Genomic DNA, 144,179 nt, shown 5'->3' on the forward strand with positions numbered 1-144,179 from the left:
GACAACGTTGAATGAAAGCGTGTCCATCACAAATTTATTACCTGGCAACCTGTACACCTTCAAAGTCTCTGCTGTGGGTGGAAATGGTGTACTTGGAAAAGACAGTGTATTATGGGAATTCACAGGTGAGGGTCTTCTATATAAAATAGGTATAATTTTGATAGATGGGCCATTATTTATGTAATAACAGTATTGTCATTATTATTATGTATTAACACTTTATTCAAGTTTATAAAATGCATGTGCTAGCTGCCTGCATACCTGTAATTGCTGGTGATAATCCTACCTCAACAAGCAGAGACAATGCCATCTCTCCTTATCAAAACTGGAGAACAGAAATGTGCTATGTGTTGAGGTTGTTTGAGGTTCTCAAGTTTGAAAATCGATCGACTGGGACATTTCCAGTTCAGATTCCATACAAGGGTGATTTCCAGGCCACAACAAACTGGACTCTTTTATCAAGGTTCTGTTTAGGCTTTGAATTTAAGCTAAGAGGTATGATTTAACAAGAAAATATCTTGTGTGTTTGAGAAAGTTACTGAGTTCTCAGGTATTCTTAAATTACCATTGTTGTGGGCCTTATTAATCTACATTAGAAATACATTTTAAGGAGTAACTAAAAGAATAATGTTTAAGCATGAGCTATGTTCAATATATTGAGAGTTTTACATGAAGAAATTTGAATAAATGCAAAATAAAAATATATCTTTTATATATCATTCAATTTTACACAGACATATCCTATCTATGCTTCTTTTGTGGAAACTAAAGGGATCCAGATCACATCAGGAGTTCATTTTCATGCCTTCCCGAGGTATGAGCCTACGGAATGACCACAAATGCTCTGGAGCATTCTGCATCAAACCATCTTATCTCTGGGTGATCCCTGACCTTAATTGATTTAGTCAAATATTTAGCTACATCAGAGCAAATCAGTTGAAATTCCTGAATGATCTCAGCTGGGGCAAGTCATGGCGGAAACACCTCATAATCGAGTTGTATGCTGTGACAGTTTTTGCCTCAAAGTCAGAGAAGGTTACTTTACTCCTGTTGAGTCTTACCCCTTTTTTTGGGATTAAAATGAACTAAATAGCCGTCTACTTTCCCTGCTTGAGCTATTATCCTCAGGGATGTTATGAGGGGATTATGGTCACTGGCATTATTTAGCTCAACCTCAAAATCTTTAATAAGTGGCAAGAACCTCCGTGAAATGAACATAAAATCAACAAAACGTTCTCTACCTCCTCCCCCATAAGTAGGGCACTGTGTTTGGGAATTATTGACTAAGTCATTAATTAGGCCCAAATCATTCTCCATAATAATAGCATTTAGGGCCTCACCCTGAGGGGTGTGGATAAAGAGTGGCAGGTCTGCCCCTCTATATTTAATATCCCATAGACTTGACTAGACCTATGGGGACAAGAAGAGCAATTAAAATCACCCACCCACAGAGTACATAATGGTTGCCATTTCTCATAGATGCTATTGATTTTCGCCTGTAAAGCCTCAATAACCTGGCAGTTATTTTGATAAAACATATTATGGTACCAGTTCACCACTAGTAGCTCGACCTGTAACATGTTAGAGATCATAATTAATTGGAACCAGGCAGATGTAGCAACAGCAGTGATTTTTATAGCCTCATATTTAACTGAAATTAACAGTACCAACCCACCTTTTGCCCTCCCTGCTATCAAGGGTTTTGCGTGGACCGTGTAAGAACAATAACCATTCAGCACGATGTCTTTCTTAGACCTTGTCTCCTGAAGACAGATAATGTCAAAGCCTCTAATATATTTTAACCTTACCTCGTCAGTCAGTATGGGGCGGATACCAGCTATGTTCCATGATATAAGTTTAAGTGAGGACTTATTATGACCCTGGTTTTCCTGTCCAAAAAATTCATTATTTATAGCTTGATCATCTACAGTGATAAGCAGTTGTAATATCATTTCAAATTAAATTAGGGCAAGGAGAACAATTTTTTGATTTCTCTCTGCTCCTCCTACTAATGTTATTGTGGGGGAAAAGATTTCAAAAGGATCTACAGAATCCCTATTACTGGGTTCAGCTATATGAACTCCTCTCCCTTGAGCACCATGGTGCAAACCCATTCTCATCATGTCAGCTGGTTGTCTAAAACACCCAGTTAGTAGGTCAATTTCAGACAACCCAGAAAGGACATTGAAACGGTTAGGATGACTAAATGAGAAAGGCTGTGCAAGGAGATGTGTACAGAACCCAACCTCGAGAACAGTTTTCTTGCCATATATTCATCTTGTGGCGGGAAGAAAAAAGTCAACTGATAAACCTCTGTCGACTCACCATATGAGTCTTTAAAGTGCGTTAGGGCTCCCCACGTTTCGTCATATGACCCAGCCAGCTCACTTGCCTGGCCATGATAATTTCTTTCCGACCAGTTTACCTTTGGTGAAATTTTCTTGAAGCGCCAATAAGCCGATTTGTTGACAAGGGTTTCACAGGATTCTTGCTGGCTGAGAGCCGAATGGGAAACTTCCTTCGAGATCAAGGTATATGTGTACATTTCGACGGTAGGTTTAACACATCTTTTGCACACATGCCCTCTCTTTAGATCATAAGCTGTTCCATTTGTGTTTACATTTCCTTGTAATTATCTACCCTTACCTATGGTGAGTGATCCCAAATGATTTGTGACCCCCTGACCAGGACTTTGTTGTTCTAGCGGAGTCCCCGACCAAGACGGGGTCCTGTGATGTTAGAACCATGGGGTTCTCATTATTGAAAGGGGTCTCTATACGGGTCACCTGACCATTTACAGTAGATATCATACCCAAAGGGGTCAATCTTTTATTTCATTTTCCGTGCCAAGTGCCTCCCTAAATGGTCCATATTCGACCGACATTCCCCCAAGCCTAAAATTGGCAAAGGTTTTTCCATACCTGTAGCCTGCGGTGGCACATTCTGCTTCATGGAGCGATCCACATCCGATGATGTACTCTCCTTGGCGTTTGTTGAACTGCCACCCCCACTAACTGCCCCTGCTGGGCCTGCCACCACCTGCTGCAGCCCACCCTGAATTGACCCTTCAACTTCTGCCACCAACTTGCTTCCCCTCTCCAAGTCGTCTCCTTCCTCTGCTAACCCACCAGTGCCTGCTGGGGGGTCCACACCCCTGATTTGGTTAAATACGGTAAAACAACCGAGAAAATGGCTGCTAGGTCTGGCTGTGTTGGCGTGCTACACACCGGAGATTCCCCAAGCTGACATGAGGCCCCACCAACATCGGGTCCCACCGCCAGAATTGGCCCTGTCCGACTCGCATCTTTTGGTACGGCACCACCCGGCACCACCTTGGACTTCGAACCTCCTGAGTGCCAGAGCAGCAGCTGACAGGGCGGCACTTCCCCCCTTTGTCTCCTATTCTATGGTCCATTCTGACCCTCCACCCTATTCCTCAATTCAGTCAGCGACTGACCCATGTCCTCAATCTTCTTCATCATAGCCACCATCAAATCCTCCAACCTCTCAGGCTTCTGTCCCATTTTCAGTTTGGGTGCCATGGTCCCGAAACCTGCACTGCCAATGGCAAAAACGGTTAACAATAGCTGCTAAACACACCTAATAACCAAGCCCACTACTGTTGCTATACTAACAGCTAAAACTTTAAGCAAGAGCCAGGAATCACCTCGTAGACTGCACTCTCACGGACAGAGCCACCTCTGGAAACCAATCCTGCAGGGAAGGTGAGTATACACTCTAAAACGCGTGGCTTGCCGACTGAAGGAGAAAAAGAAAAAAAGAGAATGATATGTACTCCACCGCATGGACGGAATTGCCTGCAGAGTGCGGAGTGGCAAAGAAAGAGACCGTCCTGCCGCCCCTTTTAAAGGGGTGCTGGTCCCCCTGACTTGTTCTAACCAGAACCAGCAAGATCAAGTTCAATCCGGTTTCCCCAAACCCCGGGAGCCCCTGCGCGCCTCCCTGGGCTTTCAACTATTGGCCGACCCATCCTGACACTCCCTCCCGAAGTGGCGCTCCCCCACTCTATCATCGGCTGTAGCCAGGCCCGCCCTTCCAAGACGATGCGCCAGGAAATCCGGCATAACTGCCATAGTTACAGTGTGCCCGAGTTCCCAGTTGGACACTAAGCATTTGCACAATGCACTTAAATCCACTGGCACTTTAGATCTCTGGAGCAAAAATGTGTCCTATATAACATTGAAGTCAACACTTAATAAAGCCACAAAACTTCACTCTAAGTATTTTTAGCCAGAGATCCCGGGCCTGAACAGTACTCAACAATTACAAGGTTCTTAAAATGGCAGCTTACTTAGATTTAACATTTCCGGCCCACCAAAAAAAACAGCTAATGGCCTAACGTTTTGGGAAATATCCTTCACTGGCAGATGCCCCAAAGTGGAAAAATACTGAATTAAAAATGTGTCACCTATGTGGAAGTCCAAAAGAAGATCTTATCCACCTGATATGTATCTGCAAGAAACTTTACCCAGCGCCAGTCACTTTACTAAGAAAAGCTTTTTTGGACAGAGGAATACAAGTGTGCCACGCGGCTTTTATCAAAGGGCTTGATCCATCTGACCCTCAGATGACCTGTAAATTGGTTAAGTTCCTGTGCGTACATGATCAGGCAACAAAGACAATGCTGCAACAAGAGGGTTCACCTACAGAAGGTCTAACGCCTGCAATAACTTATCTTTTTGAACAACCATCTTGAGGACGATACCCCAAGAAGGTAGCAAATGGACATGATTAGTCCAGAAGTAGGGACTTCTATCCTTAACTATAACGCCTTGTTGCCGATAATGGAGCGATTAACTTTTGTCACCTGTTAATTGCCGGTTTACTCCTGCAAACCATGTAGTATACAGTAGACTATATGTTTATACACTATTTCATTGGATTTTAGAGTGTATTTATGGTAAATAGTTGATTTTAAACCCGGGATATATTTATTGGCGTCATATTGGATAGATGAATGATTTAAAAAAAAAATTGATTCTTTTTATCATAATTCTTATAAACAATAACAAACTTGCTATGGTTTTAATTAACTAAACAATAAAAAATGTACTTACTTACTTACTATATAGGTTTTAGGTAGTATACACATTTTAAAAAATGAATAGGAGCAACTGGAGTAATCTGCTTGCCCTGATTTGTAAAATTACAGCATATCAGAATATTACATCATACATGAAAGTAAAATATATGTGTAGTCATTGTAAATAGGAAAATAAGCTAATCTCCGAGTTGCCACATATTTTACAAGACTGGTTACTTCTCTCCTAAACGGATATTCTAATAGTACTTAAACTCTGTATCAGCGATACATTTTGGGAAAAGATTTTCTAGAAATAATGGGAATAAGTTACAGTTGATCGCAGTCGGGGTTGATAATGAGTTATCAAAATGTAATGCATTTAATTGGAAAACTATTTTATTGGTCTTTTGCGAACTCCTATTTTTCAGTAAAAATCTCAATTTTCAATTTTGAAATCAAAGAGGCGGTGCAGTTCGGAAGTATTTCACTGTATTAGAAATCTATCATGCTGTATATTGGTGCTAATGATTAACCTTGTTTTGGAGTTAGGAAAAATACTTCTCACAATTATGTAAGAGGTTCTCTGAGTGATTTTTCACATTCTGTTTTCCTTTTTCAGTACCTAATGTAACCAACAATCTAAATGTGACAAACATCACCATTGATTCAATTTCTTTGAGCTGGCTACCACCGACTGGCAACAAAAGCTCCTATTTAGTGCAAGTTTTAGGAAATCCAGCCTCAAATGTGACAACGTTGTATGAAAATGTGTCCATCACAAATTTATTACCTGGCAACCTGTACACCTTCAAAGTCTCTGCTGTGGGTGGAAATGGTGTACTTGGAAAAGACAGTGTATTATGGGAATTCACAGGTGAGGGTCTTCTATATAAAATAGGTATAATTTTGATAGATGTGCCATTATTTATGTAATAACAGTATTGTCATTATTATTATGTATTAACACTTTATTCAAGTTTATAAAATGCATGTGCTAGCTGCCTGCATACCTGTAATTGCTGGTGATAATCCTACCTCAACAAGCAGAGACAATGCCATCTCTCCTTATAAAAACTGGAGAACAGAAATGTGCTATGTGTTGAGGTTGTTTGAGGTTCTCAAGTTTGAAAGTCGATCGACTGGGACATTTCCAGTTCAGATTCCATACAAGGGAGATTTCCAGGCCACAACAAACTGGATTTTTTTATCAAGGTTCTGTTTAGGCTTTGAATTTAAGCTATGAGGTATGATTTAACAAGAAAATATCTTGTGTGTTTGAGAAAGTTAGTGAGTTCTCAGGTATTCTTAAATTACCATTGTTGTGGGCCTTATTAATCTACATTAGAAATACATTTTAAGGAGTAACTAAAAGAATAATGTTTAAGCATGAGCTATGTTCGATAAATTGAGAGTTTTACATGAAGAAATTTGAATAAATGCAAAATAAAAATATATCTTTTATATATCACTCAATTTTACACAGACATATCCTATCTATGCTTCTTTTGTGGAAACTAAAGGGATCCAGATCACATCAGGAGTTCATTTTCATGCCTTCCCGAGGTATGAGCCTACGGAATGACCACAAATGTCTGAGAAACAGGAATATATTGCTGGATACATGCACACTTTCCATGGGAGCAAATTTGCACACAGTCAGATATACCACATTTGCAAGCCACATTTACCTAAAAGGAATCCTCACCAATTTTGAAGTTTTTACTTTTAAATGATTTTTTTTGCCCAGCTGTGTTGAGTTAGAGAGATTTGTTTTAGTAATAAGTTTCCTTTTCAGAAAATGAGTTTGCTATTATCATCCTCTTCCGAATACCTCTGAAGCTTTAAAATTGCCGAACACAAAGTTGTGGATTCAATTTAAATCTCTGTACATGCGGTTAATTGGATCTAAACACACATAGTATTAGTAGGCTGCATATTCACAATTAAATGGAAAAATACTGTTTACTGGTTTCATCATTACATATAAAGATTAACCCAGGATACTGCTGGAAATGTGAGCTTGTATTCTTGCATTTAAGACATATGACAAAACATTTCTGTGAAACGTATTTTAAATGCAGCAATGAATTTTCAATGTTTTTATTTGCACAGTTAAAGTATTTTCTCGCTTCTTCTGAAATGAAAATACTTGTTGCAAACTGTCTTCAGAGAAATGAATGAAAATGAACATTCATATGATTTCAAATTAAGAAGGAACATCAGTCACTGTTAATCTGCTATAAAGTAAAATATTTAAAAAATTTCAAAAACTGGCAAAAGGTGCTTTCAGAACAAGTGATCAGAAATATTAAAAATCAAATCAATCCAGTTTTTGCATACCATGCCACCTCTGTTTGGACCCAGCTATATGCAAATCAGTCTTGATCCAGCTCCAATACAAACACTTCAGCCCAAACTGCCAAGCCAGGTCCACCCTGAGCCTGAATGCAAGCAACTCAAGACCAGTTTCACTCTAGTTATGGGCTCTTGAGATGGGCCCAACTTGGTTCCAGGGACACAATGTGCAATGGACCCAGATCTGGGATTACCCGTCCCACTTAGGGCGAAACAATAAGTATACTATACAGTGATGCTTGGAATGCTTGAATTATTCTCAGGCAATGGTAATCACTCGGGTACATCCTAATCCATCACTGTTTTGCACACCATGCCACCTCAGTTTGGACATAGCTACATGCAAATCAGTCTTGACCCTGCTCCAACAGAAACTGTCCAGCCCAAACTGCCCAGCCAGGTTCTTCCTGAACCACAACGCAAGCAACCCAGGATCATCTTTGCCCTAGTTATGGGCTCATCAGCCAGGTACAGCTTGGTTCCAGTGACATTGATTTTCCCCATTGCCTTACATTGAAAAAGAGGAGATTTTAGTCGGAAGCGGCTAAAATAAAGCTCCTCTGGACTTAAAAACATTGTGAATCTCCTGCGTAAATCGGGTCTGATGGCATGTATAGTACTGCCACTGCCTCTCCCTTCTGCCCGCATTAGTCTGTTGTATTGCCACAGTCTCTCCTGCCTGTTATACATGGTTGGTTTGTTGCCCCTGCCCCCTCCTTTCTATATTGGGTATGTGTGGCATGCCTGAAGTCATCTTGATGTAATCAATACTGTAATACTTAAAGCAAATGAGGGTTTTTTTCCCATTGATATTATGGTTAGTGCTCTAAAAAACTAAAATGAGACATATTTACTGAGTTCTCAAATAGCAACAAAGTGCTTTAAAATTATTTGCTATCCTTATCTTTTTTTATCCACTTGATTATTTTATGCACTTAGTTGAGAGAATGTGCGTTATGACCAGAGCTGACTAGAGCTGCTGACTTTGCAATCAGGGAACCATGTTTGAGTTTCAGCATTGGCTCTACTTCCTTTGATTTTGATCAAATCACTTAATTTCCCCATACCTAAAATCAAAAAGAATTTCTCCTTGAGTAATGTAACTGGTGCTCTTGTCAAGCACTCCAATACATTTTGGTCAAGTCTGAACTATATCAAATTGGAAAAAAAAGAAATTAAGCATTTTGCACAATTCTGGCTATACTTGGGCTACATGTGGGTGATATTTATTCTACATTTGGTCTCTTCTTTCTCTGGTGGTCATCTTGAGAGACAGAAGCTCTTTAATTTCCTCATTTACTGCAGCGTCCTCAGTGGAAAATGCTTACAGTTTTCCACTTTGATTCCATTTAGATGGAGTTCGGATGTGCCACACTTTTGACATAAATTCAGGTTGTTAGTACTCTAGTTGCTAATTAGAATACTGTGGTAAAGCTGCTGATCACCTGGGAGTTAACTGGCAGTCTGCTGCTGGCGGTAAAAGTACATGTTTCAGTCTGCATGTTAGAATGTTTTAATGAAATATAAGAATAAGATATTTGAAAACTCATTTCTACAGCACCACTAAAATTTCGATGACAAAAATGAACACTCTCATGTTGTTCCTATCTGAAAGAAAGGTTTTAGGTTTTACCAATTTCATTCAATCAAGATGGCTTCAGTTGTAAGACTGTTAGCGCTCTGGTCATTCTTTAGAACTCTCTGGAAGGCTGCAGTAGAAAACAAGAATCAAGTCAAGTCAAAATAACTTTATTCGGGTTCAGGAGCAAGCCATAAAGTTAATAAAATGAACATTACAAATTATGATTCCAATGACCTATTTACAAAGCAACGTGAGCTGTAATTCATGGAATTCAATCCTTGAAATTCAATCTTTTGATGGACATGCCATTTACTTTCTGAGGCACTTAATACCCCAACAATATATAGCCCTCCCCCATAGAAATACATTGGAGCTTAAATTGTATTTTAAAAATTGGACTGTTCGAGTACAACTACAATCACTAATACTGTTTCCTAATAACCATTGCACCTTTAATGTAATTAGAAACCCTAATACATACAGCGTGTGTAGCCAGAGAGTGTAAGTAATTAAAACCTTCGATATAAGAACATGGCCTAAATTCTTCTAAAATCGGGACTATAAAATTTCCTCTTGGCTCTTTATAGAGGGTGCAAAATAGCATAAAGTGCAATGTGCTCTGGACTGCCCGATTATCACAGAGCAGGGCACCAATTTGTCTGCCCACCCTGTTTGTTTTGGGAACGCCACAAAAAAATTTATTGTAAGTAAACAAAATCCTGTTAGATAAAATTGTGTCTGTGCACTTATAGTAAATGTCAAATAAAATTTCTGCTGGGCTGGGAATAAACAAAGGGGGCCTGCTACCTCGGATTGAGAGTGGGATATATTTTCCCCTGTAGAATGCGCCTCTTTTATTATATTTTTCGCATTCTCATGAATGCCGTCTGGGCAACACAAGTAAAGTCCCAAACATTGCTTGTAAAGTTTATCCGTGACAAATCGGAGCCAAGAGATAGTTAGGGCTCCGTCAAGGTTGATACAGTCTTGTATATGCTCTCTGGAAAACACAGACTCTGCTGATAGTCAAATTCTAACCCATGAAAGCAGAGGGACAATATCTATACATTCCACTACAAAGTCAAGCCCCAAATCATGGTGACAAAGAACTTGTGGGGGCACTATTTAGAATCATCAATAGCCTTTTTATAAATTTGTTTTTCCATAATCAGTAACTGGCGGCTTTTATGATAACCCCATACTCCTGCTCCGTATGTTGCCACAGGCACGCATACGGCTTTGCAAAGTGTAACCAGCTCAGTTACTGGTTTATGGCCCAGCTTACAGGCAAAGCAAAAAAGCCCTTCAACAACCCTGCCCGCGTGTTGCACCCTTGCAGTAACAAGCGATTCCCAGTTCATTTTGTTGTTAAAAATATTCACTAAATAGTTAAAATTATTCAATTTGTCAATTCTCTTAAGCCCCACAGCATATCTTCTGGTTTTGGTCATTTTGGGGACACACACCATAACATACAACTTAATAAAATTGACCTTGAAATCAAGTGCCAGCATAAAATCATTGAATGCATTAAGTAATCTTTGAGGGAATTTGCTGTCAGGGCCATTAACGCGGTAACATCCGCATAAGAAAGCAGCGGGACCCATGTACCCCCAATGCGCGGACAGTCAATTTCTTTGTCAGATAAAAAAAATCTCTAGGCCATTAATGTAAATTTTAAAAAAGGAAAAGGGGCTAAAATACATCCCTGCCAAACACCTTTTGTAGAGGCAATAGGCTTGTTTTTTTAGCCATGTGGGCCGTATCTTATAGTAACAGAGGTGGAAGCATGGAGCCTGCGAAGGAGAGAAATCCAAGCTTCCTCAACTCCCATTTTCCCCATAAGTGCCCACAGCTTATCCTAATTTAGGTGTCAAAAGCACTTGACAAGTCAATGAAGCCAGATGGATAGAACACTTCCTGGCCTTCATGTACTTGCCCATAATCAGGGACAAGTTGAGGTACTGTTCAGTGGTGCCCATCCCCCTCCTAAAGCCATACTCGGTTCTTGCTATCACCCCTGTGTCCATCGCCCAGGTTTCAAGTCGGGCAAGGACAACCCTTCCCAACAGCTTCACTGTAGCATCAATAAGAGAGATTGGCCTGTAACAAGCAGGGTCAATTCTATGAACCACAATGGCCTCCTTCTAAGTTGCTGGAATAGGGCCGGTTACCACTGCTTTAAACACTTTAGTCAATAATGGGGCCCACAACTTAGGTTTACTTTAAAAACGATCTATGGCACTCCATCCGGACCAGGAGCTTTCATGCTAATTCCTTTAGCTATGGCTTCCTCAACCTCGGCTACTGTGATTGATGCACTTAAATGAAAGGCCGATGTTAGGTCTAGGGGCAATTCCTCATTGGGTACCTCAAACTGGCGGCTGTTGGGGTAAAAATATCCATAAAGAGGAGGTTTCAGCCTCTGCACTGCAACTATTTCTGGTGTAGTTACATGAGAGTCAATTGGGACAGATGTAATTGAGCAAGGGGCTAAGGAGAGTCTGCGTTCAGCAATTTCTATCTCCTTGGTTAATGCCCCTACCACTTTTTGGAGGTAACCATTGAATGTTGTGTCCGTTGTCTTTGGTGTAGGGGTGGGCTTCCGTTTCCCCATGATACAAATTGCCTTAATAAATAACGACTGGGGAGAAGTAAGAACAAAAAAGATAGAATATTTTACCTTTGCGTGGCTTTAAGACCAAAAACACCCAAGTCCTGGTGGCGAAAAACCAAGAGAGATGGCCTAGCCCAGTCTTCTCCGGGATCTGATGGGCGCAGACGCGCCGGCCCTTGGGCAGGGCTTCAGGAGCCCTGCGCTGCTATATGGGTCTTCGGGCACGAAGTTTGCATGTTGGCGCCTCCTGGAGTGTTGGTTGCTGGGGGCTGGAGTCCCCCAGTGTCAGCAGGCAGCGGGCAGTGGCTGTAAGTGAGTGCTCCTGCTGTCAGGGTTCAGAAAGCTGGAGTTCGCAAACTCCTCTGTGCCACTGTGGCCTCAGATAAACTGATTTTGAAACAATTACCCGCCTGCAAGAAATGGCGGGTGATCACTGCTCGAAACAAAGCAGCCGGTCGAGCATGCCCAAAATGGAAGAATGCTCAAGCAATTGCCGGTCTAGTTTCTCACGTCTGGGTCTGTGCGCAAGGACTAAACCATCTGTGAAGTTCATTGGTAGAATTCCGATCCGCGCACTTAACTAACGATTCTTTTGTGAGAGGATGCATGGCGCAGCTTTTAGTTTAGTCAGGGTTTTGGAGTAGTTTCTTGTATGCTAGGCATTAGGTGTAGGGTAGAGTGCTTCTGCTATTGTCAGATAGTTAGGTGATAGTTTTTCTACATTCCGCTACGTAAATCTTCGAGTTCAGGAATTCAGTAGATAAGGTTAATTGAGAGTCTTCTAGGAAGTTTTCCACATTCCTGGGTTACAGCAGAATCCTTGGGTCTTCTGGAGAATGGGCAGCAACTAACAGCAAGTATTCAACCTGTTGGAAAAGAAAGAAAAAGTTCATAACAAGTAAGAGAGTGTGCAACAGTAGTGGATAAGATTTCTTAAGTCAGACTATATTCAATTCTACTTTATAACTTGAATTCACGCTACCATGAAGAAAACCCACTCAGGAGCACCAACCGACCCCTGTCCACCGTACATATTCCACAGGGCAGCTGCCGCCATCACACCCGAACTACAACGAACCATCAATGTCTCCTTCAGATCCGGCATCTTCCCAGAATTCTGGAAGCAGTCGTAGGTTAAACCCCTCCTCAAGAAGCCCACGGCTGACCCTACAGACCTGAAAAACTACCGGCCCATCTCTCTCCTCCCCTTCGCGGCCAAATTCACTGAGAGACTCGCAATTGCCCAACTGACCGCTTTCATAGAAGAGAACGTCATCCTGGACGCCTCCTAGTCTGGATGCAGCAGCAACCACAGCACCGAGACCGCCCTCCTCGCCGCCACCGACGATATCCGCATGCCACTCGACCTGGGACACACCACGGCCCTCATCCTTCTTGATCTCTCCGCAGCCTTCAACACCGTTTCACATTGTACGCTCGCAGCCAGACTCCACAATGCAGGAATACAAGGAGCTGCCCTGGACTGGATCTAATCCTTTCTCTCCGGCCGAACCCAGAGGATCAGGCTCCCTCCCTTCCTCTCTGAACCCACCAACATCAACTGCAGAGTACCACAAGGACCATCGCTCAGCCACAAACTCTTCGACTTTTACATGGCCCCCTTGCCGCCATCGTCAGACAGCATGAGCTCAGCATCATATCCAACACCCAGCTCATCCTCTCACTCACGAAAAATCCGAAAGACACCAGACTCAGTTTCCCGAAAGGAATGAAGAACGTGGCAGCCTGTATGAAAGACAGCTGCTTGAAGTTCAACTCAGAGACGACCGAGGTCCTCATTCTCGGACCCTGCACCACCGCCTGGGACAACACCTGGTGGCCCACCGACCTCGGAAATTCATCCACTCCTACAGACCACGCACAAAACCTCTGAATCATCCTCGACTCCTCCCTCTCCATGAACCACCAGATCAACGCCGTCATCTCCACCAGCTTCAACTGCCTGCGCATCCCCCGCATGACGTTCAAATGGATCCCCCCAACTGTGGAAAGACCGTCACCCACGCACTCATAACCAGCAGACTGGATTACGGCAATGCCCTATACGCCGGAATCAACAGAACCCTTCTACAGAAAACTCCAAACCATCCAGAGTGCCGCAGCCAGGCTCATCCTTGAGACACCTCGCTACGAATACATGACCCAACACCTACAAGACCTCCACTAGATCCCAGTCGAGAAGAGGATCACCTTCAAATTCCTCATCCACGCCTACAAATCCCTCAACAACTCTGGACCCAAATACCTCAATGAGAGATTATCATTCCACATACCCAAGAGGAACCTCCGCTCCACCGACCTTGCCTTGGCAGAGGTACGCCGCATCCGCAGAAACAGAGCAGGTGGGAGAGCCTTTTCCTACATCACGGCCAAGACCTGGAACGAGCTCCCTGTGAACATCTGATGCTCCCCAACCCTGCACACATTCAGGAAGAACCTCAAGACCTGGCTTTTCAACTGATCGGGAGCTGATCCCGCATAGCGTCTAGAGACCCTCACGGGTGAGTAACGTGCTCTATAAACCCCTGATTGAATTGATGAAGAGAAAAATATGAAGAGGAGCTAAAGCCTTAATCTCGTTGGGTAAGGAGGGAAGGGTTTGGGTGATGATTAAAAGGAAGTTTTAGGGAGGGATTACAAGAGAAGTTTTAATGGTGTGATTTCAATTACAGTTTCTCCCACAATTGACTGAGTAGGAAGAGAGCGAGAAAGCAGATACAAACAGAAGGAAGATAGAGTGAGTGAGGAGAACCAAGGAAAACCAAGGCAGCCTCTTCTCTGTCCCATTCCCCTTTCCCCCAGCAGGGTTCATGCGACCACCTTTGACATTGGTGCCCGTGGAAAGGTCTGTTGTGGGAATTAGGAACATTACAGCATTTTGCTCCTGAGAGTATCGGAACAAGACGTAAGTACTCATAGTGTCATGACACCAACGCTGCAGGAGCCCCGTGCTGCTATATGCACCTCTGGGCGCAAAGTGTGTTTGGTGGCGCCTCCTGGCACATTGGTTTCTAGGGGCTGGAGTCCCCCAGGTGTCAGCTGGCAACAGGCAGTGGCGGTAAGTAAGGGCTCCCCAGTTCAATGAGCTGACGACCATCAAAAATTGCTCCACTCAGGCGGGAAAACAACCATCCTCCATAGCCCAGCTTCCAAGATGGCAGACATATCATGAGAATCAACTGACAGGCAACTCTAGAAGGGTGTACATGTTCTATTGAGAAAGTCAGACTTTATTCTCGCAGGCCTAGGAAAGATAATGTATATTTACAGAAAATATGCTCTCATTATAGCTTCTGGAACACCTTCCATAACCTCTAAGAAACAAATATGATTCATGAAATCCCAGCGTAAGGTCAGAATTTTTCACAGGGTAAAATCACTTTAGAACACACCACAATTCCCAGACTTTTTATGGTACCACCAATAAATGAATATATTGTAAATAAATCTGTTATTACCATTTATACATGCTCCTTTTTTTAGGACCCTCAAAACCTCCCATTCACTACAATGCTTTTCAATAGGGTCCATGTCCCAGAGTCCTGTCATGGCTGCTTCAGCATGTTGTCCATGTTGTGGCCAGCCAATAAAGGGGGTCTCCTTGGGACCCCCTCACATGCCCTTTGGGTTCTGGGTGCGCTCACTCTGCCCTCTTACATATTTATTTAATTCATTTACTGGACACAGGGACCAAGTCCCTGAGTCTTGTAATGACTGCCAAAACATATTGTTCAGATTGAAACCAACCAATCAGAATTGACTATTCCCCCTTTGGCCAATCAGAGCATATCTGGACACCAACTATTTAGATAAACAATTATTTTTTAGCCTTAATTTCTCAGATACTACTGAATGGATTTACAGCAAATCACACAAAGCTCAATCTGAGGACCAAGATCTAGCTACCTGCTGAATTTGGTGAAAATCCATTGTTAGACCAGTCATCCTTAGGGTGGTCTTACCCCAATGTTTCACCTGCTTACCTTCCCTTTTTGCTGTATCCTTTTGTTGGACTTAGTACTCTGAACACTTTATCACTGCTGACCAGTGCTAAAGTTAATGTGAACTCCCCTAAGCATGGTGCCATTAGTGTATACTTGATTGGCATATTTAGTTTACCTGTAAGTCCCGTGTAAAGTGGTATACCACATGCCCAGGGCCTGTAATCTAAATGCTACTAGTGGGCCAGGAGCACTGGATGTGCCACCCACACAAGTAGCTTTTCAAACCTGTCTCAGGCCTATCGATGCAAGGCCTGGATATGCAGTTTACTGCCACTTTCACTCAGCACTTAAAATCACTTGCCAAGCCTTAACCCCCTTTTATTGCAGATAGGTCACCCCTAAGGTAGGCCCTAGAAGCCCTATGGGCGGGGTGCCTTGTAACTAAATGGTAGGACATGTACCTTTAAGTTTTACATGTTCTGGTAGTGATGAACAGCTATCTTCATCTTTCATTACAGTTAGGCCAACTCATCTAATAGGCTAGCATTGGGAATTCCTTAAAATACAAAATACTTTTAAGCTGTACTGTTATATTCCATATAGGTACCCTAATATATAGGCGCAGGTAACATCGTAACCATTCACCTATATCCTTCCCTACATTACATACATAACGGTTTACAGGTACTGCCCTTTTACCCAGATACAACATTGCATCCAGAGCGTGGGTTTTCCCAACGTCCGAATCTTACACATTATGCATGAGGTTTCTTGGAAGAGCAGCAGGATTACCATTTCCTGCATAATATCTCTGTCCAAAGTTCAGGTCCTACGTCACCCTTCAGGCCGACACAGTAACATAGCAAGGTAGGACCCCTGGGGTCACCTATGGGTATATATACATAGCGCCTTGCTTAGAAAGACAGAGGAGACCTAGACTTCCCGGCTGACAAACTGGCCAGAGACGCTGACACTCCTGCATGCAGACACTCCAGCTTGCAGTGGTCTAACACATCCCTCGTGGGGTGTCCAATTCAAGACCAGGATGGGGTCCCACAGTCTCTCACTTCAGGTAATGGGGTTAAACTAAATCCTAGAAGGATTCTTGGCTTACCACTTACACACATGCTAGGTACACTTAGGTACATCTAGTTAGGAGGCTTTGTAGGAGTCTGAATCTTTTTACTGTCATGTATTTTATATTCTTGTATGTATTCAGGACTACTGCAAGATGGTAGAACTGTACCATCCCCTTACTTTCACTGTACTGCTAATCATATATCCATGGTACTGTCTAACGGTTATTGCAACATATCTATCTTACACTAGAAGACCAATTGTACAATAAAGTCTTATTGTAACATGCCCAACTGTTTTCTTCTGTGTAACTCTCTGAGACAAACTAAGTGAGCACAAGTGACTGAGCGAAAGGTAGTACATTGATTCCACGATCCTGAGGGATCAGGGTTGTCATGTTCTGAGGTTGCCAGGAACTATTCTCGCCCCGATAAGAGGAGATTCTAGTGGCACTGTGAGCTAGCTAATACAGAAAGGCTAACGTACCTGGTGGGGGTGTACGGAACCAGTCTGCCATCAATCCCACAGTGTATGTTATCCGAACGATCAAATCCTGTATGGGTAATATAGGAACTACATGACATTGCGTTGCCAACGTTGGTTGGGTACTTATTTAACAGTAGAATCTGAGTAGTTCAGTCGTGCTATTTCTCAAAACCCCCTACTCACAAAACGCCAGAGACGTCTGGAGTGGGTGGGCACAAAAATCTGCCACAGCTGAGTTGGCAAAATATCCTATTTATTAGCTGCTGGTTAATCACGCTTGAAGGACGCTCAGTTCCTAAAATTGTGCTAAACACCTTCTCTTAATTCCCTTGGAAAGTTTTTCCGTGTTCTAAACAAAAGGACTACAGAGGAAGGAGAATTAGACACGTTAACACAACCATTGCCCCACTCAGATGAGGAGGAAGATGCAAATGCAATTCATTTCCCATCAAATGTTAGACATGGAATCACCCTTAAACTACTTAAACATGGCTTAACAGCCAGGGGTGGCATAGTAGTATTCGTGATTGAGGCACACAAAGCACTTCAACCAGAGGTATTTTATTTGTGGGTTACATTCCAGGCAGCAAATGCAAGAACAAAAACATTTCATTATTACACAGAAGATGAACCACCAGCGGAATACATTCCTTATGAGGACATTGAAAATCCACTGATTTACCAGGAACATGAATACTGGTTTAAAGGCACCCACCCCCATACAAGAAGCAGAGTACGGCTCGGTCCGCTTGGAAGACCAGGAGCAACATGGCCGATATTAGCGGCCTACACACCACATCCTGGCATTGAAACAATGACAAGATGAATTACTTGTGCAACACAAAGAGCTGAAAAAACTTTACAGAAACATGACAGAATTCGTCATGAGGTCACTTACAGTTCAACCAGTAGTGGTTACAGCAAATACAGCTCCTATCCAGAGCACAGCAACTAAAATTACACCGCAAACGTTACACGCAGTAATGGGTAAAATGCCCACAAAACGTGAACAAATGCCATTCTGGGCAGCCCAGAAAATAATACAGCTAGAAAGCAGTATTTCCAAATACCAGCCCTTATGAAAAACACAGAATGCTGAAAATCTGTTTGCCGTCTTGGATTACAGCTCAAATAGAGGATTGTACCTCTTGGGGTACAGTCTTCACTGCCAAATACACCAGAACTCATGGTATCAAATCCTTAGCTGTAATACCAGATTTATTAAGACAAATACAAAACGAGTACGGGGCAGAACCTAATCTGAATTTAGGAATGACATTACTAGGTAATTACGCCCAGGTAACAGCAATAATATTAGCAAATATTAAAGGGGAGGCAGCATCAGTGGCAATCCGCAAATGCCAACGGGAGTTCGGTCCTCTACAACAGGAGTGTGAACTACCCTAAATTATTGAAAATGCATGCGCAGAACTAAGCAGAGACAGTTTGGGTGGGAAAGCTTTAAAACCCCAACTGATAGCAGTCCTGAAAAGGACAATTCCAAGCAGACACCTGCTTCTCCTAAAAAGAAGAGGGATAATAATAATAAAAAACAAAAGAATAAAGGAAACAGATCTCAATCCAGAGGTAGATCTCCTGCACAGGAGCCCTCCGAAAGGAGGTACAACCTTAGGAATAGGGATAATATTAGGAAACCTGACAGGTATCAGGATACTGATAGATGTTCCTCTCATTCCTTTCAGGGCTCGACAAGGAAATCCGAGAGTGAAGGACGGTCAGAACACAAAGAAGAGCGCACAAAGACCAGAGACAAGCAGCACGCTCAAGACTATATATCCAAAAAAGAAGAAAAGCCAAAATCAAAATCACAGTTTATAAAGAAGAAAGATGCAGGTCTAAAGATCAGACATGCCCAGAATTCTGAGGACACAACTTCTGAATGGGGAATGGGCTCTGACGATGCTGGACAGTGCAGCAGAAGTAACAATAGCTTGCCAGAACCTGATGGAATTTCTGGTGACAGCGGACTTGAATGATTACATCATGGTGGAAACACCTGATGCAAGGGTAAGTGTCCCACACAAGTTATATGAAATAACACTCCAAATGGAGGGGGACAAGCCCAGGAAAGTTAAAGGTCTCTTTTGGGAGAACCTGACGTTTGGTTATGATATCCTTTTAGCTGAACAAGTGGGCAGTAGAATTGTACGAAAATCATGCCGGATGGGATGAAGATTCAACCCACCACGTGATTCCATTCAAAGTTTCTCCAAATGTACAGAGGCAATATCCAATAAAGCAAGAAACTAAAAAACAGGTCAGGGAGATCTTAGATCAACTTGAATACGAAGGGGTCATTGAAACATGTACCTCTCCAATGAACAATCCTTTCTTTCCCGTAATGAAACCTGACAGCTCATAACATCTAGTTTTAGATTACAGACATTTAAACACATGCACAAAGACATTTGCTGTCCAAAATGCACTTAGTGCCGCATTAATGAATAACATTGTGCGGAAGAAATTCAAAAGAACACTAGATATCTCAAATGGATTTTTCTGCCAAAATATAGCACCTGAAAGCAGGTATCTGACCGCATTCTCTGTGTTAGGGTCCCAGCGGCAATTTTGTTGTCTCCCCCAGGGCTATAAGAACAGCCCAGGGTTATTTTCAGCAAGAGTAACTGAGTTACTCGAAAATTCTGATGAGGAAGCATTGTCCTATGTGAATGATATTTATCTGATGGATGATGACTTGAAAAGGTACTTGACCAGGGTGAGCACCATAATTATGGGTTTTGCCTCTGAGGACTACAAATTAAATTTTAAAATATCAAAAATTGCCCAACTCAATGTCCTGTTTTTAGGTTATGAGCTTTCAAGTGAAAAAAAAAGCCTGGCAGCTAACTTTTTAGAAAAGTGTGCGCTGCTCCAACCTCCAAAATCATTAAAAAAAATCTAAAATCAATACTGGGATCCCAAATTTTAGGCAGGACTTACATTTTGGATTACGCAGAAAGAGTAAAACCTTTCTATAACTTAATAATACCTGCCTTTTCAGTTAGACAATGGACACAGGAGCACACAAATATCCTACATTCACTCCAAGAAGACATGATAACTTCAAAACACTTACAGACACGTGTAAACATATGCAATTTAATGATCCATGTTATAGCGGGTCAGTGCGGGTATGCTTACTTAACCTTCAATGAAGGTGAAACTGTACCAATAGCTTACAAATCACATCTGTACAAAAACGCAGAAATGCGTTTCACATCAACAGAAAAAATTCTGGCAGCAGTTCAGACCACTGTAGTAATAGAAAGAGCACTGGCTCAAGGGAAACGCATATTTGTCATGACCCCAGTACCTGCCATAGAGGCTGTTACAAAGGCTAGCATTCCTAATGCAAAAGCCTTACATCTGAGATGGATACAATGGGCTAATTCTCTTACTGAAACGGATGTTGAATACAGATTTCGTTACCTGTGCGTTTGTCTCCTCCGAGCCAGGTGATCAACTTATCCTTGTCTAGTGCGGGCGTTCCCAGCACTTGGAAGCAAGCTAGGGTGGACCCCTGCTCAAGAAACCTTCCCTGGATGCAGCCAAACTGGAAAACTACAGCCCGATCTCTCTTCTTCCGTGGATTGCTAAGATCACTGAGGCCCATATTAATTCCATCCTTATCAGATTTCTGGACGTGAACAACTGCTTGGACATTTCTCAGGATGGTTTTCGCTCAGGCCACAGCACTGAGTCCGTTCACCTGGCTGTCATTGAGCACCTTAGGCTGGCTCTGGATGAGGGACATACATCGGCTCTGATTCTTTTAGACCTCAGTGCCACATTTGATACGGTCTCTCACCATATCCTGCTGCGCAGGTTGAAGGAAGCAGGTGTTGTAGGCCTAGCCCTGGATTGGTTTTCTTCCTTTCTCTCCAACAGGACCTTCCATGTCGTGGTCCCACCGTTCACCTCCACGCTCCATGCCAACAAACAAGGGGTTCCTCATGGCTCTGCGTTAAGCCACACGCTTTTCAACCTTTATGTTTAACCTCTGGCAGCCTTGGCAAGGAGCAGAGGGCTTACCATTGTATCATATGTTGATGATACACAGCAGGCAGTCACTCTCTCGGACGACACCATCGGGGCAGCATCCAAGTTCCAGGACGATCTTACAGCTCTCGCCGAGTGGATGACTGCCAACTGTCTCCAACTGAACTCCAGCAAGTCAGAGGTTCTGTTGGTAGGAAAAGATCAAGAGCTCTGGGGGGAACAGTGGTGGCCAACCATATTGGGCAGTGCACCTACCCCTAAGCAGGTGGTGAAGGATCTGGGTGTCGATTCGGCTCTCAGCTTTCAGTGTCAAACCAAGAAAGTTGTGGGGACTTGCTTTGGCATACTGCGGGGGCTCAAACCGTTGCTTAGGTTCTGTGACCCGTCCATCAGGCAAATGATTATCCAGGCCTCCATTCTATCAAGACTGGACTATGCCATTGCGCTGTATTTAGGGGTAAACAAGTCCAAAACACTGAGACTGCAGCGAGTGCAAAATGCTGCGGCGAGAACCCTTTTGGGTCTCCCTAGATCATGTCCCACCTCTAGGGCAATCCGTCAACTACACTGCCTGCCGGTTGCCAGCCGAGTGGAATTTAAGGTCCTTTGCACTTCGTTTAAAATCCTGAAATCTTTCTCCCCCGGCATCCTGTCAAATCTGCTTTCACTTTATTCCCCTCTGCTTCAACTTCGCTCAGTGAGACAACATCTGGCAACCGTGCCTCAAATTCAGAGGGCCTGATCGGGTGGACGCCCCTTTTGTTTATTGGCCGCCAAGCTCTGTAACGCTTTGCCACTGGCATTTGTGCCATGGACAACTACATGAACTTTCGTAGGGCCATTAAAACACATCTGTTCCCCTCACTTTAGTGCTTTCTCTGGTCATCAGCCTCCATGTTCTGCTCAGTGCTGTGCGCAATACAAAACGTGCTAACATAACATAACATTTGATCCAATTCTAAAAACCCAATCATTTCTGCATAATGAACAAGAATATCCTATCCTGAATTTAATTTTGCCTCTAGATTAGTAAGAATATATAATTTACACTGATGGATCTGCTCATCCGGCCATAGGGAGTAAGAAGCAATACAGCGCCGCATGCGCAATTGTTAAAGGTTGCATGCGGGATGGAAAGTTCCATCTGAGTTGCACAACAACTCAGTCTCTAGGAGACTGCACAGCACAGCTGGCCAAATTAAAAGTATTGATGCTGGCAATGGTGAATACACATCACGAATTCGCCACACTAATAGTGTGTGATTCCTTTTACTGTGTGCAATCATACAATGGATATTTACATAACTGGGAACAAAATGGGTTCAAAGACGCAAAAGGTGGCACACTTAAGCACAAAATGCTCTTGAAACAGGTAGTTGAGTTGAGAAGCGAACTACCGCTGGTTCACGTGATACACACACTGAGTCATCAACGTGATGGCGTTCACGTTGAAGGGAATTCATTGTCTGCCGAAGCCGCGAAGGGGGCTGTATGCACGGCTTCCGTAGCCGCAATCACTCATTCTAAAACAAATATAGACGGTGAGATTATGGTTGCTATCATTGCTTCACGCAATGGCAGCTTAGCGGTACCGAAAACATTTCCACTCAAGTACTCCTACAAGTTAGATACAAATAACATTCCATATGCTCAGATTCCTGGAGTGGGGGATAGAGTAATAACAAATATGAATCGTAGACAAGGTTTGATTGTTGCAGCACACGAAGATCTGGGCTCTGCACATACATGGGTTACAGCGACTATTAATTTAATGAAGCAGCGCTATTGGTGGCCAGGTTTAACAAAGCAGCCTAAAGACTATGTCTTGAAATGCGACATCTGCCAACAGATGAAAGGCTCCACCATAACACGCCCGGCGCAGACACTGTTATTAAAATCAGATAAACCTCTTGGCTGTGTATTCCTGGACCACTGAGGCCCCTTACCATCTGATGGGGCCTACAAGTAGATCATGGTTGCAGTGGATTCATGATAAAGATTCCTATACCAAACATTTATCAAACTGCATCTGGCTACTTCATAGACTTTGATACGTTTTCTTTGGATTAAAGTGAACCTGAAATGACGCCAGCCCAACAATCACGCAAGCAGCAAGTCAAAGACTTACTGAACTTTCCCAACAAAACTTACCTGGTAGCACCTTGGGTAGAACTCTGGGTATTTACGGGGATACTTTTCTTCCTTTTCTGGCTAAGTTTAGTTATAACTTTTAGTATGCTTGTTAATGGAAGATACCTTCAACAAAGCTCTGAAGCCCAAAAGGTGAATTTAATTCTGAAACCACATCTATCATCTCTTCGAGAGCAAACAGACTTGTCGTCAGTGAACATTACAGCAGTTCCTATACCTGATGATATAGTGTGGGACAAGGTTAAAGATTCCTCAATTATTTAAAATATCATTGAGTGATATTGCTGCAGATCGGAGCATACAAATTCTCCCTACTTCCACGGACAGAGTAATTCCACAGTCTTTCGCACACACACTCATCATACGCTAGGGCCCATCTCACTAATATTCATTCTATTACTCTATCTACACTGGATGTACGAGAGAAATCCTAACAATCTGCATCTAACTGAGGTCAATGCGACCTAAATGATCAGTCTTGAGTCATGATTAAAACAATAAGAACATATTTGGAAACTTAATAAATCGACAAGAAATAACCACCCGACACTGTGATTCAAACAAAAGGTTATTTATCTAAATTAGTTCAAATGAAGATCAATCAATAGCAAAAACATTATTCTCATAATTACCTATTCTAGCTAGATGTCATTATTAGGTCAGGACAGGTCTCTCAGTAAAGTCTCCCGAGTCGCCGTCCTCTCAATCAGCGTCGATCCGCATGAGCATAGGTTCGGGAAGAAGTGGCCTTAGACCCTCTCTAGTCTAACAACATTTATAGGGAAAGTAACACATTAAAAGTAACAAACAAAATCTAAACGTCCGTTGAGCCGTTGAGCAGAGCGAGCAGGAAAGGATGTTGACTCGCAACATTTAGAAAAACCTCCGCTCTCGAAAATCACAAAAATAAAAACACGGAAGAAGAAAGCTCAAACTAAAAAATGAAACATCCATGAATGCTCTTCCTCGGAATCATAGTGAAGCCACCGCAAGTTTATCAAAGTTCATTGTGGCCTTTTACTCTCCCAAGGATATCTGATGACAACTGGCATCAAGCCCAGAGCTGCTGTCCTCACGGAAACCTTTTAATACAGTCAGAGGCCGAAGTCAGGATTTCAACCATATTCAGCAAGGCCTCTCTTCATATTCCAGCAACTCAAATGCAGGCTGTAATTGTCGGCCATCTTTGACTAGGCCAAAATGGACAATCTTATATAAAAGAAACACAAAACAACATTAATATATCGTAATGATTATACAGTGTTAATTCCCACTAATACACTTATGCGTATGTAATTATCTAGCCATCTGCGACATAAAGAAGCATTAAAGCACATTATTTTAAAGCGCAAACACATAACAAATAGCAATCTAGTGACACTTATTTTATTAATTTGCTCACCAACTTAGTTCACGTATTAATAAAGCAACATAAATGCATTCCCACGTGTAATTCTTTCATTAGTAAGGTTGATTAATCAGAAACTTTAACAAAGTTAATATCTAAAATTATCTATTAGTGTTTTTAATTATGACATATGCTGATGTTCGGATTTTGACAGAAAACCCTGCTCCAGCAATCCCCCCTTTGGTGATATATTATCACCACAAAAAACCAACCCAAAAAAAAATTTAGTCCCCATTTCTTAGGAGAAATTGAAATGTCTTTTTCATAACACTACACACCAGACTCTCTTTCATCATCCTTCTTTGATTCCAAATACACACTCTCCCTAAATTCTTCTAATTCTATTTCTTGTGGGTCCCTCTTTGACCTCTTTTGTTTCTTCTCAATTTTCCCTCTCATTATTTTCTTTTTCCCTCCCCTGTTTTTACAACACAAACACCCTAATCTAAGTATCAATAAAGCAACAATCACACATGTCAAAGGAAACAATATCTTACCAATTATAGTACTACCTATCTTAGTAATAAAATTCTTAACAGCAATCATCTTATTAGCCATTTTAGTCCAGATACTTTCAGCTTCCAGTGGTACTAATTCTTCATGCAAATCAGTAATATTTTTGATATAGATCTTTAGATCTTTGCTTTCGTCAGGAATGTAAGTGCAACAATCTTGAACCTTCAGCATTCCACAAACTCCACCCTCTTTGGCCAATAAAATATCAAGGGCAAGTCGATTTTGCATAGACATGGCGCGTAAGGCAACCATCTCCGTATTCACCAAAAGAAATCCTCCAGCGGTGCTTGTCGATAAGCGATCCACCACTGTTGACAGCTTCCGAATTCCATATGCATTTAACGAAATTCCCACTGCTGGAATCAAAGCCCCAAAAATATCTCCTACAATTTCTGACCAAGTTTCTCTCTTAAAGCGTGTTAGTAAATTAATTTGTTCTGCATTTTCTATCTTATCTATATGAAAAATCTTTGGAAAGACCAGGCCAACATAACATGTGCCATACCAATGGTCAGGCAACCTGTAATAAGCCTTATTCCCACAAATATAATACACTCCCGGGAAAACTGGATCTTCTCCACCTTTAAATCCCCATCCTGTTGCAATAAAGTATGTATCATGACACTCACTAGTCCCAACGAAATAATTATCATATTGGGATCTCCTTCTGGTAATGCATAGTTTGCCCTTCTGTGGTGCATCTAAAGCCAAAGTTGGACTGGCCCCATTCTTCAACTCTTTTCCCATCTCAATGTCCCATATTGTCTCACTCATTTTATATTCTCCTGCCTTTTCATGCATGCTCACTCTCCTTTTCTCTACCATATCCAGGAAAGCTTTCTCTTCTTCTTTCAAACTACAAGTTAAATTGTTTCTAAAAATGTAATCTAATGTTAATTCTTCTGTCTCTATAAAAATCTCACCAAAAATGTTAGCTTCTTTTGCAGGGTTCAGTTTCTTATTCATAGGCAATTGCCCAAAAACTTTATCTTTATTAGACATCTCATAATCTATTTTCCCTAACAAATAAAAAACACTACTTAGCACACTACATGAAATCCCATACATAGCTGGAAGATGATGATAAGTAACTCCCTCCGAAACGGATGCAGGCAATTGCATACAAACGTAGCAATCCCTAACTTCCATTGTCTTTACGTATTCATACAACAACTTTGAAAAAACATTGCTAGAAAAATCATTAATCGATCTATCTTTATGTATATAAATGTTACTAATTCTAGTTGGCACTACTTTCTGTGAACTTTTCCATATGTTAGTCATATTCTCAGTATGTATTCCAAAAGTGTCTATTGTAACCCTAAAAGTAACTAGTAAAGCAAGTACACTCCATAGTAGCATTAATAATCCTGTACAGCAGCATCACATTCTACACCACCTTTTCAAGAATGTACATCTACTTTGATTAGTTTCTGTGTTAGCCATTTTACTACTTTGGCAGTGTCTTTTGACTTAGCCTCTACTACTCCACTACTGGAAACACTAGAACACTAGATTATTTCAATCTGCTAGTTTAAGATTTCTTCTTTTTCACTTTTCTCCAAGTGACTCCTTAATTCACTCAATTTGGATTTTCCTCACTCTTTACTTCTTCTTCAGCAACGTCAAATTGTATCAGATCTTCAATATCCTGAGCATCTGACTCTTCTCCAATGTCAGTCAAGATAACTTTCAGGATTCCAACAGTTTTCTCCTCCTCAACCACTTCTCGTAAGGTCCCCTCTGGATTTCCTTGACTTTCTGCCTCTTCTTCTTCAGACAGTGCCACGTACGTCCATTCCGGTGACCTATACTTCTGGTTAGGCTTTCTGATTCTCTTGATCTCCTCTGGTTCTCTTGATTCCTCTTGTTTTGCACCCTTTGCTTGATTCTGACTCGACACCTCGTTCACCTGTTCTGCTTTTGATGAACTCGCTCGTGTCAGTCGGTACCTCAGCCTCTTTATCTTGTTAGGCCAAAGATCTCCTCTTACACTCCTTTTTGATCTCACTTCTTTATTATTTCTTTCTCCGATCCAAGTTCTCTTTCTCAGAACTCGACCCTCTGATTTTCCATTCTCACTCTCATCCGATTCTGTCTCATTTGCCTCTTATTCATCAACAATTCTCTTTTGCTCCACAGACTTCTTCCTTTCCACCGTTTGAGACTTCCCTACTACTGTCCCTCCTCGGGTCTCCGACACGCAATCTTCTTGCTGTCTACTTGTCCCTTCACCTAGCTTATCAGGGATGTTCCCTACACCTCCTCGGGGGTCTTCCGCAATCTGTCCCTCTCTATCTTCTTCTGACCCTACCTCTTCAGGAGTAATCTCAGGTGGATCCCCAATCTCTTCATCTGATTCAGGTATAGTCTCTGTGGAATTGCTCTTTTCTTTCCTTTTTCCTCCTTCATTTTCTCCACTGCTTGTTGGAACAACTTCAGGCACTCTTACAGAATCCAAACTCTCCTCTGAAGCTCTCAATGTTTCTCTTAAAGCTTCTCTTGGTAAGAAAAAAGAATCACCTGACTCTCTTTCCAACTCTTCCCCCCTTTCAGGATTCACTGGGTCAAGTGTTGATGAGAAGTATGCAATCGGCCTTCTCAGTCGTCCATGTTTCTGGATTAACACTGAAAGTGCACATCCATTTCTCTCACTACAGTACAATTCAAACTCCTTCTCATAGTCTGGCATTCCCAAAGCAGGAGCTTCACACATTCTGCTCTTTAATTCTTCAAATGCTGCCATTTGTTCTGCATTCAGTTCCAATGGGTCTTTCACTTCACTCTTGGTCAATTTAATCAATGGCTTTGCTATCAGGGAGAAATTACTTATCCACTGACGACAATAACCCACCATTCCCAGAAACATTCTCACTTCTCTGTGGGTCATTGGGGCTCTCATTCCTCTGATAATCTTGATCCTGTCATTGGTCACTTTTCTCAGACCCTTCTCAATATTGTGTCCAAGATAATGTACCTCTTTCTTGCAAAACTGCAATTTGGCTGGAGATACCTTTAACCCTCCATCTGCCAGATGATTCAGTAAAGCTATGGTATCTACTTCACAAGCTTCACTTGTCTTCGATGCCACAAGTAGGTCATCGATATATTGTACTAGAACTGAACTCTCAGGCATGATCAAACTTTCCAAAGACTTTAACAACTGATTGAATATTGATGGACTCTCTGTATACCCCTGTGGGATACGGCACCATGCCAAAATACGCTGACCAAACCGAAATGCAAAAATCGGCTGGCTATCATGATGCAATGGAATTGAAAAGAAAGCATGACACAAATCAATCACCGTGTACCATTCAGCATCATGAGGAATCTGATACAAAATCACTGACGGATTTGGCACTATGGGACAGCATGCTACCACAATCTTGTTAATCTTTCTCAAATCTTGTACAATCCTGAACTTCCCATTAGGTTTCTTTAGCCCCATTATCGGTGAATTACATGGGCTACTCAGTAACTCTCTCAAAACACCCTGTTGAATCATCTTGTCAATTATAGGGGTTATTCCCTCAATTATCTCTGGTGTCAATCTGTACTGCGGGATATTAGGATAAGTGATTCCCTCTTTCACTGAAATCTTCACTGGATCTACATTATTCATCAATCCCACATCTTCTCCAGTAAAATCCCAAACCGCTACTTTTACTGTATTCCTCAACTCTTGTGGCAACTCATCTGGATTAAATACAGCATATGTCCCAACAATCTCACTTTCTCTATTATCTAGAGTCATCCTGTACAAGACATCCTCATCTGGTGTCTCAAAAGCTATTCCATCCGGAGTACAAAAAATTGTGCAATTCATTTTACACAATAGGTCCCTACCTAACAAGTTCACTGGACTAGTGTCACAAACTACAAACCTGTGCATGTCTGAAAATTTCCCTATTCTTACCCTTACTGCTTCGGTAAGACGAGTCTTAATCTGTGTATTAGCTACACCAACCACTTGGATTGCTTCGTCCGAGAGAGGAAGATTTCTTATATCTGCTGACCTGACAGTTGATCTCGTCGCTCCTGTGTCTACCAAAAAAGTAACACTTTCCCCATTTATTTTCCCATCTACAAATGGTCCTGCCTGGTCTATTTCTAGAGTTGCACCAAGTATGCACTCTTCCTCCTCTCTTCGGCACCGTCAGTAGTCCCCTTCAGACTCACTCCCCTCATTCTTTAACCAGTACTGCTGTACCGGGTTAGTACGCCTTGGTTTATTTACCTGCTCATCATTGTAGAATCCTGAGTCCTGATTATATTTCTGGGACCCTCTATTCTGCGGCAAGGGCGGTTTTGGCTCTTGACTCTGCTGTCTGACAACCTTCTGCTCTTGCTGCTGATTATTACACCCCTCGTTCTGCACCTGTTGATTCAATGATTTATTCTCATTACTCACTAATGGTGGATTGGTACACTCGGATCTCCAATGCCCCAATTGTCCACAGTTGTGACATGGGAATTTCTTCTTGGCTTCTTCTAAATTCCTTTTCCTGCACCATATCTGGGCCTATTTCCCTGATTATTTGCCAGTTCCACCATCTGTGCTTCTTGTGTTTCAGCAACTTTCACCTGGGCCCACGTTGCTTTCTCTTTCAGCTTTCTTTGTTTTGCCTCAATCTCATCACTGAAGTACTTCGCATGTCTCAAGATCTCATCAATCTTTTTACTCTGCCAATCAACTGTGTGCTCTCGAATCCTTTCACTGATTTCAGGTCTCAAGCCATATACAACTCTGTATACAAAATGACTCAAATCCTTATCACCCAGGTGTTCATCTCCACTGAATTGTTTAAAAGCCAGTATCAGCCTTTCATAAAAAGCATGAACTGATTCTTTTGCTTCCTGATGTGTCCGATCTATCTTAACCCAGTCTGTCTCCTTAGGGGGTAGCTTATTCTTCAGGAACACAATACCCTGCTCGTACTTCTTCATGACCTCTGGGTCTGGTGCTCCTGTTCTCTGATCTCTTGGATACTCCTTAGCAGGCCAATCTACAACTATTTTGCACTCTGCCCACAAGTCTGCTGGAACAATTATATCAAACAGACTATTCAGGTCAATCCACAGCACTTTTGACAATTTCACAAACCTGTCTACCTGCCTATACCACTCGACGGGCTTTTCTCTCAATTGAGGGAAATCATTCGTAAATGACAAAATATCCTGTCTAGTCCATGGAACATGTACATATCCTCCTCCAGGAATCTCTCTCATAGGATAAGCATCCACTGTTTTTTCCTTTTCTCTCATAGGAAATGCTGAGTAAGTCCTGTCCACTGAATTTTCCCTTTTCTTGTACCACCTATCCTTCCATTTTTCCACATCACCCCATTTTCGCAATAAGGAAATCATTTCCTTAATCTGCCCTGTTCTGCCAACATCATTTAGATTCTCAATGTCTTTGTCAGAGAAATCCACCCTGTAAGGCTTCTGCAAAGCTCTCACCTTATCCATATCAACTTCCATTTCACTCGCTATTCCTTTCAACCTGTCATGTGTACTCTTAGCCCTCCATGTAATACTCTTGCACATGAATAACAACTCTCCATCATGATGATTTTTCAAAATTTCTGTAGGAATTGTTCCTGCTATGAGTTCCTCCAGTTCTATGCGTAACCTAGCTACATCCACTGCCTGTGAATCTTTATCTTTCTTTTGGAGAACTTTCAACCAATCATTCAAATCCTCAGCCGTTATTTCTGTAGATCTTTTCAGTGTACTCACTGGTTCTGCCATCCTCTGTGGTTCTAAAATCGATCTTCCTAAACAACCAGTATTCAATCCTGAATTAGGCTGTACATCTGAACCTCCACCACATGTGTCATGTCTCAGCTGTCTCAAATTATTTTCTTCCATCCTCATTCCCGACTCTCCCGAAGAATTAACCAAACCATTTCCTACGTAGGGAACCGTCAAACCATTTTCACCCATTCTTTGTTTATCAAATATAGGCATAACTGGACCTATGGTTACAGGCACTGTAACAGCTTCTAGATTCTTCGTTAATTCTCTGATCTTTTCTGTCAACTCAGTTGTTGTCCTTGCTAACTCTCTTGTTTTCTCATCCCCAATTGCACTCTCTCTCTCTTGCTCTCTCTCTCTCTCTCTTTCCGTGAAAGAGCTACCACTTTTCAAATCAGGTGTCGCAACTTCTGTTTTAATAATCTGCAAAGTATCTCTTATTGGAGTGGCAACTGGCGTTCTCACTTCTGGTTCTGGTCTATATGGAGGTGGTCTCTTGTAAATCATGTCATCCAAGACTTCATCCTCATAATCATTAGCCCCATACCTCCTCAATTCTGCATCAGGTACCTTTTCCGCACCTTTCCTCCCTTCCGATTCCTCCACAGTTCTCATAGGATATAATCCCTCTGACATACTAGCATCTCGCCATCTCCTCATTCGATCATGATGAGTTTCACGATCATATTTCCTCCCAAAAATATACCTATAATTGCCTCCACTCCTCTGCTTTTCTCGCTCATGCACCTCATCTTCCCATTCCACCAATGCCTCTAACTGGGTCGGCCTTGGTCTAAGTTCTAGACACATCATCTTTTCCCGTAAATTTCTCAACACGGCCAGATTAAATGAACCATGTTCCGGGAACGCTAAAACACCATCCTCTTTAGTGTACTTAGCCCAATTGTCTAACCAAATACAGGTATGATACCCATATTTCGCAACCATGAAGGATGCAGGAGTTCTTGTCGGAGGTAGCAATTCGCCTTCTCTAGTTATTATGTCCTTATCCTTGTCGAACCATCTTTTAATTTTACCGAACAAGGATTTCTTTTTCTTTTCCTCCGTTTGGTAATACATTTTAGCGTTTACCACAACCCTCTTGTCCTTTCCGCAACTGTACGATCTTTTGTCCAATAACAGCGCGACTCACACCAACGCACCAATCCTGGAGCGTCTACGTCACCCTGTACTCCTTCCGATCCCTGCGCGGCTCACACCAACGCACCAATCACAGCGCGAGCACGGTTCTAATCCACTGTCTAATCATAGCGCGGACTGTCTCTGACGTCAGTAGTCGCTGCAGTCGCTTCCACTCTGTCTCCTGTCACTCGTCTACCCCTCCTTTACAAAGCCTTCTCAGTAGACTTCGTTTCAGATTCTTACAACATGACCTCTGGGTCTGGTGCTCCTGTTCTCTGATCTCTTGGATACTCCTTAGCAGGCCAATCTACAACTATTTTGCACTCTGCCCACAAGTCTGCTGGAACAATTATATCAAACAGACTATTCAGGTCAATCCACAGCACTTTTGACAATTTCACAAACCTGTCTACCTGCCTATACCACTCGACGGGCTTTTCTCTCAATTGAGGGAAATCATTCGTAAATGACAAAATATCCTGTCTAGTCCATGGAACATGTACATATCCTCCTCCAGGAATCTCTCTCATAGGATAAGCATCCACTGTTTTTTCCTTTTCTCTCATAGGAAATGCTGAGTAAGTCCTGTCCACTGAATTTTCCCTTTTCTTGTACCACCTATCCTTCCATTTTTCCACATCACCCCATTTTCGCAATAAGGAAATCATTTCCTTAATCTGCCCTGTTCTGCTGTGGAAATATGGATTTTTCTGGTCAGTTATGTCCCCTATCTTGGACCCCAACGGTTCTATGTGCATGTCACAAGTACATGTATGTTCCCTCCAGTTCCAGTTATGAAGACGCAAATGCATGTGCGTCCACCGTCAACATGTCCTCTGTCAGATCCGCCATGAACAGGCCGGATATTCCATTCCAAAATATGAAAGGCCACCGGCTTTATATGGTTCACTTATGCCATTTTACAGTCCAGGCAAGTAGGCCCTGACTCTGTCATCAAAACTCCTCTTGCCTTCTGCCTCTGAAACCTCGAGTCTGAGCCTGCATCTGTGACCATGAACTTTGTCTCATTCTCTGCGCGGCTCCCGAAGCCTGACATCAGCCTATTCTCTGCCAAGAACTGTATTTCACCTTCGAATTATCTGCTTCCCCCTCAGCCGATGCATTCCTGCCTAGTAGTTTAAGTAAACATTCTTCCAGTTACCGAGCAAAAGGCCCGGCTTCTCTGTCCTCATGCAAGTAATTCATAGCCCTGTTACCATGGAATATTCCTACCCCCCTCGCATTCAGTGTAGACACTTAGACGCTTGTACACGCACGCACAGTCAGTATAGAATAGATTCTGTCCGAGAGTCCTTCTTTCTTGGATAACATAGTTCTTTAAACATAGGATGTTAGATATGATTTGGGATTAGGTTGACTTGACCCCCCAGACTTTTTGTCTCCACATGTAGAGCTAAATGTCAAGTCCCCTTCACCCCCTAGTTACACGTCAATTACACGTCATGCTGCTGCGCGCGCATCTAGGCCAAGTATTATCTTATAGATCCACCTATGTATGACATCATAACCAATTATGTTCCTTTTTACTCTTTATTACACCCATTTTCGGTTACGCAGACAAAACGTCAATTTCCTTATCAATTGTTACGCCTACTGTATTCGCTTCATTGTAATGTATGTACTATAAAAGTTACTTCTTGTCAATAAAGTATGTACTTCACTTCCTGAACCTCCGTGGTGATGGAACTTGGAGCATCTGATTATAATCGATCACTGGAATAAAGCCCATTCCGAAACTCTAATATCACGGATTCTGCCTCTCATTTTACTGAGCTATTTTATAATGTTTCTGTATCAAATTCAGTCCCGGTAAAGGAATTTTTATTTACCACACTGCCAACATCATTTAGATTCTCAATGTCTTTGTCAGAGAAATCCACCCTGTAAGGCTTCTGCAAAGCTCTCACCTTATCCATATCAACTCCCATTTCACTCGCTATTCCTTTCAACCTGTCATGTGTACTCTTAGCCCTCCATGTAATACTCTTGCACATGAATAACAACTCTCCATCATGATGATTTTTCAAAATTTCTGTAGGAATTGTTCCTGCTATGAGTTCCTCCAGTTCTATGCGTAACCTGGCTACATCCACTGCCTGTGAATCTTTATCTTTCTTTTGGAGAACTTTCAACCAATCATTCAAATCCTCAGCCGTTATTTCTGTAGATCTTTTCAGTGTACTCACTGGTTCTGCCATCCTCTGTGGTTCTAAAATCGATCTTCCTAAACAACCAGTATTCAATCCTGAATTAGGCTGTACATCTGAACCTCCACCACATGTGTCATGTCTCAGCTGTCTCAAATTATTTTCTTCCATCCTCATTCCTGACTCTCCCGAAGAATTAACCAAACCATTTCCTACGTAGGGAACCGTCAAACCATTTTCACCCATTCTTTGTTTATCAAATATAGGCATAACTGGACCTATGGTTACAGGCACTGTAACAGCTTCTAGATTCTTCGTTAATTCTCTGATCTTTTCTGTCAACTCAGTTGTTGTCCTTGCTAACTCTCTTGTTTTCTCATCCCCAATTGCACTCTCTCTCTCTTGCTCTCTCTCTCTCTCTCTTTCCGTGAAAGAGCTACCACTTTTCAAATCAGGTGTCGCAACTTCTGTTTTAATAATCTGCAAAGTATCTCTTATTGGAGTAGCAACTGGCGTTCTCACTTCTGGTTCTGGTCTATATGGAGGTGGTCTCTTGTAAATCATGTCATCCAAGACTTCATCCTCATAATCATTAGCCCCATACCTCCTCAATTCTGCATCAGGTACCTTTTCCGCACCTTTCCTCCCTTCCGATTCCTCCACAGTTCTCATAGGATATAATCCCTCTGACATACTAGCATCTCGCCATCTCCTCATTCGATCATGATGAGTTTCACGATCATATTTCCTCCCAAAAATATACCTATAATTGCCTCCACTCCTCTGCTTTTCTCGCTCATGCACCTCATCTTCCCATTCCACCAATGCCTCAAACTGTGTCGGCCTTGGTCTAAGTTCTAGACACATCATCTTTTCCCGTAAATTTCTCAACACGGCCAGATTAAATGAACCATGTTCCGGGAACGCTAAAACACCATCCTCTTTAGTGTACTTAGCCCAATTGTCTAACCAAATACAGGTATGATACCCATATTTCGCAACCATGAAGGATGCAGGAGTTCTTGTCGGAGGTAGCAATTCGCCTTCTCTAGTTATTATGTCCTTATCCTTGTCGAACCATCTTTTAATTTTACCGAACAAGGATTTCTTTTTCTTTTCCTCCGTTTGGTAATACATTTTAGCGTTTACCACAACCCTCTTGTCCTTTCCGCAACTGTACGATCTTTTGTCCAATAACAGCGCGACTCACACCAACGCACCAATCTTGGAGCGTCTACGTCACCCTGTACTCCTTCCGATCCCTGCGCGGCTCACACCAACGCACCAATCACAGCGCGAGCGCTGTTCTAATCCACTGTCTAATCATAGCGCGGACTGTCTCTGACGTCAGTAGTCGCTGCAGTCGCTTCCACTCTGTCTCCTGTCACTCGTCTACCCCTCCTTTACAAAGCCTTCTCAGTAGACTTCGTTTCTGATTCTTACAACATATAAACATCTCCATTGTCTGCTTCGCTAACCACAGAATAGTAAAGAAAAGTCTTTCTCACAAGAATCCCGCTTCTCTTCTAGAACAGCGCTTACCTCTGCTCTACTACGGAATTATTACTCTCGTTGACACAGTAGCACATCCTTCTACTCTGCCCTTCTAACATGCATCCATTAACTGTTTCCTCCAGGAATGCTCCAAAGAGTCTCACAATCAACTAAATGCTCATACATTCACGCACTTTCACACCAGAAAATGTAGCACATCCCTACAGAATCCTGCCTTTCCCGAGAACAGCAAACAGTCTGTCCCACTACAGAATTATAACACATGTTAACCAAGCAGCGCTTACCTCTGCCCAGTCCTTCAATCAAGCTCGGAGAATACCTATTACTTCTCCAGCGATAAGCTTTAACGGCAAACCTTATGGATCCCTGGGACTTAAGACCAGAGTTTCACAGATAACCTACGCTACCATACACACTCCTCTTATACTGAAAATATGTCTCTAATAGTAACACCCGGCGATGTCACTGATTCCGAACCCAGACAATGCGACGCGCAACTTCAATTGTCACACGCTTTTCCCTGCATACGTACAGGGCCAACAATCCCGTTTTTCCCGAGAGCAGCACTCACTTCCCTCTGCCCTACTACGGAACCGTCACCAGCTCCCTACGTTCCAGAAGCTGTACACACTACATAGAACTCAATACGACGACCTCAACATATAATGTTAATACATATATCAACATCAATCAATAAATCAATAAATCCAAAAGCCTATGTACAAGCAATCTATCAGATCAAGACAATAATCATAACCATCCTCTGCTACCAGGAAACTGCTGCAGATCGGAGCATACAAATTCTCCCTACTTCCACGGACAGAGTAATTCCACAGTCATACGCACACACACTCATCATACGCTAGGGCCCATCTCACTAATATTCATTCTATTACTCTATCCACACTGGATGTACCAGATAAATCCTAACAATCTGCATCTAACTGAGGTCAATGCGACCTAAATGATCAGTCTTGAGTCATGATTAAAACAATAAGAACATATTTGGAAACTTAAGAAATCGACAAGAAATAACCACCCGACACTGTGATTCAAACAAAAGGTTATTTATCTAAATTAGTTCAAATGAAGATCAATCAATAGCAAAAACATTATTCTCATAATTACCTATTCTAGCTAGATGTCATTATTAGGTCAGGACAGGTCTCTCAGTAAAGTCTCCCGAGTCGCCGTCCTCTCAATCAGCGTCGATCCTCACGAGCATAGGTTCGGGAAGAAGTGGCCTTAGACCCTTTCTAGTCTAACAACATTTATAGGGAAAGTAACACATTAAAAGTAACAAACAAACTCTAAACGTCCGTTGAGCCGTTGAGCAGAGCGAGCAGGAAAGGATGTTGACTCGCAACATTTAGAAAAACCTCCGCTCTCGAAAATCACAAAAATAAAAACACGGAAGAAGGAAGCTCAAACTAAAAAATGAAACATCCATGAATGCTCTTCCTCGGAATCATAGTGAAGCCACCGCAAGTTTATCAAAGTTCATTGTGGCCTTTTACTCTACCAAGGATATCTGATGACAACTGGCATCAAGCCCGGAGCTGCTGTCCTCACGGAAACTTTTTAATACAGTCAGAGGCCGAAGTCAGGATTTCAATCATATTCAGCAAGGCCTCTCTTCATATTCCAGCAACTCAAATGCAGGCTCTAATTGTCGGAAATCTTTGACTAGGCCAGAATGGACAATCTTAATTAAAAGAAACACAAAACAACATTAATACATCGTAATGATTATACAGTGTTAATTCCCACTAATACCCTAATGTGTATGTAATTATCTAGCCATCTGCGACATAAAGAAGCATTAAAGCACATTATTTTAAAGCGCAAACACATAACAAATAGCAATCTAGTGACACTTATTTTATTAATTTGCTCACCAACTTAGTTCACGTATTAATAAAGCAACATAAATGCATTCCCACGTGTAATTCTTTCATTAGTAAGGTTGATTAATCAGAAACTTTAACAACGTTAATATCTAAAATTATCTATTAGTGTTTTTAATTATGACATATGCGGATGTTCGGATTTTGACAGAAAACCCTGCTCCAGCAATATCATTTCCTCAAGTACATTTTCTGATGATTGGGATTTTGAAACTGTGAATAACATGCTAACTGATTTGGAGAAATCTGCTGCATTTTCTAGTAGTGAAACATTGGAAAGCACATCAGAGTTTGAGAGTATGTACTGTTATCAACATTAGGGGTGGGCGGAATTTGCGTAGTCGCGCTACGCAAAGTTCTGCAAAACGGCAAAATATCTCCGCGAGCATGTGGAATTGCTTGATCCGCCATTTACACTACAGCTGTAACTTTGCCACCACGCCGGAAAGGCACAGGGGTCCTTGAGTAAGCTGTCCATCATAGTGGGGAAAAGGGCGGGAAGACCTTGCATACCGCTAGTGTGTGTGGGGCGGGTCTTCTATGCAAGTTCACATGCCTTGTTTATAAAGGGTCAGAGCACGATCTGAGCAGCAGATGAGGAGAAAGAACCTCCTGGTCACAGGAACTACAGGGGGATTGCACTCGAGAAAGTCATGAATGCAAAGGCCTCCATCAAGCATCACGGCTAATTTTTGACTGTAGATATGGAGAGAAAGCACACCTGCCGAGCTTCGACCGCGCACACTTTTTTGGGGGCTGATTAATGAGCTACCGAATTTGAGCTTTAACTCGGTCACCTGCTTTATTTATATCTGTAAGTGCTTTCTGTTGAGGTTTAATTTTCATGACAGGAGCGACATGCCAGAATGAATCCTGCCAAGCATATTTATCCAGGAAGATGCCACCATTTTGTGCAATACCTCTACTCACCATGCTCACGAATTCCGCTATGCCGCGGATCGCGGAATTTTTGGCAATTCCACGTTCCAGCGGAACGCGGCATAGTCGCAATTTCGCTAATTCTGCAAGCGGAGCAGAATTTACTGCCCGCCCTTAATAAACATTATGGTCATCATTTTCTGGATAAATCTGCTAATCCTAGAAATGTGTTGAATTATCACCAGTGGGAACATTGCCCAACACCACCGAAAAGCGGGTCAAAAACATTTACACAGAAGTTTCCATATTTTCCAAGGTTTAACTTATCTGACCCCGCCTCATATAAGGTTGCACCAACACAAGCACAGAAAAATATGCTAACGAACACCAAACAGATTTACTCTGCTTCCTTCATTGCCCAGTTGTCTGAACAAGGTTTCGATTTAAGGAAGGACACCAAAGACTTAAAATCAATCTGGGGTACAAGAGAATGGCAGGTACAAGGAACAGGAAGCGCTATTTAGAGCATGCCTCATTCCTAAGCAAAATATGTTTTTGAACGAAACTGTGCAACAGACATCCTGCTTCGGACTAGCCAAAAGCAAGGACATGAACACACCTCAGGTACCTACACCATCACACCTCAAGGGTAATATATCATCACAGGATGAGATTGCAGTAAATGACATTATACATTTCAACAGATCAGCCCCGATTGGCAAAAATGCTTGATTTGGCCCATAGACACAAACAAATGTCAGGAAAGATTCCTGGGGTGAACCGAAGGGTTTACCATACATAGGCCAGATCCACGTTATGTACAACAAGAACATCCCGGGGTAGTGACATTCTTTAGTGTTGGGAAGTTGTGCCTTGATTGGCTAAAAACCTAATCACTCACAGAGGTGAAACAACACTTATCCTTACTTACAAAGGGTGTGGATGTCAGGGATTTTTTATTAGGTCCCAGAAAGCCACATCAAAAAATTTTCTACTATGCTGACTACAATGAAATCTGGAAAATATCCCAACAAGAGGCAGCGGAGAGATTACACAAAATAGACCGCATAAATCTAAAAAAATCTCTAGCAGTGGTAGACAATAGGTTAACTACATTGACCTCCAGGATATATTCCTTAGACAACATTTTATCTTCTGCGATAGATATACTGGAACAAGATTTGTCCTTATTACAACACGGGCAATCACAATTGCGTTCTATTATGTTATGAAGCTGGACGCTGCAATGTTTGCATACTGGCTATGTGCCTTAGCATTTTATCAACAGTACGTCACTGTTTTCCGCCTATGATCTAATGGATAAACAAATAGAAATTCCTTTGGGAGGGCATTCCAGGCGGTCGGCGCGTTTCCAGAGAAGGAGTGGGATTGAGAGTTTTTCTTTTTGAATAAGGGGGGATGAATAGGAAAGTATTTGTGCTCCTCGTCGTTCTGGAGCAGCCCGCGTTTTAAAGTTTGTTTGTGAGGTACAGCAGGGCATTTTGATGTAGGGTTTTATGTGTGATGCATGCTGTCTTGTATGAGGATCTACCTTCAGTGGGAAGCCGGTTGAGAGCCTTCAGGACTGGGGAGATGTGGTCAAAACGTTTATAGCCAGTGATAAGCCTGGCTGCTAGGTGGGGCACAGATTTGAGTGGGGCTAGGTGGACTTTGGTTGTTCCTGTGAGGATAGCATTCCCATAGTCGATTTTTGAGAGAACCAGGGATTAGACGACCCATTTGAAGTCTTCAGGAGGGATGGAGGGTTTGATTTTCTTCAGGTGACGGAGAGTGAAGAGAGCTCCTTTAGCAGAGTTTTTTATGTGGTCGTTGAGGGTTAGATTTTTGTCAATGGTAAAACCGAGAGATTTCACTGAGCTGGACAAAGAGAGCGAGCAGTTGAGTGCATTGAGGTCAGAGATCGAGGTTTGGATGGGGAGTCCATTGTTTTTAGGGGAGAAGAGGATCATTTCTGTTTTTTTGGGGTTGAGTTTGAGATGGTTGGAGTGAAACCAGTGTTGGATTTTGTTTAAGGTATGGTTAAGATAAAGTACATCAGCGTGAGACCTAATCTTATAGTACAGTTTTATGTCATCAGCATAGAGGTGGTAGGTTGATTCCTGCTTGTTTCAGGATGAGGGTAAGAGGTTCCATAAAGAGGTGAAATAATGAAGGGGAGAAAATAGAGCCTTGGGGGACGCCTAGGGAAACTGGAGAGGTGTTAGATAGACAGTCGTTCATTTTGACTTGTCGTGTTCTGTGTTGCAGAAATGAGGTGAACCATTTAAGGACCTGACCGTTAAGGCCAAAGCGGGACTTGAGTGAGTTGAGAAGGGAGTTGTGGTTGACTGTATCAAAGGCAGCCGAGTGGTCTAGGAGAATGAGTAGACAGGATTCACCGTTGTCAAGGGAAGAGTGGATGTCATCGATTATATTAAGCATGACGGTTTCTGTGCTGCAGCCTTTTCTGAAGCCGGATTGCAAGGGGTCTAGAAGGTTGAAGTGGTTAATGTGTCTACCTAGTTGAAGCAGAGCACATTTTTCCAAGGCTTTGGACAGAAGAGGTAGGTTAGAGATAGGGTGGAGATTTTTCAGGTCATTAGGGTCTGAGGTAGGATTTTTAGGGATAGGCGTGATTTGACCGAATTGAAGTGAGTCCGGGACACAACCTGTGGAGAAGGAAGTGTGGATGATGTGGGTCCAGTAAGGGGCAATGATGTGGTTGAGATTCTGGATAAGACAGGAGGGGATAGGGTCTTTGGTGTGTGAGGACGGTTTAAGTTTGGTTATGATGTTAAGGACTTCGAGCTAAATCACGGGGTGGAAATTTGACCAAGATGCATAGTTTTTTAGTTGCAGGGGGGAAGGCTGGGTTCTGGGGGTTAGTAGCGAGAGGGGGAGTGGAAGGCTGAGGAGACGGAGTCAAGATGGGAGGATCGTTTAGGGTATCATCAGCGACGAGAGGGGAGTTGGGTGGGATCTCAGTTAGATGGAAGGAGTGATCGGTTTGGCAATTTTATCAGAGAAGAAGTTGGCAATTTCCTCACATCTATTTGTTGATGTAGTAAGTTTTAGTGGGGCTGTGAATATTTGGTTGCGTACAATGTTAAATAATTCTCTGGGTCTGTTTTTTGCCTGATCGAGTTTTATTCAGAAAAAAGAGTCCTTCTAGATGATCTAGCAACTCTGAGACAGGCAAGGTGGGCGGTGGAGGGGTGTAGTTTCCAATATCTTTCGGTTAGTCTAAGTGTTCGCCTTTCGTCATTGAGATCAGAGTTAAACCAAGTTTTAAACAGAATGGTTCTTTGCTTTTTTTTTTGTTTGAGGGGGCTAGGAGGTCTATGACCTCACTGGCGGTCTTGTTGAAGTGTTCGGAGAGCTCATTTCTGTCTTGGGAGGTGTTATAGGGACCGTCGACTGTGGAAGCAAGCAACGAAAATGTTGCGTCTACCAGCCAGGACATATAAACATTTGACTTATTTGGCTTGTCATGTGCTGGAAGAAAATCGCCTTTTTTAAACAAAGTAAAATTTGGAACCCAAAACAAAATTGACATTCCATTCATTTTTTGGGCAAACATGGCTTTCCTATGCTTATAGTGGTTCAGCCTATACCTATGAACACTTTAGAGCTATGGCGTAGAGGACACTTTTTAAAGATTTTCTTTTTGAAGATTTCTTAGACATTTTTAGAAGTTTTAGATGTTTTTAGTAAAAACAGATGTTTTTATACAAACTTTGTGCGTACCATTATCTAGTAGGCCTAGTAGTACATTGCTAATTTAACTATGTCGACCAGTCTGAAGAGGAGTGGTTGTTATATTCCACATAGGTACCCTAACATATAGGCGCAGTTAACATCGTAACGATTCACCTATATCCTTCCCTATATTACATACCTAACGGTTTACAAGGACTGACCTTTTACCCAGATACGACACTGTACCCAGAACGCAGGTTTTCCCTGCGTCCGAATCTCATACATTATGCATGAGGTTGAAAGCACAGCGGAACTAGCGTCTCCTGTATAATATCTCTGTACAAAGTTCAGGTCCGACGTCACCCTTCAGGCCGACACTGTAACATAGCACGGTAGGGCCCCTTGCTTAGAAAGACAGAGGAGACCGAGACTTACTTACCGACACACTGACCAGAGATGCTGAAGCTCCTGCATGCAGACACTCCAGCTCACAGTGGTCCAACACATCCCTCGCAGGGTGTCCAACTCGAGCCCAGGACAGGGTCCCACAGTCTCTCACTTCAGGTAATGGGGTTAGACTAAATCCTAGAGGGAGTCTTGGCTTACCACTTATACCCATGCTAGGTATACTTAGGTACATCTAGTTAGGAGGCATCATAGGAGTATGCATCTTTTTACTGTCATGTATTTTATATACTTGTATGTATTCATGACTACTGCAAAATGGTAGAACTAACCATCCCATTACTTTCACTGTACTGCTAATCATATATTTCTGCTACTGTCTAACGGTTATTGCAGCACATCTATCTACACTAGAAGAACATCTGTACAATAAATTCTTATTGTAACATGCCCAACTGTTTTCTTCTCTCTGAGACAAACTAAGTGAGCACTAGTGACTGAGTGAAAGGTAGTACATTGTTTCCACGATCCTGAGGGATCAGGGTTGTCATGTTCTGAAGTTGCCAATAACTATTCTCTCCCCGATAAGAGGAGATTCTAGGGGCACTGTGTGGTAGCTAATACAGAAAGGCTACCATACCCGGTGGGGGTGTACAGAACCAGTCTGCCACCAATCTCACTGTTTGTTATCCGAACACGCAGATCCTGTATGGGTAATATAGGAACTACACGCCAGTACTTCCTGATTAGAAAGGAGTAGCTGAATCATGTTACATATCTTTTGAATGGCAATGATAAATTCTCATTGATGGTAATTTGGGATTTAACATTACTATTTTAAAAATGCCACTTTTAGAAAGTATATATTTCTCTGCTCTTATCTTTGCTCTGTGTGCCTACAGCCTGTCTCCAATACACATCTGGACTGGATGACAGCTACACTTTGTGTATTTCTTCTAGATAGCCACAAAGACAGAAAGGGTGGACGTGACAGAGGACTCATCTGCATTCATCTGCATTCTAATAGCCTTCCTGTGCATGAAGGGGGAGTGGAAGCTGACACATCCTAATGGACAGAGACCTTTGTCCCACACAATGGGCTGACTGCCCCCACAGATAGCCTGGCAGACAGGGTTAGGATGAAAGGGGGACCCGCACACTTGCTGCTTTGAAGTCACCCCACTTCAAAGGCACATTTGGGTGTAAGTACTGGGGTTCTTACCCTACCAAGACAGTACACAACTGGACCAGTGAAGACCTCTGCAAGGAGTAGGGACTGCTGTGCTAAAAGGATTGCCTCTTTGCTTGACTCACTTTTCTAAGGAGCTGCTGAGCTGCTGTGCTGAGCTGCCCCTGCTGCCTGTTGATCTCTGCCCTGCTGAGGACAAGGACTGGACCCATCTCAAATGATCCTAACGTGACTCCAAGGGCTTGCTGGTCTGCCCCTTGTTTCTGAAGTCTCAGGTTCATCAAAGACTCCCTACATACCTGCTGGTACTGCTAGACCTGCCATCTGTGAATCCTGCCCTTGTCTGAGGTGTCCCCTCCAGTCCTGGGTCTCAGAAATGGATGCAACAAATGTTTTGCTAAAATATTGATGCATCTTCACCACTGTGCCGTTCGAAACTGACACAGTGCCCTTCGACACCAACACAGTGCCGATCTGTAGACACGACTGCAAGGTTTGACAATGAAGCTGCGCTAATCTGCGGCCGTTACTGTGAGGATTGACTTTGACACATCAACCTAACTGCATGAATCGGAACAGCGCATCAGTCTCTCAATGACGACTCTTTGCTCCATCCATGGTTCCGTGTCATCATGACCTGTCTGAGTCCTGTAACCAGCCTGCCCGCCATTGCAGTTGGCCTGCACTTTGGATTTACCCTGGTCCAGTGCAACCTCAAGTAACCTTTTAGCTCTATTTCCTTCTAAGCACTATTTTGGGTTTCTTCTTTAAAAGTTCATAACTTCTGTTCTACTGGATGGATTGTGGTCATCGGGGTCTTGTTTTACTCAGATAAATATTCTCTATTTTTGCTAAACCTGCGTGGAGTCTTTTTGTGATGTTTTCATTGTGTTACTGTGTGTGTTGTATAAATACTTTCTACATTGCCTCTTTAGATAAGCCTGCCTGCTCTGTGCCAAGCAACTATAGGGTGAGCACAGGTTATATTTTAGTGTGTACTTAGCTTTTCCTGACTAGAGTGGTGTGTACTGCTTGGACAGGGTGTCTAACTCTGCCAACCAGAAACCCCAGTTCTAACATCTGTTTGGTAGTTTTTGGTGTAGCCATGCCTACAGAAGTCTATGAAAAATGCACCTTTTTTTGCATTTTGGAGTTGTGTGCGCAAGGGAGTTGGCGCACACACCGGCGGAGCACGCCGGAAATCCAATATTCCACAAATGTCCAATAACGTGCGCTCTCAATACCAATCTTTGGTATTGAGAGCGCACGTTATTGGACATTTGTGGAATATATATATATATATATATTACCTACTGGCGGTCGCCAGTAGGTAGTTATAGTTAGGACCCTGTTTCCATAGGAAATCCGCAACATTCTATTTTGAATAACTTTGGCGCCGGTCGACGAATCCTCGCGAATTTCTCAAAATAGGTGGGGCGCTACGCTCCGCTCCTACCCTGAAAGTCTCGGGGGGATTCGTCAAGCGGGGGCTGAGATAAAAGGGGGGTCCCAAAACGCGTTTTTCCCATGCATTTTTCCATAGGACCTTTAGACAGGGCTACAGCCCGAACGGCTGAACAGAATTACTAGAAATTTGGCAGAGAGGTAGTCCTCAGGTCAAGGAAGTGCCTTTTGTAGGTTTGGTGTAAATCTGTTCAGTAGATTCTGAGAAAATAGCCTTTAAATCAATATATATATCTGAGCCAGCTTACGGTACGCGTACCGTAAGCTTACCGTACGCGTACGGTGGCGTGCGCGAGCGCGATTCTGATTGGCTGTTACATCTAAGTAAACATTCGAATCGGTCGAAACCAGGAAGCGGCGGCCGCCATTTTCTCTCTCGCACTCTGAGGGGGGGGCTGTAAACAAAGGCAAAAAACATATAAAGGGGCTGTTTAGACAGCGCCCATGCACATAGCCATGTTAGTTGAGTCCTCAAAGATCCCCCAAGGCCAAAAACGGTAAATTTTTATTTTTTGAAAATTTCGCCGATTACGCTTACCGTACGCGTACGGTGCGCTTACGCTAAAAATTTTAATAAAAAAAAAAAACACTCTGTGCATGGCATATTATTGTCATCACTTACAAATTAAATTTAACAGGAAGCGCATAATATGTCCTCCATGTGCGCACGGTGCGTAACGTGGGCACGCGGTGCGCACGGAACGAACTGCGTTAAGTGGGCGTGCACGCCACGAATGGCGTAAAGTAACTTAGCATTTAAAAAAACGTACAAATTCACTGAAAAAACCATAGGTTTCACACACGTTATAGTTAGGAATTAGCATTTAAAAAACCTTGCAAATTCACTGAAAAAACCATAGGTTTCAGACATGTTATAGTTAGCGGAAATTTTACTGATAAAAAACCAATGAAATTCCCCCGTTATAGTTAGTGCAGGCAACTATAACTCACGTGACCGCAATCTTCTGCTGATGACATATGTGTCTTTATGAAAAAAAAATATTTGTAATATATGTACAGCTAAAAATTTATGGAAGAAGACATGGGCAAATAAGTGTCTAAATACAGTATTAGCATCAGCAGAAGATTGCGGTCACGTGAGTTATAGTTGCCTGCACTAACTATAACGGGGGAATTTCATTGGTTTTTTATCAGTAAAATTTCCGCTAACTATAACATGTCTGAAACCTATGGTTTTTTCAGTGAATATATATATGTATATATATATATATATATATATATGATCGTAAATATATATAAAATATATATAGACTACTATTTTAAATAATAATATAATTAAAACTTTGTATATAATATAATATTATTGCCCCCACTTGATGGATCACCACAAAACGTCCCAGGAAGGAGCTGAGGTGGATGAACTTTAAAAAAAAAGTTTGGTGTAGATCAATCAAACGGGGCCAAAGTTATTATCAAACCAAATCGCTTTCGCTACGGAAAAAGCATACCTATATATATATTAACTTACGTAAAAAATCCATAGCAATTCACAACATAGAAAAAGCTAAAGTGACATTATTATTAGGTGGCATGTCACTCAAAGTCATAAGTTTTAAGCAATTCACTGGAAAAAATCCAGTGCCCCATGCCTACGCTCTTGCGGGCAGGGATGAAGAGGCCCCTTTGGTGTGCTGGGGTCGCCAGGACACAATTCTTACATTGCATTACTTTGCGTCTGAGGCCAAAAAATGGCAAACAGACTGCCCAGTAGATTTTGAAAATAGTGACTTGCATAAGGCTGTGGGCCAATTTAAAAGAATAATTTTACCAAACTTCGTGCCTTGGCACACTGCTGGGTTAAATTTAATGAAATACAGTTCAATCCCATTTTTAAAAAATAATTCCAGTGATCCTGGGTACTCCTTCGGGACCGTAACACAAAAATAAACCCCAGGGAGGTCCTTCAGGCATCAACCCCCTTACAAGGGCTAGGGTGTCAGGGGGTCCTACCGTTCTACTTTGTACCATATCTTTAATACATTTTCGGGAGAGGGGACTGAGTCTTTGTGCTCTCTAATGGTGGCCAAAATTTTCTGTTCCTTTTAATGGCAAGCCAATTGGAGTGCTTGCTCCAAAAATCCTCCTCACCCAATCAGAATCTTGAAATTTTGAATTCAAGTCCAAGTGTCACTGTATCCATATATTTCTAACCTTAACAGCTTTCAGGAAAATTTGGCAAAATTCTGTTGAGCAATTTTGCTGCAGCACTATCTAAAATTCCGTATGGTATTTGCATTTTGGAAACAACACTTTTTCAAGGTACCTGTTTGACCAATCTCCATGAACTTTTCCAGGAAGGAGCTGAGCTGAAGAATCTTTTTGCTTTGGAAAGTTTTGTGAAGATTTGGCAAATCGCTGTAAAATATTGTTCCTATCTATCCATCTGTCAATCCATCCGGTTCACTGACAGAATATCGACCTAAAAAATGTAGATGTGAAAGGTATTGAAGAAAAAATACTGGATACAAAAATATCGACTACCTATACTTAAAAAGGTATGGGAAAAAAATGTTGTTTACAAAAATATCCTTGTATTAAATATTGATTTTTAAGTATAAGGAATTTAAAATATCGAAATAAACATATATTAAATGCTAACATTAATTAATTAAAATACAATATACTTAAATGTATATTTTAACAAATATAACAAATAAATGTACTTTTAAAAATGTAAACACATATATATATATATATATATATATATATATATATATATATATATATATATATATATATATATATATATATATATATTCAAACTACAGATTGCTCCTTCTGATTGCTCGGACCCAAGGGAGTTGGCGCACACACCGGCGGAGCACGCCGGAAATCCAATATTCCACAAATGTCCAATAACGTGCGCTCTCAATACCAATCTTTGGTATTGAGAGCGCACGTTATTGGACATTTGTGGAATATATATATATATACAATCCGGTCCTGAATAACTTATCTACACGCTCCCTGTGCAACATCGTTCCCAGCATGGTGATTTCTGGGAGTTGTAGTATTCATAATACTACTACGGATGGGCAACCATGTGATCAGGATTTTTTGCGCTCCCACCAATGGGAGGGTGCAGGAAATTACAACAGCGTGGGTGGGGCAGCACCCTGAACTAACAGAGGCATCCGAAGAAGGCTTGAATAAGCCGAAATGCATTATGCCAATTTGCTGTTCCAATAAAGGCGCTTCCGAAGCAATTCCCCGTGTGGCCTCTTCCGTTCTACACAGGAGGGTTTGTTTGATGTTTTTCACGCCGGCCAGTGGCGTGTTAAGAGGCACCATCCCGCAAAGTGGCTGAGAGACTACTGGAGTCTGCTTTTGCAGTTGTTTTGGCCCCGAGGTATCGGATTCTGCTCAGCCCACCTTCACGAGAGAAATATGCAGAGGTTGCTGTGCAATACAGCTCGGGATTATACGAGGAACAGGTCACATTGTTTTCCTGCTCACAGCCAGGCAGAAATTCTACTCGACAAGGCTGGGATGTAAACGGGGGCCGAAGGAAGTCGTTTTTATGGACAAAATCTACATTCAGGACACTTTCAGACTGGCCACCCTATGTTTGTCCTGCCCAGCACAATCCGGTCCTGAATAACTTATCTACACGCTCCCTGTGCAACATCGTTCCCAGCATGGTGATTTCTGGGAGTTGTAGTATTCATAATACTACTACGGATGGGCAAATGTGATCAGGATTTTTTGCGATCCCACCAATGGGAGGGTGCAGGACATTACAACAGCGTGGGTGGGGCAGCACCCTGAACTAACAGAGGCATCCGAAGAAGGCTTGAATAAGCCGAAATGCATTATGCCAATTTGCTGTTCCAATAAAGGTGCTTCCGAAGCAATTCCCCGTGTGGCCTCTTCCGTTCTACACAGGAGGGTTTGTTTGATATATATATATATATATATATATAGATATATATATATATATATATATATATATATATATATATATATCTACTGGCGGTCGCCAGTAGATAGTTATAGTTAGGACCATGTTTCCATAGGAAATCTGAAAATTCTATTTTGAATAACTTTGGCACCGGTTGACGAATCCTCGCGAAATTTTCAAAACTAATGGGGCGCTACGCTCCGCTCCTACCCTGAAAGTCTCGGGGTGATTCGTCAAGCAGGGGCTGAGAAAAAAGGGGGGTCCTAAAACACGTTTTCCCCATGCATTTTTCCATAGGACCTTTAGACACAGCTACAGCCTGAACGGCTGAACAGAATTATTTGTAATTTGGCATAGAGGTAGCCATAAGGTCAAGGAAGTGCCTTTTGTAGGTCTGGTGTAAATCTGTTCAGTAGTTCCTGAGAAAATAGCATTTAAATCAATATATATATCTGTGGCAGCGCTCCGTGCGCTTACCGTGCGCTTACGGTAAGCTTACCGTACGCGTACGGTGCCGTGCGCGAGCGCGTTTCTGATTGGTTGTTAGATCAAAGTAAACATTCGAATCGGTCGAAACCAGGAAGTATCGGCCGCCATTTTCTGTCTGTCGCACTGAAAAAAAAAGGTTGATAACATGAAAAGGGGGCAACGAAGAGAGTTGCAGACCCCCTAGCGTTCGTCAGGGGGTTCACAAAGGACCAAAAAGTATGAAAAATAAATTAAATAATTTTTTTTAAAAATCGTGGGGTGCGCGTACGGTAAGCTTAACGTACGCGCACGGTAAAAAAAAAAAAAAAATTAACAATCACATTTAATATATAAATCTAAGGACCCCCAAGGGAGAAAAAAACAATTGATATTTTGAAAAAAATGGCGAGGCGTGCACGGTACGAAATACGCAATGTGGGCACTCGGTGCGCGAAGCGCGCCCACAGCGCGCGCACGCTTAGCGAAGCGCACCGTGCGCGCAAAAATTAAAAATAAATACATAACTTAGCATTTAAAAAAACGTACAAATTCACTGAAAAAACCATAGGGTTCACACACGTTATAGTTAGAAATTAGCATTTAAAAAACCTTGCAAATTCACTGAAAAAACCATAGGTTTCACACGTTATAGATAGCTGTACATTTCACTCGTAAAAAACCAATGAAATTCCACGTTATAGTTAGTGCAGGCAACTATAACTCACGCGACCGCAATCCTCTGTTGATGCTAATACTGTATCTTTAGCTATACATATATTACAAATATTTATTTTTCATAAAGACACATATGTCATCAGTGATGTAATATCTGACATCATCAGCAGAAGATTGCGGTCGCGTGAGTTATAGTTGCCTGCACTAACTATAACGTGGAATTTCATTGGTTTTTTACGAGTGAAATGTACAGCTAACTATAACATGTGTGAAACCTATGGTTTTTTCAGTGAATATATATATATATATGATCGTAAATATATATAAAATATATATAGACTACTAGACTACTATTTTAAATAATAATATAATTAAAACTTTGTAAATAATATAATATTATCAAAAATATTTGTATACAAACAATTTAATTTAAAATAAAAAGTAAACAACACATACTTTTTACAATATAATTACAAACAATGTTCAAACAAAACATATTGACATTTGACTACTATAAACATAATTAACTAAAATATAACGTTGGAAAATACTACAATTGACTATTCCCAGTACAATTAACTCAATAGTAAATATTATAATTAACAAAATAAATTAATATTACCACTCCAGTCATTACAACAGCAGGGAAAGTGTGGATTGCGAAGGTGTAACGTTTACTATTCCCATTCCAGTCAGTGCAACTGTAGGGAAAGTGTTGGATTGAGGAGGGGTAAAATGTACTATTCCCACTCCAGTCAGTGCAACAGTAGGGAAAGTGTTGGATTGTGGAGAGGTAAAATTTACCACTCCCACTTCAGTCAATGCAACATTCAAAACAAATAAATTATCTTAGACAAAATTGAAATTGTTTGAAAAGTAAAAAAATTAAAATATATGTTGGATACAAAATACAAATATATTTAATGTAAATGTAAAATTAATTTTCTTCCCACCCCATATCCCTACAAAACCCACAAACCACATCTAAATAAAAAAAGTGCACAATTAACATAATTATGTATCAATTAAACAATTTATTTATGAAAAACCAAATATAAACTCATTAAAATTAATTAACTTCCCACCCTTTACCTCTATAAATCCCAAAAACCCGACCTAAAATAAAAAATAATAATAATTAATAACACATTTAAATTAATGAATTTACAATTAAATAACTATTAGTGTTTCACAAGTAATTAACACACAAAATGAAATAATTTACTCCCCACGCTTTACCCCTATAAACCCCACAACCCAACCTAAAAACATTTAATTAAACAACTAACAAAAATAATTAGCAATTAATTAATTAATATTAATTAACAATTATTTAATAAAAATATATTACTTGCCAATCCTTACCCCCACCCCACAAGCCACGCCTAAAAAACGCAATTACACAATCACCATACTTAATTATCAATTAATTAATTACTATTGATTAACAAATAATTATTAATACAATAAAATTAAATTACTTCCTATCCATTACCCCTAAAACCCCCAAACCAGCACCTAGAGATAGAAATATTACACAATTTACAAAACCAATTATCAATTAATTAATCAATACTAATTTACAACCATTTAAAAATTAATTAAAAATAAATTACTTTCCACCCTTTACCCCTATAAATGCCACAACCTGCAAAAAACATTGACTTAAAACAAATTAATAACACAATTAACAAAATTAAATATCAATCAAATAAATAATATTAATTAAAAAATAATCATTGATCTATTATAAATAAATTACTTCACACTCTATACCCCTATACACCCACAACCCGCTACAGAACTAAAAAGCACAAATTAAATGTAATTAGATTTCAAAACTACTAAAGATTTCACTAATATAGTAAGAAACATAAACAATAATAAAAAAAGTTATGTCATATACATTTAAAATATGTACTAAAAAACATAACAATTATTTAAAAGCGAAATTTTAAACAACTATATTTATACAAACGATATTAATGACATCTGTATTTTAAAAAATGATATTTACTTACCTTAAAATCGATATTCTTGACAATGATATTCATGCACTCGATATTTCCATTCCATGATATGTTTCACTTGATATTATGGAAAGTCGAAATTTTGTAGTCGATATTCTGTCTCATCACCCATCCATCCATCATTCCATCTATCTACAGATAGAAAGTGTTGTGGAATTGAGTATCATTAAGTGTCGTCAAGTGGCATGGAGTTGAGTAGAGTGTTGCAACATGCCATAGAGTAGAGTAGAGTGTCATGTGGGAAAGCAATTTCTATTCTGAAGTGTCTTGTGAGTTTTACAATGGAACCCTTTTGACTCTTAACGGACAACATAGATCTTTGACGTAGATGTCAGAATGGAATGCAATAAAATCTTGTTTAAGAATGTTTAGTTCGCAGTTAAATGTAGATGAATAAAGACATGGAAAACTAAGCTCCGTGTGTGGTGTGTGCATCGGTGGGTACCCAGGCTGGGAAAGATGCTACAACTGGTGATGAGATAACGAATACATAACCAGTAGAATGGCATACTCTGCTTGTGTATGCCGCATGTGTTGATGTCGAAGAACGGAATTGGGGTCAAAGCCAGCTCCAACCGCTGTAAAGCAGTTGAAGACAACAAACGCATTGTAAAGAATCCACATGTCGATGTCAGAGATCCTACTGGTCGGGCCATACATAAAGGTGCTGTGCTGCCATGCAAGATTTATTTAAGATTATATGGAGATAAAACACTGAAGGCAGATTCAATCAGGTTGAATAATTAAAGCAGCAAGAAGGTTGATTGAAGAGATGTAATTGTAAATATATATGTATATACTGATTTGTAAAAAAAATAATATTTAAGAGTGGGGTGAATGTAGTGTCTTGTGAATTTTATGATGGAACCTTTTTGGCTCCTAAAGGACTCCGTCGAGTTGTGACGTAGGTGTCTGAGTGAAGCACAATGAAAGCTTGTTTTATAATGTTGAGTTTTAAGTTACACGCAGATGAATAAAGATGTTTAATACTAAGCACTGTGTGTGATGTAGTCATTGAGGGGTACCCAGGCTGGGGAGGACGCTACACATTCCTTCTTTGCAAGCTTAATAAATGAGTTACATCTGCACCTAACTTTCCAGAAGTATGACACCCTAACTCCGAGCACCAACATAGAGTGGAGGGTGTGTGGGCATGTTAATGTTGCATCCTAATAAGCAAGTACTGTGGGCCCCGTTTGTGAAGACCCAATGTATAAAGTAGGGGTGGGCGGAATTTGCGTAATCGCGTTAAGCAAATCTCCGCGAAACGGTAAAAAATCTCCGCGAACACGCAGAAATTCCGCGAACACGCGGAATTGCTTGTTCGCGATGCTTTTTTCCTGTTCACAATCGCTGTTTGCGTGCTCGGGGAGAAATATCTCGCGAACACGCATTTTGAGAAAGCGAACAAGCAAACATTTCGCGAAGTCGCGGAAAGCGGAATTTTGGGCAATTTCGCGTTCTCCGCAGAACACAAAATTACCCAAATTCCGCAAATTCCGCGAACGGAACGGAATTTGCCACCCAGGCCTAGTATAAAGACCAGTGCCTTGAATAGGATCCTTTACATAACCAGGAGTGAGTGCAATTCATACAAAAGTCTGGTAATGGATTCCTGTCTGTTAATGCCCCAAATGAGGTACATTTTTTGTCCATTTCTCAGGAACACCCAAATACAAGGTGTTGACATAATCCAGCCATGCCGCATCATGTAAGATCTTGTTGAGCTCTTGTAAAACCAGCTCTATGGTTGTCTTCTCAGTTCAGAGAAGCTTAAACCAAACTCAGTCATTTAGAATCACATAATGGATTAGCCCATTCAATTTATACTACAAACATATGTAAAGCAAAAATTATCACTTATGCTGCCACATTGGTATGGGTTATATTCAACAGAAAATCCATTGCAAGATTGTTGGTCATACTTGTTCCTGTGCAATGTCACTTGTGTTTGCATGCCACAAGTAAATAAGCATTGGCAAAGCCAATAGATGAGCCTTTTCAGAAATACGACCCACTTGTTGTGACAGTGTTTATTTTATAATCAGACAAGAGGAATAACTTGGGATAGATAATACACTGCTTCATATTTTTGCTGCACTCATGTCTGGTAATTACATATTATTGAGTTTATGTTGCCAATGGGAACAAATGTGTTGGCTGTTTAGTCATGGAGCTAAAGGAATTTAATTTATGATATGAATAACAGAAAATACTTCTGCCTAGCATTTTAGATGTCAAGCTCCTTTGCTGCACATTGGAATAGCATGTGTCTGTGTTCAGAAGGAGTTATCTCTCCTGACATAAGTTCTTCTTCCCCGAATACATGCAAGTCCTCAGTGTGACATTGGATGATTGTTAAATCCACATACATGATTGTGTGTGTGCTCTTTTTTGCCTCCTAGATATGTTCCTATTTGATCCCCTTGTTTTACACCCCTGCTATCTTCCTGCTCTTTAGGTCTACTTTGCAGTGATGTAAATGAATGCTCGAGCAGCCCATGCCATCAAAACGCGACCTGTGCTAACACATTTGGAAGTTACACCTGCACCTGCAACTCTGGATACAAAGGTAACTCTAGAGGCGTGATGGGGGCATGAGTTTTGTGACTGTGCGAAAGAGTAAGAAAAAGCGAGAGAGGATGCCTAAAGGTAACTGCATAATAAGGTCAAATATTGTCATTGAGCTTCACCAGAAGAACCCCAAGATGGCAATATTGGATTGCATTACACATGTTATCCATTGGGTAGTTTTTGTGTTACATGTTTATATTAGGGTGGTTGGCTTGAAGACATTGTTTTCTTTAAAGTTCCTTCAACAACAGACTGATGGAGTAAAAAGGCTTAGGTTTAGTTTATCTTTCTTGAATACATTTTTGATAAAACCATGGGCAAAGGTGAGGGCCAGTGCATTTATGGCAGTAATGTTTACCACATAACCAAGAATTTACCATATTTCCCACAAAATGTAAAACTTTATTTCCAAAATTTGCAGTTTTGACAAAAAAATTGTTTTTCTGGAAGAAATGGATTAAAAAATACTGCCAGAGAATTTGTACCATAATTTGCATTTTTTTGCTAGATAATTTAGTCCACATAACAAGTAATGCTGACAATGTTGAAACTCTTCAGATTTATTTGGATGATGAAATCTGTATTTCCCAGGCAATTCTGATTTCTCGGTTCTCTGTTATACCTCTGCACTGCATTTTGTACAGTAAAAGTTTGTTAATAGAATAGCTAAATGTCCAACAAACCTGGCCTCAATAAGGAAGAATCTTCCTTGGGAGTGTCCCCTAACCAGCCTTCAGAGCACACATTGGTAGAGGTTTGGACACTGTAGAGCTGCTCAGGAGGTTGCAGTAATCAACCGCTGCAGAACAAATTCCAGCACAAGGAACACTCTGCCCAATGTGTTGTTCCAGTGATTTAAGCAATTAGAAAGTCGTCCTTCACCATTTAAATATTTTTAAAGATTTTATTCAATGTGCTTACATTGTGCCTGTCATCTGGTTAAGTAAACATCCTGGCTGGACAGTAATCATGCTGTTGTATTATTATAACCATGTTTGCTTTTTGGAACCCTCATTGGCACCACAGAATCATAGGGCCTAATTTACAAAGTTAAACTTACACCTTTGTATACATTTATGATTTTTTGCAATTCACAAAGCAAATTAGACTCAACTACACTATTAGGGCATATTCTGGAGATTTCAGGATGCTAAATTAGTATTTATTAAAAAAAAAACCTGGAGAGCATGCATCATACTTTAGTACTCAAACACTCCTGGGGTTATCAGGATGATTGAATATAGAAAGCGATGAGGCATACACTGATGATGGGAGAATGAACAATCATGTAACAGTATCCAGTAATACTTTAGAGGATGTTGGTATATGAAGAATACTGTAGTTTCCTGTTGAGGGCAGAGACAAGGAATTGTATACCAGCACTCAGGTGAACCCTGGAGGAGAGGGCAGGAGGATGGTTTGCTTATCTAGAGAGGGTGGATGATTAACTGCTTAGCAATAGCCTGGTATATTCTCAAGTTTGCACAATGATGGATTGTATACATGTACATGGGGATATTCGAAAGATTGCAAGAGGATTACTCGCATGACACCATGCAAAATGCAACATGTAGTTTATATTGTTTCAAGTGTAATAGTGTTGAGGCAGGCTTATAGTGTTACAGCTCTATACATACATACTTTGTGTGCCCTGCTTCATGTTCAGTAGGTTGGTGAGTGTATAATCATGCTGGAGGTGTGTATGCTAGTTGAATGTATCATTTGATGCCAACAGTTAGTAAGCTGATGTCATATTTATGCAGCACAAACAAGCCGGAGTCAGCTTCAGGGCCAAAGGTGAAGAATAAACTCAGAGAGCAACTTCCAAGAGCAATAGAAGGACGATGTTGAATTCTGAGTGTGAAAGGGGGCTCTCTACAGGATTGAGATGTAATGTCTTTAGAATAAATGTGTGTTCAGCTCTTTTTTAACTGAAAATGTAGGTTGGAGCACATGAATATATGAGTGTTATTGACTGTCTTATGGGCATATTGGACATTGAAATCTTTTTAAAAATCCAAGTGTTGATGCCTTTAAAGACAATCCTGTTGGTCTTAAAGATGGTGCTGTGTAGGTAAGAAGAGCTCCAGCAGGGTCGGGGTGGTATGGGTATTTTTTTAAGTCCTGGGTGAGGCATGCTGCCACCTGTAGGATGAGGTTCATGAGGTCTCATCTGGTGTCTGGGAGGCTGTGGAGCATCACATTGCCACCATCTAGATGTGGGAGTACAATAGTCTGGATGGCAGTTCTAAAGTAGCTATCTAAGAGGAATAGTTTCACTTTCATTAGTAGCATGTGCTAGCACCATCTTGAGCTTCTTGGTGATGTGTTCCTTGAAGACAAGTTCAGTATCGAAGGCGAATAAAAAGACTTGGCACTGGGTGATAGTTGAAAGACTGACTCAGTCCATGTACATGGTTTTTAGCCAGGTTTTGAAAAGTTAAGTTTAATTGTTATTTAACAAATGGTCTTCTACCTTGTTGGATTTGAGTTTCAGGTAGCTGCTAGACATCCAAGAAGGGATGAGGCTCAGGTAGTGATTGAGGGGTTGGATAATGGTGCCAGAGAAAGTTTGTCAAGGAAAGTTCCCTCCCAAGAACTCTGCGAAAAGCTCAGCTCCTACCTCCATATGAAGATCAAGGTCCTCTATGACAACTTCAGTGAACAGACGCCAGACACCACCCCCCTCCCCACCGCTGGCGATAAGCTAACCGTCATGACCTGGAATCCCACCACTGTCGACCTCATCACCGCGACCATGAAGAAAACCCACTCAGGAGCCCCAACGGACCCCTACCCACCGCACATATTCTACAGGGTCGCCATCGCACCCGAACTAGGACGGACCATCAACGCCTCCTTCAGATCCGGTGTCTTCCAAGACGACTGGAAGCAGACGGAGGTCAAACCCCTCCTCAAGAAACCAACGGCCGACCCAACGGACCTGAAAAACTACCGGCCCATCTCTCTCCTCCCCTTCACGGCCAAAGTCACCGATAGACTCGTAAACGGCCAGCTGGCCGCTCTCATCGAAGAAAACTCCATCCTAGACACCTCCCAGTCTGGATTCCTCCTTGCCGCCACTGACGACATCTGCATACTACTCGATCAGGGACACACTACGGCCCTCAATCTTCTAGACCTCTCCGCAGCCTTTGACACTGTCTCACACTGCAAGCACGCAGCCAGACTCCATGACGCGGGGATACAAGCAGCCGCCCTCGACTGGATCCAATCCTTTCTCTCCGGTAGAACCCAGAGGATCAGACTCCCTCCCTTCCTCTCCGAACCCACCGATATCAACTGTGGAGTACCCCAAGGATCATCGCTCAGCCCCACGCTCTTCAACATCTACATGGCCCCCCTTGCCGCCATCGTCAGACAGCATGTGCTCAGCATAGTATCCTACGCCGATGACACCCAGCTCATACTCTCACTCACGAAGAATCCAGAAGCCACCAGACTCTGTTTCCATGAATGAATGAAAAACGTCGCAGCTTGGATGAACCATAGCTGCCTGAAGCTCAACTCATAGAAAACTGAGGTCCTCATCCTAGGACCTTCCACCTCCGCCTGGGACAACACCTGGTGGCCCTCCGCCCTCGGGAATACACCCACACCTACAGACCACGCGTGAAACCTCGGCGTCATCTTCAACTCCTTCCTCTCCATGAACCGCCAGATCAACGCCGTCGCTTCCACCAGTTTCAACTGGCTGCGCATCCTCCGCAAGACCTTCACATGGATCCCCCCAGATTTCAGAAGGACCGTCACCCACGCACTTATAACCAGCAGACTGGACTACGGCAATGCCCTATACGCCGGAATCAACAGAACTCTTTGACACAAACTCCAAACCATCCAGAACGCCGCAGCCAGACTCGTCCTCGGGACACCCCGCCATGAACACATGACCCAACACCTACCAGACCTTCACTGGCTCCCCGTCGAGAAGAGGATCGCCTTCAAACTCCTCACCCACACCAACAAAACCCTCTACAACATCGGACCCAAATACCTCAACGAGAGAGTTTCCTTCCACGTACCCAAGAGGAACCTCCGCTCCGACGACCTCGCCCTGGCAGAAGTCCCCTGCATCCACAGAAACAGAGCAGGCGCGAGAGCCTTCTCGTACATCGCAGCCAAGACCTGGAACGAGCTCCTGGTGGTTTTTACAGCATGACCTGACACCCCTTGGGGTATCCTGACATTGAGGAACATTTTCTAGCCATGACCAATGAACTTAAGGAATCTAAACGAGCCAGGTTTTTAAGACACTCACAGAAGGCCTGGGTATTGCCCTAGGAGCAGAGCACCAGAGGAAGAGTGAACAGTAAACATATATCAAACTTGGCCAGAGGATAAGGCTGAGTCAAGGTTAAAGATAACATTTTTGGGTTCAGTGGCATGAAGGACCAGAGAGTGAATGGTCCTTTTAGAATCACAACGTCAATCTTACCACTGGTAAGGGTAATAAATAGGTGAACTAATGTTGGCTGGACTGGTAGGTGGAGGAAAAGTGAGGGACATGGTTGGTGAATTCCAATCAGAACTTCAGAGAATGGATGAGAATGGGATGGTTGATGGTGGTAAAGGAAAGATTATTTTTATCTGAGCTCAAGACGTTGTAATCAATGATTTGTAAAATGACTACTTGATCTAAAGCCACACTGGCAGTCATGCGTGAGATGGTTAGCCGTGATGTAATCTTGTAATTTTAGATATAGGCTTATTTTTGATAACCTTATTGATAAAGGCTTCATGGTTGATGGACTTGTAGTTGGGCTGATCATCGGAACGGAGTGTGGATTTCTTAAGTTGGTAATGCATGATCTGACTCATCTTGAGAGCTTTTGGGAACAAACACTGGGTGAGGGAGGTGTTGATAATGGTGAGCGGGGGTTGAAAGAGTGTCTCCAGAAAGGGTTTTGATGAAGATTGATGAGCTGGCCTCAAGGGAGATACCATATATTCAAAAAATTGTTTCAATGCTTCTACTTATGCTGTACTAATGTTGAAATTGAGGCAGTTTTGACATTAAAGCAATGCTGTATAAATGTTTTGCAAGTTATAGGAGACTGCATGCATTTGTACTTACTGCAGGCAATGTTTGTGGTAATAGCAGGGAAACAGCAGAAAAATTACACACCAGCCCTTCTAGCATTCCCAGTGTGCCCCACAGGTCAAGTGGAACCCTGCTCCAATCTCACTAACATTAAGCTTAATGCATATGTTAGGGGATGGGACAGATGGACAGATTCACTATTGTACCCACAGCCTAACTAGCACTGGGGTTAGTGCATGTGTTCAGGGTGTCATATTTACTATTGCAACTCCAGTCAAGTTGATGATGTTTCAAACAATAAAGTGTTTTTTAATTACCGTTTTAACTTAAAACAGTGGAAAATATTTTAAAATATGTATATTTTATTTAGAACGTATTGTAGATACCCCTTGATCATGAGTGGATGACTAATTTTTCTCCTCTAGAGTTGATGACTTTTCTCCCTAGTCTTGTGTTTTCCCTACTCTAGATCACTTAGGGTCGCGGTGTTTTGATTGGTTGACTTGTATCCTTCCATTGCTGAAGTTGCTTGCATTCAGCGATCAACTTTTTCCTTTGAGTTTAAGCGCTCAGTTTGAATTCTTGTGTTGTCTTGCTCTATCCTTCGTTTGCTGCTTCCCGTTTACTTTCCCATCCCCCTCACCCTCCATGATGATTTCCCCGCTTGTCCATTTTTCGCCCACCCCTCTTCGTGCTGCCTGTTTTATTTATTAATATACCCTCCCAATCTTATCTGTTGCTTCTCTACCCCAGCCCTGCCAAGTTTCCTAGGTCCATGCATGATGTGCTGCTCCAGTCGGGGTTTTCCTTTGAATTGTGGGACTTGCATTATAAAACAAGACTACATGTCCCACAATTCAAAGGAAAAAACCTGAAATGGAGCAGCACATCACACATGGACCTGGGAAACTTGGCAGCTATGCTCCCCACCCTGCTTGGCACTCACTCTCCAACATCATTTTTAAATAAAGTTTCAGTGTCCACCGCACTATCAGCGGGCAGCCATTTTACGATGTTTTTTTACCCATTTCAAGATGGCATTCCACAAATGCGCAGGTGCATGCATCCGTGGAGGGCATTTAGAAATGAGTTTCTAATATTTTAACAGAAGTATTCAAATGTGGTGGCACTAATGCATGAGCATATGCTAAAATATTACAAATGCATTCAAAGATGTAATTTTTGAATGGGTTTATTAAAACCTGTCAAAGATTGTTTCTATGGATATGTGGGATTATATGACAGTCATCTCTGAATTTATGTGTAATATTTTTAGGAAACCTGTTCACAGATGGCCGCTTTTGGGGCTCACTCGCTGCTTTTTATCTGGCATGGGGCATACGTGGGTGGGTTTCTACATTGTATTTAAGGGTATATTTTTTTAATAACTGGGTGCTTCTCATGTCACGGAAAAAGCAGCAGATAATCCAGCTTGTATTTCAAACATTTAAGTTAAGCATTTTACTAATGGTAAATGCACTATTTGGAGAAGTCTCTTTTAGAGGAGGTAGAACTTCAGATCTGGGACCTTAAAAAATAATTGTTAATTAATAAAGTTAAAATCAAATATCTCAGAATGCAAGGTGCTGCTGGATAAACAAACAGGAGGTGATCAAAGAGTCAGGGATGATGAGAATAATAAGAGCACTCACGGACATTTGGAAACCTCACTTATTGGACACACCATAGACATCAGTTATTGATACTACGAGCAGCTGCATTTGCTCCTGACATCTCCCCCCCCCCCTCCTCCAGCCTTCTCATTCCAAAGCTTTCTTTAAAGAAACCCCTGAGAATGATTGGCTTTGCCAGTGCTTGTTTTCCATGTCTTTGTTTATCTATTTAAACCGTAAACTTTAGCAGACATATGCTACATTTTTGCAGGAAATGGAACGTTTTGCTGCTCTTCGGAGTGCGACGCGAACCGCTGCCTGAACGGAGGAACGTGTCTCCTCTCGGGCGCGCGCTGCGCGGATCAGATCTGCACGTGCCCCGCTGGGTACGAGGGAGAAACGTGTTCAGAGCAGAGCTCGCTTTTTGTGCCCGTGGCTAGTAAAGGTAAGTCCAAAATAGCTCAAAAATGCATCGCTTTCTTCCTCTGCTTTGTGAAAATACGTTGCATTTTTATAATCCATGTCACTAAATATGTTCGAATTAATTCCATCAGCTAATATCCCGAAAAGAACTGTCATTCTGGTTTTGTCTTCAATATTTGCTTTCAACAGCACAGATGCAGGATGCCAGGTTAGTCACTTTCAGTTAAAATATTCATGTTATCTTTGTAAATATGGGAATCAGTCGTATTGTCATCTGAAAATACAAAGCCGCATCAGTGCACCTGAATGAATACAAAACTGATCTGGTTTTCATACAATACAGCATCTCCCAAAAGTGAATCCTTATTTTTAGGGATATTGATAGCTTTTCTGGCGATTGATTATTTTCCATCGTTGGGTATGTTTGCTTCTAATGTCTTAATAAAGGTAAAACCCCAGTAACCACCTGGGAGCAAGGGGAATACCACACAACAATGTGTAGGTCCCTGTGGGAATTTAAATCAATAAACTGATGAAGAAAGAGAGGTGAAATAAAACAAAACCCATCCACTAAATTAACCTACTCCCTTAAGTAACATTATGAAAAACTTCACTATGCAGGAGATATTAAAACTCCAAGATCATGCAGCAAACTATACGAAAATATATAACATTGAAGTCTCTTTGGGGTCGATTCCGATCTCGCTCGGAAGGGCTCCGAACGCGATCCGGACGGAAAAAGTAAGAGCCGTACGTGTGTTTTCCAACCAACTTATACAGCTGTATGAGTGAGCAAGTACGATGTGAAAAATGCAAAATTGCCGACCAAATTGTTTACGGGTCCAAACCGCTCCATACGTCTCGTTCGTAAGCAAACCGTGCTGTGCAATGGAGGCGATTCCCGACCGAGCCAGTACGATGCACGATCCGGACAGCCTGATCGAGTCGGAGCCTCCGACTCATAAACTCTCCGGGAAGCGGACTTCAGGGGTCACCCGAAGTCGTACACGTCAATCACAGGGGGGAGCCAAGGATCCCCCCTACACATGTATGTACGGTGCAGGTGGCAAAGAATCATCCCCACTACAGGGGGCGACCTTGTGCGCAACGTACCCTTTTTGTCAATGGGAGCCTATGTACGCGTCGTACAACAGGCTCCCATTGACTTCTATGGGGCTCCGAGTGACCCGTGTCCGTCAGCGCTTGTTCCCATCATACTCGGGCGCTCGGAGCCCCGGAGCACAAGTCGGTCGGAAAGCCCTCCGGATCCGAATCGGATGGAGCCTTCTCTCAGGAATATGGGAATCGGCTCCTAAGTGTTTATCTTAAAAATAATAACAAAACAAGGTGTATAAATATTGTTGACATGATTCAGCGATAGACTTCCTCAGGACCAAGTTGGCCTTGATGCTATGTAGTTGTACGGAACCATCACAAAATGGACACGTCTGGCGAAGGTAGCATGGGTGGCGTTATGCCTCATATAGAAGGAACAGGTTCCCAGCTGGCTGTTTAAATTGTGTCTATAAATCGAGAAAGGATCAGATACCAAGGGGCCTATATACAAGCCCATTGCACTGCAGGTGCATCAATTTCTTTGACGCATCGGCGGTGCAATGAGCTTGCCCATATTTACAAGCCCACGTAAAGTCACCCTGCGTGAATTTTCATGGCCTTGTAAATATGGGCCCCTTTCACGCATTATTCTGTGTAAAAAAGAGGGTTCCTTGGTGTAGTTGTGGGTGCTCCCACACAACATCCACGGAACTTGACGCATTCCCAGATTTACATTTTGTAAAATTGGGAATGCATCAGAATTCAACGCCTCCCCAGGAGAGAGGTAGGAATGGTGCAATGAGGAGAAAACTTTTATTTCTTCTTGTTTTTCCTTTTTCGATTCTGCTGTATTTAGCTGCATGCATAGAAAGAGTAAAATGCCATTAATGGTTGTTTTTGTACAGGAAGGTGTCTCTTCCTGCACAAAAACAATCATCCTCACAGCGCAAGCACCCTTGCAAAATGAAGCAAGTGTGTCTGCGCTGGTGCATGGCAGATAGTTGTGCGCCAGCGCATGGGAAAGCACAAGGATTTGTCGTATTGTTATTAATATGATGCATCCCTGTGCTTTAAAAATGGCCCCACTGCGGCGTAGTGACCTCCTTAGAGAAGAGGGAAGGCTACAGAGCTTCAAGAAGTGGAACCTTATAGATATATCTACAGTGGGTGACATGTGGAAGGGAGACAATGTGCTTGGTTGGAATGATCTACAAGCCCAATATGAATCCTTTAGATCGCTACAACTTAAACATGCACTCACGACACACATCCCCAGCACACCCCGGTCCTGGAGTCCTCTCTGTTGGGGGACAGAGTTCTATCTGAAGCCCTGCCTGAAAAAACTGTCTCACTCATATATAAGAAACTAATTAACAATTATCACCTGACATCCTGCCACTTTAAGAGCTACGTGGGAGTGGGTCATCGGGGAGTGTGGGCATGTGGAGTGGGAAGAAGCATTCGGGGCGTTACGAGAAGGGACAACAAATGCAGGATTCCGATTGATCCAATTGTGCATCTTGCACCGTTCATACTACTCCCACACTTCCGTCTAAGCAATGGGCCCATGCCCTACAGACCTTTGCCTTCGGGGCTACGGTGAGCAGGGCACATTGTTTCACATCCTGTGGTCCTGCCCCATCATACGGTGCTATTGGCACTACAGAAATATAGTGGGGAAGTCATGGGGGTAAAAATTCTGGACTCAGCAAAAACATGTCTTTTGCACATATGGGGGAGGATCCACCTCCGAGATATGAGAAAATATGGTTATCTTTGGGGATTGCAGTGGCCGATGCAACATAGCACACTTGTGGGGTGCAAAAGAGGCTCCAACTGTGGTGGGATGGGTATGAGACATGGACTGATGTATGTCAAATGAAGGACAATCTATTTGGGCAGGGGGTGTCCATGCTAATGGAAATAAATATGGTCTGGTTGGCGCTCCTGTAGAGGAATGGGTGAGGTGTCCAGTGAAGGTCCCGATGTCCATGAGGAAAATTCTCTCTGATATTGTGATAACTAGCTTTTGTATGGTGCTTGACGTATCAGGCTCTGCAGTCGAAATGGTATACATGTATTAAGCTTCAGGGTCCCACCCTCCCCCCCCCCCCCCCCCCCCCAGTGATGACACATGAAAATAATGCAGGATGTATATGCTACTGTTTACCTATAAAATACAATAAACAGATTTATAGAAAAAAGAAAGATTTGCAGCAAAATAGATGCGAGGATGCATTTTGTGCTAAGAAAATAGCTCTAAATGTGAAACAATATGAAGAGCCGCTCAACCAGGTGCTCCCTCATGTTAAATTTGTTGTAGGTGTGTTTTTTTTTCCCAGATAACTCTTAATTACGCAAGTGGGAGTATTCGCATAATTATTGGTAATCTTGCATCGAAGAGTAATGCAGAATTACCAAAATGACTCTGATTACTATGGCATAATTAACATTATTCCCAGGCCTAGTTCTAACCCTCATCCTACAACTACTCCTAATAATACAATTTATTATTATAATGCTCCAAAATGTCCACAAAATCTCTAAGCCAAATCCTAACATAAATCCATCATTGATGCTATCACTAAACGTAACCCCTGACCTAACTCTGGCTCTGCACCTGGACCCTAACTTAAACCTGAGACTATTCCTAATTCTAAGCCTGGTTCTAAGTCTAACTGTAACTCTATTACTAAGTGTAGCCCTGTGCCTAACTCTGACTTTAAACCTGAACCCTAACCTAAACCTATTCTCTGACACTAAACCTGAACCCTAACCCAAACCTATTCCTAACTTTCACACCAACTCTATTGTTAAATTTAATTCTAACTCAAACTCTATCACTTGACTTAACCACCAGCTTAACTCTATACCTGAACCCTAACCTAAACCTATTGCTACCACTCACTGTATTTCCGACTCTAACTCTGTCACTAACCCTAACATTTAACCTAATTCTGATTCTACACCTGAATCCTAATCTAACTCTAACTCTGACTGTAATTCTAACTCTTACAATATCACTAAACCCAACCATTAACCTAACCTGAAACCTGCCCTAAACCTATACTTAACTTTAAATCTAAATATAACTCTATTTCTAGCATTATCATTAGACCCAGGGGCTGATTTATCAAACTTTGATGCAATGCAACACGGCAAGACAATTTACTCCACTAAGTCAAATGGAGAGGGCAGGAATGTGCCATAACTGTCAAGACATGGCACATCCTGCTCCCTCTATGTACTGGCACACTCAGTACATCGCAGCTCCAATGCAGGCACCCTTGAGTCATAATGCAAGTGTGCGTGTGTTGCTGGCATTATTGTTTTTGTGCAGGAAGGGACACCTCCCTGCACAAAAACAATCTTAAGAGGCTTTTCGTATTTCTGTGCTGCAGAATGCCAAAGATAGAAAAAGGAAACAACATGGAGAAATAAATATATTTCTTATTTGTTGCATATCTATCAGGAAGACATAGCATTTTGACGCATTTCCAGGTTTAACATTTTTGGTAGTTCTGGTAACGCGTCAAAATCCATGGGTGGACGTGTGGTAACTCCCATGCTCTACGCAAGGCAGCATCCCATTCTGTAAACCTTACTTTGTTATCACTTGTATCTCATCTTCCATGTGTCATTATGTTTTAATGCTAATACTGTTTTCTTTATATTGACCTAAAAATAAATGTCGTTTTAGCTACATTTTCTTCATGGATGAGTCTTCGTAATAGTATTCCTTTCCAATAGTATTTCCACTGAGATATAATCTGCAAAGGGAACCTAATCATTCACTGAACATAGTGGTGAGTGATAATATGCTGTTCCCATCCAGTGTAAGCCCCACCACTAAACAGAGAGAGCATTTATTGGCCAGGCCCCTTTCAGGTCACGCTCCATAGGTCAGTTCACCCTGATTACTGAGCAAAAATGTTTTCTCCTCATTATGGGACCACTTTCCAAACTACATTTTGTAGCATGTTTAGATGTACTACAGTAGTAGCATCTACTGTCTTTTCTATGCAGCGATTTGTGCCACAACTGCGGATTTCTCCACACACATAGCTCTACACTTTTGTGCGAAATGTGGGGGGAACAGAGATTAGTGGCTGTACATTGAGGAATACTTAAACTTAAGCGGAAAGCGTTCAGGGAGCGGCTTGAGGAATACTTAAACTTAAGCGGAAAGCGTTCAGGGAGCGGCATGCATGACTTTGGGAATCGACATGCAAATTCAAAACATACACTCACATAAGAGTAAGTAAACCCATTGCTATTCACAAACTGCAATACTAAAGTTACTACAACCAAACATGTCTCAAAATAGTCTAAATATGTTCCAGCCAATGGAGCCAGGGGCTTATAATAACTCCTTAAAAAATAGTGTTAAAATAAATGCATTCATTTTGACTTTTAAAATAAATGAATACAAATAAAATGAAATAAATATATACAGTTTGCTTAATTTGGAAAAAATACATATATAATTAAAAAAATAATAGATATATTTTAGTATAAAATTATAATACATTAAAAAAAGTATTAAGTAATTACTAGAACGTAATAATAATTTTACACATAACTTGTAATAATTTGGAATGCACATTAAATAAAAAGAAATATTTTAATCTAGGTGGGATTTTTATTGTTTTATGAGGGGTATTATTTTAATGTTAAACAATATATCTCTTACCAATACATATTTAATGCACAATTACTTTGATATGGTGCAACATTTTATTCAATTAATTCTACATTTAAAATAAATATGTCCAATTATGTTGCTTTCATATTTTATCATAAAATATACATAGTTTTTTAGCTTAACAAACTTGAATACATTTGGTGTATTTAACAATTGGGATATCTCTGTCTGGTGGCGGAGATCTCCACCTATCTGTAAAAAGTTACAATTAGTAACTCTAAACTCCTAAATCCTGTTTTGCAAGGCCCCACCAGGTGGTAGAAAAACCTAAGCTTACAGCTAGGTTTACACTCAGGAATGGTGATTAGCAAAAAAGTGTAAAGTTACTCCTTAGTACAGGAGTAGATTTACACATTTAATTTCCACAATGGTTAATATAATAAACGGTTGTAACCAAATCCAATATCATCATGGTAATGTATAGCTAAATAACTGCAAACTTATAATCCTTTGTGCTATTAGTCTACTCATCAAAATCACACGTAGAAAAAAGCCCTGTCTCTTTAGTCATCCTAAACACATTCTTATCTCTTCCATCTAAGTATATGAACAATCTCACTGTTCTTCTTATTACTTGCATATCAAAGTCCTTGCAAACAACACCACACAGGCTACCAGACCTAAAGAAACCTCTCCTGTATCAAACTGAAACAATTGGCTCCTTCTCCATGTGAGTGGCTCTGAAGGTTTCAATCTACTCATGTGCAAACCTTCAGGATAGTTCCACCCTTAGACACTGATGACCAAGTGGACATATTGTTGTCCTTCATTCTACATTCTTTCGACATTGAGAATCACTTTGCTCTTACATAGTTTTTTTACATCGTTGCCCCCTTGTTATAAATTAATGCTACATGACAAGGCATCTGTACCTGTCCTCTCTAGGATTATTTTCAGAGTATCTCAACGTGAGATGCCAAAGAAAGCATTGACTATTGGTCTTAAATAGAGGTGTGATCCCTACGTGCAATCATTTTTCAGAGAACTATATTAACCTATGGGACTCCACCTTGGGTTGTACTAGTCCAGAAACTTAATCTTCCACTGTTGACCAAATCCACCAAGTCAGTGTACAAAATGCTGCTTTACTGGGGACCATTTATAGAAAATGAGCATGAACTGGATCCATATTAGAAGAACTAGACATGTCAAGGTCTTCTAAACAAGGGTAACAAGTTGTGTACCATCTGTGCTTGAGTATAAATACTTTAATGGCTCAATAGCATACATGGTGCTCATACCATCCTGGGTCTTTTACTCCTGTCTTCCTCTCATGTATAAGAATCTCCAAATCCCTATGGTTGCAAACTGCAGTCAGGGGAAACAGAGAACAGTCATGTGATAGAGCCTGTGCATGCCGTGAGCACGGAATGATGGTGGATTCCTTTGTCTCCCTTCTCCCAGGGGACTGACATAGGGAATGGGCTAACGAAGAATCCTAACTCCTAATAATTTAACTTTATGCTAAAAACACCGCCAGAACATGGGGCATCCTTCCAGAACAAATCTAGGAGACTGATGCAAGTCTTGTGGTTTGTGAAGTTGCATTTTGTCATGAAATGCCATTAATGTTTTGTAAAATGTCACAAAATGTTACAAAATAAATTTGTGCAGTTTCTCATGTGAAAATGTAATACTAGGGCATACCTTGCACAGAGAAGTCAAGCTAAATATGGTATGAGCCTGAACCAATGTCACTCTACCTGCGCAACATTTTCTGTTAAGCCACATTTTCATGAATAAAAATAAAGTACATTTTGTCAAATGTTGTCAAAATTCATGTAACATAAAGTTCTGCATGTATATGTTTCTTTTACTTGGGCCAACCTGGCTAACAATCTACTCTCAGGGTTGGGGGCCAGAATGGTGACTTACATGTCTAGCCCATGTAGTTCATTCCTACTGAGATCCAAGCAGCTTTGACCCCTGCTGGGGCTAAGACCATTCCATCCTTAAGATTGGCGAAAGAGATCAGGCCACTCAAACCATCATGTAATAGTGACTCTACTTGCTTCTAATGTCCACCAGTCCACCTCTTGAGATAGCCCCGCCATTGGGGTACCCTTCCTAATAGGATGTCTCTCAGAGGAACATTCTATAGTTACTATCTCCTGAGCCTCACTAGAGGCGTCATCTCGCACCAGCTCGCTGTCTCTCTGCAACTACCCAAATATTGACACACAAAGAAGCAGATGAGGGCAATCCAAAGCACAGGTAAAATACACTTCCTGTTTAAATGTATGTGGCTGAGATAAGCCAGCACAGGCTACTGGCAATAGGTGAGAGCAGCCAAGGAAGATGCAGGCAGCTAGAATGCAGCCCCCCTGATCTTTCCACGCTGAAACATGAAACAGAGAATGTGCTACAAAATCATTCCTCCACGGGTGCTTTAATCGCAGTGGTTTCAGTGTGATCTTTGTATCCTTTGAAGCCCACTTTTTAAGCCTCTATTTTTTAACGGTCAAAATTGTGTTATAATTTTTACAAAAGCCTACTTTTGACTTTTATAGTCTTCATCTTTTAACTGGTTTGCTACTTAAGTTGTTAATTCCTTAACAGAAAAGCAAGATTGGGCAACATTTAGACCCTCCCTACAAACTCCCTAGATTAAGATACTGGGATTGCGGGGAGCCTGGAATCTCCACGGGTTGTGAGTTACTTCTATACAATGAGGCATAACATGTGGGCCTAAGAATACTATGTTAAATCCATGTGCTTCTCCCCACTATGAGAGACATGATGGGCCCAAAACCACATCTGTTTGCCACATTTTTGGACCAGGGTACAGCAGCTGAGGGTGAGTGGGGGCATCATTTACAGCTCCTCACATTTTTCAAGTGCAGTGCAGGCTAGGGTCAGGCACAGCTGTGGCCTGCAGCCCCCACACTGCTGCATGGAGGTCCAGGTCTGGCATTACTGGCACTGCATTTTCAGAACCACCAAGCGAATAAGAAGGCAAGGAGCAGTATCACCCCGGTGAGTGTTGTCTCCAGGACTCCTGGCCAGTATTAACATATGGGATAAAACTTCCCCTGCTATAGATTATAAGGATATTGCACTGAAGAGTTTAATGACCATATAGAGGAACAAAGTTAAAGGCCAAGTTCCTTTGTAAGGGTTATGGTATTATGAGATGACTAGCATGTATGGCAGGGGGCTGTTTATTCCTTGTAATACAGGGTCACACTAACACCTTTACCACAAACCACTTAAATTCTGAGAGTCAAATTACGAGATTTTGGCAGATCGGTGGCGCGGAGGTTCAAACTGTCATGCCACTGCTCTGCCAAAGCTCGTGCTGCCAGCCAGATTGTGACTTATTCGTAGTCTGGCAGGTGGGAGGTATGGCGGTCCCCACTGCGATGCCCTTTAAAAGGCCTTTTAAAAAGGCATCACAAAGGAACACCACACAAGAAAAGGACTTGTAAGTTCATGCCATGCAGGAACCTATGTACATGCGAACAAGGGGGCACATGTTAGGCCCCCCTGTGTGCATCCACATATGTCTAAGGCTCATGGGGGGTCCTGTAGGGCCCCCTTTGTTTCCTCTCAGCCAGGCTTTTCATGGTGGTGGATCTTGTGGCGGCTGAGAGGAAACTTGTAATATGCTTGGCGTGATCGTGGCGGGACTGTGGCGGTCTCAGTAAGCATATTACGGCCTCTGACTACTGCTCCTATGTCGAGGAACGGTGGTTCCCTGGCAGAACCGGCGGTTCTAGTGTGGCTGTCGGACCTTGGGTGCAGCAGTGACTGGATCCAACACTGCTGCGCCACCACTGGTCTGGCGGTCCGATGACCGCCAGACTCGTAATTTGGCCCTTAGTGTGTAGCTCTTTCATATGAAAAAGTGAGAGCATGTTTGCAAACATGACGATTAAAAACAGAAACTCTAGTGCAAGATTTAGCACATCAAAAGGCTGATAAATATGTGTTGCAAAAATATATTAGAAAAAGTTTAGTAAAAGTCCATACATGCCAATAGATCCTGATTTGTTTTTATTATATCCCTCACTTTGCTCTTCTGAATGTTTGTCATATATAAAAGTCATTTATTTCCTTTTTTTTAAAAAAAGGCACAGTAGCTCAAAATGTGTAGAAACATTGAGGAAGGTTATCACCTTTCTATAATTACTTAAGGAGTGAAAACAAAAAGCGTTGTCATAAATATCTCCTTTCCTCATGTCACTCTACAGCTAGTAAAACAGAGGAGAAAAAACAAGAGCTACATTATTTTTCATTCTGTAATGATGTTCTGCGACTTGACCTGCTTTCCCCTCCACTCCTGGCTCTAGCAGCAGACATTGTGAAGTCAGAACTCACTGAACCCAATTGTACTCATCTATTACATTAGAATTCCGACATCATTTTTTTATTGTAGGAGATTGGGTGTGTCAGAAGTCACCAAATATATATGGGATAAAGTACTCCCTCTGCATACGGGCTTCTCAGGCTTTATTTCGCCTCTGTGTCCTGCGTCGAGCATCCCACCCACAAGTGTGTATTTTCAATGTGGGTGGTCCTCCCATGGTATTTTTATTTCTTAAACAATATTATCCTTAAATAAGAAATGTAACAAAAATAATAATAAACATCCAATGTAGAGAACCAGAAATATGAGCTTTTAAAGAATAAACAATTTCTAGTACTTAAAAACGTATGGCGCCACTTTAGAACATCTGGTCACGCTTGACCAGGATAAAGTAAGGGTTTAAGGCCAACCGGAGTCAAGTCCTGGTCAGATACACTAAGCGGGAGGCCTCGTTCAAAATGTTACCTCCATCAAGCCGATTTGTTGCAACATCATTGGATTGCAATTTTTTTGCAAGGCCCCAGACAAAATCCTGGAAGTCCAGGCCAGTTCACGGTTGAAGGTAGACAGCTTGACTCTCGATGTTGAGTCAGTCACATCATGGAGCTTTTTCCAAAAGTTGCTCCAAACTTCTGGAACTTCTTCCTGAAGTTCCTCTTGAGGGTCAAAAGTGTCCAAAACACAGATCCAAGAGCCTGTAATCTCCTAGATGGCCCTTGGTATGTCTGGACTACAATTTCCACAATCCACCTTGCTAAATCCTTAAAAGTCCACTAGACACACTCTACGATAGGGACTCTTGGTGGAGATGATGCAGGTGGGTTCTGTCAACCTGTAGCTTGCAGGGGGTCCACTGCTTAATCCTTTTTGAAGCAAGGCAAAGTCCTTAGAGCTGTTGTAACAGATTGTGCACCAGGTGCAGTCTATCAGAGCACAATCCTTTTGGTGCAAACCCAGATTCCAGCTGGGCAGTCCTTTTTCTCCTTGTAGTTTCAGGCAGCATATCTGAGGTGCTATGCAGCTCTCCATAGTTATTCACAGTTTCTGGTCGTCAAGCATTTAGGCACCCCTGACTAATGTGATGCAGGGAGATATCCAGGTGTATTACCACTTTCTCCAACGCGGAGCATATTCTTGTCTCAGAAAGCACCATTCTCTCAAAATCCAACATGGAGAAAGTCTCTCCTTTTGGGTTAGATCTGGCTAAGCCAACCAACTAGTGTGGCTAAGTTTCCTAATCACTCCCCTTCCAACCCTCTCTCTAATTTAATAAAGGGGCTCCTGTGAGGCTTGGATAGCAGGGTGTGGGGGTCAGACTGTGCTGTCCTAAAGTGTTGTCCTCCCTTTGAAGACCAGTTTGGCTACCCCTCACCCCCTTCCTGACACCTGCTCTGCAGCTTGTACTTCTCCTCCCAAAGGAAACTCATTGTCTCTCTAGCAGGGCTTTTTACACAACACATTAGAGTAGCCTGGCCAGCCTGAGCAGAGGTCCGCCAATCAAGAGAGAACAGCTGAGAGGCTGAATCCTGGAGCACAGAAAGCAACGTTTAATAACTTGCTTTCTGTCAAAGTTATATAAACCTATCAGTAGAAAGTTGTTGGATTTATCTTCACTTTTAATTTGATAACTTGAAGTGTATTCTTGTGTGGTTCCTATCAATATTTATAATTAAATACAATATTACAATGTTTGCCTATGGAGCCATGCACTGCAATAGGGGAAATCGAAATTGGCAGGTTTTTCCTCACCTGGGCTCATAAACCATCTTTTATAATGCCCCTGCTTATAGTTACAAGGCACCTTGCCGAGCTCTTAGGGGTGACATATGTAAACATAAGGTAGATTAATACTTTGGAAGTAATTTTAAATCCAAAGTCGAATGTGCCTTTAATTTAAGTTTAAAATCAGCCTTCAAGGCAGGGCTGGCTTTTAAAATGACAGCAGGCACCACAGTAGTGCACTATCCACTACTGGGCCTTTAAACCTCCCTGACCTAATATATACTAGGGACTTACAGGGGTCTGTCATTGACAATTGTAATTATACCAAATTACCATGTACTTCTTACACAGCGCACAGGCCCTGTGTCTGGTTAGCAGAGCCTAGGGCACAATCAGGCAGACACCCAGCACCTAGTAGTCAAAATGGGAGAAAGAATTAGGGGGACTCTGCAAACAGGTCCTGATTTCTCACACAGTCCCAACATGCAATGCTGGAAATGTCATTTGAACTTATTTCCTTATTTCGTCAGTAGAATCTGCAGACTTGTGTCCACCGGTCTCCAATACCCATACAAGATATTGCAATGCTCGGTCATTTGCACCAACTTCTTTGGATTGTGAAATATATTTTACGGAGGGCAGGGTGTGTGAGATATGATCTTTGGAGCCATCTAAAGTATATGACCCCTCTTCCATTTTATTTTTCCAGATTCAGGCAGTCCTTGCAGATCTACCAGTGAGAGGGCTGTTTCATACCAACAGCAACCACCGCACTATATTGTAAGTAACTAAAGAGCTGAACAGCACAGTATCCCCGAGTGCAGAGGGCACTACAGGCAAAAACTCACATAAAAAGAGCAAAAAACGTGTAGCCACCTAAGACCTCAGAAGTGTCTAGATAGAGTTTCAGGGCCTCATTTACAATATTTTGCTGTAGGGCAGTGCCGCAAGCCTTCCTGCGGTGCTACCCTATGGCAAAAGAAAAGAACAGATTTGCATCCTATCGATCAGATATGGCGCATTCCTGTCTTCTTTCCTGTGAATTGTGCTCAATTGGCGGCCACGCGCCAACACAGGCACCCTTGCACCATGGTGCAACGGTGTCCGTGTTGTAGGGATGATTATTTTTGTGCAGGAAGGGACATCTTTAGGTGATTTCCTCTTTCTATGTGTGCTGCTGAATGCAGCATACATAAAAAGAGGAAAAAACAAAGAGAAAGTATTTAATTTCTTCTCGTTGCACCACCCATATGGCTCCACTTGTGAGCCATAGCCTTTTGATGCATTCCCAGGTTTATCCCAGGTTTACAAATTGTGTAAATCAGAGAATGAGTCAAATGCCAAGGGTATTATGTGGTAATACCCACTGTAATGTCCATGACACGCCTCCCCATCATAGTGTGAGGCAACGCCGCGACTAGCATTGCATTGCCCCACTCCATGTCTACAAAGCCATGAAAAGCCTTGTAGGGTGGCTGTACATGGCCTTGTACATAAGGCTAAGCCCTGTGCACCACCGGAATGTCACAAAAAGTGACATTCAGGCAGCGCACAGGGCTTGTATATAAGCCCCTTGGTATTTTAGTGGTAACAGATATAGTCTATGTTTAAATATTTTGTCCAAAAAGTTGTTATCTTACATATTTCATAAATTGGTGCATATTATATGAAGTTATGCACATCTCAGAAAATTGCTACTAGCTTATTTTTCCTTATTATAAAGCACTGTTTTTTTGCAACTTTTTTATTTATGAATATCTTCATAAAATTTCACAAATATAATATGAAGATATGTACTGATCACAACAGAGGACATGCGCACAAACTGATAAACAGATGTATAAATCACAGAAATGTTGCACACGTGCAAACACAGGTGCACAACCACCTTTCACAGGCTCGTAAAGTGCTAGCGATGATAGAAAGTGCAAAATAGCAAAGTGCAAAAATAAATAACATATGAAAAACAAGCACAAACATTTGTGCATGTAATTCCCCATTTTTTTGGGGATGTGTATGGCCTAATGTAAAACATTGAGTAAAATATGATGAAATGGCTTTAACTAGTATTAGCATTAATGTTAATCACTTTCAAACGTATTTTAAAAGTTGACCCCGAAATGTGCATATGTTGGACCCCATTGACAAACAAGAACATAAAAGTTCAGACGATTTGGGACCATATATACAAAACCTATTTTGAGGTTGCATATGGCCAATATATAGCACCGGGCCGTTTGCAACTACCAACAAGTCTTTTTAAAGCTCCAAAATCTAAATGCGATGACGTAACCGGTTACCGAATCCCAATTTGGATTTTTGTTGACGTATTTGGAAGGAGGGTCTTTAGGGTTTCCTTTCCTAATATATTGCAGTGGTTTGTATAAATGTTTTGCGACCGATTTATGGTCACAAAAAATTCTTTTTTACTGGCATTCATGGGTGGTGTCAACTATTCGTAAATGAGAAGGAGTCTTTGTGAATGTTGAAACAAATATTTAAGAGCAGGCAGTGATCTTACGGACCACTGCCTACTCTGAAGAAATGAATCTTAAATGTTTAATGAAACTTTCTGAAATGCATCCCGTTTTCCTTTAAGATTGCTTTATTAAAAGTCAATCACAGATATGGTGGTTTACTGACCTCAGCAGGCCACCATCCCATTGATGGCTGCAATACCTGATGGGTTGCAAATTGTGATCTACCTCATTAATATTCATGAGGTAGCTCTATTGCGACTCCTTTAAGAATTGCTAAATGAAACGGAATAGGTTTCATACACTAGGAATAGCCAGTCAGTCAGTAAAATCTTTAATCGGTCAAAACATGACCATAGAATCACAGAATAAAACATCATTATCCCTCTGTGATAAAAAACTTTCATTATTAGCGTATCTTAAAAAGACGAAAGGACGTAACAGGATTCTGTGCTTCATCCCATATCGGTAGGGTGACCAGGCGCCCCGGATTTGCCAGGACGGTCCCGTTTTTTTGCCAGCTGTCCCGGCAGATTTCAGGAAATTTAGCTCATGTCCCGGTTTTTAGAGAGGGTCGTCTGAAAACGGCAGGAGGTGCTTTTTTATGTTTTACAAAGTTTTCAGTTAGCAAGTTAATTAACAGGCAAGCTTCTGGGTTTAAAAAGTGCCTTTACTGTATGTTCTTACTGCCTGTTCTGTATTCTCTGCTGAGGAGCGCCGTCATTCTGTGCGCTCGTCTGACGTGAAGTTGTAGTCCTTCTTCTATTTTGCGGAATGTCCCAGTTTTTGGTTTTAAAATCCTGGTCACCCTACATATCGGGCGCAGCTTGACCTACAGACTGCAGCCAACAGACAGGTGTGGAGCCCTCGGAGGGCTCCTCTGTAGTCGAGAAGCACAATAAATTACGGTATCTGTTTTAAGCTGCTGAAGACTACCTTCCAACCGTGAGCTGGAAAATGGCGGCTGCGCCGAGGGGCTTGACTGCGTGAGCAGCAACGGACAGCTGCAGTCTAGACGTCTGCTCGGCAGATAAAGGTGCTTTGCTGGGTAAACAGGATGTGGTTCATTAGGTAAAAGCGAATAGCTGGAGCTGTAGGATCATTTGCGTACTTTGGGAGCTCCAACGACATTTGTGCACCTTACTGTGGGGAACCTCAGTGCTTACCAATGGACGCTGGTGCACGTTACTCCTACCTGAATTAGCAGCTGAGATCAACGGTGATCTAACTCAAGAGGCCCTATGCATTGTATTGACTGCCAGCGCTTTACTGGCACTTACTGCTCCTGATGACTGCTGGCTCTTACTGCTGCTTTCTGCTCCTGTCATGTAGCACTTACTGCTTACACGTGTGAGGCGCTTTACAGATTTGAACTGTGCTTACCAACGGCTGCTGGTGCATGATGCTCCTGTAATACCCAGTGGCCACTGGCGCTTTATAAATTCTCAAGCACTAATCTGCATGGCATACTCCTGTCGCAACCAGCAGCTGAGATCAATGGTGATCTAACTCAGGAGGCCCCAAGCACTGCAATGACTGCTGGTGCTTACTGCCTGCAACTGTAATGACTTCTGACACTTACTACTGCTTACTGCTCCTGTCATGTAGTGCTTACTGGCCACATGAGTGAGGTGCTTTCCAGCTTTCAACTGTGCTCATCAATGACTGCTGGCCCATGATGCTCCTGTAATATCCTGTGACCACTAAAGCATTAACCTGCACGGCATGGACTGTGTGGAGATTCTGCTTAATCTACTGGTCTGGTGTTTTGTGGTGAGATAATTAGTTCAACTGCTATTAACCTCACGAGCCCACATGTGACCTAACAACAGGCACTCACTATTGGTACTGCACAAGATGGACTGTGCTTCCATGATGGCAACTGGCGCTGCAAGTAAAAAAATAACAGAAAACGCTAAATACCATCAAATGAGCCAAATACCTGTCCTGCACTGTATATGTGAATGGTAACTGCCTGAAACCCACATTAAATAAACTGAAACGGTAGTGCCTTTAATTGTGGTTTTGCACGACACTAATCATATGTGGGTTGGGGAAGCATGCTTCTCAGCTAACTGTGCATAACGCCGGGTGCTGAGATGATTGTGACTGAGCGCAGCTGAAAAAAGATTCTGTAAGCTGCATGGCCCAGGTTAGCTGTATCTTAAGGCCACACTGGGCAAACCTTGCTGTGTGATGAATAAATGGCTGTCTTGGGGAAGGCAAAGGTGAGAACACAGGTTTCCCATTCAAATACACCAGACTCCCAGCAAGAACTCTCACTCAGAGATGCCACAGGAACCCTGTTCATTCAGCCTGCAAGGCACGCTGGACAAGATTTTAGGGGCCACTGAGGAATCAAAGTATATCATTTAGTGGGAAAGTATCAGTTGACCTCGGCCTGCTTCATACTGACCATCAGAAATTGTCAGCTAGGGTGAAAGACAATGAATCAGTTTTAGCCGACTTGTGCCCTCGCACCAAAGTATGAAAGCCCAAACTACTATAGTAATGGAATGAGTAAAATGACTTGAATATCGGCCAGAGGATGCAGAAGCATGTAGTTGGTGAAGCAACGTGCGAATAATAGGCCTTCCAGAGGGAACAGAGGCGTACTAGGTGCCCTGGCTGAAGTCAGTGGTGGCTCCGTCCCGGCTCAGCCCCTTTTTTTGCACTAGAAAGACAGCATCAAGTACCATCTTGTGTGCTGGCCCTGGGTCATCCACCGAGACCTATAATTGTTATATTGTTACATTACAAGGACAGGTATACGCTGCTGCAGTGGGCTTGGGAGGGGGCCTCTTCTGGGTGGGGAATGGCGAGGTCACATTGTTTCCAGATTTTACAGTGGCAGTGCAAGCTAAAGGAGCCTCTTTCTTAGAAGTAAATCAGTCACTCTGCAATGAAGGGATCAAATACTCTCTTATGTTTCCTGCAAAACTGAAAATAATGCTGGATGGTCACAGCCACTCTGCCTGAACCCAGATGAGGCTTGGGCCTGGTTGGAAGCACACCACACAGGATCTGTCAATACATGTGCAACTGATGGAGCCCAAAACACTGCAGGTCAAGGGGACGCTTGCAAGCAGGTCCTATATTGAAGCCTACTCAGTCTCAAACAATGATGAGTCGAGTGGCATAGCTGCCGCAGCGGCATCCCTCACTGCAGTAGTGACATCTGATAAGGAGGTCACTAGTAGCTCTGACCACCAAGAAGATGCCTGTGAATCTGATTCAAATGTTGGGCTGCCATTTGTGACCCTCACAAACAGCAGATGTAATTATTAGACAAAATCACTGTTTTTCTCGTTTCATTTTTTCACTTCACAAGTCACAAATGGGTTTAGTTATATCTACTGCTCGGGTTGATGATAACTAGCCTTTGCTTTTCCACTTCATTTGCTGAGTTAAGCTTTTTGAGCAGATTTGTTATGTGTTATGAGTTGTATTATTTGGGTTGCCTGATGTTGCTGGGATGCTCTGGGGATGGAGAATTGGGAAGACTGTTTTTCTGTTATTGCCTTACGCTATCTAGGTGCACTGTGTGGAGATTATTGGGGGGATGGTGATTGGGGTGGGACTCTTTATCGGTTATAAATTGATGATATGGCATATTCAAGGAATAGGTTCTCCTACTGAGTGGAATTAAATCCTGATGTACATTTGCAAAGTGGTGTGCGTATCTCCCTCCTTCAGGAATCAAACTCACTCTGGTTGAAGCAGACCATCTTCACTGGAGGTGGCAGAGACAGCTTCATGCAACTACGTATTCGGCCTTTGCTAGGGGGCCTTGCTTTGGGTGCTGGCGGGTGTTCTCTTTGAAACCACTGCAATTGATACAGATAAAGAAGGTTGATATGTCCTAGTGGAAGAATGACTTAATGGGAGCCCTTTGCTGCTGGGAAGTATTTATGTGCTAAATCATGACCAGACACATTTCTAAACACCCCGTCTGTACAGCTATCATGGCTGACGTGAGGGCCAGTACCTCGTTGGAGGTTACTTTATTTGTGTTCTTGACACTTCCCTTGATTGATCGACTCTCATGCTAGCGGGAGCAGCGGCCTTTAGGGCAACCACATGCTTGTCCACTTGCATAAGGAAGACTCTGGCGTACACAACATACCAACTATAGAGATTACTCCTTTTACTCAAATCTTTATGAGGTCCACTCTAGGTTTGATTGTTTTTTCTGCACCAAGACCATTAACAGCTGTATCTTCACACTGAATACTTGGGTCATACTCTGTCAGACCATAGTACTTTGCTTTTTGTCACTGAAGCTGGGTAAGGAGTGTCTACCTATACAATTAGGGTGGCTAAATTCATATACCCTAAAAAACATCACCTTAGGGAACTCTTTAGCAGCCAGGAATACTCAATTCTTTGCTTCCAACTCGGACACGGCATCGAGCCTTGGTGTCAAAAGAGAGAATTCTAAGGTAGTAATGCAGGGGCACTGCCTGGGACATTCAATGGGTATCCGACGTGATTTAAAGAGAGATCTTCAGAAGTTGAAGAACAATCTCTATGACCGACATAACGAGCTGGGTAGTAGCCCAGAAGCTCTTTCACGATTGCTGGAAATACACAAACAATACAATGTGACTTTCGAGTGGCTGTGATGCCATGATTACAAAAACTACTTACACAGAGTGCCCGAGGGGAGGGAAGATCAGGACGGCTCCTCGCCTGGTTGCTACTGGCAGATAGTAGTGGGGCTCCTATTACTCAACTGGTGTCATTAGAGGGAAAGCTTTTTTCTAGCCGAGGCATATAAATGAGGCATTCAGGTCTTACTATGTGCCCCTTTATCGATTGCCGGAGCTATAATTTTCAACAGCCTTGAAACTCTCCTCGGAGGATTTCCCGCTCCTGTCTCTTCTGCGGGTGGAATGAGAATGATTAGGTAGTCCAGTATCAGATGTTGAGGTGAGGGAAGCTATAAAAGACTTGGCAATAGGTAAGACACGTGGAGCAGACGGGTTGTGGGTGATCTGGTGACTACATTTGTAGAAATGTTTACAGCCTATCCAAAGGTTATCCTCACTGTAATGACAATAGAGGTACCTGTGGTGTCCCTGTCTAACAGTGTGTCATGGAACGTGGCTCCCCTAGATTTCCGACCCTTCGCATGCTGAACACGTAACACCCGTAACTACCAGAAAATACTTTATTCAATTCTGTATGCCTATAAACTACCACCCGACTGTTGCAGTAATTGTGTCAGTGGATCTTGACACAGTGCACTGGGACTTCCTGGAATTCACTATACATTGTAGGGGCCTTTGTGCTAATTGGGTGAGATAGGTCAGGCTACACTCACCCAATGGTTAGGGTTAAACAAGGATGCACAATTGCATAGGCCTATGAAGGGGAGCAAGGCAGAGTTGTCCCCTGTTGTCCCTCTTATTTTCTCTGACTGTAGAGCCACTGGCGGAAAGTTTTTGAATGGAGGGAATGGATTGGGGGATTAGACAGGATGACACTGTGCATCTTATTTCCCTATTTGTGGACGATCTACTGATTTATCTTTGGGGTGGTGCAACAGCTATTCCTCAGACCCTGAGACTCCTAGAGAAGATTGGAAAGTGCCCGGGCTACCGGGCAAATGGGAGTAAGACGTGTTTGTTTCTGGTGGTCGCGGGGTTGGATCACCCAGTTTCTTGTCTATCTGGCATAATCTGTGCTCCGCCAACCTTTGGATTCTTGGGTATTAAGATCTTCCATGATCTGGAGGACCTGTTGGAGGGGAATCTGGGGATGGGGCATTCGGTCACCGCAGTTCAGTGTGTCTTACTCTTGGCGTACGCTTAAACTACCAACCATGGCGCATGTTGCACTTTCTAAAATGATCCTCATCCGTAGACTTCCCTACTTTTTTGTAAATCTGCCAGTGAAAATTCTGGTTTCTTGGTTCTGGAGACTTAATGCAGTCCATTCTAACCTGATTTGTGATGGCGAGCGCTGGAGAGTTGCATTTGCTACCTTCTGTTGCCACCTACTTGAGGGTGGCCTGGGAGTACCGGAATTTGAATTGTACTTTCTAGATGCTCAACTCCAGTGGATCACGAGATCTCTTAATAGAATGGGACTAGCAGATCTTGATCTGGTGGGCAACAAACTCCTGTTGACAAAATTGTTATGTCTGGAAAACTGTATTCCCTGCCCATGTATCCTTTTGGCTACTGCCCTGAACAGCTGGTGACGTGGGCTGTGATGCTCAGGTACAGAGTCCCTTTACGTCTCTGAACTCACATTGGTGGCACTCCCTCATGGCGAATCATTGACTTTCTTTAGTTCAAGGCAGATGTACCCCTGGATAGAGGTAGGGCTGGTTTCCCTAGGACACTGTTTCCAAATGAATGCTTTAATTCCTTTTGGTGAGCTGGTGGAACAGTCAGATCTGCCTGTAGGACAATTAATTACTTATGAAAGCCCTACTCATGCTATACGGTATTTGGGGGAAATTCGAATGTGAAACCACCAACGCATTCAGTGACTTCTGACCCTGGAATTGGGATCTCATTTTGTCTTGTGGTTCTATAGGGCCCTAAATAAACTGGCAATAAAACATTTGGACAGGCTTGCTGGTCTGATGATTTGGGAAAGGTTATGACAGATGCTGAAAGGGGAAGGGTACTTGCGTATCCACAGAAGGTTTCTTGCAATACATGTCTTAAATACGTTCAATGTAATTAAATCCATAGGACATATCTCACTCCTCACAGAATCCAGACAATATAGGGGAGCCAAGAGGTTACCCTCGCTGCGCAACTCTAGGAGCAGAATTTGGGCACATGACCTTGGGATGTCCTGGACTTGCAGGGTCCTATAGGAGGTAATTTGGCGTCTTAATAAGACCCTGCCTAGATCAACTAGTAACACACCTGCTTTTTGTTTACTTGGTCTCTTCTGTAGGCCAGGTCCCAAGAAGGTGGGGAATAGATTTGTGGACATGGCTCTGGCTTTGGCCAAGTGACGTGTGGCCATAGCCTGGAAATCACCCAGGGGACCTGGTGTGGAGACATGAGTGTCTGATGTTAGTCAGATGTTTTCTCACTCATGCCAGAGAAAGTCACCAGTAAAATACATTTTCACTCTACGGATTTCTGGCGAGTGAAAAAATTGTAAATTGGGTCGTAAGGTTATCATTAGGACTGATTTCACCATTGTGAACAGTATCCATCAATTCCTACATTTTGTACCTCAAAACTTGCCCAACAACAGAAAGCTGCAGAAGATTCCAAAAGTGTTTAATGACAGAAGTAAATTGCTGTAAAACATGTGATGACACAGAGGGGTAAAAAGTCTAATATTTTAAGCCCTTTCACATCATTTATTGAAGGTTCTTCCAAAAAATCTAAAATGGGAGCAAACTCCAGAAGTACATCTTCCATAAATGTACTGCCCATATGAGCATTTTTGCATTTAAATTTTGCACAGATGTCTATATGCTTTATACTGTGGCAATTATTTATGTTTATTTCTTTTTATATATGTATTTCTTTTCAGTCAAGGTGGTTCATACCACATGAATGTCACAGCTCAATTCAACTACAGCGGGGTTGCTGCTGAGATCAAGTACTTGAACGAGCAGTTGGTCCCGGCCTTAAACCTTAAGATTGATATTCTCAGCACAGTGACAGTCACAAAAAATATTCTCTTAATTCAAGTCATCGATGGCACCTTCAGTAAGTCAGTCTTTTTTTTTGTTTGAAAATGCTATATTGAAAAATTACAAGAACAAGAATGACAATATATCAAGAAAGATTGCACGGACAATAAGATCAATGAGCTAAATATTTAACATTATACGTGATTGTATTAAACATGCTTTTACAAAAGTAGTAAGGCAAGTCATTATTAAAGCATTGTGCTTGTATGTGTTTTTTTTGTTTACAAAAACAAATGAAATGTAGAAGTGAAAAAGGGAGGAGTGTGAATAAAGAAAAAAAGAGTAGATATAGACAGAAGACATAGCAAGGATATACAAAATTATAAGATATAAAAATAGCAAATTCAGAAAAGATAAAAAAGATATAAATGGAGCCATACTAGAAGAAGAAGTAAAAATGATCATTATATAAAGACGATTTGTAAAACAGGATAAATATAATTAAAACAGTGGGAAGTTGTTTAGTTGTAAGCTTTGAGAATCATGGAGTCTGAAAACTAACATTTGCATCAGAAGATGGAATGTGGTGTCTAGATAAATATGTGGTGAGTGACACCCATAGTGAGTCTTTCTTAATTGTGGGGGTGAGATTGCACTTGCTTTATTGAGTCTATGATTATAACAGGGCATGTTGCACCATCTAGGAAATTAAATAAATTGTTGTGGCATTTTTCCAGCAAGATGTAATTATTTGCCCTGCAATAGCCTTAACAAGTCATCAAATTTGCCAACCATAAAAATGTCATTCCATATCATTCCACAACCCTGATTGATAACCTCGCCAACCTCGGACTGAAGCAACTCGTCACATCGCCCACCCACTCTGCCGGCCACACGCTTGACCCCGTCTTCTCCTCAAGCCCGCACGTCTCTGTCAGCCACACCACCGAACACCTCTGGACCTACCACCACTGCATCCACTTCGCCTTCCAGAAACCCACCACACACCACCGCACCCAACAGATCCCCGCCGCTGCTGGAGCAAAATCATCGAAGACCAACTACATGCAAACCTCACTCTCAGCCCACCCACCGAACCCTCCAACACCGATGACGCTGCCCACAGCCTCAGACGCTGGATTGAGGACTGTGCCAACACCCTTGCCCCGCTGAAGAAACCCCCCACATAGACACCAGCAAGAGGGTCAGCTGGTTCACCCCAGAACTCCTTGCCTCTAAGCAAGCCTGCCGGAAACTAGAGAAGGAATGGCACAGTGAACAAACTCCGGACAGCCACGCAGCACACAAGGACGCCATCCGCAACCACCACCACCTCATCAGGGCGGCCAGGAGGACCTCCTTCAAAGACCACCTTGACAACAATGCACACAATAGCAAGGAGCTCTTCAACATCGTAAAGGAACTCTCCAACCCCAGCTCCAACACCAAAGGCCTCCCGCCGTCGCAAGCCCTGTTCGACTCCCTCGCCACCTTTTCCACCGCAAGATAGCAGACATCCACAACAGCTTCAACACCCAGACAGCCCCAACAGACAGCAACACAACAGACCCTCCGCACACCATCGACCACGACCCCCTGCTAGCCTGGGCCAGCATAAGCGGCAATGACACCATCAAGACCGTCAGACCCATTCCCGAACCACGTCTTCAACAAAGCAAGTAGCTCCATCGCACCCCACCTACGCAACGTCATCAACCTCTCCCTCGAGACCGCAACCTTCCCAGAGAGCTGGAAACACGGCGAGATAAACTCCCTCCTCAAAAAACCTAAGGCAGACCCATGAGACCTCAAGAACTTCCGGCCCATCTCTCTGCTCCCGTTCCCAGCCAAGGTCATCAAGAAAATCATCAACAGACAGCTAACCTGATACCTCGAAGAAAACAGAATCCTGGACCCTTCCAGTTAGGGTTCCGCAGCAACCACAGCACCGAGACTGCCCCCATCGCCGCCCCCGACGACATCAGGACCCGGCTGGACAATGATGAGACCGCAGCACTCATCCTCTTAGACCTCTCCGCCGCCTTCGACACCGTCTGCCACTGCACACTACGTGCACGCCTCCACGCCGCAGGGATCTGAGACAGGGCTCTGGAATGGACCACCTCCTTCCTCTCCGGCAGAACCCAGAGAGTCCGCCTCCCCCCATTTATTTGCAAAGCCTCCGAGATCATCTGCGGCATACCCCAGGGATCATCCCTCAGCCCGACACTGTTCAACATTTACATGGCCCCGCTCGCACACGTCGCCCGACAATACGACCTCAACGTAATCTCCTACGCCGACGACACTCAACAGATCCTCTCTCTCACCAAGGACCCCATCGCCGACTTAATGAAGATCAGCCATCTGAAGCTGAACTCGGACAAGACGGAGGTCCTCATCCTCGGCTCCAACTCTTCAGCCTGGGACGACTCCTGGTGGCCGATGACACTGGGGGCAGCCCCGACACCCACCGACCACGCACGCAACCTGGGATTCATCCTTGACTCAACACTCTCAATGACCAAGCAAGTCAACACCGTCTCCTCCTCCTGCTTCAACACCCTCCGCATTCTCCACAAGATCTACAGATGGATCCCGACAGATACAAGAAAGACGGTCACCCAGGCCCTCGTCAGCAGCAGACTCAACTACGGAAATGCCCTCTACGCAGGAGCCCCGACCAAGCTCATCAAACGACTACAACGCATCCAAAATGCCTCGGCAGGACTGATCCTCGACGTACCACGACACGGCCACATCACCCCCCACTTGAGAAACCTGCACTGGCTCCCCATCAACAAAAGGATATCCTTCAAGCTCCTCATCCACGCACACAAAGCACTCCACAAGACCAGCCCAGCCTACCTCAACAAACTGCTCTCCTTCTACATCTTCAACCGCCAGCTACGCTCGGCCGACTTCTCACTCGCCACCGTCCCGGGCATCCGAAGAACAACCACCGGCGGGAGATTCTTCTCCCACCTCGCCACCAAGACATGGAATGCCCTCCCACTGAGCCTACGACAGCCCCAAGACCTGCTGACCTTCAGGAGGATACTCAACACCTGGCTGTTCGATCGGTAGCGGCTACCCCCACAGCGCCTTGAGACCCTCGCGGGTATGTAGTGCGCTTTACAAATGATTGATTGATAGAGGAGCAGTCAAGAAAAATGTGCAAAAAATCAAACTGGAACAAGATAGAACATATATGTGAAATTTCAGCCCAAACTTGTGACCAAGAAGTACAAAAACAGAGGGGCAATATAACAACATATGCATAAAATCTGCTTTTCCAATTTCACATGTCCAGTATTTATCATCAATGGTAAGACTGTAGTTGTGAAGAGAAGCAGGAGTCAAATGTACCAATTTGTAAAAATAGAATAGTGTTTGTGCAGGGCTAGCTGAACATGATGTGCGATGGATTTTAGAACAGATATTATTCCAGGTCTGAAGTGAATAGGTACATATATATAATCTAGAGTACATTGTGTCTCCGCTTTGGATTTGGATCGATTAGTTGGGAGAATGTTCAGGTGTTTATAAATATAAGAAGCATTATGGATGGGGACAGAAGGTAAAACAATGGGGGAAGTACTAGGAATAAGAGTTCTAGATGAGATAAGGACAAATATGTATTGGGAGATAATTTGTTTTAGAAATTCAGATATTAGACTGGCAAAAGGGAGATTTATGTTATTTACTTTGAAGTTCAAGAGATTATAATAAGTCTTTGGAGGAGAGTAAATGATATACAGAAATGATACCCCTTGTGATCCATTCCCTCCAAATAGTCAGTCAATTAAATATTTAAATGTGTTTATTGTGCCAAATAGGACATTTGCGAAAGGCCTGCAGAGGTGATAATGAGTGGATTGGGGGTTGGGATTGTGGACCGTGCTTTGGCCCTCCTCACGTCCTTCCTGGACAATCGTAGACAAAGTCTACAATGGGCCGGACTACATTCGGCCAATTTTTCCCTACTGTGCGGTGTCCCACAAGGGTCCGCCTTGTCTCCGACCCTTTTCAACATTTATGTCAGACCGCTGGCCAGTCTGGTCAGGAGACATGGCTTCATGCTGGTGTCCTATGCGGATGATTCACAGCTAGTGATATCAACTGTGGACCACCCTGACCAAGTAGCGGCCAAGTTTCACGCCTGTCTTGTTGACGTGATGAATTGGATGCACCTGAGTTTCCTAAAAATCAATACTGAAAAGACTGAAGTGATGGAGTTTGGGAAAGGTCCTTCAATCTGGAACTCCCTCTGGTGGCCTTCGGAGGCTGGGCAGTGTCCCCTCCCGGTCTCTAAGGTAAGGAACCTGGGAGTGATCTTTGATGACAAACTAGACATGTCTGCCCAGGTCAACAGCCTAACTTCATCATGTTTCTTTCTATTAAAAACCCTACGAAAAATTCTCCCGTATATTCCTTTGGCGCTCCAGAAGACTGTGATGGCCGCTTTATTCATGTCCAGACTGGACTACTGCAACGCCATGTTTTTGGGGATGGATAAGTTTCAGGCGGGAATAATCCAGTCCTTGCAAAATGCTGCGGTTCGGGTCATTCTGAACCTGCCCAGGGGTTGCCCCACCTCTGAGGGTAGGAAATCTCTGCCCTGGCTTCCGGTCCAACAGAGGATCGAGTTTAAGGCACTCTGTCTGGTTCACCGTGCCCGTTTTGGGGGTGACGCCAATGATGGAAGTGACAGATTCAGACCCTACATTCCGCCCCGTGCTTTGCGGTCCGCTAACCTGGGCCTTATCTGTACTTCCAGATTTAAATTTGCAAGATGGGGCGGTCGCTCTTTTGGCACGTGTGCAGCAAGATTATGGAATCACCTGCCTGTGGAGATGCGTCTGCAACCCAATTATGCCCTTTTCAGAAAAATGTTGAAACATCGCTTATTCCAGGCCCAGCACTAACTTCTTTTCTTGCTGACCATACACACCACAGCGCCAAGACACCTTTGGTATTCGAGCGCTCTACAAGCTTCTTTTATACTTATACTTATACTTATAATAATAGACTTTGCTAAGCTGATTGAGTTACGAAAAATAGGAGAGGAAAAGGATTTAGGATGATGTGATATAAAGACCGCCTGTGTATTAGTGAAGGGGGATATTGACGATTCCTCCGGATGACACTTAACTGTGGAAAGACTATTATCTGCTTTGGATAACAAAGGTCGAATTTGTTTTAAAGCAAAGGCAGAATTATATTTTGAAAAATTGTGAAAGTTCACCTCACCTGAATCGCTAGGTTTCCTTAATTCAGACAGAGATATATACATGCCTTTTTGCTATTCCAAGAAGAGGTTTTGAGTAAACTATTCAGGGTTTTAAAACATTGCTGAGGGAGCTTGGTGGGGAGTATTGAAAGATAGAAATTAATAATTGGGAAGAACAATATTTTGATAATGTTAAATCCACTCTACCAAGATAAAAACAGGGTGGCCATTTCTCAGATAAAATAGATATTTTATGCTGAACAGCTATTAAATTGAGATTAATTGTTTCTTTAATAGAACTGGAATACATAATCCCTAAACATTTATTGCACCCTGGTTTCCATTTAAGCTCAGAGTTTATTCACATAGCCTTCTAACAATAACTATTATGTTCTATTTATATGCAGGAAACATGGAGTACTCTTCCAGAAAATGAAAGAAAACTGGAATAGAAGTCTGAAGTTCTGAAGCAGATAGTAAAACATCACCTGCATATGCAGTAAATGCAACCCCTGTTTTCCATGTTTATAACCACTTAAGGAAGAGGGCCTTTGAAGAGTTTCTACAAAAAGGTTCTACGGATAAAATAGATGATAGTGGAGAGAAAGGACATCCTTGTTGTGTCCCCCCATGCAGATTAAAATATGAAGAATGTAAGCCATAGCAAAACTGAATGCGCTAGGGAAAGCATAAGGAAAACTAATAACTTTCAAGATGCAGGGGCCAAAAAATGTCACATTAAGACGTGCAAAATAAATTACCACTTTACGCGATCGAATGCCTTTTACGTATCTAGAATTATGGCTGCAAAAGGAAAAATACTTTTTGAAGCAAGGTAAAAAATACCCTGATAAATCAGAGAAATATCAGTAGTAAGTCTACCCTTTACAAAACCTGACTGTTCTATACCAATCAAGTCTGGGATAACGTTATTAATGCGCAGAGCTAATCTCTTCACAAACATCATGCAGTCACAGGAAAAGGAATAGGTCTATAATTGATGCATTTGGATAAATCTTTGTCTTTCTTCGGAATAAGGCAGAACATTGCTTCCACACATGAGCCACAGGCCTTGAATTTGGGATTAAAATGTATGAAAAAGGTGAATAAAATCCTACCGAAAAACCATCTAGGTCAGGAGCTTTATCTTTGGGTACTTTGGCTATGGCTGCTTTCATCTCAGGTTCAGAGATGTCACTTTTAGGTAGAAAAGGACAACTAGTTGATTTGGACGTCTTGGGATTGAAATGAAAAAAGTATCCAACTCCTCGGAGGGAGAATGCACCGTGTATAAGAATGAAATAATCCCGTAAGTTCCCCCAGATGACTCACAACAGTAAAGGAAATTAACAAAAATATGAATGTTTAATTTTGATTGAAGACTTGATAAAGTTATTATATTATTTTTCTTAAATTAACCTGATGCCACTCTCTCCTACTCCTTCATCTGCAGCAAATCAGGCTGATCTGGTGCCATTCTTTTCCTGCGGTGCCTTTCAACCAGATGCTTATAGACTGAACCCCAACACATTTATGTGTGAGTCCCAGTGCATCAGTTATTGCAAGAACAGTGGCATCTGCACCCTGACCTTCGAGGGCCCTCTCTGCAGGTATGTTAAATCATCTTTCATCTGATGCCTTAACCAGGATCCTTCTCTTGACTGACGACCATAGCTTGGATGGCTAGTTAGATGCAATTTCTCACAGCATCATGCTCACCAGTTCTGTCTTCCCGTTGTGGTGCCAGCAGTGGCTGTATCATTCCTCTGCACGTAAAATGAGGAGGGGAATGGAGAGAAGGGTGGTTGAGACTTTCACTCTCCTCCAATCAGACTCTAAGGGGTATATTTATTGGTATATGTACTAAACTGTCTCACAGTGGGGTGCAGCACCCAGACTTGTTGCGTTGAGTGAGAGGGAGAAAGCAGGAAAGTGCCATGTCTACAGAGATATGGTGGTGTCCTCTGTTTCCAAAATGATGGGGTACAAGCAAGCTGCCAGTGCTACACGCACACCCTTGCCCCTTAGTACAGGACTGTGTATGTGTGTGTGTCTACCATATGTTTCCAGTACATAATACTATGTTTAGACTAGCTTTTAAACTTTTCCTTCTTTGTAAATGCACTGTATAGCATACGTACAACTTACGAAAAGTTTCAAAGATAGCATAGTATTTTGAACTGGAAACCAATGCTAGACACTCGCACACACTCTTGTATTAAGGTGCCTTTCAAAGTTAAGATTTTGGAAAGATGTGTCAGTAGAAAGCTTTCAGAACATCTCAAAAAGCATTTCCTATGGATGAGGTGCAAGCAGGCTTCAGGCCTTCTCATGAAACAAAGTCAAATCCAGTATCTTCAGAAGATTTGTGGATGGTGTTGGATAGAGGTCAATCAGTGGACCTAGTGTTACACAGTGAACTACAAGGTCTTTATTTTCCAGGCTAGGTGAGGTGGGGGGGAGTGGCACAGCTTTTGATTGGATGTGTTCTTATTCAGAGGCGAGATCACAAGGCATGCTTCAGGGGGAATATGGCGGCTGCGTGCTGAAGCACCCGCGGGCGCCCTTGGGGGAATCGCGCCGCAGCTCGGTTATTTTCAGCTCCCGATGAGCTAAACTTACTGGTATGATGCAGAGGTAGCAGAGGCTCCAGTTGCCAGGATGGGACTCTCCTCGGGGTCGGATGGATCCAAGGAAGTGGCGTGGACTGCCCTTGAAGTGTTGAGTGGCGGGGTCACGTTGGAAGGAGGCGGCCAGTGAGCTGTGAAGCTTCAGGTTGGCTGGTGCGAGGACGGGTGGCAGAGGCAGCACAAGTCACACTGCAGGACGAAGCTCCCCATAGCCTCCAGAGTCAGAGAGCAGCAGCCGGTCTTCCTCAGTAGGGGGCCTGAGGTGGGGAGAGTGGAAGTGATAAAGGACAAAAGCGGGTAAGAAGTCTTCACCTCCAGCTTATGGAGAAAGGTGCCTCAGTGGATGGTAAGGCCAATGATAGGCCCTCAAGATATACATTGCGCCGAAGAAACATCGGGGTTGGTAAGGTGAGACAGGTAGCTGACTTTCCTTCTGTGACTCCTTTAGGTCCTGTGAGGATGTAAAGGACATAAGCAAGTGAAAGCAGGGTCACCACAGAGGGGGTGCGGGGGGTGACTTGTGCTCCGATAAATCAGGAAAACTGGCAAATCCCCTTTTAAAAACTCAGGGGAGATAGGTGAAAAGCCAATAACTCAACAAATCAAAATAACACCTTTACTTAAATCTTTTTTTTGTGTTCTACCCAGCCTGCAGAGAGGGGAGAGTTTCGAAGGAGTAATTTCAGCAAAGAGTGCCAGAATGGAGGCACCCACTATGCTATTGAGGGGAGCATGATTAGAGTTTCTGTGAAAACACCATTAAATGAGGATGAAATATGCTTTCGAAGAGCTCAAATGAACACAGTTACAGTCCCCATCAGTAACATGTTTGAAGCATTGGCAATAACTGAACATCCACATATAAGATTTGAAAAAAATGGGGAAAGTGGACGGGCGCCCCTGGGAAATGCAGAAGATTCACAGACAAGTATTTTACTTGGGTTAAAAAAATAACTTAAGAGTCGCTTTGAAGTATCGGAGGCCAATCAGGTTGTTATACAAGCCTCATGCTCCGAGCTAGCACACAAAATTGGATGAGGTTGCCTCCCGCACCAAAGTTTTGGAAGAGAAAGTATGATCTTTAAGACAAGATGTGACAAAAAGTGCCACTGAGATTTTTAAGCTGGTTAAACAAAACCAAACGCTAAGGGAGGACTTCAAGAGAGTGAAGAATCATTCCCAAAGGAATAATTTGAGATTCCTAAATATTCCAGAGGCAGAGGAAGGCACAGATATGAAGACTTTCATAATCAGTTTGCTGAGAAATATGGTCCTAAATGACAGTGAGGACATTCATCTTGAACAAGAGATCCAAAGAGCGCACATGGAGCCCTTTAGGCGCAATCCTCAAAGGACCAAACCTAGGAAGATCTTGGTGAATTTCCTCTCGTATACTCTTAAGGAGGCAATTCTCAGTGAGGCTCTAAGAGATGGGCTTTATGCAGTCAAGGGGTTCTCTGTTACAATGAGATTCGATATATGTAAAGCAACCGAACAGAGGAAATAGGAGTTAGGTAACAAGATGGAGGATCTGCGGAAGCTGGGGGCAAAGGTGAAATAAATATTTCCTGCAATGCTCCGTATAATGTGGAACAACCAAATGTATAATTATTGAGCAGTTGAGGATGTTGATGCACTAATAGACTCAATCAAAAAGAAAAAGAAAACCACTAAATAATAAGTGGATTATCACAGTATTGTTGAGTCGGGAGATAAGATAACAGAACTTATATGTGTTATAGCGCGGCAAAATTTATTATTTAGAAATTGTATTTAATCTCCCCCCAACAGGCTGCTCGCAAGGCAAATTTATTCCTACAAAGATAGGGGGGATTCCCCAGGATAGGGTTAGTGGGGAGGGGAAGTGTGGGGTGGGGGTGGTCGTGATGGTACACGAGTGGGGAGCAGAGGGGTAAAATAAAAATAAAGTCCTCAGTATCACCTAATAAGACATGTCTACTTGAACAGAACCTGAAACTGGAGGTGGGGATTAGAGGAGGGGGATGATGACTAGAGTAGGTAAAGTTATAGACATCCTAACCTGAAATGTGAGTGGTCTCAGGTCTCGTGCCTGGCAGAGGGAGGTGATGAGATATTTGGAAGAAAGCCATGCTCATATTATGGTCCTGTAGGAGACACATTTGGTGGCAAGCGAGAGTAAGGAATGATTCCGTAGGTATGGATGGGTTCAGAGCTTTTTAGTTTCTGATCAAGAGCAATTCTATAAGGGGGTTGCGATCCTAATAAGAAGGGGCTCTGGTGTGGAGGTTAAGTATTCTAAAACGGATAGCTTTGGAAGATGGGTTTTAGCTGGAATGAAATGTGTTGACTTTGAATTTATTTGCGTTGGGTTTTATGGTCTTAATGAGGCTGATCCACAGTATATTGTACATTTGGAATGAAACCTAGTGGAAGCTACGTTCCCGCTGATTTTGTGTGGTGATCTTAATATTTTGTTGGACCCTATTTTGGATCAGTCAACCCGGCGAAAAGGAGCTCCGTCTCCTAGGACAAGACAAGCCCTTAAACATTTGATGCAGGATCTAGGGTTGGTGGATGTATGGTGACATTTAAGAGGGCAGATGAGAGGGTATACTTTCCACAGTAAAAAATACGGACACTACTCTACACTACTCTAGATTAGATTATTTTTTGGTGGAAAGGGGTTTAGTGGCAAATATAAAATTCGGCACATAATTCAGACCATTCAGCCATCACCATGACATTACAGGTTCCGGGAATTAAGCCCAATGTAAGGTTGACATTAAAGCATGCTCTCCTCTTAAATGAGGAGGTGTTGCTTGCCTTAAAAAAGACTATATCTTAGTATTTTTGGGTTAATACCGGAACAGTGCACCCAGGAGTAGAATAGGATGCTTTTAAATCATGCATTCGGAGGGTGCTAAAATGTTTGGGTTGTTCTAAGGGTAGAGAAGAGAGGGCTGAATTGGCAGGAATGGAAAAAGATGTCGGTATTCTTGAGGCCTCTTTACAAGGGAAAGATACAGAGATGTTGTTAAAATGGCTTGAAGAGGCGCAACTAAATTATAAAATCAAATTGGATTCCAAGTATAAGGCAAGGCGGCAGGCTGGAAGTATGAAACAGTAGAGTATGGGGTGAAAGCCGGGGCATTACTGGCTTGGAAGGCCAGGGGAGAAAGATCTAGGAATACGATTAAGGAACTGGTAGGTGCCTAGGGCGAGGTGATAGACAATTTGGAAGATATGCAGAACCATATGGTCTCTCTTTTTGCCTTGCTATATAAGGAAGATATTTTTCCAGAACCCCAAAGACTTAGAGAATGGTTGGGGAGTCTGGTCTTCCTTTACTTATTGGAGAAGGAAAAGAGTGTATGGAAGCCTTGATTACCCAGGTTGAGATTAGAAGGGCTGTGATCAGTGCCAAGAATGGGACTGCAGCTGTCCTGGATGCTATTTCCTAAGAGGTCTATAAACTCCTAATAGAGGAAATAGTGCATGTCTGGAAGACCTTGTTCAACCTGGTGTATAAGGGTAGGACACGGGTACCTGGGTCGTGGAAGGAGGCTACTACAGTCTGGATTTTAAAACCAGCTAAAGACCCTGAGAAAGCGGATTTGTATCGTCCGATATCCCTGCTTAATGCAGACTATAAGATCTTTGTCAGTATCTTGGCAGAGAGACTGGCTAAACTGGCCCCTCAGCTTATGCACCTTGACCGGAAGGAATTTGTCCCAGGGAGGCATATCCATGAACTTACCCAGCAACGAATTTGCAGTATAGACCTTTCCACATCCCGTTTGATTCCCTTGGCTGTAGTTACATTGAACACGGCTAAGGCTTTCGACCATGTTTGCTGGGCTTACCTGTTGGAAGTTCTGGCGATAATTGGTTTTGGCCCTTGTTTTATCGTAACGTTAAAAGCTTTACATGAGCACTCAACAGCTAGGATCCTTCTCAATAGCTCCCTTACAAGAAGTTTTTCAATCACCAGGGGCACTCGGCAGGGCTGTCCTATCTCCCCACTGTTGTTTGGTATTTATATCGAGCCATTTGCTCAGCTACTGCAGCGAGATGCTCGAGTCATTCCTTTTAGCTCAGGCACGTACAAAAATAAAGTCACATTTTATGCAAAAGATCTCACAATATTGACTTCGGACCCAGTTCTAACCATTGCCAGGATGGATGTGTTGGTGAAATAATATGTGGCACTATCTGGATCTTTGGTAAACAATCTGAAGTCCGGCGTAATGTGTTTGAATGTTCCGAGTTGGAGGGGGGAATTACAGGATGAGTTTAGGTATTTAGGCATACATTTTAAAGTCAGAGGCAATATCCCAGTACAATTTGGAGAAGGTAGCAAAGGAGGTTGAAGCATCATTAGTTAGATAGAAGAATTCAATATAAGTGGGGACTTGCCAGGGGTGTCCCCTCTCCCCATTGATTTTTGCCCAGGTGATAGAACCACTAGCGATGGTGCAGCGGAGCTCGGCACCAGAATGGGAGATACGTCTTGGAGATGGCATACATGCAGCCTCGCTTTATGCACACAACATTTTGCTGTATGTCAAGGATATTCTAGCGGTCCCATGAGTCATCCCTGACATGTTGAGATCATTTGCGTGTCTGCCTGGGCTGGGTGTGCACTGGGGTAAGTCTTGCTTATAGCCATTTACTCCTGGAACGGAAGATCCATGTTGGGAGGTGGACGGGGCAGTAGTGCATTGGCAACCAGTGGAGTTCAGATATCTGGGCATTCGCATTTATCATAACGATCGGGACCTTATGGATGGTAACATCACTAGGGCGGTTACAGTGCTCAAATCCTAGATTGAGTTTTGGAAGACGCTCAACCTCTCGTTTATAGGAAAAGTGGAGTAAATCAAAATAGTCATGCTGCAGCGTCTCCTTTATTATTTTTCTAATCTACTGCTTTACCTACCCATGTCCTTCTTTCGCTCCCTGGAGGGGATTGCCAGGGATTGTATGTGGAATAACTCGGGGTGCAGGGTAGCCCTGAGGAAGTTGTGCCTACCACGGTCGAGGGGAGGGCTGTTTTTACCCAATTTAGAGCACTACTTCCTTGCTTTTTAAATACAATGGGTGGCAAAATGGGTGGAGGAACTACTTTTGTCAGACTTAGCGGAACGGGGCCCCCGTACTCACTGGACAGTATCCTCTCTTTATTCCAGCCTTGTAATAGATCAAATGAACTGCTTCCTTTATTGGTCCAGATTGCTCGGATATGTTTCCGCAGGGTACTGCCACTTACTAGGCACATCACACTATATGCACCCGTTATGCCCACTGGGTATGCTGACAGTGAGAGGACGAGTACAGAGTACGGACCTTACTGATTGGGTGGGAGCAGGTTTAACTACCTTGGGGGACTTATATGGAGAGGGTGCATTAAGGCCGTTCCTCACCATAACGGAGGAGGATTGGGTTCCCCCGGGCCAATTCCTGAATCATGCCTCCTGGACGTCCACAATGAGGTGCCAGTTGGTGACATTCCGCAGGAGTCTGCAACACAGCTCCTTATGCAATATGAGCATGTAATGGGTACAGGGCATCACCTAGTGAAGTGGTTTGTGGTGTCAATCCGAGAGCATACTCTGGTGGACTTAATGCCGTTGCGAGCTAAATAGGATGCAGATCGGGGGAGGCCCCATTCAGAGAAGGAATGGTCTGTATTCTTGGAGAGTCCTAAACAGATCCCTAGAAATGCCCGTTTTAGATTAATCCAATTCTACATTGTCCACAGGGCATACCTCTCTCCAGACAAGATAAATAGGTATTTTCACGGACAAGATGCGTGCTGTCCGCGCTGCAAATTGGTAGATGCGGATGTTTTACTATGCTCTGGTCCTGCCCCGATCTGCATTCGTACTGGGATGGGTTGATTGGTGCGTTAGTCACTAGTACTGACAGGGAGGTACCGCAAACATGCGAGGTATGTATCAAAAGCGTATTTCCAAGAAGCAAAAAACACAAAGTATCCTCTAGGTTTTCGGATTTTGGTCTAGTTGTTGCCAAACAGCTTATTACACGCCGGTGGAAGGCAGAAGAGCCCGCCGAAGAAGGCTTAGTTTCTCTCAATGCTGAATTGAGTAAGGCGGAGGGAGTCTTCATAGTACGTGAGGATACGCTGGGTCTTTGTAAATTCCCCATTTCTGCTTTGTGGAATGCAATTCTGTGTATGCTTCAGGGGCTGATGGCGCCCGATGACCCTCCGGATATATTTCTATTCCGGATTGATATTGTGTAATACATGTGTTGAACTATGGTCGGAAATGTACGCTGGTTTGTAAAGAGCGTCCCATATACCCCAAACTGTTATGTATGTTCTAAAAGCAGCAATGAAGTTCAACTATATGATTTTTGACAAGGTCTGTCTCATAGCAATTGAGATCCATGTTTTCTTACCTACCTTTATAAGGCTCCCTCTCCCCTTCCTACCCCTGATGGTGTTCTTACATTAGATGTTATTAATACGACTGTTTGATTGCATAAGCAGATTGATGTGAAGCCATATGAGCCGTATATAGGCAATTGATATGTACATGCATAGTAGAGTTATACTGCAACACAACAAGATTAAATATCCATGCTTCAGGAGGGATGCGGTTAAGTATTCCGTTTGTTGTTACCAAATGCAACCGATAATAGTGATGTTTCCATACCGATGGGATGTTGGTTTTCAAATTTTGTCTGGCAAATTACATACTGGTTCTATATGATAATTTCTATGATGGTATATTGTTGTTCATTCATGTACAAAACTTCAATAAACAGATCAAAGCTGAAGTATGAGGGGATCTCCTGACAGTGCAGGGTATGTTGCCCTGGGAAGTATTAGTGGCGAAGAAACTGCAGGATGGGGCCCCAGATAAAAAGGAAGTTGCCTACTGGTATTGGACTCTACTTGATGCCGAAGACAGGAAGCTAAAGGCGCCATACTCAGTATGGGAAGGAATTATTCAGACGGCTGAGCTACAAACAATCTGGCAACTTTCCTTAAAACTGTTGTACTTGGTGGTTAAACCCACCAATCTGAAACTGAATAATTTCTTCACCATCAATAGGCTTTACTGGATGCCCCAGAAGATAGCTAAGTTTGTGTAAGAACCGATACCAAGATGCTGTAGATGCGGTCTGCTAAGAGCCAATGACCAACACATGTTTTTTAAGTGCCCAGAACTACAGGCCTATTGGCAGGATGTTGAGAAAGTCGTTAACAACATTTTTGGGGCATATATAACACTGAGTTTAACACTGGTATTGATGGGGGTGGAAGACTGTCCCAGTCAGCCTCTATCTAAAGTCAGTAAGGCCCTTGTGTTTTATTTGAGGCTTTTAGCCAGAAGAGAAAACTGTTAGCGCTGGACGAATCACTTCCCTCCCAAGGGGCTTGATTGGCTCCAGACAGTAAGAAATATATACAAAATGGACACCAGCTCTGGAGCCGAGGGAGGCTTCCGTAGTAGGATATGAGATGACTTCCAAAGATAGTGTGGAATAGCAATGTCTTAAGGAAGTGTCCTATGATTACACCTGAGTGAAACCAGTAACTAGGAAACTGGTAGGACTAGATGGGCAGTGCCAGAGTTACAGAGCAATTGACCTGAGGTTGGGACAGGTTGTACAGGAAGGCCTTGTTTTGCAGACATTGGTGATATGAGGACACAAAAAAGAGATCACACGGCATTCAAATGCACTCTTGCTGCTTTTCTTTTAAATGAGTTGAGCCCTAGGTAGCCCAGGGTTCAGCCCTTAGCCCAACCCTGCTCAATGTGCACTTACATCCATGCGCTGCACTTATTAGATCTCAGTGTATCAATTTCATCAACTATGCAGATGATATTTAGCAGATTTTAATTTGAGATCATTTTCAGAAATAATTTGTGAACTCATTCAATAATATTTTAACAGACATTTAAGCCTGGTTGAATAGCAAAGAAGTAAAATGTAATGGAGACAAAACAGAAATCCTCTTATGTGCCGCTGGGAAACCCACTCCTCTACCTGTTTAGCCCCTACCGTACAGTGATCCGCTGGTAGCATCGACGTTGGTGTGCAATTTATGAGTGAAATTTGATAGTAATCTCTCTCTAACTTCATATGTGAATAAGATCCTTTCCACCTGGTTCACCTTGCTGTGAATGCTTCAGAAAATATTAACTTTTTTGCCCATCCCAGCAAGGGTGTTCATGGTGCACAGTATCATTTTGAGCAGACTTGACTATTGTAATGCGCTACTTCTTGGCTTTCCTGCTTACTTACTCAAACAATTGATGCACATTCAAAAACAGCAGCAGCTAAACTTGCCCTGAAGCATCCCAGATTTTCATCTTTGACACAGGCTCTTGTAAAAGCTGCATTAGCTTTCCAGTGTATTGAAATCTCGATTCATAACTTTTAGAGTGGTACATAAGATGAACCCATTATTTCTGCAAAGAAAATGTATACACTGTTCTCCAGTGATATCTAACCTCTCTGTCTCCTCAAATATTAGAAAGTCCAGACTGGGATTGGGCCTTTCAGTCACAGCTGCACAACTCAGGAACAGCCTGCTGCTCTCTTTGAGATCATACAAGGATTTAATGCTATTCAGGAAATCTTTGAAAACCTGTATATTTTCTGTCCAATGGCTTTTTGCAGGAATTCCTCAAGTTCAGGTCTTTTGTTACTTGGGGTTTCTCCTCGATGACCCAATGTCAAAACTGCGAACTTTTTCATGCAAAACCCTGCCAACCTTTTATTGGTAGATTGGGTTTTGCTGCACAAACCAGGCATGGCAGCCCCTTCATACTAAGTAGTGCGTGATTTGGACCAAATATTTAGTAAAAAATATTGTGTGGACAAAATATTGTGTCAAGAATATTGAGGACCAAAATATTGTGAATGTAAGTTCCTATTTGGAAGCAAGATTTGCTAGACTTTATTCCACCTATATGTACCATAAGAAGATGCATATCTTCAAGGTACATAGATGTGGAGTTAAAGGAAGGTCTATGGTTCCCTATGTGCACTTGCCTTCTTGAAATTTTGGTCCTTGATATTTTTGACACGATATTCTGGCCACATGATATTTTTCGTTTAAATTTTCTATCAGACAACCAAGTAATGCAAAGCAGCACATGATCTTTCACCTAACACTGGTGGCAACTTATGAATCCATGGAGCACTAATTTAAAAAAAATTTTATTTTTTTTTATTTACATTTTTTTGCAGCAATTCTGTAGAACTATCAGTAAACACTCTCAAACTGTTTACAAATGTGTGGCAGAACTTGTATTCAGTATCTGAGGTTGGAAATATGTCACACGTAACTTTAATACTCTATTTCAGCTCCCATTGCTCAATGAATCACCCACTGTGGTATAATACATTGCCATTACCAACTCTGCTATTCTGAGAAACCACAATTCATGTGCATAATTCTGTTGCCCATTCTTCATTTGCAGTAGTTAAGAGATGTCCTACCTCCCAAACACTCCCTCCAACATTCTAATTGACCAATCAAAACAACACTTGGAGGCATATCAACAACAACCAGCGATAATTATCGCTGAGCGCACTTAGCGCTCGGATAATTATCGCCGGCTAGCGCCGATTTATATCGCTGAGATAGCGTGCTATTAGCAACGCTTATCTCAATAGCGATAAAAATCCTGGTGCTAAGTGGCTAACGTGAGATTATCGCTGGAAACCCAGCGATAATCTCACGTTAGCTTGTTGATAGGGACAGACAAACTTAGCCATGATATCCTCCTTCCATAGGATATCATGGCTAAGTCAGAAAAATACCAGACGTAAAAAAGCATCGTTAACCGCGGTTAGCGCTGCTTTTTTTGTCTCTAACAGGGTTAGCGATATTCTTGATAATAGGAGAAATGTCGCTTAGCGACATTTCTCCTATTATTTTACTCTGGAACGCCCCCTTTGCATCTCATTAAAGATGCAAGGGGAAGCTTAGAGTAAAAGGGTGCTAACATGCAAATTTGCATGTTAGCACACTGTTGTTGATAGGGTGCTAGTTTTATCTCTGCTTTTTTGGCTTTTAAAGCCAAAAAAGCAGAGATAAAGCCCTTGTTGATATGCCCTTTGACTCTTTAATCATCATGCTCAGGATGGCTTGTCTAATCTGACGTTAATATATAACAAAATTGCGCAGGATTTACTCCATCCCAAAATCTGCTTTATATCTTTAAACAATCGATGCTTGCTATGCTTGTGCTTTCCAGATCAGCAACGCTCTGGATAAGAGACACCTCTCTGAGCCTTCATTCGTTTTTGGCGATTTTGCTTAATTGGAAGTATGTTTTGTCCTCAGAGAATTTGTGGTTAATTAATGAAATGCTAAAATAAAAATGTAAAAGGATGTAAAATTGTATCTAATGAAAAGTTGAGCCTTCTTGTCTCCTCTCCCTGTGCAGGTGTGTTCCTTTCTCAATTTATACCACTTCTGGTCCAACCTGTGACACCATCGCCATGAACCTCAACGCCTTCTTTGGCATCCTCTTTGGGGCTCTATTGTTCCTTTTGCTGCTTATAATCGCCATTTTCCTTATCGTCTACTGGCGCCGCAAGAAGAAGAGCGAAGTTTATGAATGCTATGACGATAGGTGAGTGCTGTCTTTGAGGCGCTAATAGTTAGTGATGTGTAAGTCTTGGCATCACCCTCTTTCTTGAACTTTCTTTAGTTTGATCCATGTGGGAAGGGACTGTTATTTTGCTCACAAATATTCTGGGCATCAGATGACCTTTCTGGGCCTCACTTGAGCCGCTCCTATTTCAGAGCAAATTTGGAAAAGTCAGACATGCCGGAAGAATTTTTTGGAATACATCCTATATCATGAATCATCTATCATGCATAATAGGCTATGTGAAGTGAAAGCTGCAAATAACAAGTTAGACATCTAAGTTCTGTAACACAAAAGAGATAGAAATTTAAAACACACAGAAAATAGTTTAATGTCTCAGCCATACTCCCCACCACCTCTAGTGCTGCATTCACTGGTACGATGAGGTTCTTCCCTGTTTTTTGTTTAAGGGGTTCAGTACCAGGCAACATTAGTGCAGGTTCAACTTCACTAAGCAATAACTATGAGGTGTCGATCTGTAGGTCTATCTGTGTCATGGAGAGCTAAATGAATTTATATTGATAACACAATGCCTCTAACACAGGAAAGGTCTTTACAGTTCACTATACCATATCAGTCTCTTTCTTTGAAGCCTACGTTATCTGTTTGTTGTAGTTGATCCATTCAGTGTGCTTTTCTCTCTCATTCACAAGTGTCCTCAAAGTGGTTCTCTACCACAGACTTACTCTTCAGTGGCATCCTCCAGGTGCACACAACAGCCTGCCTAGTTTCAGGTGATGTATCCTAAAAGGTTGTGGTCTCCAGGTGGATGGGGTGGGCTCCATGTTACAACAATTATGGCAATCTTCTGGCACATTACACAGTGAGAAGCAGAAGCATCTGCCCCCCAGAAAATCCATCAAATTTGCTGAACAGCACATAAAGGTCTTGAGTCACAACTTTCTTTGTGCACTTCACCACATAAGCAGCATAATGAGAAGGAGCTACCTCTCTTGTGTTGATCAGCAATGGTAACACTCTTGATAATAGTTGGCCTCTTCTGTATGTTTCACATACCAGGAACATGGCTGGGCTTCTCCTTATGAACATTCTCTTCTCCTCCACAACTAAGCATAGACCTTCTATTTCCAAGCACTTGGACAATCCTCAGTTTTCCAACAAATTGTGCAGATTTCAGGTAGTGCCCCCTCACATCTAGAAAAAGGCTGTCATGCAGTCACCAGTCCTTGTCTTACATCAGTGTTTCGATAACTCTGCAGAACACTTTCTTCCAAGGTCAGTGATGCAGCTTGGCACTGGAACAAAGTAGGGTGGTTTGGATCTCATCTTTATACTAATTTTCCCAACAGAGGATGTTGACGTGGGTGCATTGCTCGCTATGCCACTGGATTCAAGCTAGTCTGGCTGATGAGGGGGGATACCCCAACTCTGGTCCCGGGAGGCTTGTTTCCAGTCCCAGGAGGACCTGGCCCGGCAGCTTGGGCTAGACTGTTCCCATGGGGAGCAGGTTTAAGACTGATTTGCATATGTCTGGGTTCAACCTGGGGTGGTATGGTGAGCAAAAGAATAATGGATTTAACCCAGATCTATTGAGTGGGAGTGAGTGTTTGAAAGGTTTTGTATTTTATCAAACTCCCAGTCTCTTCTTCCAACGAGCAGTAAAATCTGTATATACTACTCTTAGAGAGTCCCACCAAAAACCTTTTTCCACCAGTAATGTCAGAAAAATTGAGTTGTTTTACAACTTCTGTCTAAAAGCAAACACCTATTTTCAAATTCATCCACTGACTGTAAACTTTTTATTGAGCCATACAAATTAAAGCTACACAAATTCCTTGAATATGGTATAGTGACAACACACTTTAGTTCTATCCATGATGAAGACAAAGTTGACCACTTAGTGGGGCACTGTAGTAAATGCTCTTTGCCCAGTCAAAATATCTTCGATTTGTGTGACAGAATGTATTCCACCAAATCCAGCCTTTATCTGAACTCTTGGTAAGTACTCTAGAATATTGGTGAGAGGGGCCATGTGACCCCGTCAACATATAAACAGATTTTGGCCCTGGGTTTGGCCTCCCTGGGGCCTCTGGAGGATCGGAGACAGGGGACGTGGGCCCCCTCCCCATATAAACAAATATTTACCTAAGGGTGGGCTCCCCAATACCTTTGAAGGCTTGGGAGAGGGGAATTGTGGCCCCTGGGGGTGGGCTCTTATAGATTTATGATTATTGAATGCTGGTCCGGCTGCCATTTTATGTTTTTGCCTTCTGATCCTGTGAGGGTCTTGCTAGAATGCATAATTTTTTGTTGATTTGTTTCCTTTTTTTGCTTCATGTGAAGTCACTATGGGTCCCCCCTATGGGGCTGAAGGAGTCATAGTATCCCTTCCCTACCCCTTATACTATTTATCTTTAAACTCCAGGACAGGGGACAAAATATTTGAGTCCTGTAATGGCTGCCAGCAAACTTTTCTCAAGTTGCTGGCAGCCAATCAGAGTACTCGCTCCCACAGAGAGCGAGCTGGCTCAATGGAGGAAAAACTCCCTGGGCCAATCAGAAAGCTCCATTTATAAATTGCTGCTCTCGCAAGTGTCTCTCGAGACTCTCATGGGCCCAGCCCTCAAGATATAAAATTATTTTTCAAACTTCATTTCTCAAAAACTACTAAATGAGTTTACACCAAATCACAAAATACACAATCTGAGGACCAAGATCTGGCTTCACACCAATTTTTCTGCAATTCCGTTCCTCAGTTTTTTCTGTAGCCTGTCCATGGGGTATATTGGGATATTGTGTTTTGGGACCCCCTCCTTTTTCTCAACCTCTACTTGACGGGTCACCACAAAACTTTCCAGGAAGAAGCTGAAATGGATGCATTTATTTTTGGGAACGTTTAGTGAAAAATCGTCAAACGGGGCCAAAGTTATTAGCAAACTAAAAAATCTGCTTCTATGGCAAAGCAGACTTAGCTATAACTACTTAGAGCCTCATTTATGGCATTTTGGTGGAGGGCAATTCAGCTAGGTACCTTGCTGTGCTACCCTACGCCAAAATGAAAGGGCAGCAATACATGGTATTTAAGCAATAAGGTGCATTCCGGTCCTTTGTGCCTGCGCTGAAGCCATTTCTGCAGACTAACGCCACAACACAGACACCCTTGCCTCATGGTGCAAAAGTGCCTCATTTGCAGGCAGGACAGTTTTTGTACAGGAAGATGTCCCTCCCTGCACAAAAATAATCCCACAAGATGTTTTCCTCTTTCTATATGTGCTGCAAAATATATATATATCTATTTATGTGTTATATATATATATATAAATATACATAGATATATACACATATTTGTATGTGTGCGTATATATATATATATATATATATCTATATAAATGTATATATACTATGCAACTGAATAAAGCTATACGTCATTTGGAGTCCCCGAGATGTTTATTTTTATCTTCGAAACCTGGGACTTCTTCGGATAATAACGTAGGAATAGGACCATAGTTAAGTGTACTTTCTGTGGGTCTAACAGGGCCCATACAGGGCTTTTAAACATCTATGGTATACAGGGCATTACTGGGTAGAAGGGACTGTCAGACCAACAGTGGGTTAACTACCTTGATAGAACCGTGAGGGAGTGCCCATACAGGGAAATAGTAAGGTTATTATTCAATATATCCAGATCTACAGGTAATGAAAATGTGTAATCTACTGAGCAGTCCCCACTAGGCAATACCGTGTAAATATGTACATTGAATTATTGAAGTAATGTATATAATGTAAATATCTTACACAGGGTGCACTTGGAATGACATTTAATTCTATTCATTTATATTTACACACTCTGATTTGATTACATTTGCGTTATAAGGTTTGTAGTTAATCAAATTTTTGTATGGAGTACAGGGTTTCGAGAGTGTAATGAAATACTTTACTATGTCCCGAAAACACGTTCAAAGATGGCGCAGATGGATTTGTAATATGTATTGTCCGTCTTTGAATCACTGTGATAACCATGTGTTTAAATGTTGCCATGACAATGGGGCCGCCGACATTGACGAAGGCGGTTTTGCCGAAACGCGTTTGTCGTGTTTATTTTTTTTCGCCCAATAAATCTATAATAGATTTGCAGTAACGAGAGTGCTGGTCAATTTCTACTTGTGTGGGGAGCTGAAATATATATATATATATTCCAAGGCTTCCAAGAAATCCAGCACCTCAAATTACAAGTGGCGGAAGAGGCGAAAAGCAAACATCAAGCAAATCAAATCAGACCAGAAGAAGAGGACGGGGTTATTGGAAGAACAAACAATAATTAATGACCAAAACAACAACACAATTGTCAACTTATCCAATATCAAGCTGACAAAACGAGAACAAAATATCTTAGGTCTTGGCCTTTCCTACGTGCCACAAACAGATTTTGACTACGCCTCAATGAAGTTAGACATATATAAAGGCGTGCACAAGCTCAAATTGAAAAAACATTTTTTAATCAATAAGATGCAAACAGCAGAAATACCTAAATCAAGAACAAGACTGCAGATCCAGCATCATCACAATCGGATGAACCTTTGTTACAAATCATGCAGGACCTATATGAAGAAAACAATGCAGTATCAAGCCAAAGTCAAAATCAAGAAAGTCCAGGCCAGATGATAGTGAATGAGAGCAACACTAAGCCAACCAAGTCCTTTCAAACCCAAATCCTCATTTAACCCCATCATGATGCGAGATTCCATCGACATTTTTCACAAGGCAGTAACTTCACAAGTCAAAAATCTGCATAAAGTGGAACAATCAAAGACCAAGAAATTTAACAAAACTAATCAACGATACAGGAGTTTAATATCTAAGCTTCAGAACAATAAGGACATTGTGATCCGCAATAGTGATAAGGGCAGCAATATAGTGATTTGGCCGTTAAATCAATACAACACTTTAAATGACCGTACTTGCTACATACGTACCAACATGGCAAACTTGAAAGCAACGTATAAAGAATTCTACGTTAAACTCACTAGATGGAAAAATGCTCAACTAATAAGTACAGATGAATATAAATATTTAAAAAATGTCACCGCCCTGTACACTAGCATTGAACACACTGACGGCCTTGCAGCAATTGAACATTATTTGTCTTAAAGACCTACACAATATCAAGAGCATAACGTGATGTTGATTGAAATGATTAGATATTGTTTGTTCAACAATATTTTCATGTTTAACAGTCAACTGCACCAACAGACTAGAGGTGTAGCCATGGGGGCCAGCTTCTCTCCAAGTTACGCCTGTTTACACATGGGCAGGTGGGAGGAGCTGGTCCTAATGAAAGAACACAGTGAGTGTATCAAAAATAATGTCAAGATATGGTTAAGATATATTGATGACTTGTTTGTGGTGTGGCAGGGGACATTGGAACAAGCCAACAAATTTATTGAAAATATCAATGTCAATAACATCAATTCGCATTTTACTGCAACTATTAGTCAGACAAGCATTGAATTTTTAGACACTCAGATATATATTCACAACAATAAAATTGAAACCCGCTTATTTAGAAAAAAGACAGCGGGCAACTCTGCGCTCCATGTGAGTAGCTCGCACCCTAAACACCTCATCAATAGCAATCCCTATGGGGAAATGCTACGTCTGAGACGTATTTGCAGCAAAAATGAAGATCTAAAGGCAGCACAACTTGAGAGCAAGACACGTTTCAAGCAACGGGGCTATCAATCTGAGGTTATAGAAAAGGCCATTATTAAATCTATGGCCTACAGTAGGGAGGAAGCATTGCAGGAAAAATGTCAGAATATTATCAGTCAGAGTGCCACTAATAATAACAGTAAGATGCTAGATCAAAGCAACGATGAGTTCCGTTTGATCATCTAATATGGTAAACAACACAAAGCACTCAACAAAATTATCCAGCAAAATTGGCCTCTGGTATGCAGTGATTCGGTGATTGGACCCCTGCTACCGCACCTACAGTAAAGCACCATCTATGAAGGACGTACTGGTTAAAACAAGTAATTGATAATAGCAGCTGGATACAAACCAATAAAGAATTTTATAGGTGCAAAACCTGCAAGGCATGTATTCATGATATTAACACCAACACATACAATACACCTGGGGGATGGGAGCACACTGCCACACCTCCCAGCACAGTTCGCCCCTTAGCATTGTGGTAAATGCAGTTCACAGTGATTTCTTACTTGAATTTTAGCTGTAGTGGTTCACCAAATTTGGTGCAGGTTAGTGCTGTGAATCTCTAGACAAATGTTGTTCTGGATATTATCCGTCTTCCGTAGAGATAAAAACCGAAATCTCTTCCTTGGTTTGCTGGAAAGGCTGCCATAGTCTCTCAGGTCCCAGTACCTCTCTCTGGCGCACAGGTGCATAGCCATGTAATAGGAAGTCTTATGCTGGCCAATCCATCGATCACTTTCAGAAAAACTAGAAGTATGGGAAACAAATTAATCAACAACAGACAAGATGATTGCCGTAAAGATATGTGGCTCACTGCGAGAAAAGGCTTTTTTAAGTGCTCCACTTGTAAAGCTTGCAAATTTGGCATTAATGTCAAAACATACACATCAGCTTTCTCATCCAAAATCAGGGAAATTAAACAACATCTAACATGTAGAACAGAGTATGTGGTGTATGTCTTAGAATGCAGTTGTCATCTTAAGTACATAGGGAGCACCAAACTGGCCGCCCACAAGAGAATATTACAGCACATACGGGCAATAACAAACAAAGATCAACACTATCCAGTTGCTAGACACTTTCAAGCTATTCACGACAGTGATCCCAGGCATCTTAAATACTATGTTATCGAGGCAATTCCTATTACCGAGAGGGGAGGGGATAGGGAAGCCCAGTTAAGACGCCTGGAAAATAACTACATACTGGAATTTGACTCAATGTGTCCTGGAGGGCTCAACGCAACTGAAGATCTTTACACATATTTGTAAACTTCGCAACTCCCCTCTTGAGCTCTATTATCCATCTCCTATTTCCTAAGGGCAATCATGAAACTTTATTTATATTGGTCATGTTTTTATAGATAACCAATTGTTTTAGTATTTATACTGTTCTTATTCATATTTTTTCCTAGTTGGACTTTTTAGAATGAAGTTTAAGACATATAGTTTGTATTGTGTGTCTTTACTTCGTTCTGATGGTATTGAGTTTTAGGATATTTTATAAGAATACAAACATAACTTGAGTTATCTAGATCCATTCATGGAATACATAGGGAATTCAATAGCCATTCTCTTCCCCAGGGCATCAACCCTTTTATATATATTTATTGGTGTATACTTGCAAGCATTTTTTTGCACATATCCCTCTCTTAGATTTTGCACTTAGTGTCCACTAGGACCAATATAGCACTTTTTGCACTTTTTTGCACCTCGGATTTTATATATGTTTAACATTTTTATTATTAAGGCTAACCAACATAATTAGGGATCAGGGTTTTTTTAACTAGCCTTATTGACAGAGAAATTGAGATTTCCTCATTCTAGTCTCCCAGGCACCCAACTGTTAACAGACACTGATCACATATATAAGCTATTGGTATACAAGATTATGATGTAAAACAAGAAATTCTGACAGAATTCTTTTTTAGGTGATGCCCGATATATATGTTGATACTTTGTAGTATAATCCAGGGATGCATCTGTGGGGCATTTCGTATAGGTATAGGGCAAGCACATTTTTTATATACAGCTTTTTCACCAACACTCATTTTTGAAACATGGAGGTATTGATTATTCTAGAGGGTTTTTTCTCTCTTAGGAATTATACCAATATTTGCGAGCATTGCCAATACTTTACACTGTGGACTATTCGAATTCAATATGCCACATGACTTGTAATAGCTGGGTATTACACCATTATGTATTTAGCTTTGCTCTAATGTTTAACACTCCCATAGATAATTGCATCGTCATTGGTATGGTACAGCAATGTCTGTTTTCTATGTCCATGTATTCAATATCATGTGTGTACTGTTTTTTTCTCTGCACTAGCACTTTAAATAACAGGCAAAAAAATCTGAGCAGTGTCATGTGATCAAGGCCGCTTTGACGGCTGAAACGCGTAATGGCAGGCGAGGAGGAATAAAATTATCTAGAATCCATCCAACGAGGTCTACGTTCGTTCTTTTTTCCATGGAGAAACGTGTGAGCGAAGAGTGTTCATATATATATATCCGTATTACTCATCTCATACACACTCCCATAGGCCAGGATGAAGACGAAGCGGACCCAAAATTGCTGCTGCTGTTATTTTATTCTGTTAAGTGCCCTGCACCAACCACCATTACGCGTTTCGGCCTTGAGCACATGACTCGCTTGTTCCATGTTTTCCCCTATTTAAAGTGACAGTGCTTGTAATTGGTGACTATGCTTACTATAGACATAGAATAATCTGTTACAACATAGGCACTAATAAATGCATTAACAATAAATTAATTGATGTTACATTATTGTTTAACAGTTTGATTAAATATCAATAAATATGCAGCTATAAAAAATAAATGTTTAAATAGGTGCAAAATTGTTAAAAACATGTTAATGCAAAACAAGATTTCATAGTAAAATACAGGGTAAAATACATCTTGAAAAGTTCATCAAATAAAAACTTTTTATGTATAAAAACTCCCAGCAATACCTAGAATTCCCAACTTGTCAATCATGCTGGATGATTAATTAATGAAGCCCAAGTGGGCCTTTTGGGTCCTCAAGGTCTAATCATCAAGAAAGTGCAAGTGCTAATTACATAGAGTGTAATCTTGGGCGTAGTTTGCGAAGTAGCGCTACCCGAGCTATGCGTAGCTTCACAAACTGAGTAGTGCACCGTGCAAGATGCTGTTCGCACTGACTGCACAGTGCCGGATGCTTGTCCGCACTGTGCAATCACGCAAACTGCATCTTGCACAGTGCAAGCGGTCATTTTCTGCCTCTCTAGTAGATTTCTACTTGAGCGGCAGCTTTCTCAACGCGGACTGGTAGTTTCTCATCGCGAGCGGTCGCGAGCATACGCGACCACTCGCAATGAGAAACCTGACCTCCCTGTGTTGAGAAACTCGCCGGGAGGTTTATTTTCCACGTTCGCTATCGGCAACTTGATGATGCTGATCGCGAATGAGGAAAAAGTCTCGCCGGGATGTCATTTTGCTTGCTCTGCTGCACTACCCTACGCTACGCATGTTTGCACTGTGCTACGTGCAATTCGCATAGTGCGAAGTAGCGCACACTTCGCAAACTATGTGAGCGGAGCGTAGTGCTTTGCCCAGGCTTAATAGAGTCCCTGAGCGGAAAAATAAAATCACAATAAAGTTAATTTACTACCATTTTATTTTTTTAGCAACCCGTCCTGAACTAAGTATCAGGATGGGCCAGGGCCAGCATTGCAGCAGCGCTATGCGCTTTAAAATGCGCATGTCTCTTTGACAAGCCATCTTGTGATGGCCAGACAGACACGCACATTTTTAAGTTCTCTACCCTAGCTGTCTTTAGGTTAGAGAAAGGGCAGACCGCCAGGGCTCTTAGGAGTGCTGGCAGAGGCTGCTCTTTCCAATGCTGGTGCTGCTTTCATGCTGTAAAAGTAGCGCCAGGCTTGGGTAGTGCAGATTCCTGCACCGGGAGATTCAGTGAGGAGAGAAAACACCCGGGGAAGGTAAGTGTATTTTATGAATAGTTTTTTATTCTGCCCCCAAATAGCCACACCACCCTTGTTGCAAGCCAGCCGCCACTGCAAATTACAACCTACTTAATTAATATTATTTAGGCAGATTGTTCTCCAATCCCCCGCAATTCTTTACTTTTGACCCAAAGGTCAAAAAATAAAATATTGGTTCCAAAACGGTGTGCAGTATGTAATCACTTTTTGCAACCAGAAGGTTACTACATCAGCCACTTAGCTTTTGAAACTCTGCTGAAATAAGGTAGGGTGGTTTGTTCTCAGGTCAGCCAGAAAAAAAGTTTTTCAGAGTAATGCTGCTGCCTCAGAGAAAGTTTGGTTTTGTGCTTATTATAAAAACCGGTTTCTGGAGGTTGTAATATATGACAAAAAGTTAAATTTGTCCATATATTTTTGTGTGGCATTTAGTGAGCTTTTCTTTTTTTTGGGATGCTGCGTTTTGTGCTGCATTATATCAATGTAGGGAATATCTTATGCTGTGGGAGTTTCTTGCTTATTGTGTTGTGCCCTATTAGTCTGTGCTATTAAGTTGATTTGTGAATGCTATGATATTATGTTTTATGAGAGACAGAAGTGATAGGCAAAGAAAACAAGGGGTAAATGGCAGGAAATGTGAAAAAAGTTGTGGAAAATTTTAAATGAAGGTAAATAAAGAAACAACAGCTAAACCGAGACAATATTGCCATTAACCGTGGGAAATACAAAGCAGCAATAGTGAACGAGTGAGAAAAATGTGGATGTTTTAATTTAAAAAATATTCGATTGGCAGATTTTAATTTTCCAACTCCATTTTTCCTCATACAGTTTCCTCCAGACCAGCTTCTACCGTAAAACTTTGACTGGTAAGAAGATATTCAGGGATTTTATTGTCTGTGTCGATCCGTCAATAAATAGACTTTATTTCGGTCGAATGACCATAAAAGTGCAACATGCGGTACAATCAGTACATGATAAAAATAGGTTAAAATACCCAATAAAATACATATATAAAATAAACTAATATCAAATGAAAGTCCACATTATCAATCTATCCTCCCATTTGAGCAAGTAAAACCAATAGCATCAAACACCTCTAAAAAAAACTAAAAGTGGGCCAAAAAAGGTCCGTTATGCTCTCTAGGTTCTCCAGCCTGCAGGAGATTATATGAGCCCTAGTATCTTCTATATACCTCTATCAGCTGGTTCCAAGAATAAAAACATAATTAAACCATCACTACCTCATAAAATCACAGTAGATGTCAAAATTTGGGGACCAAAATAAAGCATTGTACATACAGGGTAATCACAAAAGCACAAATTCACCTGATGGATTTTAATCTCCTGAATATTGTCTGTGTCAAAGACCCTCTCAGTACCTATGGAATGAGAAAGTGTGTGTATACTGCACACCCATGTATGTGCAGTACTGAGACCTTATTTAGCTTGAAGATTTAATTGTTATCAGAGCATCCCCGACCACTGAGTTGCAGCTACAGGTCTCCAGTTGAAACGTCATCCAGGTAGACACATGATTTTGAGATAATAGAATTGGCACCACACTGCACGAAAGAGTCTAAAATCAAATTATGTCTATTAGAGTATAAGATCTGCAACCTGCAATGCTAATTTCATAAAAGCCACAATCTAGAATGTTTAAGTATATGAAGCACACAACATCCTAGTACAGAATCAGCTTCTTGAAAGAGTCTGGTAGATACATTATTGAGGTGACCCTGTGCATTCAGCTCCTTACTTCAGTGAAGTCAGATGTTACTAATGTAGGGTAAATTCACTATGCTGGTGGGGATAAGTGACACTATTTAGTGGTATATAGTATTGTTGACATAACTATTCTCTCAAACATATCATTTACCACAATATCGTCTTCCTGTACTTACAATGCTAAGTAGAAAAATATCAAAAAGATATATTGTGGCCAGTAATATCGTCCAAAAACAAACAAATAGATTGATCCGTATATATATAAGCACCAGTAGGGACAGTGTTAGCCTTCAGAGGGATTAAATTTACTATTCCTACTTCCGTCAGTACAACAGTATGAAAAGTGTTGGACTTTTGGTGGGTTACAGTTGTTATTCCCACTACAGACAGTGCAACAGTACGGAAAGTGTTTACCTACAGAGGGGTTAGATATACTAATATTGCTCCAGTCAACACAACATGAGGAAAGTGTTGGACTTTGGCGAGGTTATATTTACTATTCCTACTCCAGTCAGTGCAACAAAAGGAAAGGTGTTGGACTTCGGAGGGTTTAAATTTGCTATTACCAATCCAGTCTAAGCAACAATAGGGAACGTATTGGACTTCGGAGGGGTTAGATTTACTTTTCCTACTTCAATCCAAGCAACAGTAGGGGCAGCATTGCACTTAAGTGGGAATAGATTTACTATTTCTATTCAATCAGCACAACCGTAAGGAAAGTGTCATACTTTGGAGAGGTTAAATTTACTAGTCACACTTCAGTCTGAGCAACAGTAGGGACAGCATTGAAGTTAGGAGGAGTTAGATTTACTATTCCGACTCTAAGCTAAGCAACAGTAGGAAACGTTTTGGAATTTGGAAGTAATACACTTACTATTCCCACGGCAGACCAAGCAACTGTAGGAAAAGTGTAGGGCTTTGGAGGAAGGATTAGATTTACTAACCTACTCCAGTCTATACCGCTACAGGGAAAGTGTTTGACATAAAAAGGTTTTACATACATAAATACATGTCCTATTAAATGAGCAAAAAATTACTACAAAACATTATTAACTTACACTATACAGAATTTTTTTTAACAAAGACTATAAAATTACATAGAATAATATAGTCTTCACTGACTACAGAAAATAACACAACAATGAAAAATGATCACTTATTTATTTCATTTCAATTAATACATTAAAACAAATGTAAGTAAGAAATATCATCTCACAAACACTTGCCATTGAATAAATACGTTTTTTAAAGAAATAATGCACTTTAAAGCATTATACATAATTAATGTCCAAAAATTACATATAAATATAAAATAATTTAAAACATGTAATCTATTTTTATTTTCTAAACAACTACTTGCCTACAAAAATAACACAGCATTAAGACATAAATGATAAATAGACATAAAAACTAAAAAACATATTTAATAAATAAAACATTACAAAATGTAAACAATAAATAATAAAATAAGTAATGTAGATAATTAAAAAACAAGTCAAGATAATATTTTTTTTAAATCACATTAAATTAAAATACATTTAATTTGATTCAACTACCCACCCTATTCCCCTACAGACACGGCAACTCACAACTAAATAGAACTTAAATAAGTTAGTATTAAACAAACTATTTCCATAATTAGTTCTCATTTAAATAATTAATTAACAATTACAAACTAATTAACAAACTAATTAACAAACATTTATAATTTTTTATTTATAACTTAATTAACTTTCCCCCATACCCTACAAACACAATAAGCTGCTACTAAAATATATACCTTACTATTAACTAATATTAAAGCTAAATTAACATTTTTAACTTATATTTTGAATAGAAAATATAATATAACTCTTATAAATGGGTACGATTAATAATCAATTAAATAATTATTAAAGAATATAAAATAAATTAATAACAAATTAAAAATATTTCTCATATAAATAACTTCCCACCCTTCCCCCTACAAACCCAACAACACTATCACACTATAAATCACTGGTGGTAGTGGACAAGACACTCCAACCTTACTACAAAGCCAGCATTTGTAATTGATTGAACTCCTTCCTGTAGTTATATTCCATGTCTAGATAGACTCCTGTTTGCCGTCCTAATAGTACTTTAGTAAATCTATGCCAAAACGTAACAGAAATATTTCCTGATGGCTGGCTACATGGTTGTATCTTAGAACGACCAGAGACAGAACTAAAACTGTTCATTGAATTTTCTTTAATTCTTTCAGGATACAAGAATGTCCAGGAGACACAGGAGGCCGAGGCCTCCAGAAACAACCCAGTCCTTGTGGACTGGAAAGCCGAGAGTGAAATGGGGGACACGTCCATGAAGGTATGTGCAAAGGATAGGGGAGTATTTCAGAGTCGATTATGAACAAAGTAATGCAATTTTTACACTGTAAACCAGAAAGTTCCGGTTCAAAGAGGTTCTGGATAATGCAGAGTTTCTGACTAAGATGCAGGGGTTATTAAGAGGGGTGTTAGTGGCTCACATAAAGCCACCCACCCACCCATTATTTCAGCAGTGACTATAGCCTTTGTTCCCCTCACAGAGGACTGGCTAGCCTACTCATAGAGCCCCTCTTCCTGGTAGGGAAGTCTATATTGGAGCTGCTGAACTTGTGACTCCAATGAAGGTATTGTGAAATGCCAGGCCATTCCAATGCTGGTTTTGCCCTGCTTGATATTTCTCCTTGTTTTAGAAAAACAAATGGCCAAACAAATACCTAAAGCTCAGAAACATTTATACATGTGCCTCAGAGACACTGATGCATTTTCCTGCCCAGGACTCTGTATAGCAGTCATCATCACGGGAATCTAGTTACCAATGGCCACCTAAATCTTTCATACAAACATTTTATGCTCAGATTTGCACAAGTTGTGTACAATTACCAAAAACCTAATTTCTAATGCATTTCCTAATCCACAGAAGCGACTTGCCCATTTAAAAAAAAAAAACACAATTAGGTAGGAGACTCGTACTCAGCTCTTGGTCAATATATGGGTAAATACCCCATACCATATTTTACCAGGATATTGCAAGCCACTAATGTTGAACATTAGGCCAAAGGCATGGAATGCCGAAGTAGCTATAAGCTACAGTGTGTGACTCATAAACATCTTTATAACTCTTTTGATACATTTTTTAAGCCCTAATTAACCATTGGTTGTAAATGGAAACTCCTCATCATTTCTGTAGGAAATGTTCATTCCAGATTAGAATTCACTGGTGGAATTTCCACCATCATCTTACCTTTTGGGAAAAAAGATCACTTGGTAGCTAAGGTGAACAGTAAATATTGACAATGCTTTGTGAAAATAAACACACAAATATTGCAAATTTGTTGCAAAGAAATGTTTTTACATAATATATACAAGTTTCATACAAAATCAGCTGTAGTCAGAACGTGTGGTAGGATGCACAAAGTGTCTCACTTCATGGATGCACAAAGTTTCTCACTTCATTTCACCCATACGAAAAGAAGTAGAAAACAGAGTTTCCATTTACTTGGTCAAGGGAGTGTTTCCTGGGTCAAGGGACTGTTTATGTTTTGCTTGGTTAAGGGACAATTTGGCCTGTGACAAAAGCAGACACTGCTGACCTGTAATCGATTGGTGCAGTGGAGCAGACATATAGTTTTCTTAACAAATATAAGCAGTGTGTTCACACCTGGACTAATAAAGGGACATTTGATGTATTTTTTATACAGTGGTTACAGTATTCAGATTCTGTTTATATTGCTTTCACCACTCCACATTGGCTGTGGGTCCTGGCCAGTATGAGACTGAACATGTTGTCCATATTCACATGTTCCAACCTGAATTAGGGTTGTTTAAAAAAGTGATGTAGGGCTGGACCTCAGTCAGGGCATGCCGGTGGCAAACTAGAGAGGATACCAATTAATGTGTGGTGTGGTGATGTCCAAAGTTATGAACATTGCAAATGAGATTTGTGCTGTTGCTGGAGAGGCCACATTTAACTCAGCCCTTTTTGCCTCCATATGCAAAAATCAGGCATCCAAAAATTCACTTTATTAGTACTCGATTTGTGCTTTAGGTACAACAGCATCTTTACACTAGTGTGGGATATCACTGGGAAGATTTATAAACTGTTAGTACAATTCAGCGCAACAACCAAATTAGTTTCAAAGGGTGACAGAAAAAAGCACCATATGTACTAAGAAACATTACTGTTTTTCCTCTCCCCAGTGCTGGTGCACTCTAGACTGCCATGCACCAACGCACACCTTTTCACCATAGTACAAGGCTGTGTGTGATTCCTGGCATATGCTTTGTACTGGAAGGATAGCATCCCAGAAAGGGTAAGCCAAAAACACAACCAATGATACCAACATGCGAGTGGTTTTCACCTTACTTGAGGACATTTGTGAAATCATTCTGGCAGGGACCTGAATAGGTTGCAAGACGGACCCAGATGGGTACAATACACCAATGTGAATGCACTGGAAGGGCGCACCTACTACCATGTTCAATACGAAGTGTGCATAAAAAGTGTTCAATGATTGGCAACATCTTTCTCTTTTATCACAACTCTAGATCACAAATTCGTTCTTAATACATTGTTACATGGCTGCATAAATCTCCATGTAACCCCCCACCTCCTGTAATTTGATGAGTCAGAATTTCTTTGTTAATTTTCTTTAAACATTGTTTCACCAAGACAACGACTATGTAGATAATCTGTGATAGATCCCTCAAAACCTACTGCACATCTATGGCAAATATGTTTGCTTTGTTCATCCATCTTGTATAGTTATCCTCACTCTTATCCTGCACTGCAACTCTTTGTTTGAAATCCAGCAGGTATCTCCCAAAAATGTCTTCTTGCTTAATAGAGACTGTGTGTATTGCCACATATCTGTAACAATTAAGAGCTCATCTGATAAATAATATTGTGAAACATGTTAGTGCCCTACATCTAAACATCACAAAGAAAGTCCTCTATTTCTTCTTCCAAAGTGTCTCAACAAGTTGCTTGCCAGACCTTTTTAATCTTTGCTGCTACTTCATTCAGTCAACCAAGAAGAGTCAGAACACGCTGTAAAGACATCTTTTTAAAGGCCATGTATGTGTAAAAGTCCTTTGTCATATTCAAATGTAATTGTATGATGAAATTAATATACTGAGTCTAAGCTACCGTTTGGTAAACCATTGATGCACTGTCCAGAACTGAATAATGTTTACATTGTGGTATGACTTCACTCTTCACCCTGAAAAATGTATTAGGGTAAATTTTAAATGAAATGTCAGTTTGGATTTTTTTCTTCCAGGGAAATACAGGCCAACCAAAAAGGGCAAGTGAAATTATATACTCAACAAATCTTGAACGATAACCTCTGTGCAGATCTCCTGTGATGTTTTAGCTGCTTCTGCTGAAAGCTGAGTATCAAAGGAACTGCATCATTACAAGAAATTCGTGGTTCAGCGCAGAAAGAGGACCACTAAAACAAAATGGCTTCCAGCATTGCTTGTTCAAGAGCATTGCATACTGGGATGTGGCATCATAGTCAACGGATTACTTATGGAGAGGCTATACTGTAACTTCGCAGAAGACCACAAATTATTTTGAGCCAATGTAGTTTTATCCGATGTGTTTGAGATGCTTATTACTAATAGTTTATCATTTTCTATGGAAATTTTACGCATACTACTATTAGTGTAATTGTACTTATGACTATGTATTCAGATATGAAGCAAATGGTGGCTCAGGTGGTTGTGGCGAAGGATCGCATACCTCTTTTAGGGTATTATCAGCTTCCCCAACACCTGAGCACGCTCCTCATGCAATGCCCCTTATGTCACAATGACCTGTATTTGCTTAGTGATAACTATGTTTTTCTATATCCTGAAATAATTTTTGTGTGAAAAAAACAGTGGGTTTTCATTAAATACTACCATTTCATCAGGAGTGAAATGCCACTCGACGCAGCCAAATGTAGTGAATTGCAGTGCTGGATGAGAATGTTGGCCTGCTTTGAGACACTATACAATGGGCCTGGATGACATCAGTGTCAGTCTGTCTTTTGATAGTGTAACTTGATGAACTTGTCTCTACATGGTGTGGCCAGTCTGAGGGCCCAATTCACAAGGGTAAACTTAGACCTAAAGTCTAGGTTTGGATCTGAGATCTGTGTGCTGTCCACATCGACATCAATTGTCAACGGTTCGACCCTTGTAAAATGTGGATACTACAGAACATCAATATGGGTCTTCATCAGGACTAGGTGAAAAGCAGCCTATAGTTGACGACTGATGTAGTTAGCCTATACAAGAATCCAGTCTGGTGGACAGCATAGGAGATTCAATCTTCTACCATGTACAGTTGGATCTCATGAATCAGATTGCCTTAGACAAGCAGTTTCAAGGTTAACCTGGTTTATTTATTCTCTGAAGCCATTTTTGTATTGTTTTTATCAGTTCATACTCAATCACATTTTTTCATTTGATAAACTGCACTTGCCCTTTTCCTTTGCACTTAAAAAGCAGCGTTCATGAATGTTACATGTGATTCTGATTCAAAAGTGTACCAAGAAATGGGAAACAAGACCCATGTTTTTTGTGCCATGTTATGCTCCTTTTCAAAAGAGATTCATGCCTTATGCATACAATGTCTAAAGTGATTGTTTGTACAAAACTTTGCTCCAACAGAGCCAACTGCCCTTATATGCTATTGGTTTAGCAAAGCACAAGTGTTTAGCAATTCCTAATATATACATATAATAAAACTTGCACCTCCAGGCTATTCCTACAGCTTGAGGTAACCTGTAATAGTCAAAACATTTTAGTTTAACGTTTAGGCTTGATGGTTACTGGGTAATGCTGGCCCGGTGGCAGCATCTGTGGGACACCTTGGACCCGGTACTTATATTTTTAAAACATAAAGCACTGGTTTGAATAACTTATTTTGTGACTTATTATTTCCTTTCATTGTTCACCGTTCCTGTTATTGTCCACGTGCAACAGAGAATGCTGAATCTATTCGTTTTTCATTTTGATAAGCGATTTAATGTGTCCATAGCCATTCTTGTTTTTACTACATACAAATGCATAGTTAATTATAAATATAAGGGAGAATTGCCATTTGAACTAAATATTAGATTTGGTTGGCACAAAACATATTTTATTGGCCTGGTAGATAAGGAAATCAAAGCCAGCCAGGACTTGACCCCCTAACTTCTCGCGGGGGGGGGGGGGGGACATTTGCAAGGGTAATGTTAACCGGTTTTATATCGTTCAACGTTAAGGTTCCAGAATCCAACAATTTTCATATCTGGTCATAGAGGAATATGGAAGCATTCTAATAATGCTTTGCAGGAGTCTAATTTCCATGAATTTGTCCATAGTACAGACATATTTAGGTCACAACACACTCGGATGTTAATGTGAGAATTGATGCTCCAGGTGGGATGCAGTGCTTTAAGGCCTATGTAGAAGACATGTACAAGTAAGTAAGATGCGCAAAAAGGAATAAAAAATGTATAAGAATAATATTAATTTATTTTAAAATGTAATACCTCATATCATAACCCTTTTGGGAAAGTGAATAGAAGGACGTGTCTCACATTGTCCTGCCAAACAGAGGGCAACTGGATATAACCTTTCAGAAAAACACATTCTGGTTCCTAATGCTTGACAGGCCTCCCCTGAAAACACCCAGTGCTCAGCTTCCAAGCAGTCCTCACTTCTAAGAGCATACCTGAGCTCAGCTCCACTCCGCAGCCAATGTTCTCCACCCAGAGTGTGGCTGCCACCCTGCAGTCAAGCATTTCCCCAGCCCAAAGGTTTCTCTAGAGAAAAGGTAACTCTGAGAACTGAAAAAAAAACTTGAGGGTCATCTCCAGGGTGTCAGTGAGGGCATCTCAAGGTTGATTGAGATCGATTGAACAATATTTGATATGTTGCAACTCATCATCTGAAGTTCATATTAAAGAACAAATCATTAGAATCAAGTTTTATTTTCATTTATTATTTCAAATAGTTGGTAAAAATCTTAGGGAACATGTGGGTCTACGTAATAGTGCTTCTTGGGACTGGCAAGTGGGAACACTGCCAGCAACTGTTCTCTCACAGGGAGGCCTTTCAACCTGCCTGTAATTTGCCATGTACTCATGAAAGACCATGTTAATCCCCTATTCTCACAAGGGCCCCATCACAATGTACTCACAAACATGGTGGCTATCCTACACTACACAGACACACTGCTCACACACAGAGGTACACTGCCGACTAGGAAAGAGCAGAGGTTGGACAGTTATTAGCATAGGAGAGATGGGTTGAGTATCTCACGCATCTGTCCAATACTGTAATTCAAAGATAATCAAGTAAGTTAGATTGAAGCCTGAATGTCCACTGATGTTATTTAATCTCCCATAAACCACACTTGGGCCCGCATTGCAGACCAAGTGAGTCTGATACTGACGACTTTTGCAAGGAATGGTCTTGGCATAAAAAAGTCTCACTGGCCTTCTAAACAAACAAGTGGTGTATTGTGTCTTTGTAATGCAAGTCTTTGCTAAAATAAAGAAAAACAAAAGAAAAGGTATGCCAACAAAATGTTGATGGCACGGGCTTCAATTAAAAAAGTCAAAACATAAAGCTTTGCGTCGATCTGCGATCTTGGAATAGTTAAAAATGGTAGAGCATGCAGAGTACAATTTCAAGATGGTGAAATGGTTCTGAAGCTTGTAGCAGTGACACCTAGCACTTTACATTAGAAACGTGTGGCCCAGTAGGCAGCAGAGCTACTGGTACGCTCAGTACCATATTATTACAAGTCTGTATTTGAATTTGAGCTGCTGGTAATAAATTAAAGGAAATTTCTCCTGGGGTCAGACATCTCTGGCTGCAAAGTAATTCAGAGTGAGCAGGCAAAATACTGCTACTCAGACTACCTGACATCCTAAAGACCGGTGAATGTCTACTAGGCTGAGCCAAACTTTGGCAACATTAGTATTATTTTTTGAGAAAACATAAGGCTGGTTAGACAGCTAAAATACTCTTTTGGGTAGACGTAAACACACAAAATAGAAAGAGCACAGGGAGCCAGAGCACAGGGGGCGCATAACATATACAACGCTGGTCAAGAGCATCACAATGGTCCCTGAAAGACATGAAACGTGTGGTACTACAGGACCAGTGCAAGCTTCCCTTGAAGACAAGGAACAGGTATACTAAATCAGGGCTAGTCAGTGTAAGCTTCCTTTGAAGACATGGAACAAGTGTGGCATTAACGGACCACTGCAAGGTTCATTTAAAGACATTACCCATTGTAGCACTAGGAAGCACCATTCAACACCTCCCTTAGATTCAATGAACAAGCAGTATTTCAGATTTGCTAAAACTGTAAGTTGCAGCACTGGGGTTCATGAGTGCAAACTGGACTCACATGCATAGAAAGATTCCCACACACAAAACAGGTACTGCGCCAGGCAAGAGAACACGCTTCCCTCACACATAGAACACATTCTGATCTGACCATAAACAATGCAAGCTTCCCTTGCATGCACAGAACATGAACAGTGTTAGACCTGACAGCTTTCGGGTGGTCTACCCCAAAAACTTTGCCTGCCTCCCTCCATTTTTCTGACCTCTCTTTTGCTGACTTTAGGACTCTGTGCACTTTACCACTGCTAACCAATGCTAAAGTGCATGTTCTCTTTCCCCTAAAATATGGTAATGTTGGTCCATCCCCAATCGGTGTATTTAATTTTTTTACAAGTCCCTAGTAAAGTGCCCTGCATGTGCCCAGGGCCTATAAATTAAATGGCATTAGTAGGCCTGCACACAAAAATATGAGGGACAGAATGCTGACCATTGTCAAACATTCACTACCAATCACATATCCGGGTTAAATACATAGTTTTCTTGCTCACCATGCCACCCCAGTTTGGGCCAACCCATATGTAAAACAGTCTTGACCCTGCTTCCCATGGTACCAGTCCAACTGGAACTGCCAGGCGAGGTCCTCCCTGGACAGGAAAACTAATGATGGAAGTTCCCCTGTGGTTGCTAATCTGTTTTCGTGTTGTATTTAGGGATAGTGCAGTCTTCCATATTCCTAAAATTGAAATTCTTGTGTATTGAATACAAAACTTTGTCCCAATAGAGAGTTTGTTGGACAGGGTACTCCATCACCTACTCTGTCCTACAATTCCTTGGTCTTTCCACTCTATTTAGAATCATGCAGACCCTTATCTTTCTGATGGCAGTGCCTCCTCTAACTCAGAAAGCTTACTTTGACAAGTTGAAGGAGTGCCATAAGGGCAAAGGCATCAGATCACCCACCGTAATTATAGTATATGGCCTGAGAATTCTCATTGCAGAGATACAGCCTGAAGTGCGGAGGCCCTTTCTGAATCAGGTCCAATGTCCTCAATTACCCTGATGGGTGTTGGGCGGCTTGTCAAATTTTAAATTCAGGCTCTATACCCAAAGCTGGGCAACATATCAATGGATGTTTTTTCATGTATTACTGAAGACTTTTCCACACACGTGTGAAGAATGCTTTAAGGACTGTGGGGGTCAGTGGGAATTCAAAGGTCTTTAAACCCTTACTAACCTCTATGGCATCCCATAGCTCTAGATAGTTCTTCATAGATGTGTATCTCAAACAACTTCCTTTATCAGTGCCTGATCTCTTTCCAGCCACACCTTAGTGCAATCTCTTATAAATATTCAGCATACAGCCCAGTAGCAGTGTGCTAGGTTAGGTGGCGTCAACACTCATTGACTCTGGGTCCTACACAGCAATGTTGCTAATAGGCTTCACTTTTTTCCTCCCCATATAAGGCAAATGATCCAAGTCTGTAACTGTTCAGAATTGGAAGTTATAAGTCTGGAGAAATATATCACAGGCAAAGACACATATTCATTCTAATATGTTCAATTTGTTAATCCAGTAGATGAAGGTATGAGACCAGGTATTTGGATCAGATGCAACTCTGAAGTAGAGGAAGGATGTTTGTTGTGAACAATGTGGGTTCTGGTTTGGTAATATGAACTCTTTGGTACATAATATTCTTTGAGCCCTATCCAGGCAGAACAAGATCTTAGAGCAGGCCTTTGATAGAGGGATACGTTGACTTGAGAAACCCAAATTGATTGGTTCGTCTTTGGTCACGGAAATTGAAAGTGCACTACCCTATTTGCATTCCTAAGGGGGAGGGTTAAAATGGGAGGGTAATATTGAAATGGAGGCCATTGCAGGTTATTAGAGATTAGCAGCCACTGAATCGAAGAAATCTACCATTGTGTTAATTGTACTGCTATATGTGTACACTTCATTGATGAGGCCTGAAAAGAGAAATGACCAGAAGTAGCATAGTGAAAAGTTGTCAATATATACCACATTTCAATTGTTAAATGTCACATATTCAATTTCAAATCTGCAGAAATTTCGAGCTACGTGTCTGCTAGGGCAGGACAATGTTGTCTGATGAATATAAATAGCCAAACTTAGAAAACTATAGATATATTGTGTAAATAATTTGCTCAGGTTAAGTATAAGGGGGAGAGGTGGAGTTTGTACGTAACAAAATTGGCATATTGCATCTGTTGCAGTTTGATCTGTCAATGTGCTACTTTCATTGAATCCACTCAAGCTATGGGTATAGGGGGTACATTGGCATGTCCCATTCAAAAAGGGGAGTACATCATCAGGGACCTAGAATAAACATGCCTACTTCTGCACTAGTTTGGAAATCACATGGTAGCAAAGTATTGTGCACTGCAGTCGAAGTTTAATAAGATTTTGCATTGGGGCTACGTCAAGTTTGTGGGCAAGCTACAATTCAAAATGCGTTTGGTCATTTACTAAGCCATGCAAAATCGATTTGCCTGGTTTAATAATTACAAGTTATTGCAACATAGCGCATAGGACTGACTTGCATTCTTTTGTGCCAGGTAGGTAATACATGAGTGGAGCATGAGTTGTATGTGTGCTGCAGGCACTCTTTCCCCATAGTGCAAGGATCCCTGCATTGCTGCTAGGCAGCACACCATCACTGGGAGAAAGCAGAAGTATACCACACCTTTGCAGATATGGCACATTCCTGTTCTCTCCCTTTCACATAATGCAGCCTTGCCTTGCTGCATTATTTAAAAAAAATTGGCCCTGTATGGATTTTCTGCACCTCCTACAAAAACCGTTAAACAGGGCCTCACAACTGGAGCACCTGATTTCAAATGTTACCTCTTCCTATAGGTATAATGTCAGTCCTATGCATTTTACTTGATTGGTCATTTAAGACCAGCCCTAAAAGTGCTCTCTCACACCAATGTCAAGAGAGATCTAGAGGCCTGCTAACATGAATACAAGGGCCTAGAGGTCAATTCATATAGCAGTATCAGACAAGCTCCTGATACACAGAGCCCATGTGGTAGTAAATGCCAGGTGGACATATATATGATATACACCACAGATTTGCAACTGGTCCCTAGTACTTCAATCTCTGGGTAGTAAAGGGCTAAGCAGGGATGGGCTATATTCCCAAATCAAGTAGTAAATTGATTTTAAAAAGACCTTACACCCTATGAACCTTTTTTGTCGTTTTTGGCACCAAAGACAACTTTGAGAACTTCTCACACTTCTGTGATGACAAAATAAAAAATAACAAGTTCTCTTTGTGATGAACCCATGAAGTAGTACTAGATGACTTAACCTGCAGCTTTGAAATATCCAGGACATCTTTCAAAAAGATCATTACAACTGACACGTCAACTAGTATGCCAGATCTCAAATCCTTTTACGATTCCATGGAAGCAGTAACACCCAATATGGTGGAAGACATGAGCACCTCTTTCGCTCCTTACTTGGTAATTAATACCTCTCTAACACGACCAGAAGTCCCTAATTGCTTGAAAATAAGAAAGGTCACATCATGATTCAAAAACCTGGTGCACCCGAAAGTCTTTAAAATAGTACATGTGTCTGCGTCATTCCACACAATAAAGCTCCACTTGCTTCCTTTACCAGTTCACAGCATATTCAACACCAGCTGCATCATCCACAGAGCCAAAACCACCCTATCTGATTGACAAGATCAACACCTGTGGTGAGCCTCAGCAAATCTACAGCTAGGATACCAGTGGACTGGAAATGAAGGCATGCAAAAAAGGAAATCTAACAAGGCAATAGACCTCTTTAATTTATGCATCCAGGGTCAGGGCTGCCCCAACACATCTCCAATTTCGGAAAGATCTGTAGACATATTTCATTTAAGAACACAACATCAAGATACAATACCCGTATTTGTTTTTTAATCGTTGCCGGACACCACCAGCCTCACCGGCTGCACTGGGGAACACATCCCCCACCTTGCCACGTGCCAGAAGGCGCCCACGTAATCTTCCCTGCACTGGGGGGCTCTTAAAGGCTGCCTCGTGGCCCCGCAATGCAGGAGTCCGTATTTGTTTTTTAATTATTGCTCGACACTACTAGCCTTACCGTCCTTACCGGCCGCACCAGGGACTACATCTCCCACCTTTCCATGCACCAGGAGGTGCCCACATCCTCATCCCTGCTCTGGTGGGGTGCATAAATGCTGCCTCAGGCCCCTGCAGTGTGGGAGCCCATATATGTTTTTTAATTTTTGCCAGACACAGCCAGCCTTACCAGCAGCACCGGCCACACCGGGGACCACATTCCCTACCTTGCCACGCGCCAGGAGGCACCCACATCATCTTCCCTGCACCGAGGGGGCATAAAGGCTGCCTCAGGCCCCCGCAGTGTGGGAGCCCGTATTTGTTTTTTAATTATTGCCAGACACCGCCAGCCTCACCAGCCGCACCGGGGACTACATCCCCCACCTTGCCATGCACCAGAAGGCGTCCACGTCATCTTCCCTGTGCCGGGGGGCGCATAAAGGCTGCCTCGGGCTAATGCAGTGCAGAACGTGTGCAGGCGCGCCCGGGTGAAGCCCAGGCCAAGGGCAGGCTCGTCCACGCCCGTCAGAGCCCAGAGGAGGCTGGGCTGGGCCTACTCTCTTGGATTTTGCATTATTATCCCAAAACAGACTTTAAGTTACTTGGGGGCACGTGGACATCAGCCGGAGGAACTCAAATTTCACACCCAGTAAGTTTGCTTGTGTCCTAGGGCATAAAGTTTATACAATGTGGGGCCGGGATGGTTTATCTGATGGTTAAGAGAAAGCAAACTGGTGACATGAAAAGTACACTAAAGATTTCTAGGACACCTAAGCCTCTCCAAAACTCGTCTCTTGACTGTTTTTAACCCGTGCTGCTAGAGCTTTTGATAATGAAATTTTAGTGGTGGAATGTGGGTTTGTCTATGGTTGGTGGATCACTTATTTGTTTGAATTCAGACCAGACTCCAAATAGCGGACAAAACTGCCTCTATGAAGCCCTGATCGCCACCTTGCCTTACTACATCTCCCATAACTGAATTACCAGCCAAAAGGAAGAGGAAAACGAAACACCTGGATCCACCTCTAAAAATAAAGTAGACAAAACAGGAGGGGATTAAAAGTACAACAACCACATTAACAGTACTGCCAAGAACTCACCCTACACCCTCAGCCCCTACAGCTCTTGCCGAACATGATTTGGAGACCCTAATGAGCCACCTGGACAGTATACTTTTAAAGAATCTTTAACAAATCATGTACAGACTTGATAAACTCGAGGCTAATATAGGTGATATTCCAGAGAGTCTTAACAAACTCGTGGTCTGGGCAGGGAAAAATGGGCCTACAGGTCGGAACGATCCTGCTTTGGGGTGAGAGAAGATCAAGCTAGTCAATCTAACATGGCAGGAAGACAAAATAGTGAAGCTTTACAACATCCTCTTCGTAATGATCTAGTACAAGGTACATCTAAAGTTCAATCCCTGAGACAAGTTGATCACCCAACAGGGGGAGGAAACACAGGGGGAGTCCAAGAGTGTGTTCAGCTGTAAAAATTGTCAAAGCTGCGGTACACAATAGTCAGTCAAACTTACAGCTAGATGATACCCTTCCTCGCATGAGACAAATCTGGATCTTCCACCAGAATATTGCCCATATGTGGCAATTTTAACCAACGTCTCTACGTTACAGGGAGATATATGAGGAAACCACAAACCAACTAAAAATAGTTTGTCACCTGCTATCTCTTAATTCTGATTATACAAGTACTAGCTAGAATGACATTCTTTTTGTAAAAAGAGTGAGTTGAATTGGCCCCCTACGCAAGTCTACACATGGAGACTGCATGGTGATTAACTGCAGATCCCTTGTTCTGGCAGGGAAATTGATCAAAGGCAGGAGGGATCTTGCTGGGCGAGGTTCAGACCAAGGGATTAACATCATGCCTCTGGGGTTCTTCTATAGACATCTGAAGTACAAGGATCCTGTCAGTATAACAGACATTTCTACGGCTCATTATCCTCATGCATGTAAGGAACAATTCTCCCTTGCAACCACCAATAGATACCAAGCCCTTTCAGTGCTCGATATCCCTGATTGACTAAAGTTGGGCAATGTTAAAAGGACGTTCTCCTACTACATGGCTCTACCTTGCCAACGAAGGAAGGATACTTCAGAAAACAATTTGAGAGAACTAGAGACTAGAAGCATGATCACTCCCCATTGCCAGCAAATAGGTCCCCAAGGCTGTGAAGTAGAAACTTCAAAAGCTGGACCTCAGCTTCAAGATAAATCTGATGAAGAACTGCAATTAAATATAATTTCATGGAATGTTGCAGGGATAAAGTCTAAACTAAATAACCCAGAGTGGGGCGGTCTAGTGGAAAGTAGTTACATATGCCTGTTCCAAGAAACATGGGCCAATGAGCAGTACCATAGGTTCGATACACCACATTTAGTATTGAAGCTAGACCCTCTACAGCAGGTAGACCAACATGAGGTCTGCTAATTTGGATTAGGATAACCCTGTAACGGGTGGATGTCCTCTGATGCTGAAGTTAAATTCACGTTCAAAAGGGGAAGTGCCAGGAGTAGGATTGATTTTATAATGGTAGAAATTGACCTCTGGGCACAAATTAAAGATATGACCATCTTAAAAAGAGAGTACAGTGATCATAAAGCATTGCTCCTGAAGCTATCTGGTATTTACATTCAGCAGTTCCAGAAAAACCTAGTGACAGCCCCCATCATTACAACTAACAACAATAGCAGGATAAAATGGCCCCAGGCCATTGTTGATGGGAGCCATTAAAAAAAATGGGGTGACCCAACTATGGTCGTGGACCTGGGTTCAATGTGGTTCAAAAGACAATGGTCCTAGACCTTATATTGTTGATGATATGAATCAAAACCTACAATAATATTTTACCAAATAATTTCCTGAGCCTATACTCTGTTAGCTCACAGTAATTAATACAATCAGTATACGGAAGTGCAACAACCACATTATTTTGTCTAAAATAACAAGGGTTTTATTCCATCATAATTTGGGCAACAGTAGATTACTTACTGCAAGGGACAAATGACAAAATAGGAAAGGAGAGGTTGCTCCAGGGGAAAGTGCTCTAGTGTTGGAGAGGTGAAAAGAATATTCGGATAGTGTGATAAAAGGAAATAATTACAATTATTCATTGATTGGACTGATAATGAAATCTCAGTCTTTTTTCTTTTTTCAACCTGGCCACATTTATTCATTCAAAATCCATTTACATTCGATTTAAAATACACAAATCAATCCTTGTGTGGCACGTAGCATTTGGGGACTCGTGATCCAGGTTAAATATATATGGGCGTCGACGTTTCGACTCGTCTTGGGGCTCGAAGGGTAATTGGGGGCCTCGGCCTGCGGGTCTTCCTCAGGATGGTGTGGGGCAACCTGAGTGCAGGTGTGGTGTCTGAGTCACACACCTACGGGGTAAATGGAGGAGGGTCAGGGTTGTGCCCATTACTACTGCAATAGGTTCTAAGTTTACCAAAAAAGACTTGGCTTACCTGCAAGGTTTTGTGGAGCGCGGGGAATCCCCGGTCTAATTAATGCAAAAAGTGTCCTCATCTGTAATTAGAGGAGCTTGTTAGTGCGTGTCTAATCACAAACCTCTTATCTCAACATTCAAGCGATCGCAAGAAAGCTGCATTTACCCATTAGCGAAGGGTAACACACTTGCTTGAATTCCAAAAGCATTCAATGCTGGTACTGTGGATGAAAGTTATTAAAACCGGGGTTAAGGATATAGCCTGGTTCAATGGGAAGATTAAAAACAGCAAGTCAGCGGATCGAACCTGGGTTTCTTACCTTATTAGTCAGATAAACGGCGTCCACAGTCCGCAAGAGAATCTGAAAGCTAACGGGCCTGCCGCAAGGACGTTATTTAAGACATACCGCTAGTGTCTGTATCACGCTGGTTAAAAATGTGGCTCAAGATGGAAAAAAGACTACCGCCGGTAATGTAATCATATTGGGAGCACTGTGTTGGAAAGGACACAACCCTATTTACATAGCTACAATTTATGCTGGCATTCTGAAATTTGTGGTGACACAATTTGAAGTGGCAACAATATTGACATTTCTATTAATGAAAGACATTAGCTTCCCCCTGGTTAGTATAAGCGTATGTCCCCAGGGTAGCGGCTCAACAAGGCATATTTACATTATTTACAAGCGGGAGGGTGACAATACAATGATGCTGCTTTTGCGCACGTTACTACATGACTTTATTTTGCAAGACTCTGTTTATGCCTTTCACATGAGAACTGTCTGCTTTCGCGTTCTCTGCTAGTTCCTGGATTTAGTCTGAACATGATGTGCAAGGTCGATAAACAATGCCCCTTGTTATTCTGCTCTGGTCAGTCCCTAGCACCTAGACAGAACATGCTAAACACAGCTGCACTGCTGGAAACTCGTGCTTTGATATTACGGGGATGCATGTTGTTCGAACACACACTTGGAGAGAGGCCATTCCATGGAGAAGAGCTTTGCGGTTCCTTTGATGTAAAGCTTCCATCTAGGCTTTAAGGTATGGGGTCTGCTGCATAAGCCCAGAGATGTTCTTTTATATAATAAAACTTCTTCCAGCCAAGGGAAGGGTGGTTAGGCCTTATAGTCCCTCTTTCACTGTCTGTATATGATGACATCCCCCTTCATATTCTATGGAATCGTAGCAATGCTAACTGTTCTGAGATTATGCATTTCACTGCTGGTAGTGGCTTGTATACTGCATTATAGAGCACGATAATTAAAATAAACCTTTTGGAACTATTAGAGCGACTCTTATTGTGGACGAGTATGAGTGAGCGAACAAAACGGTGTGTCTTGCTACCGCGATTCCTGAGAGAGTCGGCAGAGTCTGGGTTGTCTAATCATTTGTAGATTTGTGATTATGTAGGAGAACGAATGAGGCATTATAGCTAGTCGGTTTTGGGATTTTGGGTACTAAGGTGATAGGTCCTGTTTTCCTGCGCATAGTTCTGTGTATGTGTAGAATCCCCGCAACACACCAAAGGGCAGTAGTCTCCTCTGTTGAAGACACAGATGACCTTGCACAGACCCATGGGACTATCAAGTCTTGGATGCCTCTCCAACACTGCATCAACTCCCTCTACCTGAGCAGCTCCGCATACATTATGAGACAGCTGCAGGTTGCTCAGTGCGCTGCAACAAGAGTATTGCCGGGACTGTCTAAAACTCAATCTGCACGAGCAGCCCTGGTGCAGCTTCATTGGCTGCCAATAAAAGAGAGAGTAAAATTGCAGGCTGTCTGTACTGCTCACATTGTAATGTATTCTCAGGAGCCACATGTCCTCAAACATCTTTTTACACCCTACATTACTTACAGATATCTGAGATGAAATAATCTTTCTCTGCTAATCATGCCCAGAGTTAGGCAAGCTAGAGGAGTGGGCCATACCTTCGGCTACCTCATCTCAAAACTCTGGAATTCTCTTCCTATTCACTTAATGTCAGGCCAAAATGTACTCAGCTTTAGGAAGCAGTTGAAAACTCACCTTCTCACACAAGCAGAGTAAATCCTTCACAGCCTCTCACTTGTTTGCCGCTAGTACCGGGAATCCTGTACATGGGTAGCTGTGCTCTCTACAAATATTCTATAATAATAATTTCAAATTGAGCCCACAGGAGCCAAGGTCCTTCTGATTGCCCACCTACAGTCATACATTGGTCCATAACATTTCAGACCTGGCTGCAAAATAAGCATTCGAAAAACATAAAAAAGTCAGGGCTTCTTTCTTGCCAAACACCAGAATCTATGCACTCACCTAATGCTTATAAGAGCTGAAATCAAACTCCAATGTGAAATAAATGCACCTCTCCTAGCAGAAGATGCCAAAACAGGTCTTCAATCGCTATTCCTTTCAACACTTGCGTAAGTAAACTGGGTATTTCTTGGCATCCCACAGAGATCTTGCCCCATCAAAAGCAGAACTTCATGGCAGTGTTGTCTAGTATCTTGCTGCTTAAGATCAGAGCATGCCTCCCCCACCCTGATAACTCTCATTGACTTCCTAATGAGGCAAGAAGCATATTCCAGCTGGCCTAATAATATATAAGAACACACACATGCGTGCAATCTACCTATCATGAAAATTGGTCCTCTCAGGAGTTCTTATTCACTTAGACATTCTTTGTCTGGCAACCCATCCCATGGAAACATTTTAAACTAGCATTTTCATAGAGCACACCCAAAGTCTAGAATTCCATCCATCCACTAAATAGGACAAATCCTTCTTATTTTCAGACAAAAAAGATTAGGGCCTGATTTAAAGTTAGGTGGATGGTCACACCATCACAAACATAATGGCTAGCCCTTCTGCCTCATTACCAGTGCATTATATCCTCTGGCCCTTGTAACAAGGCAGACAGGATATGCGTCATGTTTTTGAGTGAGTAATCTGTCCGTCAAACTCTAAATCACACCTACTTTTCTAGGCCACTTTGTTAAATGGTAGCGGCAGTTTCAGTCGATAACCTTTCAAGTATTGCCCGGCGGTAATCGCCTCTTATACCATTCGATGATTAACCAACAAAAGAGGCAGGCGCCGGAGACTGGAAGGCAGGAAACAAAGTTTTATTCCGTCGGAGCAGAACACATCAGATCGGACAGCAAGGTATCGTCTCGAGGTGCTCTCTCTGCATCTCTGAGACCTGGTCTCTTATACACACATTTTTGACTTTATTACCGGTTTATTGTACATGGCACATTCTTGAGATTGCTTTGATACATGAAAGAACATCCTCGGAATCCCCGGCTCGGATCCGCTCCCACACATAACTACAGTGGAGCGCTTGGGTAGAGACAAGATGGCACTAAATTTCCACAACTTCCACATGTGCCTTATCATAAGTGTAACTCCGTGAATGTCCATGAATAGCCAGAGGATATTCAAAAACTGTATCCAGGTGCATATCACATGGTTGTTTATTGTATGTACGATTCCAAACCAGCATGTGCTTACCCCTAATATTGCAACTTGGACCTTTTATGTTCTTTGCAAATTCTATATGTCTCCACATAACATGTATGATGCTCAGTGGATTTGAATGAGGTCTACTTCTTCTGTATATTGTGATTCCATACATTTTACTTACCCCTATAATAACTTTAATACTCTAGCTCAGTTGTTCTTAAAGCCTACTCAGAGGGTCTCCTTAGAAAATTAAATATTATTCGCAGAATAATAACGTGAATATAAATAAAAAAGCAAAGTAGACAAATTACAATTTTAAACCGTTGTGTGAATGTGAAGGAAATTTAAATAGGTGGCTACATATTAAGGGGCAGATCTATATTGGAGATGCGCCACTTTTACGCCGCCGTTGCGTCACTTTTGTGACGCAGCGGCGGTGTAAACCCTGCGCCACGTTGCGCCATATTTACATCGTGACGCATCTATGGAGATGCGTCACGATGTAAAGCCCTGCGCCACGTAAAACCTGCGTCAGGTTTCACGTGGGCGTGTCGACAGAGGGGGGGGCGTTCCGTCGCAGGAACGCCCCTGAAAAGTGACTCAGTCAAATCTATAAGATTTGACTGAGTCACTTTCCCAACGCTGATGCGCCAAAACCCTGCGCCTGCTTGAAGCAGGCGTAAGGCTTGACGCACCATGTGAGGGATAGGGTAGGTTGGAACAGTGCTGGAGTTGCGTCGCGCTTGCGACGCAACTGAAGCACTGCGCCAACCTTACGCCATCGGATGCGTCACGCATCTGTTTATTCCTGCGCCATGATGCGCCGCATTGTAAATGCGGCGCATCATGTGTGGCGCAAGGGTAAACTTGCGTGACGCATCATTCCTGGCGCATCCTTGCTGATTTGCAGGGATGCGCCAGGAAACATAAATCTGCCCCTAAGTTTGTATCCTTAGATTGATTCCTGGAAGCTGTGCAGGTGTTCAGACAGAATATAGTATGGTTGATGAGTGGCCTCAATTGAATTTAGATAACCTTTGACCTTTCTATTAAAATCAAAATTGTATGCTTTTTTTCTATGTGTGAATTAAATAAAATATTTATTCATTTATGCATTTGTATAGTGAATGCCTGTTCCTGTATTTTTGTGTGTATTGTTTTGTGGTTCAAATCATTGAAAATGTTTAGTCCCAGTTCCCGGCTTCAAGCAATGACTCATAGGGAGTTGCTGGCTTCGAATCATGATTCAGTGGGGGGTCCCCGAGTTACAGTAATGAATAGGTGGCCGTCCATAAAAGTCAAAAGGTTGAGAACCACTGCTTTACCTTTTATGTTTATTTTGGTGTCCCTTCTGTCTTCCTGTGCCTCTGTAGCATGCTCAGCTGCCGCACTGAGTCTGGTGCTTGCCATATAAAATATCACATACAATAAATACACTCTGGGGCATATTATTACCCAGTTTGTGTTGCGTTTGCACCACGCAACGTTGTACATGCATAATGCAAACCTGAAGTGAGATTGACTCTGGTGGCCCTGAGTGACTCCAAAAATTAGGCATAAAGGAATGCATAGCGTTACTCTGCCCTGGGAAGGAGTTCCCAATCAATTTACATGAAGTTTGACGCATTCCCTGATTTACCAGAATTGGTAAACCGTGGAAATGTGCCAAAAAGATATCCCTTTCACAGGAGAGGCATAACAAAGAGAAATATTGAAGAGTTTTATATAAATATTTTTAATTCTCCTTGTTACTTCCTCTTTCTGTGTGCCATATTCTGCACCACACATAAAAAGTGGATAATGCCTCAGGGTAATTTTTTAGTGCAGGAAGGTGCCCCTGCATAAAAACAATTCAGCATGCTGTGGAGGCACCCTTGCATCGTGGTGTAAGGGTGCCTGAATTGATGGAAGGCAGGGCAGTAGAAAAGGCAGAAATCTGCTGTATCTACGTAAATACAGAACATTCTTGCCCATTTCCTCTCACGCAGTGCAGCTCAGCAAAATGACTTGCTGCACTTCGCTGCGTGACAATTTTGTAAATCCACCCTCTGTCTCATATATTGGTGGCATGCACTGATGCCTTTACATTAAAAACCTGGATGCCATCCCATATTAAAATCCTCCATTTAACTTTAGCCTGACGGTAAAGTGACGGAATTATATTTTGCAGGTAAAAGTTAATGAGGATGCAGTGGTGTAAAACAGGCCCCCACAGCCCCTGCAGTGCGGGGGCCCCCCAAGCTCCAGGGGCCCTCCCACAGCACAGTACTCCGTCCGGAGAGCTCCTGATTGAGTCTAGAGGGACCCCCTCCACATCCTTTGCTGAAGGGGCCCTCAAGTTTTGTTATGTCGCTCAAAAAGGCCTCTTAGTTTCCACTGGCACATCAAAAACAGTCACTTGATCATTAATTACATATGGGCGCTATAAATCCAGGTCAGATTTTTGCGGCCACCAGCTTTCCAGGGCGAGTCTGCACTAAGGGTGGGTGCAGTGCTCCGCTCCGCCCACGGAGTGAGCGTAGGACTGCCCACTTCGTGCTGCGCAAAGTAGGCGTAGCAGGGGCAGACTACGCACACCCCACGGCGGAGCAGAGTTGCCCGCCACCCGCCTCCCTCCCGCCCTCATTTTACAATTACTCAGAAACATTAGATAAAGAAAATTACTTACCTGAGCTGCCGCGTCCCAGGGCTCCATCTTGCTGCTTCCTGGATAACTTCTTCCTCACGAATGCGCATGCGCTGGCGCCCGCGCATGCGCATTTCTCCTGAGAAATGCGCATGCGTGGGTGTCCCGCAGTGGGTCAAGACTGATTTGCAAATGGCTGGGTCCAAACTGGAATGGCATGGTGAGCAAAAAACGATGGATTTAGGCCCAGATCTCTGTACTGGGGTGAATGTATGACATTATTCTGCATTCTGTCCATCAATAGTTCTTTTTGCATTTGTCACCCCGAGTGGGACGGGTATGCCTAGACGGGAGTCTCGTGCTCTCCATGCCACTAGAATCAAGCTATCCTGGCTGAAGGGGGCTGAAACCCTGAAACCGGTCCTAGAATGCTTGTTTCCAGTCCAGGGAGGACGTGGCCTGGCAGTTCGGGCTGGACTGTTCCCATTGGGCACAGGGTCAAGACTGATTTGCATATGGCTGGGTCCAAACTGGAATGGCATGGTGAGCAAAAAAACGATGGATTTAGGCCCAGATCTCTGTACTGGGGTGAATGTATGACATTATTCTGCATTCTGTCCATCAATAGTTCTTTTTGCATTTGTCACCCCGAGTGGGACGGGTATGCTCTGATGTGAGTCCCATGCTCTCCATGCCACTAGAATCAAGCTATCCTGGCTGAAGATGGGTGAAACCCCGAAACTGGTCCTAGGATGCTTGTTTCCAGTCCAGGGAGGACCTGGCCTGGCAGTTTGGACTGGACTGTTCCCATTGGGAACAGGGTTAAGACTGATTTGCATATGGCTGGGTCCAAACTGAAATGGCATGGTGAGCAAAAAAACGATGGATTTATGCCAAGATCTCTTTACTGGGGTGAATGTATGACATTGTTCTGCATTCTGTCCATCAATAGTTCTTTTTGCTACTACACATAGGGCGCACTTTTCCTGTTAGGGACACGGTGCACCATGTACAAACTGGAAAACTGTGCAGTATTACAGTGAATGCCCTGCCCCGTGGGCACCCGCAAACTTATGCTGCCCTGGGTTCAGCCCATTCACATGAAATATGGAGTGGCTGCTTCAAAGACGCTCCGTGTTTCACTGTGCATGCAGCAACCTGCCTGCATTTTAAAGATGGATTACAGATCCCTTTGAAGGCAGATGCAGTGAGTGACTGCATCCACCTGCAAGGGGATGTCTAGGGGTCCATAGGACCCCCTTTGCTCCCTCCAAAGGGCTGCCATCAGAGTGTTCACTGACTGTGTGCCACCTTTTTGTGGTGTACAATCAGGGCGCCACCTGACAGCTTCTTTGCCTTTGTACCAGCGTCCAGAATAAGGCACCGATGCAAAGGTAAAGCGATTCCCTCATTTGCATGAGGCCACGCCACCATATGTGTGCCAGCACAATCTGTATTACAGGACGTGCCGCACAAGCATCTGAGGCCCATATGTAATAGTAAAGTGTGCGCACATTCCCGTTGCGCACCCGAGACACTTTCTGTAATATGGCCCCTGGTGTCTAGGGTTCTGACTCGTATTTTGAGCCCTGTCTAAAATAATAGAGAAAAGGTACAGGAGTTAAAAAAATTGCATTCAGCAACCTTTCTAACAAGCATTGACAAAGCCAGTTGGTCGTACCTTCCGCGCCCCCATCCTGGGTGTTTTTTATGAATGGTTTATACTTATGAAAACCATTCCAAAATAGTTGACATGTTGAAAGCAACATATCAGTGATCTTGGATGTCAAAACAATGATAAAGCAGGTCAAAGTTTGTTTTATAGGTGGCCACCAGTGCATGTATGGTCAGCCATCTTTGAATGTTTTGCCATATTTTACCATAGGTCTAGTCTAGTTTTCCAATACAGCAACAAATTTAGAAGCACAATAAAAATGCTAATAAATCTGGTCTTTTAAGATCAAAGTGTTTCTCTTGTATGTCGTATGTGCTGTTTTGTGGATAGGGTTTAACTCCAGAATGAGTGAAATTTAGGATTAAAAGATGCATGCCTCAGTACATGGATGAATGATTCAGGGAGTGAATGCATATATAAATGAGTGCTTGAATGCCTGGGTATAAGAATGAAATAATTGAGTGTGATGCTAGAGAATGAAAGAGAGAGACGTCTGGTGTCATAAGTGGATGCAGGTGAAAGGAACGAGCACAGATATGAGACTTCAGAGAACAGAAGTGGGCGCAGTTTGGGGCATTTGGATCAGAACCAAGGCAGTGGGATACATACAGAGGAATGAAGAAGAGAGTACGGATTGATGAGAGTGGAAAACATGCAAGTGGGATGGATTCAACAAGATGTGGACACTGGAGACAGATGGGGTTTGGGAAGGGCAGATGGGATAGGGAGAGAGGTGGTAAATGTAAGAAAATCAACATGGTGGCTTTCAGCTCTTAAGTAAAAAAAAGATAGCGTTCAGTACTGACATTTGGGCAAAAGCAATGTTGGGGTGAGTGAGGAGCATTGTAAGTGTGAAAAACTCTTCTTCAAAATCACTTTCCACAGCTGAAGATCTTTATTGATGCAGTGGAAATCTGGGCTGTGCATTTTCTGTAGCAGAGGGCCCCTGGGTAAGGTAAGTACATTAATGACTTGGGGGTATATTCACGAGAACGTGTGATAACTACCACAAGAGTAGCGTAACGCAGCCCATTGCGAGAAAATAACCCTGTGTCAACGTGGAATTAACAACAAGGCGGTAGCATGCAATAGCCACCAGATAACGCGGAAAATGTCCGTGATACAACCACCCCGATGGAGATAAAAACACAAACCACAACACTAGAAAACCTGCGATGAGCCCTTCTGTAATGAGGAAAGCAGGGATAAGCAGCGCGAGGGCAGCAATACTTACGCGCAATGCGGTAACAAGCACAAGAACAGCATACGGAAAATGCCACTGAACAAAATACAGCAACAACAGAGTACCACGGAGGCACCCTGGCCAACTGCAGAGGACAGCATGCACACCACAACATCCAAGCACCGTACAAGGACAGAACAGAGAGGCACACCGCATGAAAGAGACCAGTGGCAGACAAATCTGATCCGCTGGAGGGACACACCCACCGTGGAGCATACACACATAAGCCGAAGTGCACCTCGACATTGGCAACATCCCGGTACAAACAGCAACCCCTCCACAACTGAACACAGGACACACCTGGACTGGAAAATGTGCACAACCAGGCATATCACATCCGTAACCCCAGGGATATGTAACATGACAATGCACAATTCCATACGTCAACCTGTAAAAATGTTTAATTCACACATGCAGTGCAATTGTACATCTACTACAGCCCATGATTGCCACGGACCAACACAATGTGACGTGCTTATGAGAAGTAAGTGTCATTGATGTAGTTCCTACGGGCCATTCCTGCCACAGCTGCAGTGGGATGAGGCCCACCTGCCCCATCACCATCATCATTGTTCAAAACCTCTGATACTGTGATCCATGGGGCCATGGTGCGAGCACAGATGTTGTGCAACACACAACATGCAACGATCATCTTGCACACTACGTCTGGGCTGTACAGAAGCTTCCCATCTGTGCCATCCAGGCACCTGAAACATGACTTCAACAGGTCAAATGTGCGTTCAACTATGCCCCTGGTGCATATGTGGGCCACATTGTACTGCCTCTGGGCGGGTGTGTTCAGGTCTCGGAGGGGTGTCATCATCCAAGGGCAGAATGTATATCCTAGATCACCTGTGACATTGCAGGGAGAAAAGAGTCAATACTTGGTTTGGCAGGATGTGATGGCAGGCCCACCAACTCAGTGACACCTGTGCTGGCTGTGTGTGGGGTGAGTGTAAGCCAGCCCTCAGGGAGTAACCCAGGATGACCATGGAGTGGTGCAGTCGTGTCTGGTAGGTGGTCGTGTAGTCTGACATGTCGAATGTGGCTTGGTCACGTGTGCATCCCCATTGATGTGCTTTGTGCGTTCTTGGCTGTGGGATGTGTGGTGTGTTTATTTGGCACTTACCAACGAGCAGTCCAGTTCCATATGTGCCATCCTGGAAGTGCTGGTTGATGATGGACTGCGGTAGTGGTGTGCAGTTTCCGCAGGGGGCACAAGTGGAACATGTGTGCAGTCAATTGCCCTCAACACGGCCGGGAATCCGGCTATGGCATAGAAGCCTTGCTTTGTCTCCAGCTGTTCCTGTACAGTGTTGGGGAAGTGAAGGTACTGAGGTATGAAGCTGAGGATGGCATCCAGGACAGGTGTGATGAACTTTGATAGGGCCGGCTGTGAGACTCCTCCAACTCTGGCAGTTGTTGGTTGGAAGGTACCAGAGGCCAAAAGGTGCACAGCCAGCATCTTAGTCTGTGGTGGGATGTTGGTCCTCCGCTGTGTTGGGACCGTCAGCCTGTGGGCGATGTGTGTCATGATGCGGAGAATGGTTGTCCTTTTGAGCCTGTTGTGGGCAATGACTTCTGCGGGCGTTAATTCTGTGAGAGTGGTGCGTTTTCGGGAGGTCCACTGTCTTACTCTATGCTGCCTCTGTGGTGGTCCGGTGGGGGTGCGGGTCCGGGTCCTGGGGGTGGTGGCGGTCCAGGGGGTGGTGGCGGTGGGTGTTGTGGCCCTGTTGGGGCTCCGAGCTGCATGATGAGTAGCTCCATGGCGTTGTTTGTTCTTCAGGTATGGCTGTGTGTGGGGCTCCGTTGCCTTCTGCAGGTAGGCATCCATCTTTACACCTGCTTGAGGCAGGTGTTAAATACCTGCGGCCACCGCAGCTTATCACCAGTTTTTGGTTCGCTTCACAGTCCTGGCAGTTTGTTGTGAAAGTAGTGTTGTTGTTTTTTCGTGTGTTTTTGTACGGGTACGCCTACTCTACATCTCATTAGAGTTAGTTGGTGGTGTCTGCCGTGGTGTTAGATTTTGGGGCAGTTATCGCGGGAATACTGGCGATGTCTGCGGTTTGCACCTGCTTGTGAATGGGGTGTTTGTCTCCACTTTTGTTGCGTTAAGGTGGAGATAAATCGGAGATAAGTCCTTGTGAATATGCCCCTATGTGTAAAGGAATTTTAACCCTGCATAGCATCACTAGAAACAGAATGTCAACAGCGGGACAGTGGAGCATACCACTGCAACTCAGCTCTGCAACACCTGAAATGTTCTAGTTGTTTGACATGGTTTTAACCCAGCAGTGCTCTCAAATTGGAAACAATATCAGCACCCAACCCTGACACGCAGTACACCAAGCTACGTAAGCTAATGTTTAGCCATGTGTTAGGGAGAGAGCACAAACACTTTAGCCCTGACTAGCAGCAAAAAAGAGTCCAAGTGCCAACAAAACCACATTTCTGAAAACAGGAGAGGTGAAGGCAAAATGTTTGAGGTAAGACCAGACTAAGGATGACAGGTCTAACAACAGCTGTGCATGTGTGAATATAGAAAATGCTAATGGTCTTTATTGGAAGTATGCCCTCAGAGGCATATTTACTAGAATGGTGGTGCAGGGCAGCGCAGAAAGCTACCTGGCTGCGCTGCCACGCATTACAGTAAAAGGGCAGGAATGCACCCTATTTATCCAAATCTAATCAAATCAAAAAGTTCTTTATTCGGCCACATATGGCCATAAAAGAAAAGTACAGGGCATGATGAAAACAAGCAAGTAGTACAAATAAATGTTACAAATCATACAAAAACCATAAGATGCAATTTGCAGTTGATGCAGCATTGTCGGCCAGGGGGAGGCATAGAATGATGGCCAGCTCAGATCATTTCAATGGTACAGTTTTCAGCCATTTTCCATACTAAATTCTAACAAGTGGCACTTAACCCTTAATTTATCTTCTAACAGTCTTCTCATATGAAAGTCCAAGTGCACAGAAGGTTTTTGAGATGTAATCGAGCCACTTGATTGTACATCCCTTATCCAAACTTAGACAGTCCATGATGATATCTCTACATAGCTATGCCTTCGGGTTAACTCACACACGAACCCATAACAACAGGGGGGTCAAGTTGACCTTATCCATTATGTATTGCAGGTATAGCTCTGAATGCATGATAAAACTGGAGCTAGATAGGGCCATCTACAAACCCTCAGACAGGTGTGGGTTTCCTCAACGGTTGAGAGGAAAGAGGTTACAATAGCCCCAAATTCTTGCCCCATACATGGCGGTCGGGATGCACTGGGCCTTATAAACATTTGAAAGAGGAGAAATAGTCATTTTCCCCATGGGTCTAGGTAAGTTAGAAATTGCTCTGCTGAGTTGAAGACGTGAGCTGTTTAGCTGTGTCTCCCAAGACCCCAAAGAGTTGAGAATTACTCCTAAATAGCTGAAGTCATTTACACTGCTGAGATAGTGACCCTAATGGGGAGCCTGGAGATGTTAGCTTTGCCAGACCCATGCACGATGGTATGTGACTTTTTGTAGTCGGTAACCAGATCAAGACTGCTCACAAAAGAAATGAAATGGTCCACCACTGCACGTAAGGCGTTTGGGGTATGTGCTAGTAGGATCATGTCATCGACCTAAAGCAGTGCAGGCACCTCCGTATGAGCAATCCTATAGGTATCTACTTGGGTTGAGGTCAGATGGGAATACAGGCTACTTATGTGGATAATAAAAAGTAAGGGTACCAAGATGCAACCCTGATATACTTCTCACTTAAGAGAGAATTCAGGGGACATTTCCCCATTAATTCCCAGACTCACTTTAGCTGCTGGATCAACATGCATCAAGTGCAAATATTTCATTAAAGACTTTTCTACCCCCAAATCCAGTAATGTCTGCCACAGTTTGGCCCTAGTCACATAATCAAATTCTCTGGATAGGTCCATGAAGGCCAGATACAGTGGGTAATGCCGAACAAAGATGTATTTTTTCTCTAACAGACTCAGATTCAGGCATTGCTCCACCGTACACAGCCTAGGACAGAACCCAAACTGGAAATGGGAGAGGATGTTGTGTTCTTTGGCCCATGGAGCAAGGCAGTTGCAGACCACTCTTCCTATCATCTTAACTTTGCTATCAATAAGTACAATCGGTCTGTAACATTTTGGGGACTTAGGGTCTCCCTTTTTAAATATGGGCACAATAATGGACAAAGCCCAAGAGTAAGCGAAGTTTGTATTCAAAGAACAATTAAAGACATTGGGGATTAAAGGACCCCACAAATCAATTTGTCATTTCATGAACTTGATTGGGACCCCGTCTGGCCCTGGGGCTTTCCCACCCAAGCTCTGCAGTATTCCAACGTCTACTTGTGATAGGGAACAAAGAG

The 144,179-nt window shown here is 42.2% G+C and overlaps 1 protein-coding gene and 1 long non-coding RNA gene across 2 annotated transcripts; one reads left to right on the plus strand and one right to left on the minus strand.

The window, feature by feature from the left end:
• Positions 1 to 36,858: 36,858 nt before the first annotated feature.
• Positions 36,859 to 47,675, minus strand: LOC146788616 (uncharacterized). The gene is made up of 2 exons (XR_014970879.1): positions 47,635 to 47,675; positions 36,859 to 37,512 (listed from the first exon to the last, which is right to left on the minus strand). It is a non-coding gene; the product is annotated as an uncharacterized LOC146788616 (long non-coding RNA).
• Positions 47,676 to 52,982: 5,307 nt separating this feature from the next.
• LOC146788617 (mucin-4-like) lies at positions 52,983 to 120,695 on the plus strand. Its single transcript, XM_085633185.1, has 11 exons — positions 52,983 to 53,109; positions 54,907 to 55,017; positions 61,969 to 62,142; positions 62,252 to 62,328; positions 74,622 to 74,692; positions 83,905 to 84,083; positions 90,694 to 90,850; positions 102,289 to 102,477; positions 112,981 to 113,018; positions 116,120 to 116,223; positions 119,183 to 120,695. Exons 1-11 carry the CDS (start codon positions 52,983 to 52,985, stop codon positions 119,243 to 119,245), a joined length of 1,290 nt encoding a protein of 429 aa, XP_085489311.1. The 3' UTR covers positions 119,246 to 120,695.
• Positions 120,696 to 144,179: the final 23,484 nt, after the last annotated feature.

Source organism: Triturus cristatus, chromosome 11, assembly GCF_964204655.1.
Source record: "Triturus cristatus chromosome 11, aTriCri1.1, whole genome shotgun sequence".
Taxonomy (NCBI): domain Eukaryota; kingdom Metazoa; phylum Chordata; class Amphibia; order Caudata; family Salamandridae; genus Triturus; species Triturus cristatus.

Bases quoted from the DNA above. Each gene is read 5' to 3' on its own strand.
- LOC146788617 (XM_085633185.1), top strand. From the start codon at position 52,983: ATGTCGAAGAACGGAATTGGGGTCAAAGCCAGCTCCAACCGCTGTAAA. The intron at 84,084-90,693 runs GTAAGTCAGTCT...CTTCATCTGCAG, and splicing joins AGTCATCGATGGCACCTTCA to CAAATCAGGCTGATCTGGTG. The intron at 116,224-119,182 runs GTATGTGCAAAG...TTTTTCTTCCAG, and splicing joins TGGGGGACACGTCCATGAAG to GGAAATACAGGCCAACCAAA.